General features: G+C 34.4%; 1 protein-coding gene across 4 annotated transcripts; it reads right to left on the reverse strand.

The window, feature by feature from the left end:
- Positions 1–3,192: 3,192 nt before the first annotated feature.
- LOC118277045 (lachesin) lies at positions 3,193–101,053 on the reverse strand. Of its 4 annotated transcripts, none has more exons than XM_035595727.2 (9): positions 100,831–101,053; positions 63,026–63,142; positions 21,016–21,122; positions 17,768–17,953; positions 13,366–13,558; positions 5,664–5,792; positions 5,294–5,413; positions 4,705–4,875; positions 3,193–4,267 (listed from the first exon to the last, which is right to left on the reverse strand). In XM_035595727.2, the coding sequence occupies exons 2-9, from the start codon at positions 63,084–63,086 to the stop codon at positions 4,014–4,016; spliced, it is 1,221 nt and encodes a 406-aa protein (XP_035451620.1). In that variant the 5' UTR covers positions 63,087–63,142; positions 100,831–101,053; the 3' UTR covers positions 3,193–4,013. The 4 variants fall into 4 exon arrangements, with proteins under 4 accessions (XP_035451620.1, XP_035451615.1, XP_035451602.1 ...); XM_035595722.2 differs by having other exon boundaries at positions 63,026–63,145; XM_035595709.2 differs by lacking the exon at positions 100,831–101,053 and adding an exon at positions 68,543–68,713 and having other exon boundaries at positions 63,026–63,145.
- Positions 101,054–144,179: the final 43,126 nt, after the last annotated feature.

The raw sequence follows: 144,179 nt of genomic DNA on the forward strand, positions 1-144,179 counted from the left end.
TACTTATGCTATCAAGTGTAGATGCTTATAATACTGAAAAATTACTTTTGTAGAAACTGTTTTGCTAAGAAAATCAAAGTTAGACTTCTTTGAATTTAAAGATTTAAATAAATAGCGAATAAAACAATTACATCAATTACAATTGACACACACACATACATACATGTCTAATTACGCGACTGCAATTGAAAACGCCAATCAAAACATGGCGTGGACGTTATCAGAATTAGTTGACCAGTAAACCTGTCAACAATTGACAACTTTCAGTGGCCACTGAATAATTCAGCGGTGAATTCCACTGATGAAATTCTGCTGTTTATTTGATACTAAAATTAAATCATCACTTAATTGGATAACGCAAATTGATGCATTTGTATTCAAGTTAATTGAATAAATTAGCTGAAATGAAACGCGTGTAAATTGTATTCGAAGAATTTCTCTTGTTAATGCGTTGTGGCGCTTATTTTTGGGTCAAGTGGGAGTATTCTTTTTATTACCTTTTTGTTAGTTATGATGAAAAGAATGTAATTATAGTGTTCTAAAATATTAATGTAGTAAATTACAACTGGAAATAAGCTTCAGAGGCAGTCTGAACACCCGATAATCTGCATAGATGATTATTACCTTGTTTTTCACTTGCTATTTACAATTATATTGTGCGATAGTCATGTGCGATAGTGCGCGATGATGCCTTCATCAGGTCAATTTTTGAGCGGCTACCTGCAACCTTACGTTTTATTACTGACTTTTCAACTCTCGTTTCTTTTAAAAATCACTTCTACACAGTGTACATAATAATATTAATTTCCTTTCAATACAGTTTCTGTTCCTCAGATTTTAATAGTAAAGTATTCATAGGATAAACTTGTAACAATATTTGCGCACGACGTTGCCTTAGGGCATGTACACAACTTCTTTGCCGAAGTATTATCATGAGACTGAAACATTAGATACTGGAGGAACAACTACTTCTGAAAAATGTTTTGTAATGTATTTTTAGTTAAGAAGATAGTATTTATAAATGTAGGTAAGATGTAATATTAAATCATGAAGATTATGCCTAAAAATAACCAGTTCATTTCTACCTATATTTGTATTGTATGATAACGTCACAGTCTGATATTACCGTATATAAGATTAATCCTATAAATAATCGTATATATTTATCATGTAAATTATCATTAAATAGGTCGTGGTGACCCGGAGGCTTAAGACAGAGCGGTTTCTCCTGCCTGAGTTCGAAACCTACCAACGGTAAGTACCAATGTAACATTTTTCGAGTTATATGTACTTTCTAAGATTATTTAGACACCACCGACAAGCGGTAAAGGAAACATGGGCTTATAATTTTTAATAAATTAAATGTTTGAAATCGCCAACCCGCATTGAGCAAGCGTTCAACATTGAAACATTCTTCGTGCAAAAAGAGGCCTTTGGGCTGCAGTGACCACTTATAGGCAGTTGATGATGACGAAATTACAGTAATCTTTGCAGCCACTCTCATAGGTTCCCCATAAGTTCCTCATAAATTACACTGACAAATTAATACCACATACCTACAAAGTAAATTCCATATTGAGCTTAATTTGATAGGGGGCTAGCTATAGGCTGGCAAAGCAACATCATATTAAACAATATAGAGACTTATATCGACCTATATAGCATTGAATTTTCAATGACACTCCATTAGGAGGCCAGTAGAATGATGCCCAATGACTATTACGTATATGTTAGAACTGTTTCACGTTTTCCTTTGACACATTCATACGTGGACATCGATCGGCACATGTACATATGGTTACATATAAAACTATACAAAACCAATTTATGATGGTCTTGTTTAGTATGACCTTTCCGTACAATCGACGGTCAGTTTAAACTGGTGTTTATAATTTTATGTGTGTACCATTGACAATAATGGATTTAACACACCTGCCATTTTTGCCTTATGTCAGTTCAAATTGAAACCTTTATTGAGCTTGTGTATGGGAGGTTCGAAATGGTTTCAAGGGATGTTATTATGGACTGCTTCGTTCTTCTTCGCTGGTAGAGAGGACGTATCCATCGTACTCACTACTGCCGATGCCGATTTTGGGTGAAATACTATTAAATATTTTCGATAATATTTCTCGTAGTAGTCTCATTAAGCCTGAAATAAAACCACTACTTGACAAAAACAGATACAGAACTACTTTTTTTCTTTAGGTAGGCATTGGCAACCGTAATACCAATTCTTAAAAACAATTTTCAAATGACTGTTCGATGTGAAAAAAGTCCCATTATATGTACCATTGCTCAGCAACATTTACGCTACTCTACACATCATGTGAGCTCATAACAAACACTACGCCACACACACACACACACACGCAAACACGCGGACTATTTATCACAGCCCAGCTTACCTTCTCAGCAAATCATATGCATATACATACATACATACATACATTTATACATTATGTTGTACTACGTAGAGTGCCTCGCATTAGTGCGACGATTCTCAGGCAATGTGTCGTGTGATCGAATACAAATAGGCTCATCACTCCCTTCGGGGAGGCAGCGAAATCCTGTTACATTATGTGATACTCGATATGTAATTGTTTATAAACATTAGTAGGTTTTAGTAGAAATTAGGTTCTTGTGTTAGTTAGGAATTGTAATATAATTGGTATAATATAATATCTAAGTAAAGTAAGTAAGGGGTAAGTATGCACTAGTAAAATACCACGGGCATTCGTGGTGATGCGACTAATAACGTAACTGTTTACTCTATTTCATCAAAATATCGATAAATAAATCACTAGTTTTCGTTGTACCAAGTCATACGATATGTGTGTTTTTGTATACTAAAAACTTTCTATAAACCATATTTCTAAATATAAGTAGAAACTGCAGTAATAGAAGTGAAATCTCGTCTCTGTTCTAAACTTAATTACTAAAGTTTATATTAATAAAGCAAAATGAAACACTACGTGTGCTTCATCAGATACTTTATACATAAAACTCAAACACAATTAGTGTTTTGAAATGATTCTATTTCGTAAAACGTATGAATTTTAGTCAGAATAACGAAGTATATCATAACCATTTATCACCCCGGTCGGTACATTAGCATAGAGCGCCGTGAAATATTCAATTAGGTATTAAAGTCCTCGAGGAACGAAGGTTTCGGATGAAATTAAGAGACAGTACGACATGTCCTTGATTTTATTATTTTTTGTAACGATCAGGATAACGTACAATGTTCGGAAGAAGTTACATTATTATTCGACTACATTATTTTTAGATACACGCGGAAATAACTCCATCTGCAACTTGAGACATTCTCTCAATTAGTTACTCATAAACCGCGGAACAAATATCTAGACTGTAACACCATAAAATTGGTTTAACCGTTGGAAGACTTTGGCCACTAAATCCATTACTTGCACGTACCGTATCTCCCAAGTTGCAGTCGGAGTGTAAGCACTGGGAATTGTAACTTTTAATTTGTAAATACTCGGCAACTATTAACTGTTTATATGTTTTAAACAATTCATAAAGTAAATATGTCCTCTATCGCTTACATATCAATATATTTATTTACAATTAAATTTACCATGCCCAATAAAAACTTTAATATAAATGTCTCTATTCAAGATAATAGCAATATACATGGCACATTCATTTATAAACATTTGCTTAAATCTTATACGATCTCGTAAACATATTAACAGTAAGTATCGGAGATGAATTACTAGTATTTATATTCTTACAAACAGTTCGGATATTCGCCTATTACAAACTATATACAACGTTATAAGACTAGTTATTATCACGTTACACGCTGGTGGAATGAATATACGAAAAAAAAACGTAAATTCGCCGACTCTAAAAACGATAAATGACAATGCGTAGAGAAATGATTCCAATCAAACGTAATTACAGGCTGTGATTGTTGACAATTACCTGAATTATCATCAGGCGAACGAACGAAATAAAAGGGAAACATTTTGTTGAAGCAGTTATAGTAATTATAGCAGACTTTTGATTAGACACAGGAAGATTGTTGTCGTGGTGGTGGCGGTAGACGCGGCGCCGGTGGCCGCAGTCACCGTCGCCTTCCCATCGTTCGAGTACCATTTGTTAGCTCTGTCTGGCACTCTGTTGCTCTTCATGCTGTCGACATCCTCGTCATCGTCATCATAAGTATTAGTTCCATATTCATCATCAGATGTTGCTCTTACATCTGGGTACTGGTACGCATGCCTATCGTTCCCAGGAATTTCTGTGACACAAGCAAAATATTTGTTTTAAAACCAATCAATATTGTAGTTAGTATAACTTCAGTACATCGAGGTAATCTCGATTTTGCATTTATTTAAAGTATTTGCAAATTGATATGCAGATTTGAGAGTCATTGGACACGTTTTATTAACATTTTCTGTTGTAAATAAATATTTGTTTTGACTGTTACGAATCGAACAGTGCTCCATAAACTCGATTGACGATATATGCTGGAAAAGTTAGGTTGCCAATAAATCTTTTTCTATTGTTATTTGGTTTTCCATCAAGTATTTTCAGTCAGTTATAAATAAAATAGGCTAGGCTTATCATTTTATATTTTGTATCTTACTTTTGGAAAATACTTTTTTAGTTATTGGCGTTAATGAGTTTGAAGTGTACTCTGCTTATTTTTTATAGAAATATTCAAATATTTCTTACCGTATAATCTTATTTTACTCTCGACGTCTCCTAAGGAGTTCTTGGCGACGCAGATGTAGCTGCCAAGGTCTTCCCGTCGAATATTCTTGATTGTCATCGTCATCTCAGCTTCGAACATCGACTTCTGCCTCACAGACATCACGTGATGCTCCGAAGGTATGATCAGCTCACCTGCAGAACAATTTATTACTTAAAACACACTTGTTTTCAAATTCAATATTAGAATTTCATCTTTCCTCGGCGGAAGTTTTATGAAAAATGTAAAAACTTCGCTCAGACACCTAGGAGTTTTATGGCTGCCTTATAATTTGTTTCGCTTTTATCGCGGATGCCTTACCTGCCAGCTGAGTTAATCAAACGGTATTAAAATTCGAATGTTGAACTTTTAAAGCGTATTTATATTCAATCCGGGGTAGATGATTTTTATTTTTAAAGCCGAACCACAATTTTATGGTTTGATCTGAAATTGGCTTAATCTTTTTTTTATTGGATTACTGTGCAACCCTCATCATGACTATCACGATGTAAGGGTTCTTAAATATAGGTAGAAACTTAAACATAAAAGATATTAATATAGATAAATGATTACCTGGATCCTTAACCCAGTAGTTGATGGACTTTGGTGAGGACTCGACGTAGCACTCGATGGTGACGTCAGTGCCCAGCGGAGCACCAACCAGCTGGTTGGGCACTTGAATCACCGGGTGGACTAAATAACACATAAAAAAGTACCTCTAAGAATTACTCTTACAAAAGAAACATTTCCACGAAGAAATGTTTACAGAAAAGCACTAAATTATTTTAATTATACCCGAGACCTTTTTAAATCAACTATAATACAATTCGCGTTGGAGTGAGATCTGATACTTTGCGTTGTGAAAAAAGGTATGTTTTTAAGGCTTCATTTTGCTTAATTGGGGCCCGTCGTAATTCACGAAACGTTATAAAGATCGACTTACAGTGTACACTGATGTGGATACGCTTGCTCACTGTAGGAGGGACTCCATTACCGGCGATACACAAGTATGTGCCCATCTCCGAACGCGATATTTTGGTCAGCTTCAACACTTCACCCTGGTACGTTAACACTGCGAACAAAATGTCAAAGAAATTACTTCAGAACATTGGATAGGTGCTCATACATTCATTTAATTGGTATCTAATAATATCAATATACTGAGTATTTGAAATTTTCCGACTGCCTCGTTGGTCGAGTGGTCGTAAGTGCGTCTGCCGGACAAAGGGACTATAGTTAGATTCCTGGGTGTGTACATTTTATAGCGGCATTACATGCCATAATGTGTACCTCTGCCTACTCCTTCGGGGGTAAATAGGCGTAACGTTGTGTGTGTGTGTCAATATACTGGATTATTTATATTAAGTATAAAATAGGTAAATTAAATCGTTCTTAGATTATTTAATTTTCACAGTTCAAATATATCGATGTTCTACGTATTTCAGTTTCACATCTCCCCCTCTATTAAATAGGACTTAACTAAACAAAATGTAGACATACGAGAGAACAGAATATTGCAAAATATTAAATTACATTTTATGAAACTGTAACATTTGAACAATATTGTTGTACAACGTTTGTTTAGTAATAATATCTCTATTATGAACTGGAATCCAGTCATTTGATTAAAATTTGGTTGACGTTGAAATGCACACAACAATTTAATGAAATCAACTTAATTTGCTTTTGCTAGTACAAATATTATGACATTTTAGTTGCCTAGAGTTAAGTTAGATTTGTTTCATTTAAACATAATGTTTTTGTGTTTAGTTTTTTTTAGGAACCTCGCCCACGGCGACTTTTTGTAGTGATGATCGCTAAAAGTGCGACAGCGACTGTATCGATGCAGAGGCGCGACAGCATCGCTACAATAAGTCGCCTTTGAACCAAAAGTTTGTGTTAATTCACAGTCATAGATCAGATATATAGATTAAGAGAGGACTTGAATAAAAAATGCTGCAACATACGAAGAGTGACCATCATAAATTCTGGAGGAACCGCATACAGTAATGTGCTTGAAATTGGCTTTGGAGTTTGAGCCTTCCATCATACGATAATGACCATTAAGTCCCATAAAACGCGGTTAACTCGTAACATAAAGTCTTTCGTGCTTTAAAAACTAGTCTAGAACAGGTACAGTCACCGACAAAATAGGCAAACACTATTTGCGATTTCAGTTAAGTTCCTCTTAAAAGAGCTCTTGAAAATCGTTAGTTGTTCGAAACAAATAATTGAAGGTGCTTAGGTTTATGTTGTATTGTTAAGTGGTTTTTATATTGAATGTAAATGTAACTGAATTTCAATAATCGTATTTTATTACTTAGTTGCAGTCACCGACAAAATAGGCAAACACTATTTGCGATTTCTAAAAGAGCTCTTGAAAATCGTTAGTTGTTCGAAAGATAAATTCAATGTGTGTTGTTTAAAGATGTACTTATTTGTGAATGTACTCACGATACAGGAGAAAATATTAGCGTGCAATCACGTATAAAAGAAAAAATATCTACATATTTCAAAAGAATAACTTTAATTAAATAATAATTGTATGCATAATCAAAAATCACATATTATAGTCAAATAATTTATTCCAATTAAACCATGAATAGATACTTTTGAAATGATAACAAATAAAGAAATAAATTATAGTCTGTATTAGACTGTAAAGTATTATACTTTAAGTGACGTGTCAAATATGTTCTATAACACATTTTAAAGTAAAATTATAAATAAAAAATAAACATCTAACTTTCCTAGGTGATTGTACTTACACAGAATTTATGTCTTCGTTCGAAATTCTTAAAATGTGCAGTAAAATTTAATTACATTAATCGTCCAGCTTTTGTGCTAAAGCGGTAACCGTTGTAGGAAATATATTGCACTATTCAACTGCGACTTTACAAGATAAAATAGCAGTTTATTTGTTTTTCCTTACACGCTATAATAAGCTTTATCTGTGTGCTAATATGTCACTTTATTGTGTAAATATTTATGTTTTAGAAAGATTTTATGTGCATTTTGTTGTTGTATTAAAATATTACACTAGACGACCCGTATCAGAGTCCTATTTCAGCTCCATCCAAAGGTTGTCTGTAAGAAATCGTCTTGTGCGATAAGACCGCCCATTGTATACTATGCTTATTTATGTTGTCCTATGTGTTGTACAATAAAATATAAATAAATGAATATTCTTATACTCCTGAAAAAAATTAAATTATGAAGAACTATCTTTAGTTTTACTCATCATTTAATTAGACAACATATCTCAACAAAAACAATACTTAAAATAGCAACTAACAACTTAGACCCACGATACACTGGGCCCAATAAATTATTCAAACGTTATTCACCATTCGTATAATGAGACCTAAAAGTGTATTCAACGGCAGAACTCTACTAATTACGACAAACTTTAAACAATACTGGACGCAAAACTCATCCCGAGAATAGTCACCGCGCGGCTCATTGTACACCCACAAATGCGGTCACACAGACTTTAGTATTATACATATTCAGAAAAACAATGGCGTCCTTGCTCCATTCAAATAAACTAAGACAAATGAAATATTTTTCCAGCTATTTGCCAAATTATTTGCGGATTATATTTTTTTGTTTGTTTTATATTTTTTTAAGGTTATGTTTTTGAATTTTAACGGTTAAATGTGTTACGTGTATGAAAGTATTAAGCAACTTAATCATGTGTGTAAAATTATTTTTTGTAGTAAAGAGTAACGATCGAGTTTTTTGCTCGTTTTTCTCCATTCGAAGTTACACTTTGAAATGAGCACCTAGCTTCACTGACAGATAGACTGACGGACAATTCAATTTGACGTTTCAAAAGTGCCTAATTAAGGATTAATTGAAATAAATGTTTTGACTTTGACTTTCGTAATGTCAAAGTCAGGTTACATGATATTAAATTAGTTTAAAATGTCACTAACAGAAACTAAACAGTTTTCTATTAAACTAGAAGAAATATGAAAATTATAACTTGATCAAGAAGTTATGAGAAACTTCTCATTACGATGTAAAGAAACGCTTCAAAGTTGTGCTTCCTCTTCACAATCTATTAATCATAAAAGATTTCACTATTTTATCCTTTGCTTGTGATAATAGCATTCTTGGCTGTTTAATGTCGTTTATTATTTTTTTGCTTGCCATAGAACATCGGGCTCGTTAAAGAAAGGAAAGAATAATAAGAACTCATAATAGGAACCCATTATAAAGAATTTGAAAAAAACATGATGCAGCAATATTTTTCAAGGAGATATCTATCGATATCAGATTGTACTATTAATGTATTAACTACTTACTAGCTTTTCGCCTGCGGAAAGAGCGTGCTTTTTAAGGGCTTTTTGGTGGGCACAGAGTTCGCATGTTAATTTTTAAGTTAGAAAATTATAAAATGCTTCCTGTAAAGTTCCATTCTACCATTTTAGTGAAGTGGTGGGTTAGAAAGAGAGAAATGTGTTACTTTGTATGTCTATGTCACATTCAATCCTTTGAACTACCTCCATTTAAAAAATCACGTCAATTCGTCGCTTCGTTTTGCCGCGAAAGACAGACAAATTAACATACATACACTTAGGTACGATACATATTTATTAAAATAAATAAACAATAAATGAAAATTGAAAATTTTGTATGATTTGGAAACATTACATTTGAGATGATTCTTCTATGTCCTGTATACATATATCCTATAACGTTATAGGTACAATGTATGTATGAATAAAGACGTATCGGTTATTACACGGTGCTACCACTCGTAACAAAAACTAAGACAAAGTTTTTCATTTCCATATAATTCGTTCAATCCCGATATTATAACAAGTAAAAAACATTGTAAAATCTAAACAAATATCGCAAAAGAAAATCCAACTACAAAACTTGAGTCTCATATCTAATCCAATTATGAATTTTATCTAGAAAAGCCGAAAATTCTGTGAAATAAAAAAAAATCCGTCGGCACACTGGCTCAATATTTTTTAAGCCAAGTCCTTGTTGAACCCAATCACTTAACTTTTTTACGAATTTTTTGAGGTTATTTACGAAGAATAGAGTTTGTTTTTAGGTAGTACAAAGTCTTGATATAGATTTAAACTATTATTACTCGAGTTTTGGCAAATCAGAGGGCTTAGTACAAGTTTGTTTGATGAAAGCGCGTTCGGCGCTCTGATTGGATGGTTCATTGGAGCTAACCAATCAGAGCACCGAACGCGTTATTGTTTCATTTTCGTTAAACGCAAAGGAAATTCGTACTAAGTGTACTCGTACTATTTAGTCCATGAGTTAGGTCATGATAAAATATTAGACACGTATTTTTTATTTTGTCATATATGATAACAATACTTAGATACAACAATTCAAAGCTTAGGAGTGGGAGCGAATACAGCTAGAAGTGATATCACGCGATATTTCAAATCGAATAATTAGGTATTATCATCGAAAGTATTAGTTCGAATTAAATATTCTAATGCTTCAAAATAATCTACAAAACGAACATTAACATAAAAATTATTATTATCTACCCTATCAATTAATAAATGTAAGTAACTTGACAAAATAACACGTAGATAATAACGGACATCACCAATTTGTAGTTCATAAAAAATGTAAACAGTTTATATTTCGTATTTGTAAACCACAACCCGATTGGACCACAAATTGCGGTGTTTTTCTATGTGATAACTGTGACCAGTATACGGAATTGTGACGCATATTTATAAATAGCTGTTGTGAACTGGATTTGTATTGAAAATGTATACGTCTAGTCTATTGTTATGTTATTGATTACAAAGTCAATGCCAGACTTTATTGCTAATATAGGTAGCACGTTTGGTAGGATATTACACATACAACACGCATCGCTCTAACCCAGCAATTAAATTGTCATTTAAATTTGAACTTTAAATCGTATGTTGTATGATATATTTCATAACGTCAATACAAAAACGCCGACGGTGGGTGGCCAGCGCACGGTCCTCTTGAGTTGTAGTTAAGACGCCCGCGCGCTTCCAGCGTACGGGCCGCATGCTGGAAACGTGCGAGCTACGTGCTTACTACTCGCTGACAGCGAGGAGGGTGGCGGCGGTGACCCGCTCTAACGAAACAACGTCGCATCACTCGCTGTCGGCGCGCCGACTGCAAGCTTACACCTCGCGGGCGACACGTTGTAAGCACGCTGGCAGCTAGCGGTAGCTACAAGGTGTGCCGGAACCGAATCAGAGCTGTGCTTGTTAAATATGCTTTGACCTTAATTTCATCCTCGACCGTAAGACAACTTTTTACAATATACTTTTCTTACTAAAGATATAAATAATGACGCTATTTTGAAACTGATTGACTTTTAAATATCGTATCTATTATAAGTTCCCTTCTATTACAAGAACAGACAAAAAAGGCAACTTGAAGGAAATTTTCGTATTTATTAACTTTGAATCGAATTAGGAACAAACGTAGATAGAAAGTTCTAGAATACGCATACCTACAACTAATACGAACTTGATATTTCATAGAATTATGAATTTAATTCCGTATTTCTGTTGAAACTTTTGCTAAAATTATAGCCAACAATTGAAGTAGACCACGAAATGTTTCACTAATTAATTTTCGGTTTTCTATCATCTCTATACTTCTCTAAGTAGGTACTTAAACCGTTTTATCCTCATTCTAGGATTTCCTTTTCTATTGCTAACGGCAACTCGAATTTTGTGGGCTATAAACCTACCAAAGTCTTATTTTACTCAAGAGGGTTTATAGCTTATTTCTGTTAGCAGTCTGAGCTACCCTTGCTCTCAATTATTGATCCCCGACGAACATTGCTTTGCTAATGTAGTGATTCTGTGATTGAACCACGAGAGTCTACTCAACTTGGCGGTACTCAGCCCACGCAGGTACACGTGTGTCCTAATGGGCTATAAATGATTTTACTCATATTATTTCTGTTAGAAAGTCTTACTAAAAACTGCGTCTCAATTATTGAGGAACATTGCTTTGTTAATGTAGTGATTTTGTGATTTACAAGTCTACTCAAAAGAAATAAATGTGCAATTTTATGATTTTTCATGAGTGCTAAAAGGCATGTGAAAGTTTGTTTGTTGTTTAGATGTTTGTCCGTTAATCACACTGAAACTACTGAACGAATTTTGATGAAATTTGGCATACAGATAGGGTATGAGCTGACTTAGGTGACAGGATACTTTTTATCATACACATGCCTAGTGAAAAATTTACTTTGACATGTCTTTTTATCATATTTTAAATAAATTAAATGAGTTAACAAATTAGTTTTAGCTTCGCAGCCATTTACAGTTTGAACCCAAGTAAATCTACTGAATAATCTCCTTTTGGGTACAAGTGTAAACGTACTCGGAATGGAAACAAACATTCAATCACTATTTGCGGATAGCGTGCCCAATTGTTGATTTTATCGTTCTGTTATTTCGTTGTTCGAGGGTCTTGTATTGGCTCGACACCGGTAATTTGTGTAACAATGCCTCCCTTGGAATTTACCCTAAGCATTGTTATAATAACCTCTGCTATAAGCTCTCAGAGTCGCCGTTAGCGATTTAATCAAGTCTCAAATTTAATCTACGGTTAATTATTTTGTTTAATTGTTCAAGATCAAGGTTGAGAAAGGTATTCGGTTATATTTTACGTTGAAATTGAATTTTAATTTGACCTTTGTGAGTTCGATTTAATTTTGTGAATTTTAATTTCGTGTTTGAGTTATTAGGAGGCTGCCTATCAAATTTATAAAACGGTATTTTATTAATGTTTTGTGTAACTGTAATTGTAAACTCTTTTACATAATTATTTATCTTTTCTCCTCAAAAATAACGAAACATGTATCTCAATTTTCCTACGTTGCTAAACTTAGGGCTGATGCCCAACTCGGAGCTGCGTACTACCTAGGCTCAAAGAGCAGGAGTAGGAACGGGGTAGGTTTTAGTCAGCAAGAATTTGACACCCCCTCTCACCTCACCCAAGGCGAAAGAAGTCATTGGTGATGAATTTCCTCTCTTAAAAAAATCTTTGTCAAGTTTAGACCAAGAGCTCACCACCAAACAAAATTACCATTACGTTTATAAGTAGCTACTAGTCCAAGAGCTTGCACCACTATCAACCCGTTATTAGACACTAATGTCAGCACATTCTCAGTAAGTCCGGCTCGCGTGACCAGTGACTAATGTACCCCGTATTTATTGCAATTTACAGGTTATTACTGTTCCAACTATTACGTGAAAGGGTTTATTTTTGTTTTCGTGTTCTATATACAAAGATTATATGTTTGGTGTAGTGGCTATGCATTGAGTCCCACTAGGAATAAAATTGAATTTTATAGGATGTTGGTTCAAGATTGGGTACGTGAAACTTAGCTTCGCTGGTATACTAATTCAATTTTTATCAATTGGCACTTAAGGGACCAAAATAACAATTTGAAATATTTTTTATAATAACTATCGTAAAATCACGGATTATTCACTTACATTAATGGAGAAAACTTCTACTAAACCTCACAGAGGGATTCTTCATCATGAGCAGCGTACTTGATGTCGCTGATTTTTAGTTAATTTGCAGTTAATGCAAATTAACTAACTCTTTGCTACAACTCAAATACAATATCAAAGATTGTTTCTACATACCTTTACTCTTTGCCCCAGTTTGGTCCCTTACAACGATCTCCATGCCATCTTCTCGTTTCCACATGACCCTCGGAGGTGGAACGCCACGGGCCTTACACGAGACCCTGGCTGTTCCACCTTCGGGAACCATCGTGTCTCCTGACGTCTCTTCAGGGATGAAGTCTGGAGGTATTACTACATCTAGGAAGCCCATCTGAGGATAAAGAGAAATTAATTTGAGATATAGATATGGTAAAATATACGGAGTATAAATTATAGGGTTTTTATTTTTGAGAGAAGTCTAAAGGCCGTTGTTCCGTAAATGATAAGTTTTATGAGTTTATATATTTGTGTATGTTTGTTTCTCAATCACATCAAAACGGCTAAATGGATTGGGATTAAATTTGGAACAGGAATCGCGGGGTTTCACCAGTGTTATCGTGCTTATAATATGTGTTATTCCAGACAATAATCTACCCCTGTATATGTAACAAACACACATACTTACCAACTTTCGCATTTATAACATTAGTTTACTATTAAAACATACTATCAATTGTGCTACATTATGTACCAAATCTAAAATAACACAAATTGAAGCTTTAATTAATTACGCAACAATAATGACATTTAAATAATGCACAAAACACAAAACGTAATTTGAATAAATAATTTTGACAATTCAAAATGATTTTAGGCGAAAAGCAAAACAACAAAACATTTTCTATTTCATTCCGTTGACAGTCACAAATAACAATCACAGAGTGAAAATAATAACGGTTTTAACCTATCCAAATCTGAAGTAATACAAATAACAAACTCGTGTCGAAATTGGATAGATAATAATCGAAATCCAGATCGTATGATAACAGTATAAAATCAACAGCCCAATTGAATATGTAAACAAGATCATTTAATTATAGAGAAACCTAACATAGTTCATATTGTTCATGAAATTAAATCTGAATGCTGCGGTTTCCCGATCGGCGATGTGAAAATATTTGCTCAAAATTGCTTACAAGATGTTCTAATCACATTTCGATGGTAAATTGGCACTTAATTGAACGACTTTCCAGATTTCCATTCGACTTATTGAAGGACGATCGACATAAAGTAAACAGAAGCGGCAACTATACCTGTACCTTTACCAAGATTTTGTAGCAATAGTATGTGTCGCTAACGACGACGTAATTTTTTGTATGTTAAATTTTAGTTCCACAAGTGACCGGTAGAGGCGTTGTAAATTTGACATACAAAACATTAACTAAGCGACTACCTATCGACAAATACTTTTGCTTCAAACTAACTCATAGTAGAGGTACTGTAACTACTGAATCGTGACACTTTTAGCACATTTTGATGGTAAATCTTTGTATTAAAGGAGATTGAAAATATTATAATTTTGAGCAGATTTATTCCAAGCCAGGATTAATAAGAATGAAGAATTGTTTCAATTGAAATAAGTTTTAGCGTTGCCCTCATTTAATAAGTTTGTTGAACGTTGCAAAGTGTTCGAAACATCGCGTCGTTGCCGAGAGAAATAAAATGCTTCAATTAATTGTTTCCATGCTACAGAGGCTATTCGCGTAATCGTATTATTATCCGTTTCTCTATAAATGTTATCATTCTTTTATTTATAAACGCCACAGGAACAATGTTATTGTGTTATATTGCTTTCTCAATAATAATTATTGTTGACTAGAACAGGATATTTGTGCAGCATGTGTTGTATTTTTACCCGACTGCGCCAGAAGGAGGGTTATGTTTTTCGAGTGTATGTATGTATGTATGTATGTATGTATGTATGTATGTATGTATGTATGTATGTATGTATGTATGTATGTATGTATGTATGTATGTATAATTGTTTGGCACGCTCTGCAGCCTAAACGGCTTGATGGATTTTGACTTGAGAGGTGTCGTTGGATTCGTATTTACTGTGAGAGTGACACTGGATATATCAAAATTAAAAAAAAACAAAATGGCGGATTTTGGCGCCAAATTCGAATATTTCTCACTCTCTAGCCTAAACGGCTTGATGGATTTTGACTTGAGAGGTGTCATTAGATTCGTATTTACTGTGAGACTGACACTGGATATATAAAAATAATAAAAAAACAAAATGGCGGATTTTTGGCGCCAAATTCGAATATTGCTCACTCTCTAGCCTGAACGACTCGATGGATTTCCGCTTGATAGGGGTCGTTTGATTCGTATTTACTGTGAGAGTGACACTAGATATATCAAAATGAATAAATAATAAAACTAAAAATAAATAAATAAAAAAAAGTAATTTAAAAAACTAAAAAATAATATAATAATATTATAAAGAAACGCAGTCGGGTTTTTTAGTTTTTTAAATTATTTATGCAGTAATAAGAAATGATTAATTATACTTTATTTATTTTCTAGTCTATATGTCTATCACTGCTATATTACTTGAATCATCGTCACGTGGATAATAAGCATTTAACTCAAAGCGTACGTTTAATTTCTAAATCAAATTTAGTGATGTAGGAAAAAGATTTCCTAGCAATTGTAGGAGATCACACAATTAGAAAAATCTTAACGATGTACTTATAGATGAATACATCTGCCTCGTTGACTGAGTGGTCGTAAGTGCAACTGATGGCGAGGAGTCTCAGGTTAGATTCCTGGGTTTGGGCAAAGGGTTTTTATTTAGTTTTTAATTGCTCAGTAGTAGCATGGAGTCTGGAATCTGGCATTAGCCTGACCCCCTATTACATGTCATTCAGGTCATTTAGTCCTAGTTTAACATAAAATTGTGTAAAGTAGGTGTACCTACATTATACAGTGGCATAATGTGTCATAATGTGCACCTCTGCCTACCCCTTCGGAGATAAAAATGGTGACGATATAATATATTAAATACATCCTTACTTAGCCAATAAGAAGTACGAAGTAATGTTCGAAATTATTAGCATTATTATATACGTAACCCTTTTTCAGTAAGTAGAGATTGGCGAATCAATCAGCGTATTGAATGCTATCAATGTGTCTACGTCAGACCGGCACTCATGCCCATCGGCAGGTCAAGAATACGTTAAGAATTTTATTTTATTAGTAACGAGGGAATTTTCTCTTTATATTATTTTCTTTCTTTATTTGCAAGTATGTATTATTATTTGTAGTGCTAGTTCTATTTTTATATTGTGTTAAGATTTATTTGCGTCAATACAAGCTTTGGTGTTTATACTAACGTTATGTTTATGACATAAATAAAAGTTAAAAGTATTAAAATGTGACGTTTTGTATGTATAATTTGCTAATGTTTTATTATAAGTTATTAGCTGTGGGAGAGCCATGTTTCGTACGAATGGGCCGGCTTGACCGGAGTGATACCACAAACTCACAGAAAACCGACGTAAAACAACGCTTGCATTGTGTTTCGTTGTGTAGTTATAGGAAGCCCAATTATCCCTCTTCCCAATTTACCAAATCCCCGACTCTCCAACAACCCTTAAATTCCTACCCCCCAATAGTTTTTGGGGAAAGGCCAGCAACGCGCTTGTAACGCCTCTGGTATTTCGGGTGTCCATGGCCGGCGGTGCTTACCATCAAGTGATACGTCTGCTCGTTTACCATAAAGAAATATATTTTGCTAAAGTTTTATTATACGAAAGAATAAAATTCTGACGATCGAAAGCTGCTTCTTGACCTGAGCATATCCAATTAATTACGTCACGCAACACAACTTTAACCGAAATAAAATAATTAACTATGTAGATGGACGGGAAAATTCTCATTTTACAAGCAATTTCCTTTATCATTAATAAAGCAACTGCCTACTTTAAAAGTGGTTAAAAATGCATCAGTACCATACTCTGGCGTCGCAGCATAAGTTGCAATTTACGTCAGAATATTGGTTAAAGTGCATCCCGTGACGCATTCTCGTTAAATCGTTCCCGAATTTTCACTATACCGCAGTACATTTACTATGTTACCAGGATCCCATGCAGTTTGTTGCGTTGTATAAAAGCCTTATATTTTTACGCGTGGATGCGTTTTCTGTGATTCTTTTGTAGATAAATTTATTTCTATTGGCGTGGTCGTGGCAATTAAAAGTTTTGTTACTGATAGTTTTTTTATTGCATAGGCATATTTGACTGTATAAAGGTGTGTTCAGATTTGGTGCATAGACAGCGGTGACCTGTGATCGCATTCGCCAAATCACATGCACTATATGATTAATGGTAGTACCAATTTTTCAGACCAGAGCAAGAAGGCATATTCAATGACGAACTAGTTATTAGGTATATTACTTAAGGAATGTATCAATGTGTGTTCTAAGTTATAGTAATGTAGACTTTAAAACAGAGACTCGAAATGTCAATTTAGCTTAACAAAAAGGCTGGCTCTTAACACAGTGACTATAATATGGCTATGTATCTTATCAACTCACCTGACTTTTCATAGGATCAGTATTAATTTGACACATGTATTGTCCTCTGTCTTCTTCTTGCACGTTCTTGATGTGCAGGTACCAAGTGGAGTGGTCGCTGTGACTGACTGACACTCGAGGGTTGTGGGTGATCACGTGCTCGTGGATCGCTTGGATCGCCTTCGTGTCTGCTTTCACCCAGCCCACCTGGAAGATTGAGGGGTTTTAGAAAGTTCTAGGTGGTTCTTTTGATAGTGATTCTTTATTAATTGTGTTGTAAATGAGCTAGGTATTCTTGTTTATAAAAAGTTATATTAAGAAAAATATAATGTTTATTTTATTGTAACTGAGATTTTATTTCTTTCAGAATCTAAGTTCTTAAATATTTATACTATTTTAAATAAAAATAGTACCGTACTAAGTTATTCAACAAAAAATTGAATTAACGTGAAAAATCTGATTAAGTAATGAACTAAACAAAGTTAAGTCTACAAATCAGGCAAATTAATCTGCACTCACTTCTAAAAATAACACAGCCTCCCAACTTTAGTCGAAAGTGCTTAGAATAATCAAAATTGCCAAAGTAAATTAATTAAATACATTAAGTAGGTTGTTCTTTCGTTACTGTGAGGGCCCTAACAAAATAAGAGAACATCGCTTTCCAAAAAATAATTCTAAGACCGTTAAGGTCATTGTATTAGGACAACATGGTTGTCCGACCAGTCGCGCAACTGTTGTACCTATAGAGAGACAAAAGAATAAACGCAATGGTGAGTTTAGTCGCCGACAACCAGTACCCTTAGTACGAGTTTATTTTATCTTTAACAAGGTCGAAAGGAAAACGCGTTCAGCGCTCCAATTGGTTGGTTGATTGCAGCCGGCCAATCACGGCGCCGAACGCGGTCTCGTTTCGTTTTCGTTCAACGTAATGCAAACTCGTACTAAGTGTCAGCGATTAAACCCATCCTTGCGTGTATTATTCTGTCTCGAAGCCTATATAACATCACGCTACGATCAATAGGAGCCGAACAGAGCAGTAGTATTCAAGTACACATGGAGCTAGTATTCAATAATAATCTTGAAAAAGAATTATAGTGTTTTGTAACCTGTTTTTTTTGGGTCAAGTCAGTACGATATTAAAATAAGGAAAGGGGTTCACTGCTTAAATATTACATAAACAAAACTTATTAATTACGCATGCTGGCTTAGGTAGGTAACCTACATTATTTTTTTTAAGACGGCACCTGCTGTTATAAACTGCTGCAACAGTAGCTACAGTGCTCCAAGTATGTAAAGCATTTCCTCAAACTTTGACTATTAAGTTGATAATTGAATGCAATTTTCGTATCTTCGAGGAACGCTTTTGAATATTATTACGTCTAGTATCTATTAGATCATATAAATAAAAAATTATGATTTTTGCTTTGGTTTGTACTCATAGAACAGACTGGCCAAAAAGAGATGGAGTTATATAGATCATGTTTTCTTTAACTCTTGTAGCTCAAATAAAAATCTAGATACATGGCAGCGTATCAAGCCTAGATCAGGCAAAGAAACTGGCTGGCCAGCGCCGAGTGTTTGGTACTACAAGACGTTGCTTGTTGCCAAATTTCATGATGGACGAGAAAATTGTAATAGCGTGACACATTGGTAAATGGACGAAGTGTTTTTACAAAAGATGCAAAATATGTATTCGTATAAGTATAGACATATTATAGTATACACATGTACATATATTGCTAAGAAAACTGCAGAACTGCAGTGGTAAATAGTATACACACTACAATACATTCCAAAAATTTTTTTTCAGTAAGTTCGAAACGTTGGTGACATTTCCATGCTACATAACAATAAATAACAAATGTGGCGGTATAAAATAAATAATTAACGAATATTCATGTAAGGTAATTAAACACCAATGTCGTCGGTCGGGTCTCGTTGAAATGATTAAACACTATGAATATTGTAGTTGACAACTGGTCAAAATAAATAAAGACGGTTTGGTAATCTAACTAACGTATGCTTGCTAGCTTGGATGAACTTGTTATCTTAACATCACCTCCCAAAATAGAAGCATGAGGTGGTAAAGATGTTGCACTACGTTTTGTCTAGCTGGTGTGAGTTTTGGATGTTGAATTCATTTAGATTTATGCCTTTATTTCCAGAGAACAGGCATATTTTGTAAGGTTGCCCAACTACCGCATCAACCGTGTAGTCAAACTCCAAGAAAACTCCTACCGTTAGTATTGAGTGTTAAAAAAAATATAATTTAATCCAGTCATGTATAGCTTCATTGAATCAAGAGTCTTGTTAACTACTATAAATTTACGCATCAAAATTTTGCTATTTATATTTATAAGTAGATTACAAACATAATACAAATTTACAGACAAACATCAGGCACAATTCCAGAATTCGTAACTTTAACAAAATCCAAAGAGTTTTCAATTTAAACAGTTGACAAAGCCATTTATGATGCGGTTCAAACAATCCAGTCTCCATCGTGGTTCATTGCTAATCTGGTGTTGCCAGACTTTTCAACTTCGTTCCAATGTTGCCACTAGTTTATTCTGCCTAAAACCGAGTGGCTAATTCAAGTTAACTAATATAATTAATATTCAGTCTCTCGACTTTATTATATAGTCGGGTAAGGGACGGAGCAAGGTTTTTGTCTACATAGACTATTAATATAGATTGTTCCAAGTAATAAAGGCTAGATTTAAACGTGAATCACTTATTCTCCACTGGAATACCTGTAGGCGGAGACGAAACTTGGAAAGCCGATATTGTGATTTTGGGTTTATTTAATTTTGCTATATTAATTTCTTTGTTGTTTGATATTATATTTTTTTGTTTGATAGAGACTAAATTACTATTTTGACCAGTACGTTTAGATAAACTAGTGTTTTGAGGAGCACATAAATATGTGTACTGAATAAATAGGTATTTTTCTGATTACACGGTTGGTGGGACGTTTAACGGGTTCGATTCCTGCATGGAGCAACTCTTTGTGTGTTCCACAAATGTAGTTTCAGATCTGGGTGTAATGTGTATCTAAATATAAAAAACAAAAATTAAATCTAAAATACAAATCCTAGTGTGGGGCAAGACTTTAGGACAAAAAAAGTGTATAAACAAACAAAATAGACTTATGTTGATAGTTATATTAACCTAAATGATAATTATTACGTCAGAATCTTTCAAGAATGTTCAAACACAACGTCAAACTAAATTAGAAATAGTTCACTAGTTATGACTAAATTACTCACCCGAAAGTTGCCCAAATTGACAACTATACATTCGAAGGTCGCATCCCTTCCAATGGGCACCGTCAGGTTCGTGATGGGCTCCCCAAACTCTGGTACTTCAATACCTCCTGAGAACAAACAGAAAAAAATATAATTAAACTCAAGAAAACTCGGTAAAGTTAAGCTTAAAATTAGATTTTGACGAAACGAATTGGTTTACCGTGATTCCAAATATGGTCTAAAGAAGAAACATTTTATGTTTTACTTAAAAACTTTTCTGTAATATATGTATTTTATGTCCAATGTTGTCATGTAATTTTGTATACAGTATAATATTTGCTTGCACTGATCTAACTTAATTAGTAACACGTTATAAGTATTTTAGTTTTACTATCATACAATGGGGGTCACAGTTTCTTATCGTACACGTAAAAACTCAATAACACTTTTCTAGATCTACTTATCTACATATATTCTACAACTTCCTTAGCTGTAATACTTGCAACCTTTAGTTAGATCGTCGCAAACACAAGGCAGTTTGTCAACCCTAAGTTAAGTTCCTACAAGTTAATACCAACCCTATTAAAACCCCTATGTAGAACAAGGCCAACGACAAACCAGAGTTACCCGGCAAACATAAAAAAACAAAAGCATCGCGCCGTATCGCGCTTAACTGATGAAGGTGACGTCAACATTAGTTACCGCCGGTATGTCGGCTTATCATGGCCGCCACAAAGTTGCCAACGATACTGTCGCCAGCAGTTGCACCTAGCTAGGACCTTGCAACAAAGTGTCAACTAACCACTTCAACTTGTTCCGTTATTCGCGGTTCCAACTTCAGAAATGTGAAGTGACACGAATAACTTTACCAAGTGATAGTAACTACGTAGACCGCTTGCGCCCGCGTTCTTGTTTGGGACAATTGCGCTGGTGACGCAAATTCATGTATGAACTGTTTATATATAATGTTTGCATGTAATTCCTAAGCTTTAGCGAGTAATTTTGTGTTCTGCTGTGAGATATTTATGCTTTGAATCACCATTTTATATAGCTGTAACTTTGTTACGCCATATATTTTTAAGCATTCCACTTTGTTAGGAAATTACATCATGATTTCACGTTGCCTGTAAGTATAAAAAATGATACAAAAAAGTCGCAGATAGGAGGGGTGTTCAAAAGATTGGTACCATGGTCACGACCCGTGGGTCAGCTTTTCGATCACAAAAAGTGTCAACAAGCCGCTTTACATTAAATTTATTGTAGTAAACTCAGTAAATAAGGCTTGACCATACCAATTAAATTATTGGCAAAATATCACGCATTTTGGTTTTTGAATCAACCAGAATGTGCAAGAAAAGCAGTGATGGGATTTTAAAGTGGTGGGAAACACTGTTTTGTTTAACTTTTAGTTGCCATTGTTTTGTTATGTAAGTAGTCGTTGTTTAGTTACGTAGAAATAATTGATTGCAACTGCAATGTGCCATTTCTTACTGAAATATTATACTACCCAGAATAGCCTCTTTAACGTAGGCAATGGCCGTTTTTACATCAAAATGGATGTTGTAATATCACGTACCCTACATTTAATGCACCAAATGTATTATTATAATAACATGTTCTAAATTATAAGTGTTATGTTACGTGGCGTAGTTTCAAAGCCAGTATAATTTAGCGTACTATAAACATAAACAAAATTCCACCGTGGTGCAACTTTAGTGGCCAAGTTTCACACGTTTTGCAAATAGCCATGGTTCCTAAGTGAGAAAATTGCAGTTGGGCCCGAGATACGGTGCGTTAGAGGGAACTAAAAACGATATTTTGTCACCTTAACGAGCGCCAAGAGCCGGCTAACTGTGAAAGCTCGTCTGCTAACATTCAAAACATCATTTTGTTTTTATCCGTTACTTATGATAAACAGAAGTAGCCACTTACGTGCTGTTTGTAAAAAAACATTAATGTTTCAATTGTTTTACATTTTAAAATTAGTTCATTTAAGCGTAAGAGTATAAAACTACGAAACTTTCGCTCACGTAACAATTTTCTTGATGAAACAGGAGGGAAAAGACAAAACGTGTTCGGGAGTAAAAAAACTCTTACTTTTAAAGTACATTTCTCAGTATAACGACAACTATGGCGGGATGTAACGTTACCGAACGGTCTCGTGGAAGGCAGTAAAAACCGCCATTTTGCAACGACAGCGTCCACAATATCGTCACAGACTGGGACGCAGTAAAATGTTTACAAAATATCCTGCTTTTGTTGTGGGTGCCACTAGAAGTGTTGGATATTGCTTTTGTATTACCGTTTTAGCGTAAACCCAGTCGGCCATTTCCCTGCAGCTGCGGTAATCGCTCTATTTTCGGAAACACTCGTACACTCGTCTGCAGGAAGTCTCCATTCATGATTTGTGTTACATTGCGTTTAAAGATTTTTGTGCTCTATGTGAATTTTCACGAGTTTGTAAACGGCATTGAAATGGGAATCCTTTTTGGGCATAAAGTGTAACGTTAATGAATTAGATTAACATTTTTGGATCTCCATCCAGTGACTATAGGATGAATGCATGAGATACCATGAATGAATGTGTGTAAGCAGCAATGATATTTTGGCTATACCTAATTAGTCTTTTCAGATATTTTTACATTATTTCATTAGCCCATAATTTACAAACTAATATCATAACAATATTACACACACGTTGTAATAGAACAATTAGTAATAAGAAAATTGAATTGCCTGAGTAGTTGATAAACTTATTAATAATATAATAGTTGGTGCTCAACTTTTGTGTAAGATTTAGCTGTTACTAACACTTAAGAGAAGACATAATTAACATTTACCTATATCTAATTTTATTATAACTTAAAACTATTAGTATTATTATATTTGATAATTTTAATAACTCTAGACTTTAGTAGTTCTCCGGAGCTGCGGACTACCTAGCGGGTTTACCGGGGCTCCGGATCGACAGGCAGGAGTAGGAACGGGGTGGTTTTTAGTCAGTAAGAGTGTGACTCCCTCTCGCCTCGCCCAAGGCGGGAGAAGTCTTTGGATGATTTTCCCCCTCAAAAAAAAGACTTTAGTAGTTCTAATTTTTGATTACTAAAAATTGCAATAGTTCCATAATTAATTTAATGAATTACAAATAAACAAAAATCAATACAGATAACTAAAAATCACAATAGTTATGGAACTATTGTTTTAATGTTGAAAATAAAGTTGACTAATTTAGAAATCAAGTTTCAGTAAACATCGTTTATAATAATATTAGCAGCTGAGCTGAGTAAAACCACGAGGCGTGGTTAACAAGTCTGAGAAGTATTTTTATTTCAAAACACTACAAAATATTAAAACAGTTTTATGTTTAACTTACTTTGTCTAAGTTTGTATAATGTAAACTTTTCTTAGAATGTAAATATAGCACTAGCCCGGAGGTTTAAAACGTCTGCGGGTTCGAGACCTACCAACGGCAAAGTACCAATATGAGATTTTCCAAGTTACATATACTTTCTAAGACTATTTAGACACCACTAACAAATAGTGAAGGAAAACATCGTGAGGAAACCTGGGCTTATTTCTAATTATAAGTTTTAAATCGCCAACCGGCATTGAGCAAGCGTGGTGATTAATGCTCAACCTTTCTCAGTGCGAGATGACGCCTTTGATCTTATAGGACTTGGAGACTGATGATGTGAAATTTTCATTACATACAGAAGTAGTAAATTTCATACAGAACCAGCCATGAACTAAAGCTGGTAGTTTCTTACATTTCATGAACAAGTATAATTTTTGGGCATTAGTACGCGCTTAGATCGCGTTCGACGTGGCGCTGTGGTTGGTTCATTGGAGCTGGCCAATCACAGCGCCGAACGCGGTCTCGTTTCGATCTCGCTAAACGGAAAGCAAACTCATACTAAGGCCCCTGATTCAATTTTTACTTCGGGCAAAGTCTCATTGTCTGTGATATTATGTACATAGTAGGATAGTACTTAGCACTTATAATTGAAGTAGACTTGGTTTTAACGGTTGGACCCAATTATCGTAAAGCTGAATGACTAACAAATACGCATATAGCTATTAAAATAAATATTATAAGTAGATATGTACATATTTACACTTCCGACGGTAATACAGCCATAACTCGACGTTGTTTAAATCATATTCTTTCAACAAACTCATATATGTAGCATTAAATACAATGTTTATCACAATTTTACGTCCAAATTTTCAACGTCGCAATATCAACGGTGATACGTTCATAAATTCAATGAAATTACCCATCTTTCTGCGCTTCGAAGATGCCATATATTTTCCGGTAGAGACAGGCTTGCCATGTGGACCATCACGCGAATGATAAATCAGCATGGCGGCGCAATATCTACTGAAATATCGCGAGGAATATTTAAAGTTTCGCCTCTTATTATAATATGTGAACGGTTTGTCATATTGAGTTTATAGATTGTATGTAGTTATGGATTTCTTTTAGGACTATTTTGGTTCTCTAAAGCTGAGCTGAGCTAAACTGAGCTGATCTATTCACAGGATCTAGTGTCTCACAGGTTTAAGTGAGGTATTTTCTTTAAGTACCTAAGAATCGCAAAACTGCCTACTATAGGGCATAGGTAGTTTTTTTTCTTAAAAGCTAGGAGTCTTTTGATGACTCCTTAAACAGTAAAGCGTCTAATTTCCACGAAACTAAAATTTGCTATTTAATAAAAAACAACAAACAAATTATGAATTTATATTTTCTAAGATTGTAGGATTACTTTTTTTCATACACGAAATTCTAGTTCGAGCTAAAAACATTAAAATGCGTGGAAATTCGCGTCAACCTACTTTGTAGGATGTGTACTTAGAATCGTCTCGAGGGAAATGTGCGCGGAGTGTAGGTAATATTAAAATATTCAAATATAATATAGTATTAAAGATATTAGTCCTTAAGGCGTCGTATTTTATTTTTTTCACTGAATTAAATTATCATTTTTGATGATATTTTATATACGAGTAGTTTTAATAAATTCTTTGTAACAAGTTTAACAATCTCGTTGGGAAATGGATCACAGATTATTAAGTTTTTGCTGAACAATCTTTAATAGGGATGATGACGGGGTGTGAAAATTAAAAATCTATTTAGTCCGTCAATTAGGTAATGAAAAAATATTGGACTGTACCTTTGTCTTAGGTAAAACGAATACTTACTTAGGTAAAACGAATCAAACTTTAGGATTGGGAGCAAATACGTAATTTTTATGTATAAAATGTACCTAGAAGTGACGTCACGCGATATTTCAAATCGATATAACATCGAAAGTATTTGTTTCTGTAAGAAAAAAAAATGTGTTTAATATTTTAAAATAACCTACAAGCCAGGCATTCAAATAAAAATTAGTCATCTACCTTATTGTAATAGTGGGTAGTCTATCTATGAAGTGGTTACCAAGCGCAATCGGTACTTGAACTATAATTTTAATCTTACTTATATACATATTTACAAATAGCTACTAAAACGCAGTACAAAATCTGTTCCATAACAGCAGTTTCCATCTTCTATGACGTGCACTATACAGCGAGGTTGCTTAATTAAAATTGTAGTTAATCGATGTACGCAGCGCTGCACTATGGAGTATAGAGGATTCGAAAATCGGAACTAAGAGCTATGAACAAAATCACGTTCAAGCTGCATTGAGTCGTGACCTGATGTTTTAGCTGTACCTATATATTACAGCTCTTCAAAGTATACTGTTTAGTGTATCTTGATCCTTTTTTCTTTTTTGTATATTAAATCACTGGGTGTAGGCCCTGGGTTAGGCAAGAGGGAGTTTTAGACCTAAAACTGACTAAAAAACATCTCATTTTTAGTCCTGGAACGGGCCAAGCTCCCGTTACCTGCGCAGCCTTGGCAAAGACGAAAATTTTATAGTGTCGGGTTGTCCTATATTTCGTTACTCCAGTTCTTTCATGAATCTACTTTTATGAATCTGTACTGATTCATTGCATAATTTTTTTGAATGCATGATGCCTTGATTATCATGTCCTGATAGAATAGAGATCCCATTCTTACAGTAAGGAATGACTCAATTTAACGAATAAATTATTTGATTCAATACGAAATAAATAAATACATAAATGCAATAATAAATTACCATAGGATTAAAATTAAGTATTTACAATTTATACAAAAGATTTAATATCAATAATTGCGAACAAATGCGGGGCATTGTATGAATGCGTTATATCCGTATGATGTGCTTAAATATTTACACTTACCGAATATGTACATGCAAAGTTAATCAATTATACTGCACCCATTAATAGATTAATGTTGATGCTACAGCAAATTTGTATGTTAATAACATTTTTTTTTAATATAGTTCAGTAGTCTAATATTTTTCTTCTACCCTTGGTTTTGTGATGATTTCTTAGGTCAGGCTTATAGCCTCTGCGTTGGCATGCAACTGTAATAAATATCGTGAGACATACTAAATTAACTAAAAATCACGGTTTACTCACGTATATTAATCGAGAAAACAAGCACACGCTGCGCACGAAGAAGAGTCCCTCTGTGACTCGAAACTAGTAGAGCTTTTCTCAATTAATGTACGTGAGTAAACCGTAATTTTTAATTGTGACCACTATTCGGTGAATAGTCCAACGAAGTGTAAAAAAATGTATGGAATTCAAATAATGTATGGGTAAATAAGTAAGTATCGAATACTGTGTTGCGTTTCAGGAACATTTATCGATGAATAAATAACATCGAAAGTATTTCATATTCACTCTATACCTACCGTTAACTAAATGGAAACGCCAGTAAAACTGAAAGGCGTTAAACTTTATTGGCTATTTTATATCGATATTTGAAGTTCAGTACAACATTAACTGCTAATGATTCTTGCTAACTACTAATGATGTCGATAATATCGACAGGTCTCCTCCCTAGTCTAAGTAATATCGATACTTCGAAACTACTGCAAGACGTGTCCATTGAGTCTAACGCTGTATTTACTTTTATTTTAGTGTCTAACGTTACGATTTCTATTCAATTACTCGTTTAGAAGTATTTTCACTCTACTTAAAATAGAATTAAATTATATACGAAGAAATGCTTTCTTTTGCAGTTACTCTCGTTTATCTTATGTAGTATTTAAGATAATTTTCTACGAAAATAAGTACATAGTTCAAAGGAAAGGAAAAATAAGCAGGAGTTATTAATGGCACTGATGATTGAAGCTTGCTGTTGCCTAATAATTGATATGTCATTACTGTCCCATGTAAAGCCCGGTGACGAAAAATCGGATATCCTAAATAATGACTTTTGGTCGCTTAATTCAAATTGTAAACTAAATGAAAGTTTCAACTGGTCATTTGTCATTGGACGTGCGGCGCGCGCCGGTTCCGACCGTCCGAGTTCCGGCTGCAAGCTGCTTTTATTAATATTTCCAGCGCGAATCCACGCTTTATTAGCAAACAGCCGTCATGCGGCTGATAAATTATTAATGTGGTTGGAGCGCAGCTTGTGTTTTGTGACCCGTTTTTTAAACAACAGCTACGTTACATGTGTTTTCGGCAGACTAATGTACTTAATTGATAGCGCCACGTAATTGCGTCGCAATAAGTTCTCATGAAATATGCAGCGAGGAAATTATTATAAAATATTCCAGATATTTATTCCTAGTGGAAGTTTGTGTGAAAACGTTGCGAAGGAAAAACTTCGTTCCGATATTATAAGAGTTGCTGTTTATTTTTTGTTGGACCGAAGAAAGGAGATGATGTATCTACTTTTAGATAGAATTGTGCCATCGTAATTGGCAACTGGATTTGTTAGTGATATTTTTCTTTTTCTTTCTATTTAGCTTTAGAGTCTGATATTTTGAACCCATCCCTCGGGTCATCGTTTACGCAAGGGTCAAGTACACCTTCAGGTAGTTACATTACCAGTCTCATATATCAAGGATGGACCGACAACTACGAACTACGTAACAAACCGGAACAGAGAGTTAAGTGTTCGAGGAACTCAATGATCCTATGAACCGTGAACCAAATTGTGGCTCGATAATTGCGCTATGTACAAAATACAGCAGCTTTTTCCATCAGAAGCGCTTTACAGCGCAATGAATAGGTAGATACGTCACATTATTACGATGGATGACTTGTCTCTGCCATAGCTTAACCGCCTGGCTACATTCTTAAAGACAGACGGAACCATTTATCATGAAGCTGAATGTCTCGGATGCAATTTTCAGCAATGCTGCCTGTTACTGTGCACTTTTGGTCACTATTATAAATTGCTTTTTACGTTTCATTCGTGGCTTGGTATTTACAGTAATATCTATGAATGATGTTCAAGTCTTTCGAGTTTAATTAATTTAAGTCTTGTAAGGTTTAAAAAGACTGGTTGGAGTAATTGATAATGTGGTATATATTAAAATAGTTACGAATAAATTAAGTTAGCAATATTCGTTTTAGAACTAAGAGATACAATTTCAATTATCGGTGAATATTCAAATGCTACTTCACACAAAAAAGTAAAGGACAATTTACGAAAAATCAAATGATATCAAAATAATGTTAGTTTAATTTAATGTTGAAATGATTAGCATAGGTTTCAAATACTTCTGATATTTTTAAAGTAACATATTTTCTTTGTTGATTAGAAATTAATATGGGTGTGTTCTGCGGTAGCAACGAAGCGAAACCTAACCCAAAGCTTGTTTCCATAATAAATAACGTAAAGATAATTACATTTAGTAATATAATAAAAGTAAAATCCGACATGATATACACTTCGGCTAAAGTAATTTTCATCTAGACGTTATTATTTTAAAATGAAACACTAAACTCGAGAACGCTAATAAAATATTCATAATATCTCGTGATGTTTTTCCAACGTAAGCTTCAAAATAACCTCTGATGTTATATTCGCATGTTACCTAAGTTTCGGGAGATGAAAAGGGGTTACCTTTTCAATGCATAATGTATACTTTTAGCATTCCTAAGACTATTAATTTTGCTACGTTGTCTAACCTTTGTACGTCCATCTTTTTTATTTGAGAGCTCATTCGTTGTTCATATTTTGGAATATTTAAGGTTAAAATAGCGGTAGTGTAATCGTGACGATCCTTCAATACGTTTCTAGTTATAAAAGATTTTACATAAATTGTCACATTCATCAGACATGAGTCCTAAAAGTTTTGGTTCCTTATCACAATATCACACTAATATTATAAATTAGCTTCTGCCAGCGGATTCGCCCGTGTTCCAGTGGGATGAAAAGTAGTGCTTATTATTTCCTAAAATTAATTGCTAAATAAACTATTGAAAGATACAGTGATTGACTAAATACCAGATTATACATACTGTATAAGAGTATACAACGATTGCAGCAGTTATCAAAAAAAAAGGAAAGAATTCCTAAAATTTGCTTTTAAACCACAAAATTTTTAATATTAATTAATATTTACCAATATAATCAGTGCTCACTTAGGCATGGTTAGGAAGCGAAACTCCACTGCCGCGCCAGATCAGTGCGTGGCGGGACGAGCTCCGGCGCGATCTCATGGCGGAATGGCAGCAACGACTGTCGCAACCGAGGGCTAAAGATCGCTGTCATCGCAGCGGTAAATCCCATCTTTGACAGTGGCTAAAGTAGGCGCCACGGCGTCCTCACCTACCGCCTGACGCAGGTGCTTACCGGACATGGGAGTTTCGGTATGTTCCTGTTCCAATTGGGCGGGAGGAAACGCCCGGGTGTCATCATTGCGAGGACCGCCCGGAGGAAACGGTAACATTCAATGGCATAATGTGCCCTTTGGGCTTACCGCCAAGTCCTATTAATGTGGTCGGCGACGGCGACCTCTCGCGCCCGGCACTGGTTCAGGCCATGGTGCGGAGGAAGGGACTGGGATGCCGTAGTGTCTTCTGCGAAGCAGTCATGCTAGCTAAATTGTCAGGCGGGGCGCGTGAGATGAACAAACCTGTTACGCAATTTTTCTCGCGAGAGACACTCCGGGCGTCGGGGATCGCGGGACGATCTCCGGAACCGTAAGTTGGGCCTGCGAACGGGCGAGTATACAGACAAGGGTAGCTCACCGCCCGAACAGATAAAATACTTTTTATCCATCAGGATCGCGGGTAAAGCCGCAGGCAGAAGCTAGCTTATTACCCGTGCGAAAGATACGGCGCGTAGCGTTCCGCGCGCGCCTCAAAGAGCCATCAGATTCACCACAGATTAAAAAAAAAGTAGGGCTGATGCCTGATCCGGAGCTGCGGACTACCTAGCGGGTTTACCGGGGCTCCGGCTCGAAAAGCAGGAGAAGGAACGGGGTGGTTTTTAGTCAGTAAGAGTCTGACACTCCCTCTCGCCTCGCCCAAGGTGGGAGAAGTCATTGGATGATTTTACCCCTCATTTTATAAAAAAAAAAAAAAAAAAAGGCATGGTTAGGAAAATGGGCAAGCTAAAGAAGCTGTTTGCAATGAGTGTTAATTTCTGCTATCCTGCTATCTACATTACGTACTTCAAGCGAAAATATAATATTCTTTACAAGGAGTACGGCCAATTATGATTTTATAAACTGAAATTTAAATGCTAAAGCGTAGGAAGACCCTTGGAAAGGTTGTTTTTATATTTATAACGAGGGCTTCACGTTACTAAGTACATTTAGTTAATTATGACCTTTTAAGTTATTTAGATCTGCCTCGTTTGTCTAATTGTAGTAAACATAATAATAAAAAAGTAATCAATAATTACTTAATATTATCAGAAGAAAACAAACGATTAATCATCGCGAGTACATTTAGCTGGGGGTTATTGATAGACTGTAATGATCTAAAATTACCTTTGTCATACAAACGATACCTGTGAGAGTTCACCAAAGATAGAATACAAATAGTAACCAATATGTAAACAGGATCAGTAACATGTTTGCTTTCGGGCTGTTTGGGTCTCAATATCAAATCGTTTAGTTTGTAAACACAGCTAATAGGGTCGGCCCATATTCCCCTCGGTATTATAGAAACGAACGCTTAAAACTTAACTTGAGGCCGACTTAATTAACTAAAACGTAGCTAATACATTATTCTCTCACAGGCCAAATACCAAATGTTTACCCAATTAATATGAAACTGTGAATCATATTATTTTTATTTGATACTGCTTTAATTAACATAAAAGATAAACATTCCCTATTATTCAAAACGACCAAATATTAATTGAGTGTCTTTTAAAAACATCAAGTTTATGTTTCACAAGTAACAATGTTCTTACAAACTAATTCACTTCAAAAGACCTTTTTGTATTTAGAAATTAAGAGGGGAAATTAATTTTCCACGACAAAAAAGAGGCACTTTAGACTTCATTAAAAAATTCTGGCAAAACTCGATGCCCACAAAAATGAACTTTTCCCATTTCTCATTTTCGTAATTACTCTTAAATCTTCTAATTGAACAAAACCTGAAACTGGGTAGCATACTGCTTTAACTAAGATGATAGGAATTATTTCATAATAAATTACCGGTAACGTTGCAAATAAAAAACTTTATCAAGACTGTAAAACAAAGTTTAAACGACGGCTTACTCGGGTTCATATTTTAGTTTATACTTACTAAACAAAATATAATAGCTATCTAAATAATCTCAACATTTACGTTTTATGATCAGCGACGTTCAGAATACGTAATTAGTGAAAAATCATTGTAAAGCCCTCCTTATATATTTAGTGGAACTAAAGTTTAGGCGCAAGATCGCAAATAAAACAGGAGTCACGTCCAAGTGAGTGATATCACGTCTACGGCTCATCAGCGGCTGTGCGTGACGACTTTAGCGCAAACAGATTTCACAACACAACCACCAACATAGACCTGTACCGATTGCTGTGTTTTGAGATTTGTGCAAAAGAATTGTAATAGGAATGAGGAGTTGCGGGTCTTGTTATAGTGGTGGAGTTAATAAATACGCAAAAGAGCGCGCGGCTGCCGCGGTGTTGCCAAGTTTTCTTTCTCCTAACTTTATTACGCCATTAGAGATCGCGTGACGAAGAATCGCACTTTCTCGCCTTAATATAATTTGTTTTGATGGTTGTAGCAAACGCACTACCCTTTTTCATGTCTTGTTTTTACTTGAGTACCTATTTACGACAGTCGATCAGTGTAGTGATGAGATTACGTGAGGTTTCGGTTCTTAGTTTTATTGAGTTATCACGTACATAATCCCGTTACCAATCGATTTAATCTGCTAATATAACATGCTCAATTTTCTAAAATGATAATTTACAAAAGAACTTCAGTTATTTAAAGTCTAGTTCTTACTTATACTTGAAAATGTTACACCTCACAGCTCTTATGTATAAATCAACAGCTAGTAAAACACCCACGCGTATTCAGATGTATAAATCAAACCGTAATACCGACCATAAAATACAAACAAGAATCATATAATTTTAACACCTACTTCTATTTCTATTCTGCCCACATCGACCATGTACACGTATAAAGATTACTCAGTAACGATGAACAGTAAACCTTAAGAGCTGCCATTCCTTTTTTACTTTCAAAAGAGTGTAATAATACTCAAAGTTTCAAACAAGCTGAGGGTTATTGAAATAAAAGAATGGAGTAGCATCGTCTGGCGGGTTTATTACCAGCAGAGGTGATGCATAGCACTACCGCCCTTCCTTAAAAGGCGGTACATTGCAAATTTATTATTTTTTCTCGAGACATTTTTCGGTGCTTAAGACATTTAAAAAACATGGGAAGCTGCGGCTTCTTCTCTAACTGTCGTCCCTACTATTTCGTAAGGGTGTATATTTTGTTCAAGGTTATATGGCTCCTAAAAGGCGCCCGAATTTCCTGTCCCTTCAAAATGTGCTCCTTATTTATGAACATGTCCTTTAAAAATAGTATTTATCCTTAATAGCGTGTTAACATCTATAAAATGTGTCGTAATTCATTTTTATGAAGCAGATCTTATACTTGTGTACGGTATTTATTGAAAGTGTTATAGCGTAAAAGTTTTTTAACAAAGAGGGCCTCACTATAGTTGTGTATAAGTATGTATAAAGGACATGGTTACGTAGAATTTTATTGTTAAGATAGTATTTGATGGAAAAAACCCAATAAAAATATTTTAGTTTGAATAGAAACTACAATAAACTTGAATTTAAACACGAACCGTAGAGTCACAAGTGACATGACACGACGTTTGACAGTGACAGTGACAGCTCGTCGAGTTCCCGCGCTTTTACATGATCGCCATTACTGGGACTATTACGAATGGTGTCAATTCGTAATCGTGCCAGTATAATGACGTCATTCATTTTGTAAAGTGTAGATTGTAGGTGAGATATGAGTATCTATTAAAATTGTTAGTTTCTAGAGTAGGAAAATAACTTAATATAAGCCTCAAATGTGCGGGTGTGTCTCAAAGAGACATCAGACCTCTATAGATGGTACCCAGTAGGGCTGATGCCTGATCCGGAGCTGCGGACTACCTAGCGGATTTACCGGTGCTCTAGCTTGTAAAGCACGAGTAGGAACAGGGTGGTCTGACAGACTGACAGCCTCACCTAAGGCGAGAGAAGACATTGGATGATTTTCCCCCCTTAAAAAAATAAAGATAAAGTCATAGATTTTCTTATAGGGTCACCTTCATATAAGCCTCAGTTATGAAGTCAGCCAACAGTTACGAAGTCTGAAATAAACGGCTTGTACGTGACAACGTAGGTTAAAATAGAATAATCGCTTCTAGAAAATAATAATTATCATTTTACCTATTTTAAATTTTATAAGAGTTAATAAACTTGTTTTTAAACTTAGCAGACGGCTTTAATTTGAGTCAGGTCATAGCAACATGTTCTGACAGAATCTTAATTGAGTTACCTTTATTTTTGATACCTTTACTGTTTAGTTAATGTTAGAAGATTATCTATAAATGTCTGAATTAAGATTTTCTTTAGTTAATTGCAATTCGCGTCAGTCGTGTATGTGTTAATACGATTTACATGCGCAGAATAAGTATTATTTATTTATACTAGTTTGCAAATTATGAGGGTTTTATATAGAGGTTCTATTTATATTTATTAAAAAATTATGAGAAATATGTGAATTGTGTAAAAAATCTAATTAATATCTACACTTTTAAGATTCTGTACTCTTCCTCACACCCAGGCGGTTACCGGTAACCGCTCTCGCACACCTTCATTGTAGAATTTCTTAATTTTACTATAAAAAGGTAGTATTATAAATTGAAATCCAACTAGATTTTTTTTTGTACTTTTCGTAAGTAGAAATATAGTAAAATAAAAATTTAGTGCAGGTATAATTTTTAGTCATGTAGACGAATGTCAAATAGATACAGAGATATGCTATATCTTAATAAAAAATAAACTCGGAAAACAGTCCAAAAATGGTATACAATCAACAATGAGATAAGAATTAAAACGTTCTGAAGAAACTTTATCTGTTTCAAGCAATTTGTTGAACGAGGTTGAGAGAATTCCGACCCATGTTTATAGGAACAATAAAGTTGTCGAGTTTACACTCATTATAATAATTAAAACACCAGTTTGTTATGAAAAAAAGTCTTCTTTGTAAAGTAACAAAAGTTTTATTTGAAGTTCATTATATCGGATAACGTTATTCGTTTTGTTTGGTCGGTTTAATTAATAGGTGGTTTATTGATTTTATTGCTCTTCGGTCTTGAATAAATCGTGATTTTACTTCATTTTCGGTTAGGGCTTTATTTAGTACAGGGTCAATATGTAACGTGTATATCTTTTCCGTGTAAGAAGGGACCTTTGCTCAGCAGTGAGTATTTACAAGCTTTTGATCATGATGGTGATGATGAAGCAACGTGTTTGAATAACATTAGAAAAATAAAAGGAGAAAACTAATACCTAAATAAAAATTCTGCAATGAGCCTAACATTATTTATTCTTTTTAATCTGTGACTTCATACATCACGCATCAACAGCCTATTAGCCACTACTGACCAAAAGCCTCTTCTCACACGGAGAAGGTTTGAGCATTAATCACCACGCTTGCTCAATACGGGTTGGCGATTTCAAACTTATAATTAGAAATTATAAGCCCAGGTTTCCTCACAATGTTTTTCTTCACCGTTTGTCAGTAGTGTCTAAATAGTCTTAGAAAGTACCTGTAACTCGGTAAAAGTCACATTGGTACTTGCCGTTGATAGGTTTTGAACTCGCACTCTTTGTGAAACGGGTGTCTTAATCCCCAGGGCACCACAGTGACTTAAATTCCAATAATTACTCTCCTGTACATACAGTCATAGTAAAATGGACGTCATAAATGTCATGTTCTAGTATCGGAGTTGTATGAAATTGATCGTGCCATTGTAACTATTGAGCTCACGAATTTAATGAGAGCAATCATGCTGAAATTTCACCGCTTGGGGCGCTAGTGTTGGGTAAGGTCTTTTGGTTACAGCAGTGTATCGATGTACTGTTTCATTTTGAAAAACCTTTGCCTTTAGCAGAAATTTAAGTAATGGTGATGTTTTCATGATAGCATAATATCATAGTCAAGCCAAGTCTACAAAACTTCATCAAAATAGAAATCAAGTAGGTATGAATAATAAATCAAAAAAATATCAACATCAATACCAGATAACCTTAAAAGAAAAGGGACACAAGTTCTTTTCCAAAGATAATAATATTGTTCTTAATAAAACATAAATACTCCTTCGCCCAATTAGTAAAGGCATAATAAGAAAAACGGCGTATTATCTCCCATCATAGTATTGTTCGCGTTGCACAGCGGGCTACAAGTGTAGAGACGAAAAGATTGGGGTGTGACGTCATTAAGGCTCTTCCTGGGCTTAATTGCGTCCACGGCGAGTCGACAGGAAGGCAAAAGATTGCGTTCAAATAGCAAACGTTATCATTCTGTCTGTCTAGTTATTAGAAGTCCCGAAGTCCGGCTGATTCAGAAGAAAATAGCTATATCTCTGTAACGTTCGATGAAAATTAATTTGCCTTTTGGCAATAACGACTTTGTCAATTGTAGCGCTTAATAGGGTCGTCATTTGTTTTAATATCGAAGGTAATGAGCGTTCAGTATTTTGTTTTTGATTGGGATTTAATGCTATTCAATTAGGAGCTCGTAAACACGTGTTTTAGTGGTGTGTAGGTGCCTTTTTATTAGAAGTAAGGAGATTATGATGTAATGAATTAGTCATTCAAGTTTACCAAAATTAGAGTATTTCTGCTTTGAGATGTCCTCTTTTAGGAATTTGTTGTACAATAACGGTCGGGTAGAAAAATACAAGATGGACTTTATAGAGAAAGAAAGCGAGAGAGAGTAAGAGAAAGTGAGAATGAGAGTGAGAATGTGTTAGTTAAGTATGTGTTATTCCAGACCAAAATCTACACCTATTCCAAATTTCATCCTGATCTCTAAGCCGTTTCGACGACGACACAGAAAATTAGAAAATTTTACATTTATAATATTAGTAAGATTAAAACAAGGCATCATATTAAGTATGTAAAAACAGGTACTTGTAGTAGTTTGTTATATAATAGAACGTTTATGTAAACTCTATTTATTATACCAACCGTATAGTACCCAACTGTTACGTAGTTTCATAACTTTATAGTTATAACTAGATATAGTATATGTAATAATGCACGTCTCAAAGGAGATGCTGCAGCTAATTACCATGTAAATTGGCTTGTTTTTCAAATATAAACCTTTTGGGAAACATTATAAGAGTGAGTCTCAACTGTTTCGGACCTATTTTGTATGTTTAGTAGGAATTCAATTACGTCACGTTGGCAAATAATTATTTAGTTTTTATTTACTATTATTTTAACTGGTATTGTTTTTCAATCTGCCTAGTGCAGAGGTGGCAATCCATTGCCATGCGTGCCAATGGTGGCACGCAGCACAATAGTATCGTTGATCACAAAATCTGTGCTATGCCCGTCGTTATTTTCATATATGAATAACATCAAAGATTCAGGGTTGACTACAGTTCAGCAGCAATATCGCTTAATGAAGCAAACATGATTTTGATTATTATTTTGATGTCACATGTTGCTACATGTGACATCAAAAAAATAGGTATGTTTGTGAGGTGCTCCTCACAAACATACCTATTTTTAAATGGTACGTTGTTACGTAAACGTTTGTCATCTCTGCCTCAGTAAAACAATTACTGAGATCTTACTAGTGTGTTTTCCTTCTGTGATCAACTTTCAGCCCTGTATCTTAATATAAAAGATCGAAGCATTGTGGAATTTCTATTTATAACTCGAACAGCCGCTTTAATTTTTTTATATCTTTCCCAGTGAAGTTTCAGTAAGTAAGTAATAAAAAAATATCTTTTACACGGTTTTCTTTGGACTTTTAGATTTTTTTCAACTGTAATTTAATGATACGAAAGACCTCAGTGTTGTAATTTATGCCCACCCTCAGCCGCCATTACTGAGAACTCAGTGAAAAAAAAACAAACAATCGTTTTTTGCTTACATCTGGCAAAGGCAAAACTCAAAGAGTAATTACTTCGAAATAAAAAGAATTAAGACAACTCTTCTGATAAAAACACTTAGCCAGAATAATTCTAACTGAATTAGGTTTCAAAATTCTCTATTGCACGACGGAATTAGACTTAGTACTCAAAAGTTCACAATAGGCCTTAGGTAGTGACCCTTAACAATTTATTACCACAGATAATTTTGCTTGACAATTAAGGCTTTATGAGGCTCATTTATTTGGGCTAATTTACAGACTTATCTTGAAATGTTAAATTGGTCACCTATAAGTACCTATGTGGAGAGATCAATCTCCTCAAAACAAAACGAACAACTATACATCTAAGCGTCAGTAACTATGCGAGCCGCCCTAATTATAATAATAATTATGAAAAAGAAAAAAGCAAGCACTTGTAGGTAGCCATTTTATTTTTGGTTGGTCCTGTTCTGTTCTAACAATGCTAGTGACGTTGGGTTCAAGAGAAGGCGGAAAATGATTGATGAGGGAATTAATTAATACGCCACTTCCTTTTGGAGCTGAGAAAAAAACAAAATCAGCAGCTCACGGCATAAATACGTTTAGGCTAGTTTGGCTTTGATTGAACAGATTTCCCTCGGATATAAATCAAAATTAATTGGATATTTTGTACTTGTATATTTTGTGAATAGGTTTAAATTCTATTTCAGGTTCATTGGGTGATAGCTACAAGGTGTATATGATCGTATATGAAAAAGTCTGAATGTAAGCAATTGATCAAATACCGTCATTTACGTCTTGGCATACTGAGATTAAATTCAACAATGATTAGTTTTGGTTCCGTGGTTACTTGACACAAAATATTTAAGTATATCTCAACTACAAATCACATTTTCCTCTGACCTCAAACGGTAATGTTGTAATTCGAGACTATTTGAAGAAAAACTATGGAAATTAAATAAGACCACAGCGTCATTACTATCCACCAAATGACATATTTCTCAACCCTTTTTCCCGCTGTTTCCAAAGTTTTAATTAGTGCCAGAGGACATTATCCAGGCTCTTCCGACTGCGGCCCGCCACTTGGACCTCCTTTTCGATTTATCCGATTTTTACTCTTAATGCAAATTAACTTTTTCTTAACTTTGACATTATCGATCGACCAATCTTCTATCTAAGTCACACATATATTTTTCTTTATCTATTGTTCAACTGTTATTCAGGGCAAACGTATAAGCGGGGTGGCGGGTTGCTTTTCAAGTTTAGGTGAAAGGGAAATGTACCTTATCGATGTTCAGAAATAAGTTGATCTGATGTTAAGGGTAGATTTTGTTACGCTACCTTTTTGTTCGGAAGCTCCCAGTATTTTAATATTATATGCCGACACAGTGAAATAGAACATTGTTTCTGTTACAACAGATACACAGGACACCAAAAATTTGGTTTACCAACGCTAAGATACCGGACTCAAACTTAGAAAATGTTTAATTAGTCTAACTAAAAGTATTACCAATAAAGTTGAAACATTTCTTGAGCCAACAAAATTCCCGAACCAGTTGCCTATAAACGCAAACCCCACTTGAATGTTACCAAATAAAGTATACCAAACTATGTTTAGTAACAAACATTAATTAGCGGGCTTACGTCATGTTGGAAATGCTTAAAACTGTCGTCAGTTGGAGTCAGATGCTGAAGATGCGACCTCGTTTTATAATCCTCGCAAGCGCCGGATGAATGGACATAATTTTCTGCACTTGACACCGTGTCTAGCCCCGTCATTGTGAAGCACGAGTACTCTGTTTTGTTCATTTTTATTGCTCTAGCCTGAATCTCTAGATCTTGAGACAACAGTCGTAACTGTCCGCTTTTTGTCCCGTATTATTATAATGAAGTGTCGTAATTTTTAGCTGTTTGGGCCTTTTTTTAATTGTGGAACAGGAAGACGTCTATTACGGAAAAATGAACGCGGACTTTTTTATGACGAAGTTTGAATATGCTTTAATTTTAAGTAAATATACATTGTACCTACAGGAAAATTAAGTACGACCAGCGTAATATTTTTGTTTCGAAATTAATTTTGAGTTAAGAAATGGGAACTAAATAATATAATTGTATACACTGTAACAATTATCTCGGTTATTATAAGTAGGTTTAACGTAACTTTAGAATGGTGTTACGCAAACTTTTTACTTAAGCCCAACAACAAACAAGTACGTATGGAGGTAACAATTAGCCAAAATTTCACAAACTAACGAGAATAGTATTCATAGTAGGGTCAGTAAATGGTTCTCAACACTGCACTGCGCAGTTAAGCTTTACAAAGGCAAAAATTATAGTTTCAACGCTGTACTGTGTTAAGTAATTGCAGGGAAACGGGAGAAAATACCTCGTCCTGACTGCATTTGATCTTCTCATTCAACCGTGAATGGAACCAATTTAGTGTCGGTTCACTACTGAATGTACATGAAATCAGAAACATGTATTCTTGCTGTTGTAAAATAGTCACTTTAATACTAACGAATCTATGATAGCGGTCCGACTTTCCTGTGACTTCGTTGAAGTGAAAATTGGGATGTATTCGTGTAAAAAGGTTTTGAGAAATTACGTCTGAAGCAAAATATTCGTTTCTTAGTATATCGCCTCATATTGCAATAACATCATACATTAAGAAAAAATACACTGAAATTTTATCATTAGGGCCAAAGTATTGGCTGTGTTTTCAAAGAAAAATGCTACAGACGAAAAGCTAAATCATGAAAAAGAAACGTTCTACCAAAACGTCCCGCTAATATAATCATCTTGCTACTTAATGTAAAGTACTTTAGAAAAACGTTAGCATCCTGTACATTTTAATGAATTAACTCACTGAATCGGATTACTGAACACTGAACAGCACCGAAGCGAAGCATAGCGTCCCATTAATGCATTATTTATGCGATATTGCAATTTTTAATCCTTATTAAGAACGCCATACGTTCTAGTATGCTTTGAAGATATTTTCGGATGTATACACGAGACGATTAAGAGATTTTGGGGGATCTGCGAGTTCCAATTTGTTGCTTTATTAACAGATAAAAAGCTTGTTCCGTCGTAATTAATTCCTTTTCATACTTTACTTGGCCGAAAAAGTATAGTAAGGAAAAAAGGCTGAATGTTTGAACATGCTGTATTGATACTTAGGTAGATAATCGATTTGTTTGATACAAATATAAGGTACTGGTCTCTGTGGATATAGATTTTTACACATTAACCATCTGTTGTACACTAGGTTCATAAGTTCCATTCTTTCCCTGCAGAAATGCTAATATCTATTCGATTATCGAGTTACAAATTGCAGAATAATCAAGAGTTCCGCCGCTCTCATTGAAAAATACGATGTTATCATATCTTAACTAGATACGACGCTGAATAATTAATGATCCGAGATAAATTCCTCCTCGAGAAATATCTAAAACGTTGAAAGAGTATTCTATTGTTTTTATTCAGAGGGAATTGGCTTATGAAAGCTATTCAAATTTGCAAGAGATTCAATTTGCATAACGAGCGATTTGTACCTCATAGAGATTAAACCTTCTGGCCTCCGTCTTGTTTGCAGAATAACGCGGCCCGTTTTTCTTTTCTGTAAGATAGCCGGCTTTACAAACGTACGGCGGAACATTCGCAGTATTTATTACAATTGATTGTATAATTTGATTTAATGCTAAGTACATTGGGAAAAAAACGTTGCTAGTATTTGTTTACTTGTTTAAATATTCAATTAAAGGGTAGGGGTTTAGCTTAGTAATCATTATTAATGACTTCATTGTATTATTATATACTTTCATTGGAAAGTTGGAGACTAATTTGTAATGTTTCTAGAAAATACCGCCATGTTTGAAGTTACGCGTCATTAAAAGCAATCGATGTTGGAATCGCGGTCGCTATTACTACTGTAATTCTAGTGTACGAGTTAAATGACACCGATGCACTTTAACTTTTGTTTTATCGACCGTAGCGTGTTGCGGTGGTGTGAATAACCCTGTAGAGTTATTGGCGATTCTTTTAAGAAATCAGTGCAAGTATTTGTATTTAAAATAATAAAAGAAAGTTTTACATTTCAATATTATTTGTAAGAACCGACTTAGGGACTACATATTTGACAAAGACTGATCAATTCGAACTGTATTCTCCAACTGGTCTGCCAAGCGTGGGGGTTTTTTATGAGGAGAAAGTCATCCAATGACTTCTCTTGCCTTGGTCGAGGCGAGATGGAGTGTCAGAATCATACTGACCAAAATCCACCGTTCATACCGGAACCGGAGCCGGATCCCTGGTAAACCCGATTGGTAGTTCGCAGCTCCGTGTCGGGAATCAGCCATACTGGGCCCCACCTGTAGTGGTCTGATGGATTTTTAGGCGCACGAGGAATGCGACGCACCGTACGTTCTGGTTCTGGTCGGGCGGCAATCCATCTTTGCTCGCCTTCCGCAGACCCGAACTTATGTGCCGGAGATCGCCGCGCGATCACCGACGCCCGGAGTCTAAGGTAAACATGTTTATATAGAGGGGCCCGTAGTTCAGCAGTCAGTGAAGTATTGCGGGCTTTTTATGATGATATAGATAATATTATTAGAATAAAAAGTGACAAAATTATTTCCCAGCTCCTCTTTGTAAGCAAGCAAGTAAGCAGAGTTAATCACAGCCATAAAGTGGGTAACTAAATTCTATCTCATCATTATGACCACATATAAAGGACATCAAATGTAAGATTAGTTTATAACCCTAACTTTTGGGGTTACTACTCTAATACTCTAATGTAAGTACGTTGGCTTATCTAATTATGTTACTAAGTAGTGTTATATACTTTAGGCTGTTTGTACATATACAACGTTTTTGACTGTGTTCGAATGGTCGTAAGCGTGACTACTGAGCAAGGTATTTTGGGTTCGAATACCGAGTCGGGCAAAGTGATATTGGGGTTTATTGATTTTAGGAATATACTTAGTAGATTGTAAATAGTACGAAGTTGACAAATGTGCCCCAAATGGGGCTGGTTGACTGTGGGGTCTATAATATAACAGTTGAAATGCGAGTGTTATTGTATATGCTTCACTTTTGCTCCTTTCGGGGATCGACAAATATATAGTAAAAACATGCAATGGATTCATCGCGTGTTGTAAAATAGAAGCTTATTAAAAGTATGTAAGTGTAATTGTGGTTATCTATTGCAGGTAATGACTATTGCAGGGTTTATTGATGGCACTACTTACACTTTTTTATGGTAGTAATTATTTATATAGTGGTAGGCAATGGAAAAAATACAACATGGGTTTTTTTACTACATCATTTACAAAATAATATTTTCATATTCCGCACGACGCGGCGATTGTCGCGCTGCTACTGAATGCTGCTCATGAATATGAGTCTCTAGCATGGCTTGAAACTAGTCGAGTTCCTCGTCAAACAGTTACGTGAGTAAGTCGATAAGATAATAATTAATTTTTTATGTCTCACTAAAATTTAAATATGATAAAAATACTGTATGAAGTAATAGACTTAAAACCAAACCGATACAAAATAAAATCAAGGCATACTTAACCATGAGAAAACAATGTTCCACAATTACATAATCAACGAAACATACATCAAAATACCAAAAGGACCTTAACAGCTCAGGAACAAGGTTAGTTCAGAAATATATTTTTGTACGTACAATATTTTCCTCAGTACTGAGTATTCGACGTTACAAGAGAGTTTTTTTCAATGGCAGTAATAAATGTAAACGAGGCCTAGCCGGCGCAATTAAGGCTACACAGAAACGACACAATTCGTTGGAGCCACGTCTTTGCCTACAGTTCAAAGTTTTAATTTGTGTCGAAGATCATTGCGGCACTGATATTTTATATTAATTCTTGGGAGAGTACGTTGGTTTCCTTCTTAATTTTGGTACTATTATAATGATAATACTTATTTTATTACTTACTACAGTTTGTAGTGGTTTACTTTGTGAAAATATATGATATGTATGTATACAGTTGTTAGCTAATGATGTGACGTGATTTTATATGGTGAGTAATAATTTGGAAGAATTTGAATATCGCGGCATGGAAGTGGAACGTGTAAGAATTTCTTTAGCTTTTATCTGGGTTAAAGAGAACATGGAGCTGCGGTCTACCTAGCGGGTTATCGAGGTTTCAGTTCGAAGAGTAGGAGTAGGAACGGTATGGTTTTTAGTCAGTAAGAGTCTGACACTCCCTCTCGCCTCTGCCAAAGCGGGTAAAATCCTTGAATAATTTTTCCTCACCAAAAAAAGGAAGGGTTAAAAACAATATAAAAAGTAAAAGAAAAAGGTGCCAAACCTAAATAGTTCTTAATAGGAGCGAGGAAAAAGTTTAATTCATTCTACCGTTTTGGGTAAAATCTAAAAACAAATTCGCTTTACTTAATTTTATAAGTATTATCAGTATCATCATTATATCTTCTTTCTTTCTACTTCTGGAGGGGAAATTCTCACTACAACTGTAATATTAAGGTAAAAAGTCTGTCAGTACTGAAGCTGTTCATCACATTAATATTATTAAGGAAATGAAAATTTGTTTGTTTGGATGTTTGTCCGTCCATCCCGCTGAAACCACTGAACGGATTTGGATGAAATTTGGCATACCAGCATTGGATTACCTGACATGTGTGATAGGACATTCTTTATCTCACGGGAATGCAAGCGAAGCCGCTGGTAGAAATTAGTGTACAGTAATAATTCAACAAATTACATAAAACATCTTAATATAGTTCAGTGTTTAACATTAATTATTATACCCAATAATTAGCCGTGTAAGTAGATCTCACAGTATTACATTACGGCTACAATTTGTGAGTCTTATCCCGATGTGATATTAGGTTATTACAGGCTAATCTTCGAACACAAAACTCCCAATTACAATTTGCTGAAACGATATCTTCCTGTCTTGGTTATACTCGTACCTAATTACTTTAGGTAATTATTACTAGTTGTAGTAATTTGTTTATTGTATTACCTACTAATTCTAGTAACTTGATGTTTTAGAATAATAAAATAGAGGCTTATTTTAGATATACATTATTTTCATTTACAAGATCTCTTTGAATTTATATTTTGGAACAAGAAATTGTAGGTCTTTTTTAAAAACTTTACATTAATTTGAGACGTATTATTATAGCCTTTAGAAATAATTCTAGGATTGAAGTAGTTTAGTCGTGGGAAGCTAGGAGGTGCGAGTGACGAGCTGTCTTTCAGCGTGAAGGACTAAGGGAGAAGCCTTTGTCCAGTAGTGAACGTCTTCATGCTGTTAATGATTATGAAGTACTATATACTAATGAAAACTTAGCGCAGACTTTCGTTGAGTCAATCATTTGTGTTACGGCTGTCCATGCGTGTCGGTAATCGCTTACCATTAGGTGACTTGGTTGCTCGTTTGCCTCCTATTCCATAACAAAATAGCAGATGCAGTTTTGATCATTTGGCTTTAGAAGTAGTTATAGCTAAATATTAAATTAATAATACAATTTACCAATTTATGAATATGTGTACAAAAAATCACTTCATCGAAGTGCCAAATATTCATTTACAATATGAATAGTTACAAACACAATTATTGTTAAATCCTTTCATTGGATCAGCTATTCATACTTCCAAATTCGCAGTAAAAATAGATTACTTCCTAGTCCTGACTGTGAATGGGCTGGGTCCACCGCAGTTATCGATCCAATCAATCGTTTTGTGCTAATTTTAGCGTTTCTATCTTTATTATTTATCGTAAAGTAGTTTTTAACTTTTTATTGTATGTAAACTAGCATGTGTTTTAGGTGTTGTGTGTTGTAGCAGAAATTTTGGAGATATGGTAGTGGAATTCTACCTATACTAACTTAGGTTACAAATTTACGGAGCTGCGGACTACCTAGCAGGTTACCGGGGCTCCGGCTCGAAAAGCAGGAGTAGGAACGTGGTGGTTTTTAGTCAGTAAGATATACCCTCTCGCCTCGCTCAAGGTGGGAGAAATTATTGGATGATTTTGCCCCTCAAAAAAATTTACATTACCAATATTATTAATTATTATATATTATATTTTTTCTCATATAAACTTGATTATTAAGGTCTTAAGAACAAACTAGAGATTTAACACAACACCACTAGTGCATCCACTTCAGTTTAAAATTAAATAACAGTATAAAGATATAAAGAAAATTTTTAGCTTCCGTACGCTATGAATCACTTGAGATATAAAAATATCATAAAATATTAATAAAGTAGCAACTCTAGTGATTTTGGTCACGATTTTGCAATGTCTCTGTGAGATCGCATTCGAAGTTCGTCTGCGTAATGGTAACGAACCGTACGGTGCTGAGCGGTACGGAATATTGCCAACTTGCGTTCATGATTCTAAGAAAAGATGATGCTTTGAAGCAGAGCTTATAAGACGGTAGAGTGCGAACATATTATATTGAAAAAAATAATACAGTAGGTAGCCTCCTTGTGTCTGAAGTAGATAGTGAAAACGTAATAAAATCAGAAAGAAATAAAGAAGTCCTTATTATAAAAATAATGTTTTGTTTGTTTTATAAAATTCTTTATTAATATAATTATACACATACATTTTATTTTAAGATTAACACATACTAAGTCCTAATTCGTCTTCATATAATAAGACTTATACATACCATGGAAGTCTTTTTAAGTTTTAAAACAATGAATACTTGCTAGAACGTGATAATTATAATATTGAGTCATTTATCACTAACTTTATAGAAATGAAATAAAAATAATTTAATATGTTTAAAGCAACAAAAGTAACATGTACATAGGAAAGCCATTGTAATATACATATGTATACGAGGAAGAACATCTCAGTAGATATAGGTATAAGGTTTCAACTCAAATGGAAACTAAGACCTTAACCTAAGTAAGTGAAGGTACAATATATTTTTTGTGTAATACATAGCGTAATAACGTTTGCCCGTAACGTTGTTCTGTTTTTCCCGTAAAGGCTTATGGGCCTCGTGTGAGGGAATTCTTGGAAATATTTTTAGTGCAAGTGAAAATTTATATTCATAATGTTTTTGTACGATTACTCTGTTGGTCCGTACCTACCTAGTTATATCTTGAAATATTTCCCACATTTATTTTTGGGAATCTGCTACTAATATGATGGTATGATGCTACTCGTTTGTGTGAGAGATTTTTGAGAAGTAACGTGATTTGTTAGTTTTACTTTTTCTCGCATAAAAGTAACTATTCGAAACATAGATTTTAAGCATTGTTATATGGATAAACTAAGAGCCGAAAACCTTTAATATAATAAAATTGAACTCTTCATAGAAATAGTAAGTACCGGACAAATTTATACAAAAATGGTGTAAGCAAAGAAAGCGTTCTCAAAACAGAATCGATTCCAAAATAAAAGGATTCATTCTAAAATAACAGTTTCACTATCACTTATATTTGGAGACGGAAAAATAAAATCCTGTTTTCACCGCAGTTCACAATATTACTGCTTTTCAAAATTAGTTACGTAGAAACAGAAAGCTTGGCGGTTGAGTGCACTGTTTCTGCTAATGTTCCTAATGCTTCTAATAATTATCGACAATTTCTATTAACATTACAGTTATTGTACAATGTGAGTATTTTTAGGTAATTCAAGTCATTCCATTCCAATTCCATGGGGCCTCGAGTATCTATATTATTCAAGGTAAGTTACTGGATAATGTCTAGTTAAAATATGAATTAGTCGTATTGTTTTTGTTATTTTGCTGATTGGGTCAGGTCCTTTGGTATGTTCTATTTGAAGATCAATAACAATAATAATGAAAAGTTACTGTAAATAGTTGCTTTTATAGATGATATTGTATGACAGCTAATACAATATTTATGGCATTTTCTTCCATCATTAAACTCAAGAGTTCTTTTTCTATTCTATCTTTGTCTCGCAACTTTAATTCATTTGCTTCTAGCTCCTTTGTTAGCGGTAGAAAAAACTTATTACATGTCGTTGGGTAAAAAGCGTAAGGTCTTTTTGCTTGACCACGTTTGTCGAGGTGACTTATTATTATTTATTAGCCTGTCTCTTTGTTTGCCTTACGGGCAAGGTTCCGTTGATACCTTATCGACTTTATTTTCCGAATTGGATTTTCTTTGACCACAATCTTCACCGATATTGTGAGGTTAGATGAAAGAAGTTTCGTAAAAATGTTGAATTTTCTTCTAAGAAGTGGGTGTAGCTTAAAGCTTAAAAATTGTGATTGTATTAATTTTACTAAACATATTTTTTTCAAGCTTAGAATCAATTATATAATGAAACTCTTAAATTATCTCCAAAAAAATATATGTTCAGTAAACTAAAAATCCAACTTTTGGCTCAGTAAACACTGAGCGTGTGATACAACAGTTACAATCGTAATTATAAACGCAGAAGACAGAAAGAAAAATAGTTCCTTAAATGTACCTAGGTACTTCTGTATCCCTCCCTTTTACCTCATACTACAGATAGTAGGGAGAGACTGGCTATTTACCAGTTCTATTGATTTTGTGATGATGTATTCGATAATACTGCTCTATATAAATGTTTTGGTTCTGTCAATATTTTTATACACATTCTATTTGAGTCTGTTTCTACACTCCCCTCATCCAAGTTTCTTGGGGTCGGCCCTAAACGTCGTTTTTCTATTCTCCCCTGACGTCACCATGTTATGCACTCCCTTTTTCCTCTTTAGCACCCCACAGACAATCTATCCATCTTTTCTACCGGCTTCATCTTAATCTTTATAAATCAAAGTCGATTGAAAATAAATAGTAAAATGCTGCTAAGCTCAATACTTTGGAAAAATAAGACTATTTATATATTATTTATTGTAAACATACTATTGTCATTTGTTATCCTAATCATGGCCACGGTTAGTAATCGTAGCTTAAAATTACTTCGATACATGTTCGTGGCTTATTGAAGAGTTATTTTTGCATATAACATGAAGATTCCCTATTTTTGTTATATATTTCTCAAAATATATTTACCTTAATAAACTTAGTGTTGGATAAAATGATTTAAAAGTTCATAAATAAGCTAAATTGTATATGTTACAGTCAGAGTGATTAAATAGTAGTTATTCATAATGACTGGTAATTATGAATAATCGTATATAAATGCCAAATTCACTAGACAATGTAATAAATTAATCACTTTACCTGGATATTATTTATAATAGGGAGTCCAAGTTAGTCAAAGTAATAATACATGTGTAACTCAAAATATCACAAGATTTTTACTTGTAAAAATAACTTGTAAGAATAAAACTTAATCTTTAAGATCAAAGACTAATTTGTTTTGGCATAAATTTGATTCGCATAACGTTAGTAGGCCTAATAACTTATGTAGGAAATAGTGGTAGAGAACTTGTAGTGCCCTATACATAATTTCGATCAAACGAATTTGCTATAGTTTCTGTAACTATTAAATAATAATGTTAGTTAAAAATTTAATATGCTATGCAACAAAAGTTAGTGACAGAACCGAATTGCTACAAAACCGACTCTACGTAGTCTTGTTTGTCCTACCCCTAGAGTGTAATTTTAAATCGCGTAGGCGCGTAGGACCGAGGCGGCCCGCGGGCTGAGGAGCAGGCGGCTGCTAGCGAGCCACCGTGGCTGAGGCTGGCCAACAAGCCGAAGCTGCGGTGGTGAGCGAAAGCCGTCTGCGACGATTAGCGCGCGTGGGACCGCCGGAGCCCCGCAGCGCCGGAGCCATGACGGAAACCCTGCCTGCTGCATGCTGCATGTTTGTTTGCATGCTGCTCGTTTTATTACATTATCCAAGTCTTCGAAGATAGTATATAAAATTGCTAGTTAATGTGATTAATTTTGTGTCATTTATCACTTTATCGAAATTTAGTAGACCATATATATAATTACTAGACAGTATATATAATATCAAGATTTATTACTTTGGCTGTAACATATACACACACAGGATTATCAAAACGAACCTTTTATTTGAATCAAAACTCAATAAACCGCCAATAGTAACTCGTATATTGAATTCTTGGTAATTGCTAACAAGCTGGTTTCAAATGATTAAAAAAAAAAACGTTTGCGCATTCACGTTGGTTGATTTTCAGCACAAAAATTGCTCCCGGTTAAAGGTATTCGGTTTTAAAAATTTCCCTTAAATAAGACCGCAATTTTATCGTCCATTCCGTATTAAAAATAGTATTGGTTCAAATTGAGATTTAAAATTTTAATATTTTTTTAATAAAAAAACGTATTTTTGCGTGCATACTCTATATTATTTCTACTACATTTTGTCTAGAAATAGTTTTTACACTCATTGTTCTTTTGATACCTACCTTAGGAAGTAATAAAGTACCACTGCCTTTCGTATAGACGAAGGAGGGTCACAACTCACAAGTAAAAAGACTTCAAGATCTAGACAGAAAAACCGTCCTTACAACCATCTAAAAAAAAAAAACAAAACCCTGTTCCAAAAACGAATTCTCAAACAAAAAGGAGACACCACGATACCTTTTCAGAATAACTATGACAGCTGTTGTCAAATTCAGTGTGCGGCGTATGCGCGTCATCGGTTTCTGGTAATTGGATGTAACTTTTCAGCGGCGTATTGCATTGGCCACAGATGACTGCCACGCGAACGTCGGCTGCGTTCAGTTGGATGAATGATTCACACGTCGGTGCCTCTCCATCGCTCATACCGCGCCCGATGAATATTGTATTAACTCATTGCTGATGATCGCAAAATTAATTTTTTGGTCAATACTGATTGATTGAGATTTTCTTTTTCATTAAATTCGCGGTTTCTTTGCATTTATTCACACGTTTATGGAAGCGTATAACTTTATTTTGTTGCGAATTTTAAGCACATTATTAGATCTTAAAACGGGATATTGACCATGTCTATAGGTTTTGTTGAGTTTCCGATATTTCGGCGCTGTTGCAAGCGCCATGGTAAATATCCAGTTTAAAGTTCTAATGATATTACTTGTGACCATGTCAGTTTAAAAACTTATATTTAAGCACATTAGTTAATTCCATTAAATAGAAAAATGTTCGTGTAAATAGTATTGAAATTGGTTCCAAAATGAATTAATAGTTAGTATGATGTGTATGCAGGTAGTGAAACGTAATAGTTTAAAACACGTGGTAGGCTTCCCAAACGCAAATCCACCGCTATTGGTTAAAAATAAATCAATGTTAATTTGATGTTGTATTTTTTAGTAAACATCATTTAGTATTAAAATTAATTTTCCAATATTGTTTATCCAATTGTATAATTTAGTAACTGTAAAACAAATTGTAAATATTTCACAACATTGTATTTATACAAATTTAATAGAAAATATTTGACATTCGTGACTAAGCATTAATGAAATGTAAATTGATGAATTTGATGAAATGATTCCGTGTGATGTGTTAAGCTGTTTGGTTATTGTTATTAGGTAGGTTTAAATAGGGATTAAAATGGACAAATGACACAGGAAAAAACCGAGGGTGTGGCAACGTTTAAAGTACTTTTTATTTTCTTGATGAGATGATAAAGGGTTTTTAATTTTATAACTATTTTAATAACAGGTTAATGTTTTGATGGTAACTTATTAAAGGATATTTCCATCAAATAATATACAAGAGAATTATGAACTTCTGTCTTAGTTGGTCTCGAAAACATGCTAAACAGATTGAAGTCGAATAAAAATAAATGCTTACTTTGACGGTCAAATATATTGACATAGAATATTCTTCATAATAAAAAATCAGTAAGTACTTTAAGTGTGAAAAATATTCAAGTAAGTATGTAAGAAAAGTTTATGAGCAAAAAGTTGAGAAATTCTAACAAGACTTGGAATGGCCTAAGCGAAAAACTTTAAATTACTTTTATTTCTGTACATAGTAGGTACTGTGTTTATTAATTTAAAGTTAAAGCTGTTGACAGACTTTTCTGAGTTCAGATGAGACACGCTGCTTATTAATTGACTGTTGATATATCGTCATTTTTGGCATAACGTTGATATAATGTCGTGGTGGCCCAGAAGTTCAAGATGCCCGCTTCTCATTCGTGAGGTAGAACCCGCATGTATCGAAACCTACCAACGGCAATGTACCTATTTTCTTGTTATATGTACTTTATAAGATTAATTAGACACCACTGACACACGGTGAAGGAAAACAACGTGAAGAAACCTGGACTTAAAATTGCTAATTATTAATTATAAGTCTTAATTTTCTAATTATTTTTGCAATCGCCAACCTGCCATTGAGTAAGCGTGGTGATTAATGCTCAAACCTTCTCCGTGTCAGAAGAAGCCTTTGGTTAGTAGTGGGCACTTAGAGGCTGTTGATGTGATGTGATTTGATATCGTTATTTCATGAAGTACACCGTTATACAAGTACACCGTTTCATTATGCATATTTGTATAGGGTTACACATAAACAGTTTTATACCTTCCTTCTTTATGCGAGGTGTAAGATAATAATTTTCGAAATGGCATAATTAAACCTTTACGGCACTATAAATGCGATATAGTCATAAATGAGAGAATGGTTGTTTCTGTTTTAAGCAAATATTGATGAACATTTTTATTTTCTCGAAAATTTCTCAGTAGTAGCACGGAGTATATGGCAATAGGCTCACCTCCTATTACATGGGACTTATAACACAAATGGTGAAAAAGTGGGTGTACATTGTATAGCGGCATTACGTGTCGTAATGTGCACTTCTGCCTACCCCTTATAGGATAAAAGGCGTGACGTTGCTTTTATTATTTTTATTTTTTCTGCGTAACGGCATCTGTATTAAAATTTTAAAGAATTTTATTAATCAAACCAAAATATCGTGATAGATATTTATACTGAATTTCATATGAGGTTCATCACTTCTCCGTATCCATCTATGAAATCAACACATCAAACGTGAAACGGATTATACTTTTTGAATAAACGAATCAAAATAACACAATGTTTGGCTGATTCTGATGACCTGCGGGCTACCGAGTTTACCGAGGCTCTGACTCGAAAAGCAGGAGTAGGAACAAGGTGGTTGTTAGTCAGTAAGAGTCTGATACTCCCACTCGCCTCGCCCAAGGCGGAAGAAATAACTGGATGAGGTTCCCCTTCAAAAAAAAAATGTTGATACTGATGTAACTAATATAAATTAATATGAACCAAAACAATCCAAGATGCAGGGGTACTTAATTTTCATTTGACAGTATTAGGAACAAGAAATAAATTTTAAAGTAAATTGCAATACGAGCAATAAAAGCAATACACATAAATAACAAACCGTATTCAGATTGTTACTTAACCAAATTGCAGGGTGAGTGACTTGCACGCCGTACAATATTACTTACTCACAAGTACGAGTATGGAAATTGATTTATTTCCTCATAAGGCTTATGGGAACGAAAATTGCAATGTTGTCATTTCCTAAAGATAATTTAAGTACTTTAAAAGATGGAGTTTCAAGATGAATTGTTCTAATAACTCATTGCTTTTCCTTTCGTTTTGCAGACTTATATGTGATTGGAGGAAAATGGTTTTTTTTAACTCATTATTTCGTTAAATACAAATGTAAAAATAATTTTTTATCTATCCGATCCGATCTATCTTCATCTATCCGATTTCATTTAAATAAATATCCTAAACATCAGTTTGGATTAAAAAATTGCTTTTATTCATGAATATGCAAATCACTGATTGATGGCGGAAAATGTGTCATTTCCTAAGACATATCACTACTCGTATTTTTGTATTAATAAAATCCTTTAAGTTAGAGTCAAAACAACAATTCAAGTTCGGAAGTCGTCCATAGATTGCTTTACATACATCCCACGCTGCGCAAAACACATTTACGTATTATTTTCTAATAAAAGACGTTTTGGTAAAAAGAGTGTTTTTTGTCATTTACCAGTTATCACCTGGTCCCAGCCAGTATGTAAGACTAAGCTGAGCTCGGGGCGCGTTATTTCATAAAGTAAATATTTATGAAGGAAAGGAGTTTTCCTCGCGCGTCCTCAAGTAAGCCTCCTGATCCGAAAAGACATAAACCTCTGGGGATTCAGTTCTAAGTTCACAAAGGCAATGCTCTGTTAGCTCTCCTACATATATTTTTTCTTTTTTCAAAGTTACGTGTCTTTGTATCGGCAATTGTTTTATTATTGCGGGTTCTTATATTATTCTAATACCTGACTTATCTTGTTTCACGTTCGGTCGAGTTTGTATTGTCAGCGTATTTACCAATTTGTTGCTGACAGTAAACTTTTGTTTTGTAAACTTACTGTCATACTTATTACGATGAAGAATTTGTTTAATACTTTTTTTAATGTTATTATCTTCTGTAAACTGAATTACTTAAATACTCAAGTATGTTGCTTTGTTTTGTTTATAATCCTTATTTAAATTCAGTGGTATAAACATTCAAGTCAAGGGAATTATTGCTTGCGTGTAGACGCTACAAACTTTGCTCAAGACAATACACTTAATTCTATTTACGATCTTTAGAAAATTGTTCCCTATTCATGCTCATTTCTGTTTCAAAATAAAGTGAAACCAGGGTTGATATACATCACGATTATATTTGATCTGCCGGGATCACGGTGAAATAACACGTGTTTCATCAACATATATAAAATAACCTACTTAATATATATATGGGTGATTTCGGACGGAACATTTTCGCCAGGATTTTTTCTTACGTAGATAAATGTACGAGGGTAAAGCAGGGATGTCGGGAAATCGGTAAGTAACGAACTGACAGTTCGGTGGGAATAAGAATTTTCCACTACTCTGAGGTATTTGAGTCATATTTGGTAGTTTTCATGTATGTTACGGTTGAGTAAATATCAACATTGAAGCTTTATATTATAAAGAAATATTTACTTAGGTATTGTCCAGCATTTTTTAAATATGTAATCATCAGTCTATATACAGATGTACCCGGAATCGCACAGTTCAAGTGGCGACAACCAAACAAACAAAACAGTAACAACATCTATACATATAATAAAATCGTAGAAAAGTGCTGTCTGTACATTGAAAATAAAAATAAAAAAAATAGCAGGGGTTATTGTTATGTCGATGTCGAACCCAAAAATGTAATTCTCTTTTTTTTGTCTGTTTGTCTGTTTGTCTGTTTGTCTGTTTGTCTGTTTGTCTGTTTGTCTGTTTGTCTGTTTGTCTGTTTGTCTGTTTGTCTGTTCGTCTGTGCGCGCTAATCTCAGAAACGGCTGATCCGAGTTGGATGCGGTTTTCACGAATATATTGTGGGATGCTTAAATTTACATTTAGTGTTTGTTTCATGTCAATCGGTTCATAAATAAAAAAGTTATGTCAAATTAAAGAATCACGTCGAACATTCTATGCTTATACCATTAATCTCCGCAACTATTTGGTTGAAATTTGGTACAGATATAGTTTAGAACCTTAGAAAGGACATAGATATATTTTTATTTCAAAAATCAAAAAATAAAAATAAGAAATAAATTATTTATAAATAATTCTATGTCGATCGTTACACGACTTCGGTTCATGTTATTGTTTTAATTTATCGAAAAAAAGTAAATAAATAGTAAAAAGGTATGAAAAAAATAATATCAATATAATAAAACATTTAGTACAAAGAAAATGCTCTAACGGAGTATAGATAATTCTATGTCGATCGTTACACGACTTCGGTTCATGTTATTGTTTTAATTCATCGAAAAAAAGTAAATAAATAGTAAAAAGGTATGAAAAAAATAATATCAATATAATTAAACTTTTAGTACAAAGAAAATGCCCGAACGGAGTATAAATAAATAATCCAAGTTGTCTTTATCCTCGATAGATGGCGTTGGGATCGAAATAGATCGCGCTATGGTTTCGTTACATTCATTTGGTTGGGTATCGGACTATCGGCCGAGCGCTTCGGTACTACTACTAAAAGTGTATTATCAGTCGTATGATTATTTATCTGTAGTGGTCCTGCTGTTTCGTATATTCTAAATTGGTTTCGTTGTATTTGTCAATTAATAAGTTTATTTGTTGGGTTTTCCTGTTTTTTTGGTTAAACTATTTAACGTAGGTTTAGTTTGATATCGATTATTAGTAGTTACTGTAGTTAGTTTTTTTAATAAAATTGTAAGTCTAATTTTTTTTTAATTAGATTAGATTTAAGTCGTTTCTTTTAAATTATTTAGTTTAAGCTTGGTTATTATAGCATAGAGGATAGGTTGTAATATAGTTTCTTTTTTAATTGTTATAAATTCGTAATTCGTAGCTTTCTTTAGTTTTAAGTTAGTTTAAGTCCGTTTTTAAACTATTTTTTCAATGCCCTAAGTGAGTATACATCTATTAAATTCAAACGCAGAGCTCATTATGTTGATTTTTGAAGAGTTCCCTGGAATATCTTCCACATCTCATTTTTGAAGAGATCCCGCGAGATCGGGAACTATGTGGTTAAAACCAAAAATTTGCCGGAAGTCACTATTCCACGCGAACGAAGTCGCGGGCAAAAGCTAGTTAACAATAATTATAAAAGTTTCCCTTCGAAAATATTTTATGAAACACTTAATAAGATAATATTGTTATAAAATGAGTTAGGAACGAACGCTATAAGAGATGATATAAAAACGAAAGTAGAGAAAAGTGAACAGGGCTTCACGAGGTTTATGCAAATTTTACGCGAATTTTTTTAACTTACCCCAAGTCTGTTTTCTTATTATTTGCAAACAACAGCGGCTGAGTCTTAATGTTATTCTGTTTGGCCTTAAATATGTTTTTGAATAGTATAATCCGTACCTAGTAAACTTGGGCCATGAAGACGTAATTGTATCAAGATGGTAGTAAGAAGTTTGCGTGTATTTATGGAGATGACATTGGCGTAAACAAGCTTAGAATGTAGTTTGGCACTTTGATAACGACGGCTTGAGGACATAAGTCGGGCCCTCCGATATTGTTGGACACTTAGCTTAGATATGGAGGCCGCATTCGGACTGTGTGATATTAGATATTCAGGGCATTTGTGACTAAGCTTCAGGCTTGTGGAACAGCCACTCTTGATGTTCAGATATGCTGACCTACGCTCTCCAAGGGACGTTGTTGGACGGGGTCCAGTCTTAAAATATTGAAACTGTTGCTGAGTGTCGGAGAATATTTTATTGGTTCCGATTGTGCTATCAAAGATCTATCGCAATGGACTTCACAGGGTGGTTAGAAATTACAGAGTAATTCATTAATTTCATTTGAGTAACTCAGTATAAGCCCACATTCAGTAACCCGTGGTATGAAAGCAGATCTACGCGAGACACAATGTGTTTTCTATTGTGTCTCATTTACTGACAGATAAGAGGTTAATGACCTAAAGAGTGACCATAACCACTTTAAACCAGTTTAGGGTTGATTTTGTAACACAATGACATCTGTCCACCATTTCTAGGGATAAAGCTTTACATGAAGTTATGTTATATACCGGAATCTGATGTTTCAGCGTCGATCTATAGTCAAGAAAAGGTCACGAGAAAAGATATTGGATATTCAAGTTCCGTTGCGGTAATGCATTTCGCTTCAGTATTACATGTGAATAGGGGATATATACATGTATCTATATATATATGGGAGTATGTTTATATATATGTCCCCCAATATTCTATGCAATGTTTGTATTTCTTATGTGGGTTTGTTTTCCGTCGATATTTTTTTAACGATTCATGCCACCCGCAGATTTGTGAGCTTGTCATTTTTCTCTATATATATATATTTTATGTCCTTTTCCTGGTTCAAAGTGATCTTTTTGCTAAAGGTTGGCTGTTGAGCCGCTTACTTATAATAGGGTTTTTATATATGAATGTAATGGTATTTGTAGGTACAGTTCGGGGTATTGGCAGGCTAATGTTTATTTATTTACTTTACTAGGTGTTGTCCCTGGGTGTGTTGGCTTTGTTGATTAGCTATTTTTTCATTATAACTGTTTTAGTGTTTTACTCGTTTGATCAAAAAACTTAATTAGCACTTAGAGAAAGAAAATGTAAAATTTATAATTTGGATTAAGTAGTAGTATATTTTTTATGTTCTATTCATACCAACGAACAATAAAATATAATAAATAAAATGGCTATAAATATAGTCAAAACGTCCATGTCCATACATATGGAAGACTGAATTTTTGACACTAAATATGCATGCCTGACCTGGTAAAATGTCACTAGCAAATAAATTTGATTTGATTTAAAAAAAGTCTGGTAAAAAAATCTCTAAACTATCTATTTCTATCCATTCCTCAAAACTTGTACATTATACATCTCACACACACACAGAAAAAAAAACATACCAAAAATCACAAACAGACGATAGTTTGCACTATATACGGGTTCATGTTTATTTCTTTCACTTACAGAACTCAACAAAAGTTCCTTAATAGTTTAGTAAAAGTTAAGGCGCGCAGGAAACGTTTCGCTTTCATAACATAACTGATAGAGTATAACTGTAAAACTTCTATGCACACTTCCTTGTGACCCGAATTCCAATCGTGATAAAGAAAACACATTTTCAATGAAAACTGCTGACTTGTATTGTTTTAAATGAGTCTCTGATTGGCTGAGTGATAGTGGAGTTTGAGGTTTTAGTTCTTTATGGAATCTTGGTTCGTGACCTTGTCATATTTTTTTTACAATAAACCTATTGGATATTTATAGTACTTATGTTACATACTAAAATTAATTTAGTTAACTATAATCTAGACACACGGCAGTGTGTCCGCCAAGTTCGAGCAAAAAAACCGACACACCGGCCGTGGGTTATATTACACGAACCATTTCGGGCCAAGTTCGACCCACCTATAACTCAAAATCTATTTTATCTACGCATATGAAATTTCTAGTATCTATCGAGATCTACTTACTTATCTAAAATACAAAATTTCATTAATGTACCTATTGTAGATCTTGAGATATTGACGTCAGAAAATCGCTATTTTTACTATACACTCACTGACTGACTCACTCACTCACTCATCAAAAACCTAGACCACTTCCAATAGTCGTATTGACTTGAAATTTGGCATGGAGGTAGGTCTTTAGGTCAAGGTAAAGGAAAAAATCTGAAAATGGCCAAGTGTGAGTCGGTTTTAAAAATAATGAAGGTGTAAATTCATACCCTAAGGAACTAAAACAAAAAAATTATCTATATCTTCCAATGGTCGTACCGACCTAAAATTCGTTACGAAGGTTTGTATTTAGTCAAAGTAAAGTAAAATAAGAAAAAAAGAAAATAAACCTTACAAAAATAAATGAAATCCCACCCAAAACATAAATGTGAAAGGATGCCAAGTTCGATAATATTGGAATGCTTCGCCTATAAAAGAAGTGAGATCTAAATAAGTACCAAGTTCCATACACAGACCTCAGTTAAAAATGATATAACTTGGCAAGTTTTAATAGAAAATTACATACTTGACTCATTGCGTTTAGTAGGTTTATAACAAAGTGTGTGAAAACTTGCCAACTTGTTATATCATTTTTAACTGAGGTCTGTGTATGGAACTTGGTACTTATTTAGATCTCACTTCTTTTATAGGCGAAGCATTCCAATATTATCGAACTTGGCATCCTTTCACATTTATGTTTTGGGTGGGTTATTACTACAAAATTCTTATGAAAAAAGGTCTAGTATTCCTTTGTCTGACCCCGGCATCGAACCGGGAACTTGCAACCACTAGACCAACGACGCAGTTCCCGGGTCGGGTTAAGTATTATTGGATTTTTTTGGAAATTGCTCACTAGTACAAGTTTTCACGCGCTATTATGTAGATATGGAACTCATAACATAACTAAGGGAACATCGGTGAATATAGTTTATTTTTTAAATGAAACCGCTATGATTTTCTCCTGTATCGTGGGTGCATTTACAAACATACACATGATACCCAGACCCGAAACAACAATTTGTGGATCACACAAAGAGTTGCTTCGAAATCGAACCTGCTACACGTTACACAGTATGTTATGTTTGTTGTAATTCCTTTGGGGTTAAAAGGCGTGACGTTATATTACGAAACTAAAACATAAATCAATGATTTACACCTACCCTAGCGATCAATTGACCACCTACTGCGTAGACAATTGGTCGCCACATATGTTGATAATAAATAAAGTACAGACCTACAGGCAAATTGTTTTCCAACGAAATTACAATCGTATTCTCATTACCGTAAAGTAGATAATCTAGTTCATTATACGTTGGAGTTGGAGTAAATTGTCATTTTTATGTGGACAGAATTCGAAATCAACTTTTTAAGTAGATAAGAACGAAACTATGTAAAATTACGAGGCTCATAACAATGTTTCTGTAATATTAGATTTCAAATTGTCATAGGTACTACATCGGGCTTATAAGCACCTACACACGTCTCATCATAATTCGTAACAGAAATTAAAGAAAAATAAAAACAAATGACACGTCAGTGACGTCATGCACAAAATGATAAGGACAGCAATCATATATCGACCTCTATCTGCTCAAATAAAAATATTCTACCAAAACTATCACAGGTACGAGTACCTACAAAAAAAAAACAAATGACACGTCAATGACGTCAGACCCAAAATGACAAGGACAACATCTTAATAATAACGTTTTCTCTTTCTACTGAAACAAAAGTGTTCTCTAATGTTCTAGAAATATAGAAAAACCAACATCAAATAAAAAGCAAATGACATATGGAACGTTCCAGACGAATTAATATAATATTGTTTTGGTCTGCATCTACCGGGCACTAGAAAACGACTGGACTTAATTTTTTTTAAACGTTGCCTCATACTAGGATTTTCTCCTGTGTTATGGGTGCATTTACAAAATTTTTACATGCACATGACACTCAGACGCGATACAACAATTTGTGACACACAAAGAGTTGCTCCGTGCGGGAATCGAACGCGCTACACGTTACACGGCAGCCAGTTGCCCAGCCACCGCACCAACCGTGCAGTCAATTGGATTAATTCTTTTTGGCGTGGTCTTGAAAGGCATGTGACATTCAGAAAAGATTACTGAAAAACGTTGAAATGTGTCAAATATAATGGAAAATAAGTAATATGTAAACTGCTTATATACTTATGTATTTTTACTAAGAACAAATATAAGCTAAACTTTAAAATATTTCTTCAGAATTTTTGTACCTTGCACAATCATACATAACACAATGGAAAGCCTAGGGATTTGTATAGTACCATTGACCCCGTTTTAATTATGTCAAATTTTCCCCGTACCGTAATGAGAGTGGAGAACTGTTCGTCAACGCACTTTATGGAGGTCTGTACTCAACAAAAGCTGGCGACTGTCGCAGTCATGTCGCCAAATTGCATGGCGCGGAATGTCCCACCTTGAAGGGTTGAAGATATTATTATTTTCTTTGATTATTGTAATTAGTGTTTTTTGGGTGTTTTTTAGGAGTAGTAGTCATAAGTGCTTCTATTAAAACTTATATGATGATGTTTGGTAAAGTCGGTTTGAGAGTCGTATATAATATGTAGCAAAGTCAACCAAGCGATTAAAATAAAAATTTGGACGAAGTTGCACAGAACCGCGGATTGCCTTACGGGTTACCAGGGTTCCGGCTCGAAAAGCAGAAGTAAAAACCATTAGGTTTTTAGTCAGTAAGAGTCTGAAACTCTTTCTTGCCTCTCCCAAAGCGGGAGAAAGCATTGGATGATTTTCCCCCTCAAAAAATAAAGGCGAAGATGCTACTCCAAACATTGTTTCTACTTAACAAATGGGTGATGTGACGTGAGTGATGAAGTAAGATGAACAAGATTAGGACATTGGAGCTTTTAAACAATTAATAAACTTATTTGTATGTCAGGCCCTCTAGTAAATTAAACCTAACAAGGGCAAAAACAGGAGCGCGTTCAACCCGAATACAAATTGTGAACTTCTTGAAGATTCTGGAGTTTATTATTTTTTAGTGACGCAATCGGGTGCAAGTGTGAAGAAGTTTAGAATTTTCCCCATGTTTTTCACCCTTCAAAATGGTTGTAGGGTGTATAATATTATAACATTCACGCTGATTAAGTCGAGGGGGTCTAGTACATAATGTACACGTACAAGATGAATCTCGAAGGGTCCCGCCAATGTATTTGTTTCTTTTTTTCTTAGAAAACTGTTTTAAGGAAGTGGATATTTTCCGTTAGATATTTTTTTCTTCTTGAGAAGAAAATGTTTTCATACGTCGCCTCGGTACCTAATAGCTTTTAGAGATTTACGCAGTTAGAGATTTAAGATACGGTATTTTTTTCTTTCGTTTTATTCAGGTACTTGTTTGTTTGAAATTTAAGTACTTTCGGATATTGTTTGATTAGATTATTTAACATTTTGTGTGAGATTAATTACCTATCTTACACTACGGGCTATGATCAGTTATAGTATTAATTTCATTTTATCACTTTACGGAATTCATAGTTAACTAAAAAAACACCAATAACGAGACAGTCTCATTACTTTGGATTCCATTCGGATTTGGATTCTTTGATCGATTAAAATTATAAACCAGCTGAAAATTTTGATGAAAGATTTGTATATACATACCGTGTTTCCCGGTGTTGGCTGCCGCGAAGGCGGTGCTAAGTATTACGAGGTGCACCAGCATGCTCCCTCCTCGCGCGGCGGACGCACATCGAGCCGAAAGCGCACTGCGACTCACTTCTACTGCAACAAACACGAGGACACTATTACCATTTATGTATATTACCATTTTAATACTCTATAAAATATTACCATAATATTGAAGTTGTAAAGCATAATATTTGCAAGTTTACTGGCCGCTGTTGTTGGTTTTAATTATACTATTAAGTAGGAAATGGAGGTGAAGATTTGTCTTACGTTTTTATTTAGCATAAAATATTGCTTCGTATTATGGCTTTTTAATGATATATGTATGTGTTTATAACACTTTAATTGTGATAGACAAAGATAATAGTGATAATATGTAAAAGCAAGGTACATGACATGTACTAGCGCATCAATGTATAGTAAACACATTTGCACCCAAATATATGTTGCATAGTGAATAAATAAAAAGGCAGTGATCCATCTTTATGTAGAGCATAAAAGACAACGTGGCTTCAAATGTAGTCTTTATATAACATTTTCTAGATATCTAAGTAACGTCAAAGGCAGGAGATTTCATTGTGAACTTACATTGTTTCTGACGGCGGCGTAACCAAATGTAAGTAGGTACCTGAATTCAGATTCCGACGTAGTAGCTACTCGTAACATCCGCGAGAATTATTCTAGATAAAATACTCTCGGAATTAAATGTAGCTACTTACCCCGTCTCAACTGTTCTTATAAGTTTTACAACAGAAGCTCTCGTAATTATCAACAAACCCAATTTCAGAGATGTTCCAAAAACCAAATTAAAAGATCATCTTCTGTAATCTTAAAGCCGCTATACGAAACCAGAATGGAAAATTATTTTAAATACACAATTGTTAATAAATTCTCACAGTTTCCTATGGAGAAATTTTCAACTGGGGCTCAGCAGAGCGGAAAACAAGCACCACAAGTACCAATAAGAGTTTTCGTTGTGAAATAAAATATAATTCCATCGAGGAACTGGGAGCGGTTTGAATAACAACTCTTTAATTGAAAGTTTAGCAATTTGCTCTTACCCTCCCAAATGGACCCGAAGGAGCGCGGGGCAACTCATCCAGCGCGTTCCAAAATTGAACGTAGGCAGATGCGCTTAATTACCGGCCCAGATGCTGGCCTCCTCGTCTCACCGACGCTTATCTCGAGATGAACCTCCTTAGAGGAGGCCACCGACAATATTTGCCCGCTAAGACGTGCTCAAATGACTTTTTTCAGAGCTCCATTCGCATACCGACGCCGTTGGTAATTAAGAAGTTAATCGGGAATTAAGTAATTAAGAATCGTCACAAACGATTATACCTCTCAGCAGAAGTATAAGTGCCAATTACGTAGCACTCATTTGCGGAATACAGATAGTAATTAATGCAATATGCTAGCGACAAAGTTTTTTGTGCTTCGGAAATGTCAGTAATATACTCATTGGCGTATGTATTAAAAGTTTATATAAGCTAGTTAAACAATTAAGTTTTTAAGGAATTTTGAAGTAAACCTGTAGCTATACATAAGTGGAGAATACAATGTGACTCTCTCGATTTAAATATTAGGTAACAGAAGTCAGGCTAGGTTTGAGTTTTCCAATAATGTTCGACTAAGTGTCCTTCACTGGGAGATATGAATCGTAGTCAAATAGAGATAGCTGAGTATAAAGAGGTCGTTACGAGGCCTCGGGAGGTGGACGGGCTTCCTACGTGGGATGTCACACGAGCCAAGTGAATCAAACTTCCCTTTACATTTTATCTAACTGCAAGGGCGGTCGAGTTTATGTTCGTCGCCCTACTTGATTTAGTTTTGATGGCGGAAGGGGGACGCTTTTAGATAAATGATTTCACCAGCCCCACGAGATGGTGAAGTGATTTGGTGCTAGGATTTGCAACAATGTTTAGTTTATAGGTGTGGTTAGTTCGATGCAGCGTAATAAGGGTCTTAGTGGAATGGCTTTCGAGTGTAGGGACGTTTAAGTGGATTAAATATGATTGCTCGCAGCGACAGATGGGGTTTAAGTGCTCGTTCATAGTTTTCATTGCGCTTGTCGTCTCAATTTTATGTTGAATTAATAATGTTGTTTGACATCGTAATAAAATCTTGCTTTCATTTATCTTAGCCTCTATTGTGTGGTTATATGAGTTCAATCATGTATGAGTTCTCATATTTTAATTACATGAGGGAATTCAGATATCGATACAAAATTACAAACTTACTTACTTATAAGAAGAATTAATTTCTTGTAGATTCAAACAAAAATTAACAAACATACTTAATTGTTAATAAACACACTCGTACATTAAGAGTAACCTGTAACTCACACATGTGTGTGTTCACCATGTCAAAGTCACTAAGGCAAGGGTTGCAACAAAAAGTTACATTACGTTGCTTGAACAACTCAATTAGCCATACGGATGTGGTCTCAAAGGGACAGTTAATATTATAATCTTAATGTGTACTAATAATGTTACAACTCCCAGACACAAATAGGAAGGTAAGTATACAAAATTAGTGTAAGTAATAGTAGTTTTGAATGCAGTTTTCGAGTACGAAAACAAACTAATGTTGTTTATAGTATGGAATGGCACTTTGTAGTCTAAATGCTTTTATAAAATATTATTTACGTAACATCAGTCGTATAGGTTTTCATGTAAAGGTGGATCTTGCTCGGTAGTTGCTCACAAAACTTCCTCTGTGGAACATAAAATATGCCTACCCCAATGACTTTTAGATCAGCCGGTTGGAAGCGAACATGCATCCCTGACAGCCATCAGACCACAACATACTGGGCAGGAACTGGGTGGTTTTAAGTCAGTAAGTCTGACACTTCCTCTCGCCTCGCCCAAGGCAAGAGAAGCCATTAGATGACTTTCCACTACCCCTGATTTTTACCCGACTGCGCCAGAAGGAGGGTTATGTTTTTCGAGAGTATGTATATATGTATGTATGTATGTATGTATGTATAATTGTTTGGCACGCCCTGCAGCCTAAACGGCTTGATGGATTTTGGCTTGAGAGGTGTCGTTGGATTCGTATTTACTGTGAGAGTGACACTGGATATATCAAAATATTTAAAAATCAAAATGGCGGATTTTTGGCGCCAAATTCGAATATTTCTCACTCTCTACCCTAAACGGCTTGATGGATTTTGACTTGAGAGGTGTCGTTAGATTCGTATTTACTGTGAGAGTGACACTGGATATATCAAAATAATAAAAAAACAAAATGGCGGATTTTTGGCGCCAGATTCGAATATTTCTCACTATCTAGCCTAAACGGCTTGATGGATTTCAGCTTGATAGGGGTCGTTTGATTCGTATTTACTGTGAGAGTGACACTAGATATATCAAAATATAAAAATAATAAAACTAAAATACCATAAAATAAAAAAGGTAATTTAAAAAACTAAAAAACACGACTGCGTTTCTTATATAACATAATTATATGAAATGAAACATCCCTAAAACAAGAAAGTCATCGTAAAATTGAAGCAGCCGGGAACCTAAATATGAAGACTTAGTGAGGGCACATACTTACGGCTGGCTTTTTAGAATGGGTCCCGACTGCTTCAATTTTACGATGACTTTCTTGTTTTAGGGATTTTTCATTTAAATATTATAAAGAAACGCAGTCGGGTTTTTAGTTTTTTAAATTATTTCCTTAAAAATCTCCCTGATTGACTCATGATGGTAAAAATAATAGATAATAGACATAAATTGTGATAAAACGACGAAATTAACAATAAACTTAGAGCTCATCATCAAAGAAGCGGTTAACTAAAGTACATAGTCATGTACATAATTTAAATATCTTTGTACGCAACGTCGGCTAACAAAGTTTTCAATTCAGTTTAGGCTTTTAGTAGTTCCAATTTGTTTCTATTGAATACTAGACAAATTGATGGCTCAATAATTTGAGTCCAAATCCAGTGTGTAGCAATATTGGATCTCTTTGTGAAATATATACTGGAACAGAAAGAAAATAGCTCCCTGTATATTTAAAAAAAAAACAAGGTATAACTTTGTCGTGTTTCATGACATTTTATTTACTCACCAGATTGTATATTTTTGATATTAAAAATGTAAATCAAAAAGTGGCGATAGGTATGTGCTTCGAGCAATTTTCTCTCGAAGTTTTTTTTTTATATCGATCCAATAAGTGCTTTGACACGTATGTTTTTTCGTATTATAAATAACAGCACGTGTTTGTATGTACATAATAAAAAATAAAAATTATGATGTATAAATACATTCACAGTAACATGTGTATTTATAACAAAATAACAAATCTACAATACATCAGAATAAAAAAAATCCAATGTTATTACTACATATTATAAACATTGATAAAAAACAAGCCATATTTTATAAACATGTTGTTTGTAAATCCAACGACCGAATATCAGAATAACTCATACGCAAACAGTTATAACTATAAATCAACAATACATCACAATAACTTGATTACAGTTCCAAAACAGTTACGATCTGATCTCAAGCTATTTGTGCCAAGAGCGAAATGTGTAAATGCTAAGTTCTAATCAAAGAGTCGTTAGCCGCGGGCTCAGTAGTCGATTACGACTATTATAGGATACAATGGCAACTAGTCGACACTTCCTTGCGATAAGCTAGGGAAACGGGTTTAGCGCAATGGCGCAACGGATAACTCTTTTGTACGAAAACGTTTAGCAGTAACGTTGTAAGTTATCCCGTCTCTAAACAAAATGAGTTCGTGGAAAGATTTGTTGATGTTTGTGTTAGAGTTTTGTTATTCACTTTAGGTTTCTGTAAAAATTGTTTTGGCTTTGCCTTTTTTCCTGTCATGTGTATTAACTTACATTTTTCCATATACGGTATTGAAAGTCCTAAGGACTTTGGGTAGTAACTACAGAGCACCACCTAGTAGCTACCACCCCAGCAGAAAAGCATAAGTTAATCTAATGATTCGAAACCATAATCAAATTAAAATTAATAAAAAGCAAAATTATTATAACTAATCAATTCATGTAGGCTACACAAAACAAGTAAAGAAAACGAGGAAAAAAAGTGAAAACATGTAGATAGATACATATTTATTTCTACTGGTAGAATTAAAATCGCACGAACAAAATAAATATTAGAATTAATTGAAACATGTAGATAGGTGCACATTACTGGTAGTTTAAAAAATAAACAAAACAAAGACTGACCTCTATCAGAAGTCAAGGTCAACTGATAGGAATTAACAGTATACTATATTATTAGCCTTTATTATATCTTTCGTAAGTATATTAAATTAGTTATCAAGTTATGTTAAATGAGTTAACCGATAACATAACAAATTAACTATATTGGCATCTTAAACACGACAAAATACATCTAAAACATGATGAGGTACACTTATAAACAAGAAAAAATGCACTAAGGAAAATACCAAGTAGCAAAGTTGGTAGCCAATAAGCATAGTAATGATTTGTTTTGCAACACTCACCCGATCTCGGGTTCATTGAACTAAATGCACTTTTAAATTAATATATATATTTTTAAATAACTACAATAAATAATGGTAGTTGACTATTGCGTCTGTTCACTGTCTTGCAGTACCCGTTCTATATATTTTAAACTGTGGAATATTCTGGACAAGCGGTGAATCGCAGTCTAAGTGGAGGGGACCGTTTCGCAAAACGACCTCTGTGACGCGACTAGTTATCTCGATGTGTGGGGCGCGTCCTACCGATGAATATTTTTTATAATTACTTACTACTATTACTTCGTATAATCACTTGTGCACAAAACGTTACAAAGGGTACCCCCTTTTTAGCTCTGCCTTCGCTCTTGCTAACAACTGATCTGAGTTACTCCTTCATACATCATCATTCATAATTTAATCATCCCTCACTTTTCATTATTCCTTTCATTAACTAGCCGACATCACATTTGACAATTGACATCTGTGTGTCAGCATCCTTTCGACCTGAGTATTCTGCTTGTAGTACCCATACGTACCTACTTCTTAATCATTCTTAATTTATTATAAGGCACGTCAACAGAATAAACACCAACATGAATGAAAATAAAGATGAAGACACAAGATCATGTGCTTATGCCTATTATAGACATTCATGCATAATAATTATTATCTATAGTTATTAATCACTCAAGAGCGATGATTAAGTAAAGACATTTCGCACCCAGCCTCATTTAACTTCCTACTTTGATATTATTCACGAAAATATCTTAGGTACTAGTAACCGACTATTTGTCTAACAATGAATGTAACAATTTCCACCATTCACTAAAGCCAATAACTGCCCTAAATTCAAGATATCCGATTTCGCTAGTCCGAAATCTTGGAAATCTATTGTATTACGCCAGTCATGTTCGATATGTCTCACATTTTCAAGACAGGAGCCGGTAACAGATTATTTCAAATTCCTTCCCTCTACTATTCGAATTTTAAAACATGTTTTTCGAGAGAGTAAGGACAAAGACTTTCAAAGATGTGAGGAGTGGACAATAAAAAAGAAACTTAATCTTAAAGTACCTAAGAATGTACTAATAATTCTAAAAAAATACGTCTCGTTGGGGGACCGCATGAATACGGACTGCACACCGCCACCGCCGCTATATTTCTATTTTCTGCGTTATAGTTAAGTACTTAAACATCAATTTACTTTAATGTTAACACCAAGCATGTGATACTTATGAACAAATCGTAGATAAGTAAGAAATAATTTTAGGAGCGGTCCCCCAACGCGACGTATTTTTTTAGAATTATTAGTACATTCTTAGGTACTTTAAGATTAAGTTTCTTTTATTATTTTTTACTTTTTAAAGGGAAATTAAGTTTTTGTGTCGGGGGTTTTTTAAATTTTTAATTTAATTTTTTATTTTATACTTTTTATAGGTAGGTTAGGTTAAGTTAGGCTTAGTACATTACATATACTTGCTATAATTTCGATTCTTGTTAAGGTAAAGATTACATCTAAGGTCAAGCGTGTTCGCTTTAATTTTTTTTTTTTTTACTTATTAATTACTAGTTTTTGTTTCTATAAGAAGGCTAAAGATTACATTGGTGCCAGATTTTTTGTTTATAATAAAACGTAAAATTAAAAATTTTATATTTTTGTTATTAAATTTTTAATTAAATTTTTATTTTTTTAAATTTTTTATTTAATTTTTTATTTTTGTTAATATGAAAAAATAATATCTTTCAATATATTCTTTCAGTGCGGTTTAATTTGAGACCCCATCCCAGTATATTTGCAGACCTTCGGCTAATCTCCCCACTTTTACCGCCCATAACTTTAAAACGGCTCAACCGATTTTCATCAAACATGTCTAAGAACACTCGCACATAAGTCCCCTTTCATACGAAAAAAACTAAATTGCAATCACTGCATCCGTTCGGGAGTTATGATGCCACAGACAGACAGACAGACAGACAGACAGACAGACAGACAGACAGACAGACAGACAGACAGACAGACACGTCAAACTTATAACACCCCTCTTTTTGCGTCGGGGGTTAATAAATAAAAAGAAATGATTTTAATACTAAGTACTACTACTCGTACTACGTTCATTTATAAGTGACCAATTACATGACTGACGAAATTTCAATGTTCATTCCACGTATTGTCACGGCTTTTATCCCTGAAGGGGCAGGTAGAGGTGCACACTTTTCACGTTTTAGTGTTAAACCACATATAATTGGATTTAACTCATACTGGGCACAATTCCAGACTCAGTAGTAACTGAAAAATTTTCGAAAAACCGAAAAAAGCCCAGTAATACTTTACCCGACCCGGGAATCGAACCCGAGACCCCTTCGGCAGTTGCACTTGCGACTACTCGACCAACTACCTCAAAAAACTACATTCAATTTCTAAACATGTACCGTACACTTGTGCTTAGTCCTAAGAATAACAAACAGGGTGTTATTATTTCGTAACACAATGCCCGTAACTCGTAGTGACGTTTTTTGCTGCCTCGCTACGCGCATTGTGTACAAAATTTGAATAGTTTAATTGGCGCAATCGTATTTTTTCGCAAACGAACGAAGTTAATTTTAAATGTTCCGTTTAATTGAACTTCATATTGCATGTGAAATGTTTTGTTTGTTATTTTATACAGTCGACGGAGATGTTTTTTTTTTGGGACACGCTTGTCGAACGACTCTACAATACAAGCTGCAGTTCATAATACCGGCCAATTTAAAATAGAGAATCACGATGCGTTTAGTTCCCGTAAACCAATAATTCTTAGTATTTATTCAATATGTACTCACTTCATTATAAAACTTTAGAGGTATTTTTAAGGGGGGAATATCATCTAATGACTTCTCCCGGGAGAGGCGAGAGGGAGTGTCATACTCTTACTTACTAAAAACCATCCCGTTCCTACTTCTGCTTTTTTCCTCCAAACCCGGTATACCCGTTAGGTAGTCCGCAAAGGTCTACTAGTACTTCTAATTTATGCAATTTTGTAAACTTCTGAACATAAAACTGACGCAATAAAAAAAATTGACTTTACGCCGCTGCTTTTAATGCATCGAGGGAGGGGTGTGTTGTGTGGTAAACAAACAAACATGATTCGACCCTTCCACCTCAACGCAGTGACAATGTTTTGCTTTCGTCCAAAAATAAAAATTTAATGATAAATCATTTCATATATCACGCTCGTCCATGGTCTGACGGTCACCCACATAAAAGGGAGGTAATGTGGTACGCCATGCTTTTATGAGTATTGTAACAGCATGATGATGATTAATGGACAAAATCATTTTCTATTTGATGTAATTTTCTCATCTGTGCTATAGTATAGGTATCTAGTTAAACATTTACGTTGTGTATGGTGTAGTGCGCGACGTCGTCAACAATTAATCTTCATTAATGGTTCACTTAAGCAATGTGCGGTTTCCGCCGAACTCCAGAGAATACGGCTTGTATGTCACTTTAACTCCTTTGTGTTACTTAACTTTAACTATTTTAATGTCCCAACAAATTAGTATTGTGCACATTCTTAACAAGCCGTTCAGATTATTTAAAACATGCGCACATTCCGCGTTGCATGCTATTGTTAAAATAAACAATGAACGAAAAGATCGCCTACTTCAAAATTTCAGAATGCTTAAGTTTATTTTTCATAGTTTTAGCTCTTGCCTTCTACAAAATTTGTAGCAACAAATTTTATTTAGAATTCTTTCTTTCACTCGCGTTTGAGTAATTTGTATAATTGAATTGTGTTTAGAAATAAAAACCGTATTACCGAAAGCCGTTACAACGTTATGCACGGATTAATTTATAACATTATACTGAACGCACTCTGAATAAACATTGTACATAATTTCCCTGTAATTTACACTCCATCTCGTTGCAAAAAATAACGCCCAATATTCAAGAGATCTGTAATGAATGCGAAATTAATGCAAAGTGGTTAGCTATAAATCTCCAGAGCTTTTGGGCAATAAAACAAAAAATGAGAATTACCAGTTTGATAAAACAAAAACTTTGTTTGGCAAGTGCCCCAGAGGACGAGCCTAAACTCTGTCTGACCCTCACCTCTGTACCAATTTCTATTTTTTTTTGTCCGCGTTCAATATAACTTGTTTATTTCAGTTAGTGCTCGAGTACGGTGCGTCAACGGTTAACAACGCTCTGTTCCCTTATTTTTAATGAAAGCGTGTGCGTTTCCTATTGTTTTGTTTAGATCGTCGCTTGTTGCTCTCGTTGTTAAAATCGACGTGAATGAAGGGTCTGTTGTTTTTGCAGTTATTGTGCTATTGTGCAACAGAACCCTCTTTTATACAAGATAGACTCTTATATTACAATTGAATTGGAGCTTGTTGACAAGAGTTTTTGATACTGTAACAAAATGCAGACAAATTGAAGGAAATTAACTTTTAAGCGCGTAATTGGAATTAACGTTTTGGGTGAAAACTGTATTGGCGTATCACAGTTCGCCGTATAGGTAGGCTGTTAATGATCGTCGCTTCAAGCTCCCCTCCCAAAAGCGGTTCTCATAAAATTTTACGAAGACTACATTTTGTAAAATAAAGTAATACCGACGCGTTCGGTCCCTTCACACTTGAACGTAACGATTGAATCTGCGCAGACTAGACACGGCTTTTTTGCGACCGCAAATTCTATTAATATTTACGAATTCTTACATGTTTTTTTACATGACATAACATCAGGACTTTTCTCCCTTGGGATGTACAGGGATGTTTTAGTATACGTTTTGTGACAGTTATGTTATTACTTCCATATATTAGAAGCAGATGGGTGGGGATTTCTTTTCAGATTTGAATTCAAAGTCATAAAGATTTGTTATTTATTGGATTTTGTTTTCTAACTGCGTAATCTATGCTGATAGGTCTCAGCAGCTTAAGAAATTGAATCAAGATAAGATGGTATTAGCAAGCCATTAAATCTAAATAATCATTAATCTGGAATACTTACAATTTATAGTTACCGAATAAAAATAAAGCAAATCGTTCTTTCCAAAACCGACATAAATCGTATCGAAACAAAATGTATCGCATCGATAACTCCTCGGCGATACTCGCTTTGACAAAATACGATTTTTCAATATTTCTCGAAGCGCTTTTAAATATATTGTATGTAGGTACTTGTTTATAATAAGTACGCAGTATTCTAGGGTCATTTGCCCTGCTATAAACATGAATGGCGCCAAAACGTCTCTCTTATCTCGGGCATTTCTGGGAGGGCGGAAGCGGGGTCCTAAAGACGGCGCGGCGTTCTTCAAGTGTGGTCCTAAAGGATCTCAAAATAAGGGCCGAGAGATCCCTTTGAGAAAGCACTACGTCCTCAGAGCAAATGGACTGTAAGGAGAAACTCGCAACCGATTGCGATATTGATTTTTATTTAAGCGATACCGCGTTTTACTGGGAGCGCGGCTAATCTTTATCTATGAACGGAGTTGGTATAGAATATGATGTCTTTACTTTTGAGTTCGTTTTCAGTGTAAGTGTCTTATGTCTCATTTGTGGTGAATGGTACATGCCACACATTTGTCTAGTTAAAAATCGTCTTTATACCGCAATAGGGATGATGGCAAGGTATGGAAATTGGAAATCTATTTAGTCCGTCAGTTATGTCATGTATATGCAGAAGTGATGTCACGCGATATTTCAAATCGAAAGTATTTTATATTATTTGAAACATTGCCTTAAAAAATATTCCCAAGTAATTATTGCGATTTGAGAATCTATTACAGCTTATTACTATCTTATATTATATCGCTACTAGTACTAAAGCAACATGTTGATATCAAGGGATTCCGTAGATAGTTACTAGGCAAGCTATATCAGCTTACACTGGGAGTTATTGGACGCAGTAATGCATATTAATTGATCCCCTTTGTTCTCCTAACATAGTCTTAATCCTCCTTCAATAAACTAACTTATAAGGAGCAAATGTATTTAATTTTGATTAAGTTTTACGGATTATTCATGAAAATCTTTGTTGAGGTAACTTGATTGTTTTCAATTCACGCTAGGGACTCATAGTCATGAGCAGTGCGCGACAAACGACGGGCGACGTGCAAGTCCGTGGCAACACGTGATTTTTTATTTATTTTTGGTTGGCATTCAGTATGATTACAGTCTAAGTGGTATTGTTAAGTTCAAAAATAGTAATCCTAATAATACTGGAATTGAGAATCAGTCGTAGATCAGCTGTACTCTAGAACATGGCTAATAGTATAATCCCACTAAGCAAATGACATTTAAACGTATATTAAGTAAAACGAGCGAATAAAGTGCTAGCTGCTATTGTGTGGGACGGACACAGAGTTTCGACAAAATTAAATATACGAATACTGAAATACTTTCAGGTTTGTTAAAAGTACAGTTGACGTTGTTCCATATAAATCTGTTCATTCTTTTACCCACAAATATAATATTAAAATTTCTTAAAATAGCAGGATCGGATTACGATGCCATATTTCAGTCTGAGCTTTCACGCTACATATTCATGGGACAAACTTGATGCGGCGGATAAGTCGGTGAATTCGTCACCAGTAGGTACTAGGAACTTTGCTCATGAATATTTATTGAATAATGCAGTTATAATACATGCCCGGCTCGGTATTTACGTCGTATTTAATTACCTTTTAGCTAATACCTTGGCTCTAAAACTTTGAATAAGTTTGTATGGTAATGTTCAAATCTGTTGTTTTGAAGTATCAATGCTTGCTAAACGAAGGCTATGTTTTGGGTTAATCAGAACAATTAAAATTCTTTAAGTTCTACTGTACAGTTGAAAAGATGCTGTAAAAGTGTGAACGAAGAATTTTTTGAGTCGAACTTTTGTAAATACATTTGTATTTAAATTAGGTGTTTATCATACTTTTATCTGTTTAACCAAAGTTCTGTTTTATTATTTGACAAAAAATATTAGTAAAGTACCTGAATTTTAACCTTTTCGAAGACCGCAGTAATATCAAAACGAGCTAGCTGACAAAAGGCTCGACTCGTGTAAAGGGGCTAATAACATAACTGGCGAAGTGGTCGGAATAAGGACACTTCTACTTACTCTTTCGCCGAATAACGACCATTACTGTAATATGTTATGATGACCAGGTCATCCATACAAATGTACCTTGTTTTTTCAACTTATTTAGCCTGTACGTAATTTTGTTTCGTTTGCTAACGGATATAGGTGTAAAATTACAAAATGGGATGATTGTTTGCGAACAAACAGCCAGTCCGCTTATTAGAAGGGCCCACTGTAATAAAAACATCGCCTTATTACAGTTGGGATATTCAGCCCTCGGCGGAACACTGAAATTTAAATCTGGACATAAAACGATTTGTTTTTGTTGACGCAATAAAAATAAAAATAAAATCACATTTTACAGCATGCCATTTCATGCTGAGCTGTTAAGTTCCATAAGTATGTATATTTATACGTAGGTATGTGATTTCATATAACTTGCATATTTACGCTTCATTTATGCGCAGCCAATCTGGACCATTCTACTTAAAAAAAAAGCAAATATGGGCGCAAAATATTTTTATCGAGCTCTTTGTGGCGCAAACTGTTTTCGCTAAAGATGACCTGACTTTTTATTTTTACGGTGACAAACACAATCGCCAAGATGCTCTACATACATAAATAATTGAGAATGTAAGCAATCAAAACCATCTTTTATTCAAATAGTTTAAGGTAAGTTTTTGAGGGCGCTTCTTGATTATACAAGATTTGGTTTAGAAAGAATTCTTTCGTATTATCAGGTAAAAGTTATTGACTTAGGCGTAACTTCTAATAAGTGCCTTTTGGCTTATTTTCAGCTGAATCTTTTGAAAGTAGAAATCTGAATAAATTAGTTTGGATTAGGTACTTAATGTTTGATGATACGCGCGGCAGTAATTGAGATTAAAAATATATTCGTACCTATTTGGCAGCTTGAAATTGAAAAGACAGAGAGTGGTGGGATTTTATAAGTGTTTTTCTAATTTGATTACATAGAACCGATAGTATTTCTGTTCTGTAGTTGACACCTACCATTATGCATGATAAAAAATAAATATTATGACCATAACTTTTACTAATCCGCGGCATAGCGACATATTAAGTTTTCGCTGTAACTTTTAACAGCTATTATCCTCTATAAAATTATCTTTAAACATAATAACACTAACAGTTATCATATTAAACAACACAAATATTATAAAATATAATAAATATCTACTTTAGGGGATTACTTAACGTTTATTGTTTTAATTTTTATTTTGTACACGTTCCGGGTTTACCGACCTCGCGGGAGGGGGTGTAAAAAGCCCCCGAAAGCGGGAAAAAATGGTTTTATTTGTAGGCGAGTAATTTTATTCCGTTTGCCTACGCATATTGAGATTGAAATTTATTAATAGAGAAAATGATTAGCTGGATTTACATAGCTTATTAAAGTTACAATTTTATTTTCGAAATGTTGAATTCGATTTGTTAAATAGCTCTGAGAATGGAATACTATAAGACCGGACACTGGCTGAATTTATTTTTGTTTAGATTGATTTATAATTAGCGTCCAATAAGTAGGTGTCTGTGGAAGAGCAAAGGGGGAGGCCTTTGTTCAACAGTGAACGTCTTTCGGCTGATGACGATGATGATGAAATAGGTGTCCTAAAGGTTTTTGTGTCAAGTTTTAATAATGTAATGTTTTATGTATATTTGTTGATAAACTCAATTGTATTAACACAAGATCAACACCAATATTATATCCTCGTAAAGTACATAGTTACAATTATCTACGAATAATCTATCACTATCTATTAAGCGAAAAGGCTAAATTACAGTATAATCACGCAACTCTTTCTAAATGTACACGAAAAAAGGCGGTAAGTGGTTTTTATCAGGACCTTTATTAATGAAGCGACAATTGCCAAACGATGGCCATTAAGTCCCGATCAAAGGATTGTGGATTGAAATCCGACCCTGTTGAATTACTGCGGTGGACCTCTTTTTAACCCAAGCTAATTTAGACTCGGAGATACGGTTCGAAGGAAAGATTTTGCGATGCGCGTTACGTATTAAATACTTTTTATAAAATAATTAAGTTTTTAAGGTGTCTGTACGGTTTCTGCGAATCAGTTTAACAGTGGAAATTAATGGCTTAAAAGTATCAGGTGAAAATCAGATCAAAATATAAATGGTTTCATATTAACAGTGTTTTTATTGAAGGAGTAACTTACAGTACACCAATAAAAGGCACAATTACAGATGAATTAAATATTACGTCCAGACATTAACAAATAGCCAGAAGCCAGATAATGATAATTAATTTACCAGTTCCGAGGGTAGCTGCACTTAATAGCAATTAGGTTTACTTAGAGGGGAATCCCCTACATTGACTAAAACACGCTTTAATCAAACAAATTAAAATTAAACACACTTTTGTCACGGAGAACACAGAAATGGAATACAAACACCCTGTTGATTACGTGTGTAATGGGTATGTTAAATTCAACACGGCACTTACAGCCATACATAAGTACTTGCGAAGATTTCCTCCCCTAACCTTATAAATATTAATATTTCCTATCTCAGCCGTTAATTATCCAGACAACTACGGATGAACCCCTTGTACTTATTCATTAGTCAACCTAATTAGTACAGAGAGCCGTACTTGCGAGGAAGCTACGAATTCTTTGTCAACCATATTGAATACAGAGCCATCCTGTTGCCTTTGCTAACTAAAAGAAAATTTGCGCTCCTAGCTCGTTTGTATGTTTTAGTGCAACAAAGAAAAGGAAATTATATAATGCATTTGTATAACGCTGCAGTTTACACAACTGTGTTACGAGGTAGTGTCTTTTTAATTCTTGTATCATTTTAAAATTATATTTTCGTTTTATTAAATTTCGCAGTTTGGTTATACGGGATATGTTTAATAACTACTGAATAAATAATACGATTTTCACCGATGAATATATTGTTTCATAAGGTTAAAATGTTCATGATTAATAAATATTTTTTATATACTCACAGGCTATGTTATAAAAGGCTGAACCAAGTGGAAAAGCAGGTTGAAATCAGCCTAGTGGGTTACCGAGGCTTCGGCTCGAAAAGCAGCAGTAGGATGGTTTTTAGTCAGTAAGAGTCTGACACTCCCTTTCGCTTCGCCAAAGGCAAGAGAAGATATTGGATGATTTTTCACCCCAAGAAAAAAGTATTCTACTCTGCCATACGGCTACATAACTTTTAAAAAACATGTTTCAGAATTTTTTCTTTAATTCACTTTGCGAAATTACGTATATCTTCTCCTGAGTGTTTCCACTTTACTTTGTTCTCATTAGCGGTGTCCTGTCTTGTGTAATTGGATGCTGTTCAGCATGTCCCAGGGTGGCTAAGTACGCAAAGGGAATTGCATAGTATAATGTCACGACTACTTTCTCAAAAGAGTTAGCTTAGTGATTTTAGGTAGTCAAAATTTTTGTCTAACTACATAGAAAAGCTTCAGTTTTGGAAATAAAGTAGGCTTATTTGGAAGTTAATTAAATAGTAAGCTGATTTTCTTTTTTTATCGTACCAATATCTTTATTTTCAAAAATGTTTAAATCCTTACACTTTCTCTATCACAACACATCTTACGATTTAACTGTACAGTTAAACTGTATAGTTAAATCGTAGGTCCACACAGCCTACACACCTTCAGTAAAAACTGTATAGTTTGCTCTACACACGTAACGATATAACCGTACAGTTTGTACAGTAAAATCTTTAGGTAGGTAGGTAAGGCATGCATTAACTTTCCCTATCTTAAAAGAATACCGCATTTGGTGAACTTCATGTTTGAACTTAAATAATAATACAAGTTTTATAAATAACGTGAAAGCTTAATGGTAGGACACAATAGATTTTCCATTGCAATTAAACAAGAGTGTTTCAACCCGATACGAAAATAAAACAAATTACTTAGTATGTCAACAAAACCGTAACAAATATGGGTGTAATGATAGATAATTATACTATTTTAATTCGTTTTGTTTGCGTGACTAGGAAAGACGAAAGCTATGATATTCTTTGTTTTGTTTTAATGAAAGTATTTTTACAATCGGAAAGTAATATGTTATATGATTGATTTGATTTGATTTCAGCCATGATATCCCAGTGCAGGGCAAAGGCCTCCCTACCCTCCATCCACTCCTCTCTGTCAGAGATGTCGAGTTCGTCCTGCTATCTTCTTTTAGGCCACATGATATATTATAACATGTTATATACCAGTTACTATTTGTAGGTCCCACTTTCAGGCAAAGCGCATTCGTATAAAAAATATACTTAGCGATTAAAGATTGCTTTGCTCCGTGAGCCACCGTAGGTAGGGCTGATGCTCGACCCCGAGCTGCGGACGACGTAGTGAGTTACGGGGTTCCAGCTCGAAGCAAGAGTAAAAATAGAGTAATTTTTAATCAGTTAGAGTCTGATACTCCCTCTCACCTCTCGCAAGGCGGGAGAAGTCCATGGATGATTCTACTGCATCAAAAAAAGAAATAAGAAAATACATATGTATGCGTAGGTATAATATGTATAAATACACTTAATGTAGCTTTCAAAACTATTCTTCCTTCTACTCAATAAGTAACATTTTTGAGCACTTTCATAAATAAAAAACCTCATGTTTGTTTATGTAATAGATTGTGAACAATCTTTACCTATACTATTTGCTTTATGTGGAAATCTTAGAAGCGACACATGTGGGTGTAGGTGCTATTTACCTGTGTCCACTTCTAGGAAAATATGTGTGTGGTTTCCAATGGCGGTTTCATATTATAATTTTCTAGGACATTTTATTTATACTCAAGAGTTTTATTAAGTTTTATCAAAATCTCATTCATAGTTAAAATTGTAACTTATGCAGTAATTTATTGAAAGTTACTACGTCAGAGAAAAACAACAGTATCTAAGTACCATAATCTTATGTTCAAGTATAAACTTATAAAATTATGTAAACAAATACAAAATCCTTCTCAAAAAATAAACCAATTTAAATCACAATAAAAAGCAATCGATTAAAAAACCAAATATGGTGGTGGTTCATGAATAAAATAATGAACGCAACAAAACAGAAAAATGTGTTAACATTGTTTTAGACAGTGACGTCTGCGGTGTGACGTCATGAATAGGAGGTGTATGCATAACAATGACGGGTGCTACAAGCCCCGTCGAGATAAAAATGGCGGTTTAATGTACCCCGGTAACACATTAAACTATACATACCAGTTTATCTTGGTCTCGTTTAGAAAGATCTTTCCATAAGTTCAACGGTCAGCTTATAGTGGTTGTTCATAGCTTAAAATGAAGCCGTGTGTACAGTGCACTCTTGGGTTACTTTTATTCTATTTGTTATAATAATACAAAGGTTTAGCTAATTATTTAAAAATGTTGTTTTTCTAAGATTAATATAAAAGTAAGAAAAGTTGAACAAAGTATTAATGGTACATAATATGAATTCGATATTGTCTAAAACAAAATTTAATTTCTAATTGGTTTTTGGGTCAATGAAAATGAAAGGCCAAAAATAATTTGACGTTATTTACGCATCAAGCGATGAAAGAAAATTAAATCGAATGTTTGTACACATCCTTTATTATTAATGTAAAATCGTACACGAAATTATATAATCATATCCAGTATTAATTCAGATAAATAATATTAAACGTATCAAAGCGAAAATTTATCGGAACGTATTAATTCAAACTGATTAAATACATCCTTTATGAGGTTGGCCAGGCCAGACGATTCTAAAGTGTAAATAATTTACGTGTACATCGATGAATACGATTACAATGACCTGTTTCAGTGTATGTGGGGGAATCGGGTGGAATGGTTAGAAGCAAACATTGATTACTGCCCTTATCGGACCTTGAGAAATTTTCCATTCAATAAGTCATGACATCAGAGGGCGGGCTCGCAACATATTCGACTCAAGTAATCTGCCATTAGGCCAAAAAGCTCTCCTCGCTTATCTGCGACATCTGGACCATGTTTATATTTTGAGGGTCTCCGACAACCTCTATAACGACTCGGCGCTTATCGTCGTCCGCCTGTCTAGGTAATCTCCCATTCGTTCATACAGCAAATTGTGCCCTACTGCCCACGGAAGAAAAGCTACAATGCCTTGAAACTCTTTGTATAAGTACCTGTTCGGATCACCGCCTCTGACATCGGATATCGAATCTAAATTCCACAACATAGAGTACCTTTTTCTGACAAAATGTTTTTTACTCATATGCGGATATTGTACATCAAAAGCGACTTTATAACTTGTGTGGTTAAGATGTTTTTTGTTTGTTTACGTTTACTATGTAAATAGAATATGTCAAACATACTTATGTTTAATGTCATATCTGTCGGTAGAATTTAGAATTTGAACCCTTCCGTAATGTCTCTGTGAATTTTCTCCCGCTGCACTGTGAGTATTAAATTAAATGCTTGCTTTTATGGGCACAAAAACGTGACCACGCCAGTAAATGTTTTAATTGGCCAAACAATGTTTAGAGATCGCTGATAGGCATAAAGTATCAAATCTGTAATCGCTTTATATTTGCGTCGCGTATTTTGTTTTGTTTAGTTGCCGCAATATTTTGTGTTTGGTGTCAGACTAACGTGCTGTATCTCTAAAGCAATAAGTTGTTTAAATATATAATAATTTATATCACGCATTAGTGAGTATTAAATATAGTTTTGTAATCTATATGCCACACAGTTAATGATGTGGCTACTTGTAAAGAGGGTTACCTGGAAACGATATGATATGAAATGAACTAAAAATCACGGTTTACACACGCACATTAATGGAGAAAAGCTCTACTAGTTTAGAGACTCTCGCCTGAGGCGGGAGAAGTCATTGGATGATTTTCTCCCCATAAAAAAAAAAACTGCTCATGATAAAGAGTCCCTCTGTTACTTGCAACTGATAGAGCTTTTCTCCATTAATGAACGTGAGTAAACCATGATTTTTAGTTCGTGTAATGAAATGATTTTATTTTGTAAATAAGCTTCAAAAGAGAATTTACACATCAAAACTGTTATAAAAAAACTAGATGTAGTCGGGATAAATAATAATAGAAAGTACCTAGTGGGATATAAATCGATTAAATACTTGTAAAAGGACGACAATAAACTCCTTCATTTACTATCTATACAAGTAGCACAATGAATAAATATTTAAAAGATAAACGACAAAATAATGCCTGCAACTTCTGATGCCTTAAATAAAGACTATGTTATTTAAAGCGCAAGTTTATTTTAGCTAAGACAAGCTGCGGTTAATCGCAGCGATTTATTATCTAGTGCTGGCATAGAGCGGCAACATTTTTAAGCGCATAGAGCATTAAGTACAAAAGAAAAAAGTACCATAGCGATTTTGTACAACTCTGTGCCTACTTTTTAGTTTAGTTTATCGCGACGATTTACTGCGACACAGTGCAAAATGTTACTTTAAAATGGTGCTAACATAATTAGTATTCGTGATGTCGCCTGCCACTAGCTTACAATTTTAGAAATGAATAGCCCTATAGGTATAAATAATAAGACGTTACAAATTATTTCTCTTTAATTAAATTCGTACTCTAAATAAGTCGCGGCGAGTACGTGGATAGCATGTATTATTAAAATGATATTAAATGTACTACAATTAGGCATTCTAAAATATTCAAAGGAGAAAGAATAGAACTATTGTAATGTTTGTCAAAATCACGTAATTAATCTGTGGTTTAATTATGATTTAGTTGTGCCTATTTAATGAATGAATGTAGTTATGAAGATTACGAAGTATTGAATTTAGTTATACATAAAATATTACAGCTTCATATAAGTGTTATTAAATGGCAATTAATTTACCTTTCATTCTTTTAAATCTTCGGGTGCTTTTAAGGAAGATGTGCTACGTAGCTATGCTACAAAGATAATAGGTGAGCTGTGAAACTATAGGACCAGTTCCACTAATACTAAGCTATATAACGCGCAGCTTGAGTATGCGATGTATCGGTAGTAGAGAAGCCATAGCACGACTCTTTCCATATAAAAAATATAGTTTAGCTGAGTCCGTTTCCACCAGTGCTATGTATAGTATACCAATGACTATGATTGGTGAAAGCCAATGTAACATTGCACATCTCTGGTGGAAAACTCCCTTACACGTGACTAACAAACATGTCAAGTATCGAACCCTCATGTAATATTGTCATACAATAAACTAATATACCTAGTAGTAAACAACAACTATAATTAACAACAAAAAGACGAACCATCATGAAAAATTAATTGTCTGTACTTCGATCGAAATAAAGATGTTCAACAAAGAAGCTCGAAGCTTAGCCGTCGAACGTTCAATCAGAATTGATTAGCTGACAAGTTTATTTGCTATTAAAACCGGCTTCGATTGTTCAACTGGTATTATGTAAACAATCATTTTTGAAGCAGGCTTTTACTTTTAATCTTTTGTGATGATCACACCACTTATCGTGAAGAGATAAAAGATGTTCGTTCAATGATGTTGCAAATTTTTATTTATTTATTTGTAGCTGTTGCAAAATAAATGTTTTTCTTTCTAAATAAGTACGGGTATACTTACAGTATTACATGATCCTTATTTACCTTTTTTGAAATTACGATGTTTTTTCTTGCAGTGAATATTTAATTATCTAATCTATCTAACTAATCTGTTTTTGATATTCTTTTTTATGGTTTAAGCTGGTAAACGTGCAGACGGATTGCCTTATGGTAAGCAATTGCCAATGGGAACTCGAAACTCCATAAGTGCGTTGCTGGCCTTTTGGAGGATAGGAATTTTAGGGTTGTTGAAGATTGAGAAGGGGAGTAAATTAATCCGTTAACCTCACTTATACAACGAAACCGTTTTTGACGTTGATTTTCTGTGAGGCCGGTGACGATATTTTATGTACCAATTGACTAATTAACTATGTATACATGCAAAACTTACAAATCAATTTAATTACTAAATTAATTAACTAATTAAGTGCTTTCCAATTCATGATGGCGGCTAGCGTCAAAATGGATGACTGTATTGGCTATTAAGTACACTTGTATTTATTAAGTTCAATGTTTTTTATTAATTGCGTTAAATGTAAAGGTTAAATATGTTAGATAATATGGCATTGTATTGGAGTAAGCGGTAAAATGTTATATTGTTAGGTTTTTTAAATAAAAAAATATATCTGTAACACTATACCTTAGCCGAGTATTACACCGCGTCGCATTCTGCATGCGCCTCAAAGAGCCATCAGACCACCACAGATGGGGCCCAGTAGGGCTGATGCCTGATCCGGAGCTGCGGACTACCTAGCGGGCTTACCGGGGCTCCGGCTCAAAAAGCAGGAGAAGTAACGGGGTGGTTTTTAGTCAGTAAGAGCCTGACCCTACCTCTCGCCTCGCCCAATGTGAGAAAAGTCATTGAATGATTTTCCCCCCTCAAAAAAACAGAGTTACATTAAAATCGATAAAACAAATATCTTATTCCTCATAATTACTCTAACTAAGCAGTATCTAAAACTACTTCCATAAGTGAGTAATCGATGTTCTAACTAAGATATAGCTTTTAGTGTTCGGCGAGAGTTTTCTCGTTACGTATGCAAAAAGGCCCGAACGTAGACGAGCACTATACGTCTGTTAATTTTGTTGACGATGCCAAGTTTTAGGACGAACGTATAGAGTACAGAGAATTTGTAGTGTAATCGAAACCGAATGCAAAATTAATGGAAGCGATTCAAGGAGATTAGGTGGTTGATGGTATAATTTATATGATGTAATCTTATTTTAGGAGTATGTTTAGATTTTAAATGGTTATAAGATTTTCTCGTTTGTATAAATATACTATAATAAGTAATTGGGGGAGGCTTATATTTAGCAGTAGACGTCTTATGGCTGATATGTTGATAAACATACTTAAAGATTATAGTTTCACAGGAGCAGTTAAAGGAAAAAGCCAGTTATATCACTCTCCAACCTCTTATCCATCACCAAACATAGAAACGCTTCTAAAGACGTGAAAGAAAGACAAAAAAAAAAACACATTTTCGCATTTATAAAATTATTACTAAAGATAATCAAAGATAGGAATAGGTTGTATATTCACAAAAGTCATATCTTTTGTCCCTCAACCTTACGTATCACTTTACAAAGTCTCAAGGAACCACCAAAATAAGGTCCTTCCTTGCATTATTTTATCAACACATTTATAAGTTGTTTAGGCAGCTGTATCAACGGAAAGTAGATAACAGCGGATGCCAAGTCCATTTCACTATCATACATCGAGTGATTATGCATGTATTATCCCAAAAGATCGTCCCTTAGTCCTATCGCAAAACCCATGCAGTACTATGGGGTCAATGACACTGTTATGGGATGTGTGCTTTAAGGGTGCGGGGTGCGGGTGATAAAAACGACTTTAAAGTTATTAATTTTAGGTGTAGTGTTGATCAACGTCCCCTTGTTAGGTGTATAGTGTATGTGAGTGCAGTTTCTTAGGTAAATTATGTTACTTTTGATTAAACATAATATGTTAAAAGTTAATTATAATATTCTAACAACAAACTATTCACCTTCATAAAATATTCTTATCTCATAAAAAATAAGGTTGACATTGGAATATAGGTAGGTAATTGTTTGTTTTTGTAGTCACTTCTAATACATACGTAGAAGTACATAAAGATCCACCAAATTATTATTGCATTTAGCAAAATACCGTACGCTATTTATACGAGTAGAAGTCATCACCGAAAATATTTAAACACCCTTACCACCTTAACCTTCAAAAAACGTACACTCCAACCGAAAAAAAAGTACATCATTATAAAATATTCACATCGGTACAGGAAAACCAACAGACATCATATTCCTACCTATACAAACATACGTATGTAGGTATATTTAACAAACGTGTAATACGGCAAGACACGACAAGTAACTCCACCTGTCATGTTGAACATGAGTTACGGATCCGTCGACTGACACTATATAAAGAGAGATTAAGGATGCCTTCACCCCAAAAGGAGGTTTCATAAACCTTTGTCCTTCACATGAAGCTATGCAGAACCAGTTTAAACTGACTGTTGATTGTGCGGAAAGGTGATACAAAGCGAGATCAAGATAAATTGGTTTTGTGTAGTTTGATGTGTGCGTATATATGGAATTCGTATACTGGATCTTAAGACTCTTCTGGATAGGATTCTGTGTCTGAAGTCTAGACTAGATATTCGTCCTGGGTTTAAAGGTTTAAGGTATATACTGCTTGTATGGAGATGGCAATTAAAGCGTGTTTCTGTGTCTCTATGTGTATTGAAAAGAGGATTAATCTATCATTAATAACGTTTTGGATCTTCATAGAGGAAACTTATAGTATGAGTAGGGCAGAGAATGGCAGCGATGTACATACAAGCATCTAAGTTGTCGTCTCCTGGTATACTTATGGTACAGAATAAAAAGGGGTTTAATAAATTTGACTGCACGATTTGCGCAATGGCCGGGAAAACAGCCGCAACGTGTGTATGGTTCGATTCCCGCACGGGGCAACTCTGTGTCATCCACAGATTGTTGTTTCGGGTCTGGGTGTCATGTGTATGTAAAATTGTATATTTGTAAACGCACCCACGATACAGGAAAAAACCTAGTGCTTTTTTTTAGCGAATGAATTGTAGACTTTGCAATTTCTGATTGTTTTATAGTATACTGTTACATTTCGACCTTGGAATTGACAAAACCAATTGAAATAAACAAAAAAACAATGACAACCATTAAACAAGCTTTACTTTTTAACGAGGTCGTATCCTTAGTAACAGGATCTGTTTATTTTTATTATAACTTCAATTCAAACATTCTTTCTTCCGAAATTTTCTACGAAATCCTATCAAGTTCACTGTCCATTAGGTTTATGATGATAACAGCTATTAAAGGAAACCATCATTATATTTTAGGATATTATATTGACGTAATATAAGTCTTCTTAAGATTTATATACAACGTAATTTCAAAACACCATAGTTAGGTGACTTTAACTTATGAATGAGTAAACGATTTGGTAGTCAGTCAATGCGAAAATCTGTGCGTAGTTAATAACGTAAACTTAGTTTCAAATGACCGAGAAAAGAATTGCATATTTTGCTCTAGAGAGTTTTTAATATTAGGCACAATTAGACTGTGCTATTTTGACCAACCGGACTAGCTAAGGTCCTTTGTTCGGCAATCGATCAGCGACAAGGCAGTCAAAGACATGCAGTGTGTTTATATAATTGTGTGAAAATAAGAAATATGTTTTAATAAACCTAAATTAAAGCATAAAATAGGTTGCATAGCGACATACGAGTATAATAAGTTAATTTCCAAGAACCCAGTAAGGCGACAAAGTAAATTGATACGTAATTGAACCGCCAATATTATTGTACCCTTCTATCAGATCCCTAACTAAAGGATGCTCACTATACCTATATGAAGTAACTAATTCAATTAACTTGCTATTAAGGGGATATTCGGCATCGTTTGTCGAACTCCCAAGTCCCAAGTTTTTGTAGCTTGTGTGATTATTGTTGGGAGAGACGGGGGATTTCTTTAGGAGGAAACAGACCACATGGCCATGTGTGTGATTTGTTTGTGCTAACGTCATTAGAGATTTGCTACGCCCCTTTTGTTGTTACGAGTGTGTCTCGTTTTTAGTGTGTGGCTTTATTAATGAGTATTTTGTGTGGGAGATGTCTCGTTGATCAAGTTTATTGTTAGTGCCACTATTGAGTCTTATTACTTTTTTTTTTGTCTGCCTGGTGGTAAGCGATGTTGCGGCCTACGATGACGGACGTCTACCCTTAAGCAACCTATTCACTCAGGCCTTGAAGACACCTAGGTTATAACCTTCAGGAAACACAGACTTCGGCAAAGAATTCCACTCTTTAGCATTTCGCACAAGGAAGCTTGAACCGAAGCGCTTCGTACGAGTGAAGCAGTGGCGCTTCGCCGATAGTCTTGACTTTAACTACCAAAGCCTTTGTAAAAAACTAAATCTAGAGCAGTGTTTAGTTTCATAATAGCATCGTTCCAGGATGTAATGGTGCCATCAACATAATAGGCGAAAAGCTGTTGTATTCGATTAGTAGTTTTCTACAACTAGTTATCTCCTACGAAAGAAAATCGTTTAATCATAACATTTTAAAAGAGAGCTAAGGTAAACGCCCACAGGCTCGCATCGTATGCATCGCACGCATCGGACGGATCGCATCAAACGGATTCATTGTTTTATACTGCGTCCACTGTATCGGCAGCGTTCGGATTACCGACGTGAGTATCAGCAATTGGATTGCCAATGTCACTTTCATTCGGATTTTTATCATTATCTAAGCATTGCCAATGAGCGATCCGTAGGGTGCGGATCAGTGGACGCATTTCTATGAGTTTCTATACAAGACAAACTAAAATTCGTTGCGTACGATGCGTCCGCTACGTACGATGTGGGTTTGTTGACGCTTACCTTAATACTTTAAACGTCAACAGATAACCAATACCTACGTAATAAATAAGGACTAATTCTTATATAAAAAAGAAACTGTTTTCGGTTCTGTTGCGTGTTTTTGATCACTTATTCGTGTCTTTGACGAGCTGACCTTTATCTAGTATGTTTAGCCAATTTACGGCTAGATACTGGTAATATCTAGAGTTCTAAGAAGCTGTTTAAGCTTATATATACTGTAATGAATATTAACCAATCTATAAAGTAAGAGCCAATTTAGTTTTTTTTGTGATAAATATACGTATTTATATATGACGTTTTATCTGAGCTATCATTGGTCAAATAAGATTCTGTGTGGTAATTAAACTTTACTTATGTTATAAAAATATTTTATTTTACAAATAAATCAAAAACCCAAGTTCAATTAGAAAATGTTCTATGCGGTCGTAGCCGTGAGCAGTAGCTAGTATAACCATATAATACTTCATATATAGGTACACACCTACTATTAAAATACGAGGTTATAATATATCTCATAGCTGATTATTAAGATGTCATGTCTGTCTGGATTAATTAGCCTAACACATGTTCAAGACAAATTTTAAATCCAGAAATAAACGTGTCTACAAAACAACATTATCGTCAGCCTAGATAACTGAATTTCCAGGAAAATTACCTATAGGGCGGGCACAAACAATGGAATTTTTTACTTATCCTAGAATTGAAGTTTAGGACAATATACTATTGTCTTCTTTTCCATTATTTTATACGATGTCACTGTCTTACGCTTCACTATGTTTCATATTATTATCGTTTTTCAAAATATTCTTTTTTATTAATTGTATCTATGCAAACTTATAATATTGTATTTGTGTATTTCAAAGTCTTTTTCTTTCTCCTCTAATTTAGCAATGACATGGATCAAGTAATTTATTAATGTCCATGATCAATATTTTGACAAAAACAAAAAAAAAAAATATATAGGTACATAATAATTTTGACGTGTAAAAGTATTCTTTGGTAACCTATTTTTCAAAAATAAATTCATTGTTTCTTTATAAAAATAATATAATAATTTGTGAAATGTAAAAAACAATAGTAGGCATTATTTAAAAATAAATCAGGAAAGACGAAAATAAACTAAGAATATATCTAATACACAAACCTAATATTTTCTGATACAAGTGCCTACGTATTGGTACGTTTGAATTTATATGAGCCGTTGAATTACCCATAACGCGATACAAGGTAATCGATTCGGTTACGATATTGGGTATAATACTCGATTTTGATTGATATAATAAATAATATCGAGTGGAAGTTTCGATGTTACGTTATTTTCTACAGCTCTTTGATGTTTATAAAATACCAGGTACGCGAGTAGGTTTAGGCAAAATATTATTTAAGGATCAAATTTTGATTTACTCTCGGTAGACTGTTTCGTATTTTTTTATTATTATCAAATGTAAAAATATTTGTTTTATTTTTATTGCAAAATGTAGGTTTGAATTTAGGTTTCCTGTTTCGATGATATTGTATTATCAGCAGTGCGAATGAAATATCCGGTTGATATGTAAAAAGATTAACAGTTGTATGTGCGTTACTATAAAAAATACTAGAGTAGAAAAAAAAAACACCATATCAAATTATAAGATTATTTTATAAACCACAATCACGTTTTAGTTTATTATGACACAAACCAGGATTATGCCGATGTGTATAAGTGATCATAAAAATAAATACTGCCAGAATTTCCCAGCTATCACCCAACATTAAAATAAATTATGAAACTTTTGGCTAATAGAAAACAATAAACAGTTTATGATCTGTGACGGGTAAAATTAACGATTGCACGTGCCGACAGCGAAACGAGTTAGGGGTGTTCATCATATGAACTTTCCCGGTTTATTTATTCCCGGGGTCTTTCCCGGAGCGGCTTAATGGCGCCTTAAGCGGTAATGTGTGGTCATAAATTAAACGATAATAAGTTCGGACAACAACACTGCCGTTAATGACTGTGAGGCGGCAGATAGTGTGTGATGTCGTAGACGGCCCTTCGACACTTTCTTCAGTTATCTATGAAGTGAACACGCATCCCTTCCGGGGTGCTATCCCGGGGAACTATCCCGGCGTTTATACGCACAGTGCTGTCTCTATCGATAGTTTCGAGGTTATTTTTTTTATCGTGAATGCTCTTTTGGTAATATTTGCTGAAGGAAGTGACTTTCGGTGTATAAAAGAATAATGCCTCCTACATAAAAGACCGGCTTAAGGCTTTACGTAAGTTATTAAAATACTCCAGCATCAAGTGCGTACATGACTGAAATTTTACAGTGAAAGTAGGAATGTTTTTAAATTAGTAAAATTTTGAGCTTAGGCTTAGTAATTTTGTACAGAAATTGCTATGTTATGGCTGTGACTTACTTGAATATTTTTTGGATACTTGTATTGAGAATATTTATGAATATGTATATTCATTCAGGTATTCATTATACCAACATTATAGCTGTTGTTTGGGAATGTAGAACCAAACTTTTCTTGGTAAATTGTCTATTTAAATTATATACTATTGTATATGTTCCTCTATCTAAAAATGTTAAGATTGTGATCATCAATAAAAAAAAATGTACATTGTAATCATCAATCAAAATAAAAAACATCAAACCGTATGTTTAACTATGATCGATAGCCTTTTAAGCGACTTATTGTACAAGTTTCACTTTGTAGTGTGCAACGGACGATCAAACAGCATGTCTCATGCCTGTGACGTTGTCATTTAGAAAAAAGTTAGCCGATCATAGGAACTCAGCGTTTGAGTTCTTAGTCTGTACGATTTTGTCTTGCTACACAAATATGATACTTAGAATTAAGATGTAAAGGGCTTGTTTTGTGTGTTTAGTGGAATTTTAATAATGAAGTTTGTTATTGGAATCGAGTGATTCAAGGTCATACTGTTTCCCTTTGTTGTAGGGACTTCTACTGATTCTAATGGAGGTGTTTACAACACGGAGGTAAGTCAATTATAAACGTACTTAATGGATTCAAGGAAACCCAAAGACTTTTTACTTACTAGGTTTTGTGATACTAAACATTTCTTTATTTGCATAAACATGTAAATAAATAAAAAAGGCAAACAGGATAACAATAATAAATTATGTGCAAATATGTCCGCCATAAGGTGACGTGCAAAATATTTACAAAATATCTTGTATCTGTGTTTGATAACCAATTCATCTTCAATACCATAAAACTCATAAAATAATCGACAAAAACTGATTAAAACATTACTACATACATCTATTTAACAAAAGAGGAATAAAAATCTTTTCAGTACTTCTATGTATGTAAAACAAAGCGTACATCTCTTATATTGTGTACCAATTTCGAATCCTATGTGATCAAAGTCCGGTATTGCAATGGGCTTCTTCCGTCAGAAAATTTGCTCTATCCGCCAGAGTGCAAGCCTTTGCTTAGCACAGACTACGATTTCCGCAGTAGCACAAATATTTGTACTGGCATCCAATGTTGGTTCCCTCTGTGGAATGGTGACGATGATAACTAAAGTGGATTATGTACGACTGTGGTATTTCTGAGTTGCATTGAAAAAATATTGCTGGTTTTTCAAACTTTTCAAGCCTTTCCCCTTTAAAGGATTTGACAGAATCATTAGTCAGTCAGAAAAGTCTTTTCGCTTTTTGTGTATGGTACCAGATGATGTGGAATAGGAGATGAGCTTGTTGCTACGACAGGAACAGTTTCAGATTTATTACAGGCGAGGTAGAAGTCAAATGTCGACCCAATCAAATATGAAAAACATAACCCTCCTTCTGACGCAGTCGGGTAAAAAAGAGAATCTATGGCTAACTCAATGTTTAAATCCGAGATCCGACTTAAAGCAGTCTCGCTTACAATAACAAAAATATGTGATCATACGCAGAATTTGTTATTAATTGAGTTATGCTTAATTGAGAAATGTAAAAATTTACGTCTACCGTGTATTGGGAAAATATTGGTTTACAATGAATACGGAAAATGTGTTCCCTTCGGGGAAAACAGTTTGTGAAGTTGTATTGCTGTATTTAAATTCGAATATAAATCTTTTTCAACATTTCAGTATATATTTTTTGCTAGAGAATAGATAGACAGCTGTTATTATATGCTTTTGAAAGGTACCAGAGACAGTATATCATATTATATTTAATACCATTGTATTAATGTATAGTATACAGTAGTATAGATTGAAATTTGCTTTATGACGATTTAAAATTTCTGTTTATAAATCCACAACATAGGATAACATCGTAATAAAGGATAATGTTTTTTATGGTTATAAGTCGGTTAACAAGCAGACAGATCACTTGATGGTAAGCAATCGCCGCCGTCCATGGACACCCGAAACACAAAAGGCGTTACAAGTGCGTTGCCGGCCTTTTGGGGATGAGAAATTTAACAGTAACGCATTTTAAAACAAAACAGAAAAGAATACAACCTGTATTCCACAAAAACCAAAAGACAACCCAAAATCTATTCTACGCCCAATATTAATAAGAATAACAATGTATTAACAATCAACGTAAAACCTATACGAAAATGGAATGGCCAAACATTTGTAACGAAACCTTCCGATCCACGTTTTACCTTTTGTATTTCGGTTGCCTAGTTGTTGCTCTGTTTATCCTTGTGGCTCAGAATTGATCGGTACGTAATTACTTAACGGGAACACGATACTAAGTTTAACGATAAACATGGAACTAATCAAAGAAGTAACAGTCTGCTGTTGGTTACTTAAGTGCTGATTTAACTATTCTATGTTTGTGTCTGTGTGTTTGTAATAGTTGTGTGTAAATGTTACCTTGTTGTGTTATTGAATTGCGACTGTTTTGTAGTGTAAGCGAAGTGATGGAGAAATAGTGTGTGGATAATTATTATGTTGTTAATAATTTGTAAATATTTAAGAATTGTTTAGTACGAAAGTAGGTAATAACTCTAAGTAGCATATGTATACGAAACCGCGAAATTTATATCGTTTTCGTATGTCGAAGTAAAACATTACATTGTTGTCTCTGTTATACAATAGTTGACAAATAAACAACAAAAATGTTTAAAACAAATAATAACCGATGAACTATAGTAAAACAAACAAATTTCAAAAGCGCATACGAACCTATACATTATCAAAACATAACGCTTTGTAATCTCGAAGAGGTATCCCTCAACGGGTGGCACGTGCGATGCGAATAGTGCCTACAAAGTTACATTAGTGTCCCATGTTTGAATGATGCGCGTTCGTTAGTTGTTATATAATGAAAGAAAAATATATGTGTATATATTTATTTAAATGCATATTATCTAACACATAAAACTAGAGCATGTTACTAGTCTAAACGATTATGTTCTCGTTCCAAAGATAGTAGTTGTAGTAGTAGTATCAAAGAGTCGTATTACGTAGCGCTTTTAGTACACACACCCACGCGACCACCCTTGAGTATATTTACATATAATATCAATGTAACAACATAACTAGTAGAATGTGGGTGTTACATTATTGCACAAGAAGGGTAACTGTGGCTTGAGTACGAATTTGATTATAAGTCATCGTAATACGTAACGTTATTATATTAAAGAATTATTAAAATTTCCTAGTTCAATTTCAAACCTTAATCTTTTAGATTAAGGTCTCTTTTGCAGAATGTGCTTGTTAAGTTTTATTTTTTAACTTTTAAAAATCCCAAGGTATTTTTAGTACTTTATATACCATTTCCGCTAGCGCTGGTCACTTTTATCCCCCATGGCGTTTAATGTGTTAAAACCTCAGTCTTACTTAAAATAATGTTGTACAAAACATAAATATTTTTTACACCCTAAAGGTAGAAACAAATTGCACTACCTATACTCAGTACTCAGTACTTTCTACTTCTTGTCGATTACTTTAGCTACCCACACAATAGGAATAACTTAGTTAAGAATAGGCTACAGAGAAACAGCTAGACAACAAACATTGTTATTTACAAATACCTAGTACACTTCCTGGCTTGAAATCTGCACATTTTATCAAATTATTCTATTGGTTTGAGACTTACATCGCGCGTTTCTATTAGTAATCAATTATTTTTTAATTTTAGTGAGCCAAAATCTCGTCTCATTATATACTTTTCGAAATAATTATTCTCCGGTATCATAGATGCGTTTACAAACATATAAATTCACATACATATAGATTTTTTTTAATTAACCGTTGCCCCAAACTAGTATTTTACTCCTGTATCGTCAGTGCATTTATTTACACGTGAATTCACATACACAACACACTCAGACCCGATATTTCAGAAGTATTGTACATAAACGTGACTGCCTCGTTAGCCGAGTGGTTGCAAGTGCGACTGCCGGGCAAGGGGTCTCGGGTTCGATTCCCGGGTCGGGCGAAGTATTGCTGGGCTTTTTTCGGTTTTTCGAAAATTTGTCAGTAGTAGCACAGAGTCTGGAAATGTGCCCGGTATATGGCAATAGGCTCACCACCACTTACAACATAAATTGTGAAAAGTGGGTGTATACATTGGCATTACGTGCCATAATGTGCATATCTGCCTACCCCTTCGGGGATTAAAGGCATGACGATATGTATGTATGTAAATAAACGTGCCGATGTGCAATATTTATCGCCGGGTACTGTACTAGGGCTGTCAGTAAACAGTCTAGCTCGTCTATAGTCAGATGTTAGTGGCTAAATTACCGCAAGACTGCATGTCGCCGCCACGCCAAGCCATTTCCTTGTAAGACAGGTGTAAGTTCGTTAACATACTTGTCGTAAAGCGATCTACACCGATATCGTGTTAAAGGGTGTTATAGTTTATATGTAGAGGTATGTGAGGAAGAAAATTAGTTTAGCATATTGTTGTTTCTTGTTTTTGTAATGTGATTAGTATTGTTTTGTACCAAATAATTGCACTTGATTTTACTTTTTTTAGTATCCAATGAATGCTTTAGTGAGGCGAGAGAAAGTGTTAGGTTTTAAGATTTCGCAATATTTTATTCGATTCTATTTATTTATACTTTGTTGAACACAATTATATCACATATGACAACATAAATAAGCACAGTGTACAAGGGGTCGTATTTTATTACAAGGCGATTTCTTATAGACAACCTTTGGATGGACCTTTTTTAAAGTTTCTATATCTTTTACTGTACTCAAAACTGTAGACGAAAGTTTTAAATCAGTGAAAAATTCAAACAATTACGTGCAAAAACCTCTAAAAATAACTGAATGAAAACGTTAACTAACTACGAGTATAAAGGAACTCTTGTCGAATTCAGAGGCTCGCGCCGTTTATACGTACCTACCTTGATTACAGCCCAAACAGTTACATCTATTGTTTATCTTTAATTCCTAACAGTCAATATGTAACTAAGAAATTAAATTGGCTTTGTTTGAAATACAAACCGCAAACGAAGGTAATTTCTCTTCCGGCATCAAAGTTGTTGGGAACTTTGTATTTTAGTCATTTGCAGGAAATATATTTGATAATATTAAGAAAAGTAGATAGAGTGACAGTTTTTCTCTAACGGACTGAAATGTGTTTTTTAAGTAAAAGCAACTAAAAACTATCATAGTAATCATTATTTAGTGGACAATTAGATGACCATACTGTTCATCAAACTGGGCTATAATTATAATTTCTAATTATAAGTTTGAAATCGCCAATCCGCGTTGAGCTAGTGTGGTGATTACTGCTCAAACCTTTTCTGTGTGAGTAGAGGCCTTTGGTCAGCGGTGGTAACTTAAGGGCTGTTGATGTATGTATGTAAATTATTTACATGCAAGGTACATTACCTCTATATTACCTCTTTTTTTTTTAAAATATGATGGAGACTAAAAGAGTAGGTAAGATTATAGCAGGTTCTGTCCCCGTGGAAAAAAATATGAATTGTATGTATGCGAACTCTTATTGCGAATACAATCAGTAAATTATTCTGAAAAATATCCTGTGGTTGAATTTTGTTCCCTTTGTGATGCATTTCATTTCGATTCCATTTATAAGGTCGAATTTCAAATTTAATCATTTCGAAGAATTTTCAGTAAATATTACATTGTTCCAGCATTTCACCAGCCATTTATACATATTTTGGTAAAATCATGTTTGTTAAAGCAAAAGTTCCGGTCAGAAACAGATACAAAAGACAATGGAATTTAATAAAATGTAATTTAATAACAATAAGTAATATTTTGTCGTGCATATTTACAGTAATTTCAATTAATGTGATTACGCCCCATTTATTTAATCTATGAATTTATTTGGAATAATGAACAGCAATAATGTGGCTATGAATGACAGTCGAGCAAACATCCTAATCTCTGGGCCAGGCAAAGTATCATATTAGTTCTTCAAGAAGGGAGTTAATACGTTCTTCAAGTGTCAGTACGCATGTTATGCCTCAAGTGTTGAAAGCGTTCATAGGCCATGGTAACCACTGAGCTGTGTTCTTTGTTGTCACCGTCGTGATATAAAAATGTCTTGGAGAACTATTCATTTATGTTAAACATGTTGTTTCATTGAACTGTTCAGAGAAATTCAGAGAAAAAGAGAAGAACCTTTAAATTCCTAAACCTTACAAAGCCGGCTACACCTCTGGTGTTTCGGATGTCATTGGGCGATAGCGATTGCTTACCATCATGTGACACGTCAGCCCGTTTACCGGCTTATACCATAAAAAAATAAATGTTCATACACTAATGTGTGAACTGGATAGTTCTAAACTCCGAGCCTATATTCCCTCTTACATGGAATTCAGGACTATCTGTAACAACTGGCGCTACTATTGTTTGGTATAATTGACAACATTAAAGTGTGTATAGCAGGAAAATGTTACAAGAGCTTTGACCTTGCTCGAGGATAATACCAAATAGAAAATAATTAGTTACAATAATTGATGTTAATTAATTTGGACAGATACTGGGAAAAGAGATTTACTTATGTTATTGTTTTCTTGTATGTTTAGTAAATAAATTATAATAATGTAGGAGGTAGATAGTTTTTGATTTTGGCTTTGTAGGATTACTGACAACTACTAAGTACCTACAAGACTCTGGGTGTGTGTACTAGACATGTTTTTTTATTTCAAATTGGATAGTTTTGAGTAACAAAAAGAGAAGAAATTGTAAGAGAAATTGAAGTAAAGTAAAGAGTTTACTTACGTTAGAATATGCGTCTACAAATATGAAATTATATAATGAGACTTAAGAATGATAGTGTACTACGTCAAATTTACGACAGCCTATTGCCGCACCTTTTTTCTACTGAGTTTTTTGTTTTGAAAAAACCGTAAAATGCCCCGAAATACTATATAATTTGTATTTAATAAGCAATAACTATGTTTTATAATTAATACTTTGCCCAACCCGGGAACCGAATACAGGCCCGAATCGCACTTGCGGCCACACGATCAACGAGACAGCCATTTTGAGAAAATTATACGACGAGTCTTTAGAATAATAGTTTGCTACGTCACGACAGCGCGAAACTGATCAAATTTAATGTATCTTTAAGCTCGTGTAAGTAATTACTAGTGAGTTTCCAGATATGTAATACCATCAAATAACTTATATGTATCTTTTGAAGGTTAGGCAGTATGTGTACCGTATAAGAGAGGGAGGTTTCTTAATTGCTGTCTAAGTTAAAATTTGATTTAGGCAAAATTATTTGAGAGGTTAGTGGATTTAGGTTTGATCGTTGCTGGCGAAATGTTTGAGGAGTTATTCAGTACACAGTTTCGTTTAAAGTTATAAAAACCAATATGTATGGATATGATTGTATTGCTTTGATTATTTTTGTGATCAATATTATGTTAGAAAAATAATTGCAAGTTCATAATCCCTCTGTAAAATGGCTTCGGTGTAAGTTAAGATTACTTACTTACAAAGGGGGATTCCCCTTTAATAAGTATATATATTTATGCAATTTCATTTAGTTATAATAGAAGCAACTAAAACCAGAATCTAGGCCTGATCCTCCGGACCTTTACCGGGTTTACCGGGTCTCCGGTTTAAAGCAGAAGTAGGAACAGGGTTGTTTGTAGACTGTAAGAGTCTAACACTCCCTCAAAAAAGCCCACATGATTTTCCCCTCAAAAAAGGGCCTGACCCTTGGCTCTCTAAGATTCTATGCCTTCACAGATTTTTTCGATATCCAGTACCCAAATACAATCTCACTGCTCAACTTGCAGACATGACTCCAACTAATCTTCTATAACAGATGAAAAGCTTGGAAATTTATACTAATAACTAAAATACAAAGTAATAAGGAAATACTTTTCGCAAGATTTGTTAGTCTTCAATCTTACGAGGAATTTAGGGACTTAGAAAGGATTTCATATTAGTGTTAAAAGTTCTTTAGTTGAACCTTAATAAGTGTTATAACTCACAAGAATTCATTTCAAAATTTACGAAGATAATGTGTGTTTAGACACAGTTTGCCAGGTAAAAATATTATCGTATTTTTTAGTTACTATTCCACGCGAATATCCCAATTCCACAATCCCCGAATCGCAATCAATTCTCAAATTCCTAACCACCAAAAGGTCGGCAATGCACTTGTAACGGCCCTGATATACGGAGTGTCCACGGTCATCGCCGATTACCATCAGGTGATCCATCTCTGGTTGTTTACCGGTACATACCATAAAAACGACAATTTATCTCTGTGTATCTCTCACAAATTTCGATGCAAGTACTACCCCAGTATTTAATTTTGTTTTTAGCCTGCGATAATAGTAATAAATTAAAACCTCTATTTGTAAATATTCTGTTAATGCAGGCATAAGATTATCTAGCAATAAACTGAAAATCATATTTACTGATTTCTAATAATCTAAAAATTAAAACCTTTCATAACAGGGTTTGCTTTTGAATCAGTCTTAATTTAATTCATTAGTCAATTTATTTGAATATTCCTCCCCTTTAATAAATTCCTTGTTAATTAATATTTATTACAAAATATTTATTTAATACTTTTGTAATTACGCAAATATTGTATGTTGATTAAGGGAATATTTTCAATTCCGTGAATGCTTTGTTTAATTTAGAGTATATTTTGCTGTGAAATTTATTGCATTGTCGATACGACTGGTGTAAGATAACTTGACAAGATATTAGGAGACACTTAAAAGCAATCTATTGAATGAATATTCATTGATATCTATTAAACGAAGCGAAGCTCTGTTGAAGTGTTAAACGTGATATAATAAACATTGTAAAACTATATCAAAAAGATGTTTTTTTTTACATTTTTCGATGCAAATCAAACCAAAATTTGCTACCACAAAAACTCCCATACTAAAAGCTAACACGACGCTGTATGTAAAGGTATTGGTAAAGTATAAAGGTACATACTTCCAAAGCTAAGTCCACAAAGCGTTTTACTAATTATTTTTCCCTTTTATCTCGTACCGGTAACGTAAAGAGATTTTGACAATACGGTGAATAGAAAACAAAGGGTGCTCGAATAAAACCGTGAGGGCCCGTCGCCAACCGTACCTGTCTTTGTTAATGTTAATAGAAACGGTAGGGTTAGCTGTTCGACCGGCTCATTTAATTTTGATGTATTGAATAACACTGGTGTATTTGGTTTATTAGTTAATACCTTTATATAGGTGGAACGAATGTAAAAGATTCGTAAATGAAATATTATGCTTTACAAAAACAATAGGACACATAATGTATCTTTACGATTCACACAAACCAAATCAATTGAAAAAGAGAACAAAACTAATTTACAAAATAAAAAAAAATCAACCATCAATACTTACGAATCCTAATAGAAAAAGTTGTCCACTTAAAATTCAATTCATAAACCACAATTTTTTACGAGAACAATTCAACAAACCAACTCGAAAAACGATTTATAAATTTATAAAGTTACGATTGAGAACGAAAGTTTCGTAGACGTGTGTGCGCTACGAGAATACGAGGTGCTACGAGCGCGCGGCGTAGCGTCCGCCCTGAGCGAAGGGGCGCGTAGCACTGAGCGCCGGCTCTCGACAAGACAATCTTTTGCCTGTACATTGTACATAGTAGTACTCTACGACTCAACAGACAACAGCAACTTGTGAGCTCTCGCACGGATAACAGCCGTAACGGGAGCTTTGTCTTCCGCCCGCTCTTTTTAACTTGCTCCAGTGTCATATTGTTAATTGGCAGCGCTTTTCTCACTTTTAAATTAAGTTTAATTTCTTTTTCTTAGTCTCTTGATAGCAGAACGAGAAGTTGGAAAAACTTCGATGGAAAAATTTAATGTAGCGTTTTATAGAGTAAATAATTGAGTGTAGTGCTTCTGTGCAATGTAAGTTTATTGAACACCAGCGTTGCGTTGGGATTTCTTTGTGCAATAGTATTTGTTTTTGGTACCGAATTTATTTCATCATTTTTATAAAACACAAATACACACTGTAATGCGTTTATCGTATATAGAATGATATTCAAAATTAGGACTTTAAAAGACTGTTTTCTATGACTAAATTTAGAATCTAGATCAATCAGATGAATATTATTTTTTCGCTACTTTTAAAGCACCTCGTAAGTTCTTAAAAGAGCATATGTATGATATGCTAGTATGGTGCTAAAAGCCTAAAATGACATAAGTTCACTTTACCAACACAATATAATTAGATCCAAGCACGGTGAGCTTGCCTAAATGGCAAGTTACGCGCAACAAACTTGTTAACTAAATTATACGACATTTTCACGTTCCTACTTAAGTAATACTAATTAATTATAACGACACGCAGAGTATACTTAAACTCTTATAAACACGTGCAACAGACATAATACGTCAGAGGGTGACAATAAAGAAAGGAGTCATGTAAGGGGTGAGGAAATTTACTCGCAACTCTCCGTTCTAAAGATCTTTCTCTAAAATACGTTTATTTTCCTCGAAGGCGTACATAAAAACGAGCAAATCACAAAACAAGATAACATTCGCTAGGTCTTCCAGTGCGGGAATCTCATTTTCAATATGTTTTTTATAACTTTCAGTGAGGAAATGAGGTGGTGCTCGAGGCGGCGTGCCATTGTCATCATAAACCAGCCGAGGACTTCTTCATAAATCCCAACCAAATGTACCTTTATACGCATTATGGCATAACACCGAGGAATCTTTTTTGCGCCCCCGTACTTTGAGACCTAACAATAAATGTATCTTGTTTTGTTTATTGGCTACCCTTGTTATGCATGTTCGTGTATGCATATGTAACATTATATGATGTGAAAGAAGGGTTTTGTCGTATATCGAAGGTCGATGTCCTCTTGTGTACGAATGTTTTTATTCAAACGTAACTAGAGAGGAAAAATCACCTGCCCAATTTACATGGCCGAGCAGGTTTTAAATGAAGCGATAGGGACCATAATAAAAGTTGAACATCATGAATAAATGGAGGACACTGACCTTTTAAATTGCAATACATTTATGTCTAATACTGTGTTGGTACTCGTATGTAAGGCAAATAGTTCGATATGGAGTGTATGTATGGAAGGGCTTGCCGAGTTTCCGATGTTATATTGAGTAATTAACGTGCACCAATTTCTATTTAGATTGAATGTAAACAATACCATACATGTAGTTTCTTATTTTCATCTATCAATAACAGTTTTTTTAATTAGTCCTTTGAAAATCATCCTAAATTGGTGAAAAGTAAGAGTATCGTGTGTGTGTAAACGTGGAGTTATCCCATGTGTAGGAAGGTATAAAGGAAAACGAAAATACAGTTAACCAAAAAGAGATTGTGCTCAAAATATTACGGACCATTAAACGGGGGTCTTATATTAACATACGCTATTGTAAAATAAATGACAACAATTATTATGGCGCTGGCTTATGGCCAAGTGTCATGGTATAAATTCTTGCCAATCTTGTCCATGTGTATTATATTGTAGTAAGTAAATAAATAAAGGATAGCTTATTTTGTAGACTGAATGCTTCGTTGGTCTCGTATTCTGGGTACAAAATGGTGAATCATTGATAGTATAGATTGTTCTTAAAAATAATAAAACTCATAAATGTAATTTTTTGAAATTAACCTCTTGCTAGAGGTCGTCAGGAAAAATATTACCAGTACATATTGTAGTACTTTGGTGGAAAAACATGATATGAATATAAAACTCAATTCGCCGTGTATTCCGCTTCTTGTAAGCACTAGTTTAATAAAGTGCTTGTTCAATAAATTTGACGGTACATAAATCTCTGAGGTTGTTCACCTCCTACGTTTAATCTTTCTCGGTTCATCTACAATCCGTTCGACTTTGCACGCCGGAATAACTGCATACCATTTACTTTTTTCTCCAGACAAACGGAAAAGATATTTAGCTTAATCTACAATCTGCAAATACTTAAAACTACTCCGAGAGAGATCATTAGAAACAGCTTCGGAAGAAAAAAGCAAAATATTTGTTTAATCGTTATGCAGATTGAATTTTTTCAAAGTGTTCCGTGGCAATGCAGAATGCAAAAATCTTTTCTTGCTCATTTTTCGCCAGTCCCAACATAATAACTGCTTGTTGGCCCTGCGGCCCGGCACTCCACAAGCAATAAGACAGTAATAAATGTTCCGACTTCAGTTCCTAAGACAAGAACAAAAACGAATATAATAAGTAGATATTGTGAATCGTTGCTTGTGAGAGTTCAATATTATTGCTTCATGATAGAAAGTTGCGGTCTCGATCCGCTTGCTTCGCCCACTTATCATTATGAGTTCCAATTGTGACTGTGTGCTTTCGTGCTCGGGGTTTTCAAGTACTTTGGTCATGTAGGACCAGCCATGTGGAGCGTGTGCTGTATAAATACAACCAAGGAAGATATGCTTTAAAACAATTGAATTATTAAAATACTGTGTTGATATTTAGTTATTAATTCGAATATTTTCTTAAGTGTTTACTAAAATAAGGATCTGACGGAAAATGAAAGGAACGACTAGAATACGAAATCATGTTTTCGACTTAATTACAGTAATTTTAAGAAAGATTGTTTATTAACACCCACGTTGTAATTTGAGTTCGAATTTACTTAAAATCTTTCTTGTGTACAAATCGTAAACAAAATACGTGGGCACTATGTATGTCCTCTCTCTCTCTCTCCATATTTCTTGTCAATCCCGCAACAATGAATATGTTCTAAAATACACTACATGCTAATAATATGTATTAGATACAGCATAACTAAGGTTCCAACATACACTCCAAAGTTCTCGAGTGAATAAATTTACTATGCTTCCATGAAATTTAACTTTTTCTTTTACAGCACTGTTACATAATATCATATTGAATTCAATGTGAAATAATGAATAATTTCATAAATAAAACATGGATAAAAATACATGGCTATATGTGAATAAAAAGGTATATTTTTTACAAAAATGAAACAGTAGTTTTTTTTAAACGTATGTCTCTATTAAAATACATTATCGAAACTTCAAATAAAGTGTGATTACAAGCATTTCGACGTAAACAAAACACAGTCTGAGTAAAGTCATGTCAGATCAATAGTAAACACTATCACACGAGGTTTACATGACCAAAGCAAGTTGATCAATATACTATAGGTGTAGAGGGGCCAGGAAGAGGAGGAGCCATAAAGTGATTGTACACTGTGACACAAAAAACAGCCTTGATCAATGATATTATAAGTAAAAAGGTGTAGATAGGTTACAAGCGTACATTAAAATGTGGCCAGTTGGTAACATTGTTATAGTAAGGGACTGTTAGATGGAAAATAGAGAGAAGCGTGGTTTGTATCGCTCCCAGTAAAATAACACGCATTAAGTTAAAGGAAAATCCATTTATGACATTTCCTCTTTGTTACTTCATGAGAGAAGCCATATTGGTATTACATGGTACACCAATAGATTTCGAAACCCTGCTAAATATAACCCCCTATACTCACAAACAATAAACAAAAGCCGTACTTCCATTAATGATAAAGCATGCTGAACATTATGGTTATTATGGTATTAACATAACAACATAATCATAGTCATAAACAGGGCAATGAATAAATAATTTTCGAGTCGGATGAACGGCAAAGGATCCCTCGGTAGCTTCATTTCAAGCGGCCTGGATTATCCATATTATCCGAAAATCTCGGAACGGCAGCCGCTACCCACTACAATGATCGTAGCTCATATAAAATGACTACAATTTTTAGATCGTCCTTTTATAATAGGTGAGTTTCATGTCGATTAATTGCTTCCTCGTTTTTGTGATGGTTTTATTACATTTCTATCGGTTCAGTATGTACTATGTATGGAATCCTACATTCCAATAACTGAGTATTCTTTAGTTTGCATGCATAGCATTAAAATTTTATGCCTTCATTTTCTTTCGAGGATACAAATTAGTATAATAAGCACACCACAATATTCTACTTTTAAAAAAAGCAAGAATTACCTGACTAAAATTTGGTGTTACCTAAATACTTTAGAGAATTCCAACGTAACGTACGAATTAGCCAATTTGTACCAAAACTGCAACAACACAAACCGAAGTAACAAAAAGAAAACTTAAACTAAAATAACAAACACAATTTCCTTTCCTCATCGACTAACTGTTAAACGGAAAACAAATACGAAAACCGTTCGGAACGAATCCTAAATAGTCTCGACAATGGAACGTTCAAAAACCGCGAATAAAAATAAGGTTTGGTTACACAGTGCTTGCATCGATAAGCTTTATTGTCACAGACTAGGTGAGATGTGGCGGTGCCAGCGAAAGGCGTTAAGGTAAAACGTTTCAAGGGTTTTTTGTCAGTTAATGGAAGTTCTTTGTACGGATGTTCCGAACGGACGGGCGGGTTCGACTTGAAATCGGATTAACGATATCGGGCATACACCGTGATAGAATCGCCCGAGCATTATCTTTCAGCGCAGACTTTTGTGACACAGAAATAGTATTTTAATGTTTTAGTTTTTGAATGTTCAATGTTGAGTGCTTTGTTTTAGTTTGTTGTTTGTTGTGTGCATTGTAATGTTTCCACAGATTGGCGGACTTTTAGTTCGCACTGTTTTCAAAATAAACGATCTTTTATCTAGTTTAGTAGGGTGGATAAAACATTTTTGTGGTTTCTAAAAACAATCAAGAACAATGGATTAATAATTACTCGTTATTTTAAGTGGTATATTCTTATTGTATTGATAGAATCAATCTGTTAAAGGAAAATCCAATTTCTAGCTATCTAGATAAACTACACGTATCTAACAATCTGACGAACCGTCAGATACAGTTCCGGCTTACTTTTTAATTTAGTTTTACTGTCTTAGTATTTTCTTTTTCTATTAATATACAATACTTCATCTCCCTGTTGAGATTATGAGGAATATAATATGGAGAGAAAAATACAAATACTTATTACATAAATATGTTTTATAATATAGAATGAAGTATTTTTATAACAATAAGTTTCTTCCCCCTTATAGGCCCCTTTAGCTAGCAACGACTAGTATCAATGTGACTTTTTCCGAGTTATTACTTTCTAAGATAAGTAAGACACCACTGACAAACGGCGTTCACGAAATAAAAATATTACCAAAACTTTTATTATACCTAATAATATCATTATAAGTATATCCTTCTCTCCTAAATCTACTCTATCACATCGACTAATCGTTTCTCAGTTGATCTCAACCCTGCTGTTTCGGCATCTGCATGCTATGAGATAACAGGGCCGGTAGTGAACAGAATGTGCCGGATAAGTGCCGCACTGAGATGTTTGGACGTTAACGAACTATGCCCGGCTTACGCGTTGAATATTCATTGATAACTAATAACAGTCATCCTGGATTGTATTGTATCTTAATTTGATTCTCGGTCGGATTATATCGTGTGCTTCGCTGTGCTGCGTTTAGCTGTGTTTGCTGTCTTGTCTTGAGACTGTGAATATGATTGATGGCAAAAGTTCCTAGTTAAGTCTTTGACTGCCATAGAAAACTGTTGAAGGCAAATCCTCTGCTAGCGTCGGTCACCGGTGACCACGACGACGTTCAATGTGTTAAATCGAAGTCTGAAACTGGTTTGATTTAAATAGTGCTTTGTAAAGTATTAATAAATATACTTCATTATTGATCCTATATATAGGCCTTTTAACCGACTTCCCAAAAAGGAGGAGGTTCTCAATTCGGTCAGTATGTTTTTTTGGCTTTATCAGATAAGTTTTCATTTTGATATACATATCTCATAGAAGGATAGGAGTATATTAGCCTCTTTTCAGTTTAATGGAACTAATCAATAAAATAAAAGCAACATTGACTAATTATCGCAAAAATTATAGTGTACATAAGAACTAAAATCGAGTGCAACGGTAGCTAAACTTACCTTTCTATTATTATGATCTTCGATTCAATACAGTAAACGTTGCCGGTGCAGACCGTCTTCTCTTGGAAATCTGCCCGCTGAAAGGAAAATGAGCGTAAATACGTATTTGATACACAAACAATATCGCTTCCACCGACATTTTCCGATATCAAAGTATTGCCAGTTGTAGTTTATTTAATAGGTGAGCTCGGAATTATATTTGTAACAATTATACGTAGAGGCTAATTTAGATCTTATAAATATTTATGTTTATAGAGATTATTTCAGTTTCCATCTGCTATAAATACTTGTGTAAACAGTAAAATTTGCGTGGGTCGATTGAAAAGTTATTTTTAATTTCTGTTTAGAAATTTAAGTACATAAAAATCTAATTAGGTACTTATTTGTTAACCTGACTGAAAATGCTAAAGCTATATTCATATCATACTTCATCACAATCAGACCAGCAGTTTAGAACTCAAACCACACCAAACATACTTTCAAATCACATGATATAATCCTAGGGCTGTCTAAATAACAACGTCGTGTACGGACGTAGACAGTAGATCCAGCTGTGGGTCATCGGCTTAATTGCGAGAGGCCACGCCCTTCGTGTGTTGTGATCGCAGTGACCCGCAATATATAACTGTGATGGGCGACCGTCGCTTGATGTCACGACCATACTCCGTCACCTTGTCTCTAGCGTTATCACCTAGTCATATCAGCTAGGATTGGCTTAACGTCGCCAGGAAATTGGGTGTTGAGGACTGTTCAACCAATGGTTATCACCTAGTCATATCAGCTAGGATTGGCTTAACGTCGCCAGGAAATTGGGTGTTGAGGACTGTTTTGTCTTACTCATTGTTTAGTATTGTATATAAGTAAGTATGTACAAGTTATGGTTATAGTAAGCTGTATAGTGATACAGATTTATCTTTCATAGCATAGTTTATGTGATAGGTGGCAAATGAGCAGATGGGGAAATACCTACGTGCCAAAATGGTAATTAATTAATGTCACCTATGGCTACCTTAGACATAGAAAAGTGGTATAAACCGGAAAAGTTACCGGAGTTGCGGACAACGTAACAGGTTACCGGGGCTCCGGCTCAAAGCAGGAGAAGGAACGGGGTGGTTTTTAGTCAGTAAGAGTCTGACACTCCCTCGCCCAAGGAGAGAGAAGTCATTGGATGATTTTCCCCCTCAAAAAATTAAGTATACATAAGTTTCATGCGTGCTAGTAGTTATTTTTTATAATTCGTAAGTAGCTACGTAATGTTATCCTTTTAAGCTCCCTTTATGGTCGTTTCAGCTTCTCTGGTTCAACTCTATTAAGGTACATTAGGCACAAAGTTCCTAATAATATAAGTGGCGAAAATTGGATGTAGGCATTGAAGAAACGTTTATGCAATACAGGAGGTATTTGATAGATTTTTTTATAAAATGTTTTAGGTACCCATGGGTTTAAAAATGGGGTTATAGGTTCAGCAGCGTTGCGTGCGTTTCCTGGATGAAGCAAATATTTGTATGATGTTACAACTAGTTATTTCAGGGCTGCATGTAGCTGTACTATGTTTGAAATAGCACTCACGAAAATTGAAGTAGATTTTTTGAAGTGTTTTTGAAAGCAATCTCTCGAATTTTTTGTCTTTAATTTTCTTTGCATTCGTGGAAAAAAACCTTAATTATATGTAAAATATACATATATTAGATATATACAGTATCTCTTATACTTTCTTTTTGAATATTAAATAGATATTTCCTTGTAAAACGACTTATATTTTCCGCGATTTTCCTAAATTCTTTCTTTTAACTCGGAAACTGTGTTATATACGAATTCCGCGTATGTTTGTAATAAAACCCCATTCGTTTAAATTGGTTTTGATGGACTTGTATAACTTTATGTATTTAGTATGTAAATTGAGAAGCCGTTCCGAAAAGCAGTATTTCTTGGAAGTAAAACCTTTTGGGAACATAATAACCTATTTGAAAGAACTGCAGGCTTGTTAAGAGGACTACAAAAGTAGCTTATAAGAGTACTCAGAAGCGTGCTGAATTTATTTTCGTTTCGAGATTTGCGTTAACGATATTTATTTTTTTATGAAACATAAACAAGCAGACGTATCACCTGATGGTAAACAATCGCCGCCGCCCATGGACACTTGAACCACCAGAGGCGTTACAAGTGCGTTGCCGGCTTTTTGGGGGTTAGGAATTTAAGGGTTGTTGTTCAGGAATCGGGGATTGGGAAGATTGGGAAGGGGAATTGGGTCTCCGGTAACCTCACTCATAAGATATACATCTACAGAGATATCACGTGTGTGAATAATTTTAACGTAATTTTCGCACTTAACTTTATTGATAATAATTCATGCTATTAGCTGTAAAACTCATAAAGGAGTACTTATTAAAATGATCTAGATTTAAAGCTAAACCAATTTTTAAAACACGAAAATACTAAGACGTAATTAGGTCGCCACTATTCACACATTCGCGTTCCAAGTTAAAATTAATTACATTTTTACTTTATCTCAAACATTAATTTCATTCAAACCAGTTCTAGAAGCACTAGACTGTAAACTATCGTCTAGATTTTACATAAAAGTCTGCGCCTTACCCTTGAGTCTTTAATCTTTAAGTCCCATTAACCGCATCAATCTTTTTATTATTATAAGGACCAAAATAAAGTATTAAATATTTTTAAACATCACTTTTCTCTTCTAGCTTTTAGGGTCCATTTTAGGTTTTCTGTAATTAGTCTTAAATTGTACTTATTTGGGCACACGGTTCAGTTGTTTGGTGTTTCAAATGGACTGTATTGGAACTAATAATAGTAATATTAAGTTTAACGAAGACAGACTGTGATATCATTCATCGATATGTAGATAGTTTTAAGTTTATCTTAAACTATCAGTAGAACACAATTTTTAACTTAAAACACCATCCGAAGACTAAACAACCCCCAGTTGCGTACAGAACGAAACAAAGTATTAAATCTTCTCATTATTAAGACGAAGAAAAAATATCTTAAAATGTAATACAAAAAGCGATGAGAGAAACGCAAACAAATCTCATTTATGGAGTTGTTATTTTTTTAGCTTATCTTTGTTTTTTTCGTACGGTAGCAAAAAATCTGGGAGAGAAAAAAAACATTAATGAAGTGAATTAAGCCGGGCACGGCGATGCTAAGAGGAATCCAACTAAGATGGATGACGTAATTTTCTCCTTCATTAACCCATTTACTTGGCCTCACCAGTCAAAATAGTTCAAATGTCAACATTTTGTTCGTACTTACGACCGCGGTTTTTATTACGTCATAGGTCTAGAAACTTGTGTAATTTGTGTTAGGGTCACAATTAGTACGACTAATTGGTTTAATGTTAGTATTCATACGAATAGTTGTAAGTGAAACCGCGCTTTGTATGCCCAATTTACATTTAGGTACTTGTTTTCAAAATAATAGTCGCAACGTTGTAGTTTATTTTGTTTTGTCTGACTCGTTAAATGTAGTGTTAAAACAATAAGCTTGCTTCTAAACGCTTTTTATTGTTCTAATTTTCTTTATGATTACTATTATAACTGTAAAGTAAATGTTCAAGAATATTATGAGTCTACTTAAACTACTGATATTAATGCTATAAAGCAGTTAGTGTAAGCGTATAATAGTTTGGATTATTTAGTTTTATTTTAAGCTGAAACACGTCAATGGCTAGCATGACGTACGATAATTAATTCTAAGTACTAATCGAGCAATTAATGTTTACACGTTCGAATAGACATCGAATTCACGAGCTTTTTGCAGACGATACAGTAACATTCCAGCCAAAAGGATCGGGTCCTACTATTAATAGGTTTCAAAAGGAGGTCGCAACTTCCTTTCATTCGAAATTAAGAACTACTTGAGCTGTTAAAGTTCAATAAACAGACAGAGACGAACGAACTTAATACTCCACAAAGGTTGGCTCTCATTCCGCCGCCTTACAAAGAGCCAGAAATATATACGCGCAAGTTGCCAATTTATTGGACCGCAATCCGTCAAGCGTAAATCCTTGCCTATCCAAAGGTTTCCTTTTTCACAAAAAAATACTGCACCTTCCTTTAAAGCAGGTATAAAAATTCTAACTTGCCGAAAAGTTATTCAAACATTTTTAAACACGAACTATTCTGATATTTGACCTCAAAAGTACGGGGACTATTTGTTGTGTAATTACCTGTATAAAGCATGTAGGTTAAGCTATGTGTACATTCGAGTATCACGTTTCCAAGGGGCAGTAGCTGAGTGCGCATCGGAGATATGCCTTTTACTGAGTGAGCGTTTGAAGAGCACTCAAAGCGGGAGATGTCCGATTTGGGAAATCACGTTACTGGCCCGACCGCGCGCCTTCGATACATGTACCCACTAACGGTACCTACCTACCTTTATCTCTGTCGTGCACGGCTTCAAGTATTTGAGAAAGAATTGCTCATCACTTTCATACGGTTTCTTTGAAGATTTGCAAACAATTACGTGATCTTTTACTGTGTGCTGAAGTACTAACTTTTGAAGAATCTTTTGAAATGTTAAGTAGGGACATGTGTAAAGCCTAACATACATTCTTTTGAGATACTTATTTCTTCTAAGATAAGTCACACATTATGACCGTTTACAAAATATCCTTATAAAATAGTCGCGACCCCTCTTTGTCAAACACAGGTTTACTGAGAATATTTTACAACGTAGACCGACTTGATAGCCTAATCTCGAGGGAAATTGAATATTATAAGCAATGTTGTAATATTTTGTATTGCCATTACATAGTAATAATATCCAAATGTAAAGATAAGATATACTATAACGCATTACCGTTAGAGTTTATGAACAGTGAAAAAAGGAGTATGGAATATTGTAGATTGTATAAGGATTTTTCGGGATTGAATGGGTATAAGAATGGAGTGAATGTAACGTTTTTCGAGCCTCAAAAATCTGAATACAAAGAACAATTTTCCTAGAAATAGGCGCGAATGGAAGTCTAGATGATTTACGTAACAATAACGTTATTTGTGGCCGTTATTTGTAACAATAACCGGTATTTTGGTATTTGATGTCGTATAATATTTAACGTGGGTTTTATGCTATTTGTTGTTATTACTGAAGGCATTCGGAGTTATAAGAGAGATCACAGTAACATCACTAAATTGATTTCTAATTTTTCTTAAGTCGTATAGGTACTAGTGCTATAGCTCAGTGTGGGAGAGCCATACGAGCATACGCAGCTCAGTGTGCGAATAGGCCGGCTCGACCGAAGTGACACCATGACCTCAGTAAACACTGACGTGAAACAAAGCTTGCGTTGTATTTCGTTATTTGCCCCCTTCCCAATCCCTGATTCCCCAGCAACCCGTAAATTCCTAACCCCAATAGGCTGGCAACGTACTTTGTAACGCTTCTGGTGTTACGGGTGTCCATGTGCGATTACTTACTATCAGGTAATCTCGTCTACTTGTTTATCGGATTATACCATAGAAAAGATACTTAAGTACCGACAATAGCGATATTTAAAGCATATTTAAACAGATTTACCAAAAGTAGTGCAGACATTTGAGGACTATGCGCGTACAACATACACTTTCAGAATTCGAGGAATAAAACATTACACTCTTATATTTATTACTGTCATTGTGTCATGTGATACTTTATATTCCAACTCCTAGACACTATTATATTCAAGCTCATTGATCGTACGTACGTCATACAGGCCACGTCTTAATATCGCGACCGTCTCTATCAGCCGTCGATCGCCATCTTAAGTGCACTTCACCGAGCCGTCACTCACACCGCACTACTAGCGCCTGATATTGCCACTAACACTACATTATGATTATGGTACTAGTCTTGAACCCTGTGTTACATTACGCATAGAGGTGTTTTGAGAATGAAGAGGATTCAGGTAAGACAATGAAGTCAACCTTAGTACAGAGACAGTAATTATTAATATACTGAATTATACAGTTCTTTGTTAAGTCACATTTCTGTAATTGTTTGGTTCAGTTCAACAACACTAAGTATGAATGTAAACTTATCAGGTACAAAAATATAACATTAAGTACAACTTTACATGTCCGTATCAAAGATTAATATATAAAGAGAGAGTTTGTTTGTTAAAAACCAAACACCGATATTACTAGGCCGATTAAAAAAAAACTTTTTGTGTTGAATAGTCCATTAATCAAAGAAGGTTATAATAATATGCTATAAGCTACAATTAAAAGAAGTTAAGCAGAGCGGGCTAAACCGCATGGAATTAGCTTATATATTTAAATAAACACAAACATCTCTATAATGCACCGGTTTTCCGCAATAAGATAGGTATATGACTAAATATCGTAACATAAGTCTCATTAAATATTTATACGTCATAACGACTTAAATGCCACATTAACTTTTAACCCATTATCGACCTTATATCGAAGTGATAAAAGTTCAAAGATTTTTTTGATCTTTCAACTTCTTTGGCGTCCAATTGCCACTTCAACTTGGTAATTCTAAAGGGCTAAGTTCTTGAGAGGGTGAACTCGTTCACATTTCACACTCTTTATACCATCCCACTAGAAAAGTTTCTAGCACAGATATTTTTATTCCAAGTTTGTGTTTCTGTAAAAATATATTAAGATTTTTTAAGGAACTGAACTCTAGTTTTCTCTTTACAATAGTAAGAAAATACTGACTATAATGTTATGATTCTATTTATATTTCTAAGAAAATCCGGGAACGGGTTTCTTTTTCCCCGGATGCAAAACATCACATCAAACATCCCTCAAGGGTTAAACATATTATAAAACAATATAGCATTGCTTAAATGTCGTACCCATAACTAAATCATCAAAATATACTATGGCCGTTTTCACCAACCATCCCTGAACAGTAACTTACTATACAAGTTACTTAGCGTGACGTAGTACCTAAACTAACGTATAGGTTCGCACGACGATCTGACGTAGTACCTAAACTAACCCCTAACTTATACTGTTAGGTATCACTTATAGGTTGGTGAAAACAAAAATGTACTTAAACATCACCTACCTATTTTAAGGGACCCTTAAAATTTAAAAGAGCTTGATTAAAACGGGCATAAAAGATTTTACTTTATCCTATTTGGTAAGGCTGAGAGACACTTGGCCTTTGCAATATAGATAGACCGGTTATACGCTAAACGATAGCAGCTCTTCCCGTTTCTTCAAGTTAAGCGGATTCCAGCAAGCTTTGAAAATACGAGAGGCAGGAATTAAGAAATTAATTAATCCGCAATGTAAGTTGTTGACTTTTTTTTTTGTAAATAAAACAATTAACAAGGAAGATTATACGTACCTTGTATATATAGATATAGATAGAAAGGAAAAACACGTAGGAATTTTTTCAGCAAACTAGAGAACATCAAGATACGGTACCTCTAAAGATTATGTAAAAGTATTGAAATAAGCCTCAATCCCTCGTTATTCAAATAAAAGTCAATTATATTATAAGCCAACAAACTATCAGATAAACTCAAAGAAGCTAAGTAAAATAGGTTAATACGGCTCTCGATGTGAGGTAGCCGCATTATTGAATATACTCTCGTTATTTTACTAAGCTTTTAAACTACACGTCTTTTTTAAAACGACCACTAGATTAGACTATTAGTATTGATGACCTATCAAATATTAGTTTTGCTTGTAGTCGAAATAGCTTTTTTAAGTAGTAGTTAATGCCGATATATTTAAGAAAGGCCAAATTAAAAGTTTCATGAAAATACTGATGACTGTTGATAAAGCGAAAGAAGTATGAAAAATTTGTAGCAATTGGCGTTCTATTGCCTCTGCTTACCTCATGGGACATAGGCATGAGGTTATGTATGTTTATGCCCCTGAGCATCATTCTTGATTTAATCCAGATGTTAGACAGGTCGGGTGAGATAACTGAGTCTGAAACTATTCCTCCAAATAGACTGATTCAGATGACCTTCAAGCTGCCGTTCTGTTATGTCAATTCTCATCACAATACATAAGCACCGATCATCAACCTCTTTAAGCGCATTTACACCAAATTAGCACACGGAACAATCGAAAGATATCACATATTTATTAACGCGTCCATCTATAATATGCTGCCGCAGATTAAGCGTGAGCCTGATTGGTTAACCGCAGCTACCGATTATACATTCGAACTTGTGGCTCCACGACGAACTTTACGCTCCACATTTTGGAACTAGTAAGCTCAGTTTAATCCAATCAGACGCTGATAAACGACGAATGTGTAACGGAACTACACGACTTCAACTTGCATCGATACACGCGAACACGCAATTTGAATATTTATCGATTCGCAACTTCATAATGACGTTTTGAGTTGTATTCTTTGTTGGTTTTGTGGATTTCTTTGATTTGTTTTCTTTAATGGAGTAGCGATTTATTACAAGCTGATATTTAATTTAAATTAAGGTACATTTTCCTATTTTAAAGCAAAAAGGTATAGATCAATAGGCGCATAAGTAATACCTTCTAATCCAGAGGTACGGACTACCTAACGGGTTTACCGAGGCTCTGGCTCGACAAGCAAGAGTAGGAACGGGGTGGTTTTTAGTCAGTAAGAGACTGACACTCCCTTTTACAACGTCCAGGGTGGGAGAAGTCATTGGATGATTTTCCCCCTTTATAAAAAGGCATTGCCTAATTTTAGTAAAAACATATAAGTGTTACACTAATCAACATATATGACTTTTTCTTTGAAGAAGAATTGACGTAGTACTATTTAAGGGGCGTTTCAATTCACTAAAGTGAACCAAATAGTTACAGCAAGAACACAAACTTCAGCTCTAATACACACCGACAGAATAGTTGTACTCCATTCAAATTCCAGTTCAGAACTCCTCACGCACTCGACGCCTGGCTACCGATATTGTATTAACATCCTTCCTTTGTTGGCGAATACTTGCGGCGAATTAAGGTAATAGGGAACTAGCAAATCACGTTACGCCGGGGGCTATTACGGCATCCTCGTCCCGGCTAAGTGTATTACAGGCTATTTATCGTGACATTGAGACCATCGCCACATCACGGCCAGTCATCGGGAGACTGACAGACCGGCCATGATTGCTTTCTTAATAGACTCCTTATTGGTAATCACAGGGTTGGTGCGAGGTAATTTGTTGCTTATTATTTGAGGTAGTTGTTCTGATGTATCCAGTGATTTCTTTGTAGTATTGCGTGTTTTCTTTCCTTTGTTTTGTTGTTTAATGTTCGTTTATTATTATTTCTTGGGTTTATTAGAAAGATAGTGGTGCAAAGGTTTTTTTTCTTATGCTGGTTGAAATTCCTTACAAAATACATAAGATTTTTTTTACTTTAATACAACATAGAACCCGAAGCACGTGTCAACTACTTGACATTCCGTCCAAGTTTCAGCGGTCAAGTGGAAAAGGGACAGAATGTCTTTTATAAGCTACTGTTTTAATTTTATGAGTGAAGGCGATGGCTGCCCTGTCACCAACGTATGCACTGTCACCAACAGCTTTATGGAAAATTTCCCTTAAAAAATACTACCTTGGTTTGGAACAGTTAGATTTTGATGCCTATATTTATTTATTTCTTATTGTAAAGACGAGGTAGTAGAGGTTATTTGCTTATTTTTGAGTTCATGAAAGTTATCAAAGAAGGCAACAATACATTCTTTCTACAACTGATGTATAGTGAAGTATCGCCTGAGACTGCATTTATTATGTGCTGTAACAGTCATAAACACATTGACAACAATCTTGCAACCAAATGACGTACATACACATAACCTGACACCTGCCTCCCATGGGGTATGCAGAGACTATGGAACGCCAATTGCTACGGTTCTTACATACCTTAACATTTATTCTTACATATTTCAAAAGTCCTAACTAAACTTATCTTTTCTATTTTAGGGAATTATATAAAGAATAATAACGAAAATGTACAGTTATTTATGTATCATACTTGTCTAAATAACATTTCAATACTACCCACAAGCATTTCCATCATAACCCCAAAAACATACACAAACAGACTAAACAAAGACTGGTTCACAGTGAAATGACCTGCAATACAAATGTCACGGAGATTCATGTTCGTGGCAATGCACGGACAATGTGAGGAATCACGGAAGCGTATCAAACTATGAGCTAACGGACATTCGCGTACTATTGCCCACATAAGTGCATACACGCTCCAATGGAATGTCCCTGACTGTACTTTAGAGTTCATGCGAGGTTATAAAATTTTATCCGGCTCTTAAACTAGAGGGTGTGTATTATTTTGTTTATAGTTTTGGAATATTCTTGTGTTGGAGAAAGTTGTGAAATACACTGTTAAGTATCTTAGATAAGATACACAATTATAACTTAAAGTAAAATATCTCTGAAAGAAAAGTTAGTAAGAAAAGAAAGTTTCTCAGTAGTAGCACGGAATCTGGAATTGTGCCCAGTATATGGCAATAGGGTCACCCCAATTATATGGAACTTAGAACACATATAGTGAAGATGTGAGTGTACATTGTACAGCGGTGTTACGTGCCGTAATATGCACCTCTGCATAGACCCTTCGGGAATAAAAGGAGCGACGTTCGGACTAAAATATCAGCACAAAAAAGATGCATTTTCATTTAATAAAAGTTTTCAGTTTTCCTTAAAGAACATTACATTAAAAATAAAAAGAAATAGCATCAGCATCACGCTATCAATTGCAAAAACAAAATCCCCGTTCAATTTTCGTCTCCATTCCCCCGTATCCTGAGCTGACCAAAAACCAATATCAAAAGTACATTTACGATAGTCTTACAGTTAAAAAGCCAATGCAAGAGCTTTTAAACAATTGAGAAGTTGAGAAGGTGTACCGACCCGTAACTCCTGCGTCTTGAGGACATCTTATAAAAAGGAAGATACGGTCCGGAACAAACAAACGTATTGCAATGTCTTCGCTACAATATACGACTTAGGTACCAAAGTACCAGGCGACCAGAACTATACTGGACGTTCCTTTGTGATTCTAGTATTAGTAGGTAGGTACTTTTTTATGAAATAAATTGCTTTTTTTATTGAGAAGGGGTATGCTTTTTGTTGAGATTTGTAATGATAACTACTATTACCTATTACTTAAAAAGTATTTTTTTTTATTGTATTATTAAGCATCACCATAGACCACTCCAATGTCTTGATGCACATGCATACTGAAAAAATCTCAAAAATCGAAAAGAAAATGTACTTTTCTTTTTTCTGAACTAAATCTGGCATAACACCTATTTATTTTGACTGGAAAGTGTTGTATATCTGTAGGTAAACTTGTACTCGAAGGAACAGCAAATGAGAGGCCGCGTCGAACAAAACAAAAAGTAACTTCTCTATTACCATTTATTGTTGTTTAAAATTGCATAATTCTAATAACGTACTAGTATCTAAACAATTAAATTAAATGAAAAATAAAAAACATATTTTCAAGATGATTTCATTAGCACCACAAAAGAGCAACTGATGTGGAACCAAGTTTCAAAAACATTTGCTAGATGTTCAGTTATTTTTTCTTTAAAAAAACGCTTTCAAAGGAACCTTTGTACTCCGTCTTGACCTAGTCTAGACCTAGGCCATTAAAGTCAGCTGATTTTTATCACCGTCCGCAATAATATTACGACTGCTGTACGAACAACGTCATCAGAACTGAAAAAAGACAATGCACGTGTTACACGTATTTCTAAAAACTATATCATGCTGTAGACGACTGAATAAGTTAAAAAAAATGTGCTTGGCATATACATATATTAGTCTCAGAAAAAGATCTGAAGTATATATTACTATGCTTGCTAAAGACTGTTGGCATACATAGAGATGGCAAGTATTACAATGCACAGTTTTTGTCTGATCTGGCAATGGAAGACTAATGATCAGTTTTACTTACGCCACACTATTAACACCAAAAGCGTTCTATACTCACGTTTAATAAATATAAGAAATGACATCTAATAAAATTCACATTGAAATGAAAAAACGACATTTAGAAATCAGCAAAATATTTGCTGAATCTCTTAGAAATAGTTTTAAAATTCCAAAAGGGTAAAAATATTAAATTTATGTGAACTATAAACGTACTTTGGTCACGTCTGAATACCCATCTTAAGAATCAATTTTATGTGGACACCGAACCTGAGTGTCGCGACGCCCGCTGTCGAATCGTAGCGAGCAGATAATAGAGAATTTTGTGTATAAGTATGTCATTAAACACTTTGCACATAATCACACAATACTAGTTTTTTCTAATCAAGATATAGCCCTGATTTTTGGTAATTTATTTATTCACTATGCTACATTCAAATGACCTACGTGAAGCAACGCTAGCGTTGTGTGAGTGAGGTTACTGGAGGTTTAAATTCATTACTAATGAAAATCATTACCCCCAAAAGGCCGGCAACGCAGTTGTAACGCCTCCGGTGTTTAAAATATCCATGGGCGGCGGCGACTGCTTACCATCAGGTAATCTGTCTGCTCGTTTACCAGCTAATGCCCTAAAAATGACATTATACAGCAAGGAAAATATGTACATAAGTATCGCATTCTCCTTTTAAATGCAACTATTTTCTTTTGCTATACTATGCTGCGCTGCCAGCATAAAAACAATTAATAGCTACGTTATTTACACCGAAAATTATAAGGACAGAAACACATTGCTTCTCTTTCTAAATTTAAATCAATAACTAGAGCACATTCACCACAAAAAAATAAACAACAGAAACATATAGCATTTATTTTCAAATATTTTTTTCGAATAAAAAAATACAATTAGTACAAACATACAACACTCGCAACCATATTCAATTTCGATTACATTCCGTGGAACAGTATTATGTATGTGCTCCTAGTTGGGGCAATAAAAAATACCACTTATAGCGGCAATTCTCCGTACACAGCAGCGATTGTTCGCCGGTCCGGTACCCAGCTGGTCCGTATTAAACCAATAAATATTCATTATGAACTTGCTTAATTTCGTACAACACTATTTTACTATTTTCACTAATTTAAACTGGACCTGCAAATGTGGCTGAATAGTTAGAAATTGCCTTTGTATTGGTTGTGTTGTTATGTTATGTTTAGTCTAGTTGGTAAATATTTTTTAGTTTAGTTGTAAATGTTATGTTGAAGAATTGATTTATAATTAAAAATAATAAAGTGTCTAGTTAGAATGGTACAATTAGTACTTTTTTGTGTCTGAAAATTGTGAACTACTTTTTTCTTTAACTCGTGTTAAAGTTAAAGCTGCGGACGGTAGGCTAGACTATATTAAAGAAGGGCCAAATTAAAAGTACTCTTAACCGACGAGCATGCATGAAAAGACTGATGACTGTTGATGAAGCGAAAGAAGTATGTAAGATTCGTAGCAATTGGCGTTCCATTGTCTCTACCTACCCCCATGGGAGATAGACGTGAGGTTATGTATGTATGTACTATAATAATATATCAGTAACATGAATTATAACAAGTAATAGATTAGTAGGTATATAGTAATCATGTAGGAGCAACATAAATGTTCAACCATTTAACGGCTTAGCTCATATTTCGTACTGATGAGGGAATTAAGAGCACAAAGCCGTTCATGAACTGAGTCTACAGGAGTGACCCATATTAGATAACGATTCTGATGCTTCACGTTTTGATTGGCTGAAAAGTAATTTACATATATTTATTTAAAACACTCTAAAATTATATTTTTAAACATTACTTATAAAAATAAAAAACAAAATAACATTTAAAAATATAAAAATAGGAGCCGACCAGTAGCGGGAGCATGGTCCAAGCTACCGGTGGTTAGGGCTCCAAAGACAGAAACCTCCTCACAATACGTGCCGTTTCGAGGAGTACTGCCTTCTGCATCAGGCCCTTGATCCATCCGCCCAACCCCAGCCTCCTAAGGTGGTTGTCGAGGCTGTTGGGTATTAAACCGTTGGCCGACACGACTATCGGCACAACGATAACCGAATCCACATTCCACATGTCGACAACCTCGTGAGCCAAGTCAAGATATTTTATTTGTTTATCTTTTTCAGCTTTCACGAGGTTCTCGTCATGAGGGATGGTGATATCGATTATCATCGTGCGGCGCGCTTGTCGGTCTATCACCACTATATCAGGTTTATTGGCTACAATAGTCCTGTCAGTGATGATAGATCGATCCCAGTACAACGTGATATGGCCGTTTTCGAGAACTGGATCGGGCGCATACTTGTAGTATGGAACCTCAAACTCAACAAGTTGGTAGTGCAAAGCAAGTTGCTGGTGGATAATCTTGGCCACCTGATTATGTCTATGCAAATATTCACCATTAGCCAAACGACCACAACCAGAAATTATATGTCTTATGGATTCACCAGGACTATGACATGCCCGACATATGTCAACGGTCCCATCCTTAATAATATATTTCCGGTAGTTATTCGTAAGGATAACTTCGTCCATAATTGCACAGACAAATCCTTCAGTTTCTCCAAAGAGATTACTGAATCGTAGCCAAGATACGGACGCCAGAAAATCTACACTGGGTCCATGAAGGGCCCGGAAGAAGCGTCCGTGGAGCTCCTTGCTATGCCATACCTCCTTGCGGTCATTGACGCTTAGTACCACAGGTTTGCGCCAGTTCTCTTTTGCTAAAGATAGTGGAGTGAATCCATTGTCCACTGCTGCTACTTCTCGATGCATACCCTCGTTTACTTTCAGGAAATATTCCTGAAAAGTAATTATTATTATGATTGTATCGTATTAATTTTAATCTCATTTGAAATGATTGGAAGGAAACTAAAGTTAGGGGTCCACAGGCCAGCATCGTACACACCACACGCATCGCACGCAAAGGATTTTAGTGTCTTGTATAGAAACTCATACAACTACGTCTACTGATCCGCATCATCAGCAATGCCTACATGCGATGCGTACAGAATGCGTACGACGCGTGGACACTTACCTTTCACCGTTTGTATATAAGTCCCATGTAATAGTGGGTGAGTACAATTCCAGACTCAGCACTACTACTGACAAAAATACTACATATTAAACAAACCAACTGCCACACAATAATCTTCAACCACCAACAAACACGACAGAAAAACACCAGTTTCATCAAAGAAAAAAATGAAGAACCAAACTTGATTAAAACAAATGGCATAAAAAGGAAATTCAGTCATGTGTACATACACGTAGAGCACACATTGATACCACGTAATAGCACTTACATAGTGAAAGTATAAAAAATACTGTCGCAAGGAAAGTGTTTGGTCCGGAAAGGAAATTGAAAATCCGGTTGGTTCAGTACTGTTTCGGTCTACAGCACCGCAGAATATCATAAGTGAGACTTTTTTGTCAGTAAAAATGTAGTAGAGAAATGGTGACAAGATCTAGGCGTTTTAAGAGAATAAAGAATAGCTATAGCCTTAAAGATGTAATCTGAAATTAAAGAATATATGATGAAAATTATATAATGCCATTTTTATATCCACGGAGAACATTTTAACATTTTTTTTATTAACGAATTTGATACTGAATCTTCATTGTCGGATTAAATGTGACAGAAAATCCTAAATACCAAAAAAATCAATATCGAATAGATTTGATATTATATATTTTTTTCGAAATAGGTGGCATACGAGCAGATGAGTCACCTGTAAGTTGGTAAGCGATCAGCGCTGTCCATGGACACCCGCAACACCAGAGGAGTCACAGTCACACATTCATCATATTCAATTAACCAAGAATTCAAAAGTTCAACTAAAACGCCAAGAAGTGACAAATACTATATTCGTTGGTCCAAACTAATATTTCCTAAGTTTCTTTTAACTGATATATAAAAGATATAATTATGTTTTTACAGCTAACTTGCTTCTAGATTTCAGTAAACACGAGAGTGAACACGTCAAAACAAACCTCTTCAATAACCATCGTATAAAGATAACCATCTTTTTAAATTAGCAGATCGCTGTAAAAGATTCCATTTGGCGTCGCTTCCTCTACGGAGGAAGACACTGATATTATCAGAAGCATAAAAATATGCTTATTCTCAGTTTTATTTTAATAACTCTTCTAGATAACTTTTCGAGTAACTAGGTTTTTGTAAGGAGTTGTTTAATGTTATTACTTGAGTGTTAAAAGGTTGTAAAAAGTGGGGGGTGAAGTTTGATAATTGGTCTTGAAGCTGTTCTTCTACTGGATATATAGTTAGTGTATAATGTTTCAGTGTCTTTTAGTTAATATATAAAAAACATTCCCTCGCAATTGAACTTTCTTATGTGTAGCGGGTGCGTTTAGAAACATTCTTCTTCACATGTGAATCACACAAAGAGTTGCCCCGTACGGGAATCGAAATCGCTATACGTTGCGCAGTAGCTGGTTACCCAAACACCGCACCAACTGTGCTGTCAGATATTATTTAATTCTATGTATTACAAATTTCGGCCACTAGGTCACCTAATTTTTTTTTTATCTTTAATTTTTTTTATTTAAAAAAAACGTTGCCCCACACTAGGATTTTCTCCTGTGTCGTGGGTGCGTTTACAAACATACAAGTTCACATACACATTTTAGTTGAAATTAATCATTATTTTTCTTTCTGACGTCATATTTTCGAAACGTATGAATTATATAGGTATATTGGTTTATAATAGTTGTATTTAGGTAGTATAACAACGCTTACAAATATGTCATATAAAAATAAGAGAAAATCAAACAAAGACATACTCAAAATACAGTCCCTACGTAACAATGTAAGTCTGGCTAATGACGCCCAATTAGACATGATAACCAAAAGTACTATTGTATTGAGATAGAAATATGAATCAATCGAAACTCTCACAGACAAAATACACATCACAGAAAAATCAAGTCCCTATTCCTAATATATTATGATACCTATAGATTTTTGTTACGTATGTAGCAATTAGGTACTGCCTACTGCCTAGTTCTAAGCCTAAGGATATTATTTATGTTAATCCTGTGTTAGTTCTAGACTCAGCGTGGCCTACATGTGTGCAACTAGATGATTGATCGAGGATTACCGGAGTTACGATGTAATAGCCGGACCGAGTTATATTAATTTGTGTTTATTATTGAAATGGGTGTGTTAAGTTTAGCGTTATTTTAGGATAAAGCAGAATGATTGGTAACTAATATAGATATGAATAATGCAGAATTAATCAAGTAACTATGTATTTAATTGAAGTATTATGTAACTTTAAAAGTACGAAGCTTTTGTGTACGCTGTATTGCTTACAAAAAGAACGCTATCTTACGAAATTAGACCGACGTTCTCACTCTACGTTTACTAGATGTATTGTAATAATACCATCATTATCAACAGGCAAAAGACATTTACAGCTGGATAAAGGCCTCCCCTTAGGCATCCACGTCGAACGGCTGATCGGCACCTGCATCCACTGGATCGCCGGGACTCTGACGATGTTGACGGTCCACCTAGCGGGAGGTCTATCCGAGCTTCGTCTCCACTCGATCACTCTCCTGGCCCAGATGTATTACACTGAAAGACAATAAACGTGTAGATAATGTAGATTTCATAATAAGTTCTTTTCAAGTATGAATTCTGAAAACAGTAGTACAACTCCATTGTAACCAATATCCAAGAATAAGATCATCATTCAGAAACCGTTCAAACTTCTACACATATCACATCATAGGGGAAAAAGAGCGTGAAAAAATATACCTAGTAGAAAAAACTCCATAAAGCAGATGTTGCTTTATCTAAAACGGCTACACGCACTCGTATTCCGAAATAAGTTTTCCTACAATCGACTTACTAGGATTATTGAGACTTAGTGATAGTTCGGGAATCTTTTCCTACTTAGATACGTGGCTTCCGACCGAAAACTTTCCCGCTTTTGTAACAAACTTCGTCATGATGCCTATTAGTCGGCCAGCATCACTTATTTTGAGAACAACATAATAATTTAAGTAGCTCAACTTTTTTTTTCTGAGAATTCGAAGCGTGTATGAAGTTGTTTTTTTTTGACGTCTAATTTATTGGCTGTTCTATGTATATGTCAAAATTCGTAAACAAAACAACACCATTATATTTTGAAACGAATCAATGACAAAGTCGATCGTTTCATACAATATATAGGCAGGCATACAAAAATCTAATAGCTGTTTACATGGATACATTTTATGAGCATTTAATACCGTAGCAAGCATCCAGGTAATAATTTTTACTTAAAAGTTTAATGAAATTTATGGTTTACATGAAAATTTATCGCATAAGCCTCTCTCAGCCAATTTCGGAATACCGACAAAATGTAACTTAATTAATGTTCTACGGTACCCATTATTAGTGAATCAATACAGAATAGAAACTAACTTCTACCTTTCGACAGATTTATTAAAGGTTTCTTTGGATGTAAAATGGGAAATATTAATATCTATTTTATTACGAAGTAATTTAAAGTTCTGTAGGTGAAATTTTAGCTACAAAATTACTTAGTAAACTGTAATATAGCGACTAAGATTAAATATAGATACTTAAGTTAAAGTATTTATAGAAATTAATTTAAGTTTGACAGGGAAACGTGATAGGTACGTACAAGAAGTGAGTTCCGTATCAGAAGCAATAATTTTTTGTATTAATGAGACTTATGAGTAAAATATACAAATAAAAAAAAACGTTGCCCCGCACCAGAATTTTCTCCTGTATCGTGGGTGGGTTTACAAACACACAAGTTTATATTCATTCATTTATTGCACAATGTACATACATAGAGGCATTATATGCTACTAGTACAGGATATGCCACTGTTAGGACGTAGCAAGTTCACATACATAATGATATCCAGACCTGAAACAACAATTTGTGGATCAAACAAAGAGCTGCTCCATCTGGGAATCGAACCCGCTACACGTTGCATGGCAGCCGGTTGCCCAACCACCGCACCAACCGTGCAATCGAAATTAAAATAGTACAGAATTAGCATGAATAACTATAGAGAACGAAAACAGAAGAGTTACTTGAAAGAAAAACTTTAAGGGTTGCAAAAACTATCACTAAACCATTGTTTTAGCTGATCAATGTCAAGAAATAATAGTTTAATGAAGAGTCGTAGGTAAGTAAGTCTACCATCAGGAGACATTTTAAGAACAACATTAATTTAATACAAGCTTTTCATATTCTTATAGAGGACAAAGATAAATAAATAACTACAGGGTGCATATAACACATAGTAACTTAGGTACCAAAACTTTATTTACACTATAAAACTAAAATGTGCAACGACACTTTCACACAACAAAGAACAAGCATCGACGCTTTGTTCCAGAAAACTCCATTGTTCTAAATACAAAAAAATAGCAATGAAAAGAAAAAAAAACCGTTGCAGACAAAACTGTTAGAGTAAACCAATCGCAACGGTTCGTTCATAATTGAAACATGTCAACTAGTCTTTGATGTTTCGGACGCTAGATGGCTGTCTTTGTCCAAACTGATGGACAGATACGTCAGTCGAATGTATACGTCCATCGACATCACGTCAGTTCTGTCCATACTCGATAGTTCGCATTCAATTTCCGTTGGTGCTATGTGCGAATACCGTGCCAGACAGCGGTGTATTATTGACTGAAATGTATGAAGATTTCGATAGCACGATTTACTGGTGTGTTTGGGATATTGTTTTTCATGTTGTGTTGTGTTTGTGGTGGATTTTTATGAAGGTTTTCCATTGTCTTATGACTTTAGTAATATAAAAGGACACGTATCTGTGACCGAACTTGTGAAATTAGGAGCTTAAGCGCTCTTAATAACTCTTAAAACGTACATAATAGGCAAACAACTATCAAACAATAAGCGCCTTGAACGAAACTTAAAATAGAAATATAAAATTTATTTCAAAATCACAACCAAAGTCATATCGAATTTATAAAAGCAGTTTATAATAAAAATTTCATAAACTTCGGTCATAGATTAAAATAACTTGGTGAACAATACTTAGAAAGCACTAGTCATAACTTGGGCCCATTGTTATTCAGGATGCGAGCGAGGACTGGAGCAAATTCTTTAAATTGAATCTAGAGTACGACTGCCTGATACAAGTACTGACGTTACAATGCTTTAAGAATTTACTGGCGGTGATTTTATACTTAATTTTATATATTTTTTAAAGTGAAAAGTTATTAATACTGTTTGTTAAACCAGAGTCGTTATGTGGTAGCCTGTATGGGTTAGAAACCAGCAACCGCAAGTACCTACTAATGTAACTTTTTCAGAGTCATATGTACTTTTTAAAATTATTTAGACACTACAGACAAACGATGAAGGAAAACATCGTGAGGAAACCTTATCATTTCAAATTATTTCTTTGAAATAGCTAACCCGTATTGAGTAAGCGTGGTAATTATATATCTAAAATCTACTAGCTCCGTTTGAGAAGAAGCATTTGTTCAGTGGCCACTTATAAGCTGTTGGTGTGTGTGTGATGTTAGCATATCTACAGAATAAAAATGAAATGTAAATTAAAAATAACGAACAATATAATTGCTCAAATATAGTAATAATATCCAAAGAATTTCGTATAAAACTGTAGTTATTCCACTATTTTCACAACTAAAATAGTGCAAAAACACGAAATAATTTATAAACTTTTTTCACAAAGAAACTGAAACTCCACTTTGTAACATTCAAAAACATTTAAATTGCTATTTATTCAGAGTCTTCCAGTTTTAAGTATGTGGTTTCAGCGGCTCACAAAATTAGTACATTTTAAAAGCTTTTCGCACCGATTTAATTGTTACAAATGGAATCATAACAAAGGCTTTATTTGATGCTATATAAGTATATTTCTTTACGTTACTTATTATATTCTAATTAGTTATTATAACTATTAGTTTTCCTAGAAAGTTGGTTTACTCTGAGTTCTTAGAAATTGTTTGTGATTAATACTAGCTCTTATTAGGTATTTACTTTTCTTTGAAATGGTCTAGTTGTATTTGTAATTGTAAATTGTGCAAAACATGTTTGTTCTCGTTATCTTCTTTTAATATGAAATCAATGCACCTATTAGCATTACACTCAACAACGGTACTATAAACTAAGAACAGCCAATGGAAAACAAACTTTATCACCCTCTATCAAAGTTAAATATGCAAAAACACCATGCTAAAGACACGTGATTATGTAAACAAGACGCCATTCCCTTGTAATATTACATCAATTCATTAAACTCATATTGTACTACGTAAAGGTCCTGATTCATTTACTTTCTCTCATTATGTCCTGACGTAAACGATTTAATGTCTTCATTTACTGCACAAAGAGAAATTAAAGAGCCTGCTAAAAGCTTGACATGACAAAGTGCTCTTTCTATTATAACTTTTAAGACCATAAGCTTACGTACGTGCTGTAATTTTCCTAATTACTTTCGTCGTTTAGTTTGGAGTAATTAAAATTCGTTAGGCTTTTTTTGGGTAGTTTTCTTCTTTTCTTTTTTTTTGTAGTGTTGTGATTGTGGTCAGATTTTGTGTAATATTTTTTTGGTAGCAGCGCGTCGTGTGTCACGGAATGCTGCTCATGAATATGAGCCTCTAGCATGGCTTGAAACTATTAGAGTTCGTCGTCAAATAGTTACGTATGTAAGCCTAGAGCGAGAGAGTGTTACTAGAATTTTAATGTTATGTTTAATGTTACTTACTAATTAGGTTTATTGTTATATAGAGATTCTTGTATTTAATTGAGCTATCCACATTTTCTTGACTCCATCGAAAATCACTCTTTTCAGAATAATCCCGTTGTATTGCTTTTCTTTTTCAGAATATTGCATTGGAAATAAAAATATATAAAATACCTAAATATGATGACTAAGCATTTATACCAAGTTTAGGTTTATACTGCAATTGAATCTTTTACAAAACTGATATATCTAATCGTTCACTCACCTAAACGAGGCAGTTACCCATTATATAAACACTGCAAAGCCGTGAGCATTTCTCAAATTTTCGGGTACATAATATATATACTATGTTAGGCTATGCACAGACTAATGATAAGTGGTGCCGCAACTCAGTATAACGTTGTACGAAAAGGCCGTAGTATTAAATGATGGCCATAGACTATACGTAACGGTCGATTAAAGCCATACTTGAGTGACCAAAGCGATTTGGAGTTACTAAAACAGTATTGTTCTGGACTAGGAGACATTTGTGATATATATACGATGCATGATTTGTTTGTGTACCTATATAAATATTTTAATTTATATGTATTATTTTGCGGATATACCCACACTTGTATAGGTTGCTTAAAGTCAAGGATACTTCATCATAGGCTGCACTAGTGCTTTCCACGAAAAAAAAAAAATACTTGGAGTAAAAAAAATACAAGATTTACCAATAATTATGAATACTTTATACTAATATTACTGCATATTTATAAACATACATTATCCTATTTTAAAACAACATATTTTTTTCAGGTAAAAAATAAACCTGCTCAAACCTTCTCCGTTAGAGAAGAGACCTTTGGTCAGCAGTGGCCACTAAAAGGCTGTTAATGTGATAAGTAATTTATGTAATTCAGGTCCACAGCATTAACACAAATTTTACTTACTATGGACTTTTCCAAAAATCAAGTCTACAGAAACTCGAAGTCAGATTTAAAAAAACATTCCCGTAATGAAATTCCAGCGACATTTATGAATCGGAAACCAAAGTTCAGTTAGAAATAAGGCAACGTTACCACTGCTTATATTTCGGCTCACGAACGTGCTTTGCTGGTTGAATATCAATTTGTGAACATAGTAATGCTATTCGCGGTCAGACGTAAACTAAAGTACGGTATATGGAGAAATTTAGCCACCGCTATTAAGTTTAATTGTTCCCTGAATTTTGAGCTACCTGTGGCTAGGAATGTAGTTGAGATATTTAGTTTGTGTTTTATTATATTGTATGTTTCTGTGAATTATGTTTGTTATTTGTCATTGTTTCATATAGTGAATAACTTTAGCAGATATGCTTTCGTAACTATTGTGTGTTTTCAATTATGCAATTCATACACTATTGCTATCTTTGTTTTATGAATATGTGTATAGTCTAAGTGAGTTCCTAATCAATGGCATTGTGGTACGACTTAAATTAAGTATACATATATCTCTACTTTATTTATTTAATTCCGGTTTTGCTATTGGTCTCTTTAAAGTAAGTGTTGCAGAAAATCACAATACCTTTAAAAACAAAAAAAGCAGACTCATAAATTAGAATAATATTCGAAATTCTATCACAACGCATCACAACCTCAATCAGTACAAATCTGATTTCACACTAAAGATTCGAGTCAACTAGAGAATGGGGCTATTATGGTGTTCATTGCAAGGCCAGCGACCTATTACGGTCTGTTCACGAGTGCGATTGCAATTGCAATTCCTAGCCTCCACTGTTACGACTTTCATGAATCGACCAAGTGGTTTAAATTGTGTCGATATGTTAGCTATGGGAGACAAAAATAACTAAAAAGGGTTGATAAAGGTGCCCGTACCTTTTTACCCGACTGCGCCAAAAGGAGGGTTATTTCTTCAGTAATTTTATAAGACATATGCAATTAGAAGGTGAACCCATTGCCGTACACAGAGCAAGCAGTTACCCCCGCAAGAGATTCAAACATTATATTATTCAATTTAATAATACCAAATATATATTAACAAACCACGTGTAAGTTGGAACTAAAGTTAATTTTCATATGATTGATGTATAAGGTATAACTTTATTTCCACTAGTTAAATAGTTAGTTACTCACCTAATATCAAAACTCGTGCAAAACCCGTAAAGGTTAAGGCCACAAGGAAAACGATTGCCTTTCTATGGCTTCCTAGAAAGTTTAAACAGAGAGAACAGAGGTTTGAAATAGAGTCCTCAACAATCATTATAACTCTGACCTTTAGTATTTTTTAAGGGAGGAAAACCATTTAATGGCTTTTCCCGCCTTGGGTGAGGATAGAGGGAGTGTCAGACTCTTAATAAAATCCACCTCGTTCCTACTCCGGCTTTTCGAGCCGCAGCCCGGTATCCCCTAGGTAGTCCGCAGCTCCGCAGTTTAAACTTTAGTCTAGATTTCACATTATTAACATATATATAAATAATGAACTGGATCTCTTAATCTCGGCGTTAAATATACTAGAGCACACATCATGTAAAGAAACGTGACCGTAAAAAGTAATATTTTTCACAGCCCAGCCCATTGTTAAGGAAATTATATGAGGACATTAAGAGGAAAGCAAGACAGTTTGGCAAAATTTCAATGACATCAATGCAACGAATCGCATTAAACTATATCACAACGAAATAACTTCGAACACTTCCAACTATTACTTCTGTAATATACTTCAAAAGAAAACAAATAAGAGACTGTAAGTATAACAGCAGACACTCATTAGTATGTCCCTAACTAACGACATCACGTACTCCAAGCAGCTAAACTGTGTAAAATCACTTACAGAGCATTATCTTCTCAGCTGCAGTAGTTAAATTGCACAAAGACTAGAATTTAATGCTGGTGCCGACTTATCCAAGACTGTAACTCGTAAGACTTAATACCTTGATTTTTTCTTGTCCCTCCCCGGATAGTTGAATAAGATTAAGTTAGTTCGTTCATTGTATCTGATGAAGATCCTCTGTTTTGGTCTAATATTTTGCATTTGAATGTTTTTAGTACACCTTATTACTGTTGCATATGGCCCGTGATATCGCTTAATGGCTGAGTGATAGATAGGCTGCTCCATAAAGCCTGATATTTTCACAAACTCATCACGCCAGATGAATCATTGCAATAAAAAAATAAAAAGTAAGTATCACACATATTATAGTTTGTTAATTAGATTTCTAGTCATTCATAAGCATTCTTTATAAATCATTACTAGAGGTATCAAGTTTACAAAATTACAATCACTTACAAAGACGAATACATTTAATAAAACTTTTTTAAACACACAATCTTTTGAGTACATGTGAAGAATACTAGATAATATTAGGTTATGGAGCGTGCAGTGAGCTGAGCAAGCAAATCTTTGCATTCAGTGAAAGATATGAAAGTTGGAACGGGCCTTATAATGTGAGCCATCCCACTTAACTTAGAGTTCAGTTTTTGGGTCAGATAGGGGTCATATTAATACATCGTTTTCATGTAAGTACTTTGAATAGTTTTGACTTACATTGAAGTTATAAAACTATTGTGTTGTTTTGGATAATATATGCTAATTTACAAAATATGACAAAGACACGCAACTGACTATGTGTTAATTACAATCAAATAATGTACAGTCATTTAAAAGAAGATATCATTTTAAAATGTTGTGTGCAAAAATTACAAAGAAAACTAATATTTTTACCATGTTTCTGACAATGACCCGCGATATAAGAAATGAGATAAAACTAATTATGAAGATGACTTCGTAAATTTTATAGCGTTGTTTACTATATGAAATACAACATTATTTTATCATAAGTATATGTATAAATAATGGAGGTAAGTATATAAGTATAGTAAATCCAAGTTTCTCTTATTAATCCCTCACTAACTGGGGATCAGTACATTAAGGGGGTATAAATCCAACATCAATGGGATACAATTTGCTTGATACAATTTATTCTGCAATATTCTTTAATATCGAGATCATTATCCATAGCAGATTTATAATAGTTTTGAGAGTACTGTTTCATTAAAGTATTGAATTACTAAAAGTAGATGCAGATTCAGATAAACGGATAAATCTCAAAACTGGTATAAAGAAGAGATTTATCTACTTTTTGAGGATCATGACCGTGAATCGATGTTCATTATGACTCCAATATTTACTTTTTCATCAGAGATGTGCTATGTAGCTATGCTACGAAGATGTAATAGCTAAGCTGTTAAACTATGTGACCGTTTTCACTGATACTATAAAGATGCGCAGCTCGAGTATGCGATGTATCGATAGCACGTATCTTTCTATATAAAAAACTTAGCTTAGCTGAGACCGTTTCCATTAGTGGTAGGCTATGTGTACGAATGAATCTAATAGGTGGAAGCATCATTGCACATATCTGGTGGAAACCACCCTACAAATTACAAATGAGCATGGTATGGTCCATGCGCACAAAAACCGCAACCAATTCGACTAAAAAATCACGACTTACGGTAAAACGTAAAACAATCATAAAAGTCATTGTTAAAATGATAAAAATCTCGTTTACGTTTTTCGAGTTTGTATACGGCGTGCCGTGTCGCATTCAACTCGTTTCTGAAAATTCAATTTTGGGAATTTGTTTCCTCTCGTCGAACGGTGTACGGAATACTGATGTGCTTGAAAACTCCCCCTTTAAGAAGTGCTTGTATTTTTTTTTCTATTTTTTCTATAACAACATAAAATATGTATCCATTTGGACGGCGACGCTTGACATTTTAACGTATTACTTAGGAGAAATCGAGTGTTGTTCGATTTATGTTGTGTGCATGTTTAATGTATGTAAATGTGATGCGTTTCGTTCAAAATGTTGAGAATTTATAAAATGGGATGCCATTTTTTTCAATAGGACAATAGTGGTCGCCACACCTTCGCAAACCACTGCTTCTCCTGTGAGCCAGGATCTACAGCAGATACAACCATGAAAACACTCTCTTTTATCCCTCATCAATCTGTTCTGATTCTGTCAAAAGAAATAGGTCTTTTAACAAAACCTTTAACCTTTTAATTTATTAAGTATTCCATTTAGTTGTACTATACGTATTTTAATTTTGACTCTTGATCGAAGCGCTTTATCTATTTGGACTATCTTGTTAACCACATGAAGTTTAGGTTTCAAAACCAGATCGTATAATTTCAAATAAACTCTTCAAGTTTTACGCATCAGTTTATTTTACAGTTTTGAAGATAATTTAACCAGTTTTATATGGAGATAAAGTGTGAATCTATCTGAAGCCACAAACTGAAAATATTTAAAGTAAACTAAAGATTGGGTAGTTATTCTTCCGGACTGCAGTGCGGTAAAGCGTAGATGAACTTTATACTTTATGTCCCTGACTTCATGTGTCGACTAGTTTACTAAGAAATCTTTAAAACTTGTGGGAAATATTAGCCGTGTCGTTACGGTTTAATTTTGCTTGAAAAGTTATCAATTATTTTATTGGAAGAGTGGTATAAAATTTTATATGTGGCATTCACCAAAGAAGTGGGGAGAAGGAGGTACGTTTTAATAGTTGAGTTATATTAGTATGTAATGTTATTATTAATACATACTATCATAATCCACCAACGTAATTAAACGTATTCTTTTCCTTCTCCGATACTTTCAAAAACACAACATAACAAAGCCATTACCTAAAATAAAATAAGTAATTATCCCAATAAAAGGCAGAACAAAATGTAATTAACCGCAACCACAATTGAATTACCCAATCCACAAACACCTAATATCGCTATTTATTTAATCGGCCATTGCTAATGTGCTAGGGACAATTATACCATCATTGGTTAAACTAATTACCGGATCTACCTGGCTTGTGGCTAATGACAAGTAATATGCAGTACATTACTGCTCTGCAACGCAATATTATAGAGTTATCCTGAGCTTTGCGAGTAATGGACGGCTAGTTCACACCATCTGAGACCAGTGTAGCACTAAATTAATAGACTATTGTTAATACCATGGATCAGGATTGAGGCGTAAGCAATGTACGTGTGTGTCGCGTGAGTCGTGTGTGTGTCTCCAATTTGTGCTGTAGTGGTCGGCTTTAGGTGCTGATTTGTCGTATTGATTATGATTACATATATCGCAATTGATTAATAATGTGGAGGCTTCAGATTTTTTTATTCATAACTGTTATTTAATATGGTAATTCTTTTTTAATGTTGGATTTCATGGGGTTTAATTGTATGTTCTTACGAGTTATGTATGTATTGTTATACATATGTTACTACCTGATTGGGCAAACTTCTTAACGCTTCAAAAATGTTTTTTTCTCACCTTGTAAACCTTCTCTGGACTTGACTAATTAAAATTTGCCAAATCAGTCCAGCAGTTCTCAAGTTTTAGCAAGACTAACGATCAGCAATTCATTTTTATATAATTAAGATTATTGTAGGTGGCTTATCCATTCTTGTTATGATATATAAGGCACAATTTTGGAAGTGTGCCTTGTATACAAAGACTTTAAGAAAATAATAAACCCACTCTTCTACATTAAACGACAAATACTACAGCCAGGCAACTAGATCTACCAAAGACTAATTTAAATACCAAAGTCATGTACACAGGATCTTAATCGTTGGTTCGACATGATTCACTCGTCTCCCACCCTTTCCAGGTATATATGCAGATCGGAACCAGTGTGATTAGTCGTTCAATGGGCCCCAAAATGGCTACGATTGCTACCTATTTGAGTAATTGAGTTCTATCTTTGATGCGCCACTTTTGTGCTCTGAAATGACTGGATGGTGAATGGAATTGCGCTTGGTCTGCTGGTGGATGGCTATAAGCTTGGACTCTGTTACACAGAGTATGTTTGGAAGTAGTCTTCGTAAAATCAAAATAATATTTGTTATGTTGATGAGATAAAGGGGTTTTCAAATATTTTTATAATAACCATCGTGAGACATACTAAATTAACTAGAAATCACGCTTTACCTACACACGTTATTTAGACGCGGCGACATCGCGGAGCCTATTGACTAGTAGGCTGCGAACGCTGCTCATGATGAAGAGTCCCTCCAATATTCGAAACTAGTAGAGCTTTTGTCCATTATTTTACCCACAAGACAGAGTAAATCGTGATTTTTAATTAAAATGGGTTTCCAAGTGTTATACTGAAATGATACGTTGATCAAGGCTATGTCTAAAAAACGTTTTTATGTAAAGAAAGACATGAATGACCTATGGATGCGATTCAAAGTGATATAGTATAACAATTTTGTGGAAATTTTAGAACCTACGGTTAGTTCACACAAATAACTTTCAGCTTTGTTTTCCAAAACAGTTTTCGGAACCCCGCCCACAACAAAGATAAATGCATTCAAACAAAATAGTTGGAAAATAAATACAGTTTAGCTTATCTAAAAAGGATTGTTTATTAAAACGTTTGAAAAACAAAAATAAAGGGTATTCTAATAACGTTGATCTAAATAATAACTAGTATTTTTAAGAGAGAGGATAAACAAATTTTAAACAGTAACGACCTCAGTCACTGACAAGGTGATTTTTAAGGATTTCAGACTTAGTATAGGTATTTAGTGAAATTATAAAGTTCATAATTTTATTGTTTATGAGATAAAGAGAGACTTAATTTGAATACTTCGGACATGGTGACTACTTACTAAAGCTTGTTTATGTCCCAAATCAATTTTTTTTATGGTAGGTATAAGCCAATAAACGAGCAGACGGATCACCTGATGGTAAGCAATCTCCGTGGACACCCGAGTCATAGTAGACACCGAGACAAGAGAATTGTTGTGGAATCGGGGTTTAGGAAAATTAGGAAGGGGGTAATTGGGTCTCCGGTAACCTCATTCACACAACGTAAGCTTTGTTTCATGACAATTTTCTGTGAGGCCGTGGCATCACTCCGATCGAGTCAGTACATTCGTGGTGAAGCATGGCTCTCCCACACTTTTCTGTACTTATATTCTTTTTTGATTGTAGAAGAAGAAACATGTCGTCAATTCAAGTAGTGTTCTCAAGTAAATTAAACTCCAAATATTCTAATGGACATAAATAAATACGACTATAATTATTGTAGTTTCTTAGGCTGTTGTTATCTCTCTTCATCCAATAACGGCTGCTAACTTTATTCAAACCTGATAACAATATTATTGCTCTAACTTTCTTTAAAAGTTTTTGTTCGCAAACTCTTGGAACATTTTATAAATATCCACTTATCAGATACACATTTAGAATCCATTCATTCATTCATTCACTGGGAGACAACCAACCCACAAGAGTATCTATTTCATTTTCACATTTTTAATGTCAACTAAACTTTATAAAGAAAATATTGGTAAAAATTCCTATAGAAATTCCAGTATCGGGTATTTTATATGACGTCCACCCACGTAGGCAAACCAGTGGGCGAAATGGTTGTTTAATTTTGTCTATAATTATTATCGTTATTGGTAGCAACCATGCTTTTTTTAAAGGGGAATATCATAAAATCATCCAATGACTTCTCCCGCCTTAGGCGAGGCGAGAGCGAGTGTCAGATTGTTACTGACTAAAAACCACCCCGTTCCTACTTTTGTTTTCCGAGCCGTAGCCCCGGTAAGAAGTCTGCAGCTCTGGATCAGGCATTAACCCTACTGGGCCCCATCTATGGTGGTCTGATGGCCTTTTGAGGCGCGCGTGAAACGTGAGTATACTTGTAACATCAGAGGTGAATGCGATGTGGACTATATTGTAAACTATTAAATTGCGCCATCATGAAGTAATTGTGAACAGGGGATAAAAAATTCATCTTGTTTTCCTTAAAACTAGTTTCTTACTAATTTAGCAACAATAGTTAGTTTATTTATATAAAACTTGGCTGAAACGCGAGACGGTTAATCGCAAGATCCTTAGCTTGCCTCCGCAACTAAGCCTCGATCCCGCCATAGACTGATCCGTTCAATAATGCTACGTTAGTCTATAAATACATTTAGGCTTATATTTTACGAGACTAGAATTTTTAAGTAGCTATATTTTTTTCAGTTACTATTATTAATTTAAAAGTACTACTTAGCATGTATAAATTCATATTGTTTCCTTTGTTAATCTAGATCAGATTCTTAAGTATAACATTTTGGATCTTACCTACATACTATGCAGCTACTTGTTTATTTAATCTTTCTATGGAGTCAAACTATACCTAATGTTTAAGGGTGCCAACTGATCCACCCATCATTTTCACAGCTTAGCTATTACATCCTCGAAGCGCAGCTACATAACACATATCTGGTGGAAAAACACATTAATGGCCTTTAACAACTGATAAGGAGACTGGCCGTAAATGATCAGTATTTGACTTTGGAATACGATTGACGGAGGCACTTAAAAAAGGAACAGCAACTTCTAGTATCACGCAAACAACTCAAAGGGTGATATAAGGTCGGGTCCATACTCTGGACCGTCCACAAGTTAAACTAAACTCCAAGTGCACTCACAGGGGATTCTTATAGTTTTATAACGCAATAACGTTACGTCTCCTACACTCGGATATTACTAGTGTTCCCAACTTTTACTGGACCGCTTTATGATACATTGAATTGTTAATAAAACACATTGATATTGTTGTGTTCATAGCTTTCTTTGGAGTGCAGTTGTTTGTGTGGCAATTACTTAGTTGTGTTGGCTGGAAATAGTACAATAGTGACATATATCTTCTAAGTAGGTAAATATCTTATGTGAACATTGTGGATCTAGGCTGAACAGATTTACATATTATAGATCTCTACATCGCCTTTCAATATTGTTATTATTTGAGGTGTTCGTAAAACGTTCATAACGTAACATGAACATTTGTTCAGAGATACCGCATAAACTAAGATGCATCCGAACAATCTTCCCGTAAAAAAATTACTATGAAAATTGATAAATATCCTGATGGATGTTTTTCAATTTCGTTCAATACCTGGGTGAGGTTAATATTTGGTTTCGAACATAGAATCAGTTAGGTGCCCGGTAAATAGCAATAAATAAGTTAACTCATTATGTAATGAGCATGTGAAAAGTGGGTATCACTTTATTAGTGCAACCTCTGCCTATACCTTTAGAGATTAAAAGGTAAGAGAAGTTATGAACATTACAATGTACGTAGTACGTAGGGGCATGTTGTACAATACAATATGCGTAAAATAAAAAGAAACGCACCAACATCAAAGGATTTATTTCTACAACAGCACTTCTTTCTTTCTTTCCGAGCGCTACACGAAAGTTTTTCCTTTAAAAAGTTTCCAAAACTACACACCTTAGTGAACGTCAATGGACTTCGCCCAAGAGGTATGGAGCAGCTTCAGTTGTCTCCGTCCGAAGTAAGGAGAGGAGTTATTACCGTCTCTTTTGTTCACTATATCAAAGAACAAGTTTTGCAGACCAATCCTGGATGCGACAGATGGCTATGTAAAATTATACTAAGTATAAAATAGCTATCTTAATTGGGAAAGCGTATTTTCAAATCCTTGCTACAACTGCTAAACAAGAAGGTCTTGAGTTTAGTCATGGGCAGTGCTGAATTATTATTTAGTTTTCAACAACAGAATTTTCTACGCCATCGCACAAAATCTTTTATGCCAATATGCTCTGCTCAAAGTGCTCCACCCTGCAGTAAGTATGTACTGCTATATCACACTAATATAAGAAATATGAAAGTTTGTTTGTTTGGATGGATTATTGTCCGTTAATCACGCTAAAAGTACTGAACGGATTTTGATGAAATTCGGTTTACAGACAGGGTAGAAGCTGACTTGGGTCATAGGATTTTCATCACATGGAAAAACGGGTGAAGCCCCTGACAGAATCTAGTGTTAATACAGTTAGTGCACATATTTTGTTATAGCTGTTGAAAATTGGATGTTAAATTTTAATATATGTTATGGCTTTCGAAGAATAAATAAATAAGTATAAAAATATACAAAGTTAGTTTATAAGTGGTTATACCTGAATATTGTTTTGAAGTGATAAGAGAAATCTAAATAACAGCCACTCGAGACTCGGAGTGAATTGCGAAAGACTTAGTATCTTTGATAACTTTAATCTTGAAAACTGTTTATTATTGGAAATTATTCTGTATCGAACATTGTCTTTGTGTTTTAAATGAAGTATGTTTTTGATATTGGAATCGTTTTTATGTTTTATGACTTAATTTGATAGAGACCGGGCTTTTCTAACTGCGAATTGCAATTTGGCCGCTAAACATATAAATTCTGTAATTAAGGCAATGTAACGTCACGCCGTTTATCCTCGAAGGGGTAGGCAGAGGCGCACATTACGGCATGCCGTTATACAATGTACACTTACTTTTCACAATTTGTGTTGTAAGTTCCATGTAATAGGGGGTGACCCTATGGTTTAGGTAATCTTTAATTATATTATGTAAATAATTAATTTAATAACGGGAATAATCATTAGCGTTTAGACTGCTACTAATCTTGAAAAAAAAAATGCTTAAAGTTTTACTACTTTCCCCCAAAATTAATCACCATCCTCAGTACATAGTTTAACTTTTAACCTCGACCACGTTATCAAAATCCCTACCCCTGCATACTGTTTATTAGTGTACTGTGTCTAGATATTTATGCAGATTGCACACACAGACACGACATAAATTACTAAGTAAGTGCACAAGACGCCTAGAGTCAGCACCAGTGTGTCAACACACCCACACATCCTTGTAACTGTGACGTCAGCAGAGCCTGGACCGTCCACCTCGTTGAATGCTTACGTGTTTCCTTAGTTTTGGAGATTATGTAACACTAGCATGTAATAAATAACTTTGAAGGCATATAAAGTATTTTTGTATGTATTTAATTTTAAATGTAAAACTGTTTTTAAAAGTGAAATCAAATGATCTATATACTTATATACAGGTTGTCCTAAAATACACTAAAATAATCTTTATTGCTATTATAGAAGTAGTAACAGCAAAAAAAATGATTTTAAACCTTTAAATACCTAAATTAACTATCAGTGCCAGCTTTAGAAACACGACAATTACCGCGTCGTGTTTCGCGGAATGCTGCTGATGAATATGAGCCTCTAGTATGGCTAGAAACTAGTCGATTTCCTCGTCAAACAGTTACGTGAGTAATAATTAAAGTCGATGACATAATAATTAATTTAGTATGCCTCATGAAAGTTGTAATAAAACTTTAAATACCTACTTAAAACAATCTATTTTATCTACACATAGGTAACTCTTAGTTTAGAAGCACACATAGATGTTCCATATTTCTGTCTACGACGTTTCGTGTAGTACCATAACGTTGATGTTTTCCTACCAAATCAATATATTTTGTGTTGAAACACGTTATTTGGTGCCTCAACCTTGTTTTAATAATATTCGACAGTGAGGTACTCCGTCATTTGTTTTCGACCATACAATGCGTGTCATTCGGTGGAAATAAATACCTACCCATTGAAACCGAACGAGAATATGATTTTCATTTATTTATTTTCAAAACTTGTTTTGTTTTTGTGTATATGTATAGTAAAATAAAGGATTTATTTAAAATTCCATAACCGCAGGTTTTGTAAAAAAATGAAATTGGTTTTTCTTCAAAATAAATGCATGCCATATAACTTCTATATGTGGTATTAACATGGATTTTTTCTGTCTACCATATTTTACCTGGTAAACGATGATGCGATGGTAGAGTTCAATAAGATCCTTATTTCTTTCAATTTTCGAGGATGCTTGTGGGTCATCTCACTTCATGTATCACTCATTTTAGGAACGGAACATTTGTATTATAATCCAGATAACCTAAACTAACTTAATTTAACTTAATATTATAAATGCATAAGTTTCTTATTTTATGTTTGTGTGTATGTTTGTTACTCAATCACGTTAAAATAGCTGAAAGAATCACGATTAATTTGGAACAGAGTTAGATTATAGTCTGGAATAATATAGGCTACTTTTCATCCGATGAAAACGCAGGTAATAGGCTAATAAATTCATACAACAGCCGAATTTCGGCTCTATACCTAATACTAAATTCAGTAGCATCGTGCAAGCAGTTAGTTACAATGTGTACCAGCACTAATCACTCGACTAGTGTTGTGTATCTGACAGCACTAGAGCTCGAAGGAGCCCCTAGATTAGCACCGATCCACTCCAAACAATTTGTTGAGAATTTAAGAAAGCTTAATGAGATTTTGTTAAAGACAGATGAAAATAAGTTAATTAAAGACGAGTAAATGATCGAATGCTCTTTGTAAGCCTTTGATGTTTGGTTAATGGAAAAACAATAGTTGTTCGGTATCGAGTAATTGCAGATGTGTACTGAATTACTAGACGATCGAATCGAATTGGTTTGTAAAGAATATCGATAAGGTTGTGTGTGATTCTGTGAAGTGTTTTGCTAACTCTTATGATTGCTAATAGGCCGGCCTATTGTTTATATAGTTCGTCATTGAAGAAGATTAAAAAAATGATGATAGTTTTTTACTCGTATCACGTTATTCGGTTAGTTTGTTTATTTATTGATAAATAATTTACTCAGGTGATTTTTATAAACGTGACTGGCAATTTGACGTCGGACAAAGTAATTTTGGGGGTTTTCAATTACCAAATGAACATAAATTATTGGCAAGATTAGATCTATACTTATTCAGCCTTCACCATAATTGAATGCGTAGACAATTAAAATACCCGGAGCTGCGCACTACCTATCAGATTTCCGGGACTTGAAAAGCAGGAGTAGGATCGGGGTGGTTTTTAGTCAATAAGAGTCTCATACTCCTTCCTCACAAAAATACTACTGATATACCGTTTAAAATATCTACAAACAAATAAAAATACCTAAGCTATAAATAAATAGAGCCACTTTATCAATACACTTACTTCAAACAATTTACGTAACCTATATTTCGGTAACTCTCAAAAAACATAAGCGACAATTAACAACAAAAGTCTTCAGAGATTCCTCGTTCAGCGATAAAAATTGAGAGAAAAAAAAGTTGTTCGTATCGCGTAAGTACTTAAACAATCTCATCACGGTTGATTGTAAACTTTTTTTAAAGATTTCATCATTGTTCAAAGTCACAATGGCAATGATTCCAAATACTCGTATTTGGGGCCAGTTTTTGAAGGAATTTAAACGATAAAATAAGCTTCCCTTGTTGGGAACAGAAACGATGCAATAAACGTGACTAAAAGTTTAATGAAAGTTAGCCCTTCTTCTTCATTAGGTAACAGAACATTTTCAAGATAATTTCTACTAAGAATCTTGTCTTGATAGCAAGGAATTAAGTATTTTTTTCTTTTCATGGATTTTTCTTAGTAAACTGACAGTTTGTGTTCGACATGAACAACCAAGAGTTTACGTGGGTAGTGCTTTAGCCTGTAACAATTTTAATTAGCGATTAAAAGTAAAGATGCCATTTATAAAAAGGCCTTGACTTCCTGTATATCTAATAACTAGTAGGTACTTAGTTATTTTTGTACATGAATTGATCACTTTATAATATTACAGCTCCATATCATAATATGGAGGTTAATACATACCGAAGTATATTAACCGTAGCATATCGTCTCTGTCCGACACAAGTCAGTTAATAAAAACGGTCGCTCTCATTTGCATACGATTTCAAATTGCAGTTAATATCGAATGTCATGAAAATGACTTTCAGTTTATTTTTATAATTTGGTAAAAATTTGGAAAGATGTTTAAAAATTGATATTTATCATAATATTATGTAACCAAATAAGCTTTTATAACCTGACTTTGATACGATAATTATAATTTCGTTGACGCGTTCATTTCGAACCGTTCCGAGATCGAAGATCCGACAACTTTATGACACGTAACGCACATTAATTACTGTAAAACAATAGGATATCACATATAAAACAAATGTAGATCTGTTGATCCTATCCCCGACTATGTTATAACAATATGTTTATGATAACAGATCTTGTTTGTAATAATATTTCGTGTCAAGAGAACGTGCGCAATTTTGTTGACATGCCCATTTGATACATTTGTTTTGAATATTTTGTTGTGTAACCGTGACCTGTAGATTAAAATAAACGTGTGTGATGTATAGGAAATGAGAAGATTTTTCTCATAATTTCTTGTACTTATGGTTGAAGATATATTTGTAGATATTTTT

Source organism: Spodoptera frugiperda, chromosome 15 (assembly GCF_023101765.2).
Source record: "Spodoptera frugiperda isolate SF20-4 chromosome 15, AGI-APGP_CSIRO_Sfru_2.0, whole genome shotgun sequence".
NCBI classification, from domain to species: domain Eukaryota; kingdom Metazoa; phylum Arthropoda; class Insecta; order Lepidoptera; family Noctuidae; genus Spodoptera; species Spodoptera frugiperda.

Excerpts from the sequence above, each read along its gene's own strand:
- LOC118277045 (XM_035595709.2), bottom strand. Across the intron at positions 4,876-5,293 it reads CTACTGGGTTAAGGATCCAG|GTGAGCTGATCATACCTTCG; the intron begins GTAATCATTTAT and ends ATTGTTCTGCAG. Across the intron at positions 4,268-4,704 it reads GAGTAAAATAAGATTATACG|AAATTCCTGGGAACGATAGG; the intron begins GTAAGAAATATT and ends CTTGTGTCACAG.